This window comes from Phoca vitulina, unplaced genomic scaffold (assembly GCF_004348235.1).
Source record: "Phoca vitulina isolate PV1807 unplaced genomic scaffold, GSC_HSeal_1.0 scaffold10, whole genome shotgun sequence".
NCBI classification, from domain to species: Eukaryota; Metazoa; Chordata; class Mammalia; order Carnivora; family Phocidae; genus Phoca; species Phoca vitulina.
The window spans coordinates 18,730,401-18,873,641 of NW_022589713.1; the positions used below are offsets into that span (position 1 = coordinate 18,730,401).

The 143,241-nt window shown below is 45.9% G+C and overlaps 3 protein-coding genes across 10 annotated transcripts in view; 1 reads left to right on the forward strand and 2 right to left on the reverse strand.

Moving 5' to 3' along the window:
- Nucleotides 1-5,367: 5,367 nt before the first annotated feature.
- MRAS (muscle RAS oncogene homolog) lies at nucleotides 5,368-58,398 on the reverse strand. 3 transcript variants are annotated; one of them, XM_032408631.1, is made up of 6 exons: nucleotides 58,381-58,398; nucleotides 35,541-35,751; nucleotides 15,979-16,132; nucleotides 14,521-14,620; nucleotides 10,147-10,226; nucleotides 5,368-8,766 (listed from the first exon to the last, which is right to left on the reverse strand). In XM_032408631.1, the coding sequence occupies exons 2-6, from the start codon at nucleotides 35,731-35,733 to the stop codon at nucleotides 8,667-8,669; spliced, it is 627 nt and encodes a 208-aa protein (XP_032264522.1). In that variant the 5' UTR covers nucleotides 35,734-35,751; nucleotides 58,381-58,398; the 3' UTR covers nucleotides 5,368-8,666. The 3 variants fall into 3 exon arrangements, with proteins under 3 accessions (XP_032264522.1, XP_032264520.1, XP_032264521.1); XM_032408629.1 differs by lacking the exon at nucleotides 58,381-58,398 and adding an exon at nucleotides 57,949-58,091; XM_032408630.1 differs by lacking the exon at nucleotides 58,381-58,398 and adding an exon at nucleotides 57,384-57,514.
- Nucleotides 58,399-74,759: 16,361 nt separating this feature from the next.
- On the forward strand, nucleotides 74,760-96,007 carry NME9 (NME/NM23 family member 9). 5 transcript variants are annotated; one of them, XM_032408628.1, is made up of 12 exons: nucleotides 74,760-74,892; nucleotides 75,248-75,284; nucleotides 80,463-80,520; nucleotides 83,586-83,689; nucleotides 84,468-84,539; nucleotides 86,440-86,556; nucleotides 87,851-87,926; nucleotides 89,900-89,982; nucleotides 90,277-90,369; nucleotides 91,547-91,701; nucleotides 92,990-93,126; nucleotides 95,254-96,007. In XM_032408628.1, exons 2-12 carry the CDS (start codon nucleotides 75,252-75,254, stop codon nucleotides 95,316-95,318), a joined length of 993 nt encoding a protein of 330 aa, XP_032264519.1. In that variant the 5' UTR covers nucleotides 74,760-74,892; nucleotides 75,248-75,251; the 3' UTR covers nucleotides 95,319-96,007. The 5 variants fall into 5 exon arrangements, with proteins under 5 accessions (XP_032264519.1, XP_032264515.1, XP_032264516.1 ...); XM_032408624.1 differs by lacking the exons at nucleotides 74,760-74,892; nucleotides 80,463-80,520; nucleotides 87,851-87,926; nucleotides 89,900-89,982; nucleotides 90,277-90,369 and having other exon boundaries at nucleotides 74,918-75,284; XM_032408625.1 differs by lacking the exons at nucleotides 74,760-74,892; nucleotides 80,463-80,520; nucleotides 87,851-87,926; ... (1 more) ...; nucleotides 90,277-90,369; nucleotides 95,254-96,007 and adding an exon at nucleotides 93,926-94,099 and having other exon boundaries at nucleotides 74,918-75,284.
- Nucleotides 96,008-98,063: 2,056 nt separating this feature from the next.
- ARMC8 (armadillo repeat containing 8) overlaps nucleotides 98,064-143,241 on the reverse strand; it is a 107,229-nt gene continuing 62,051 nt past the window's right edge. For both annotated transcript variants that reach the window (XM_032408633.1, XM_032408632.1), the window contains 10 exons: nucleotides 128,610-128,692; nucleotides 128,217-128,298; nucleotides 124,604-124,690; nucleotides 121,651-121,743; nucleotides 118,261-118,410; nucleotides 117,161-117,256; nucleotides 112,527-112,622; nucleotides 106,400-106,472; nucleotides 104,896-104,989; nucleotides 98,064-100,869 (listed from right to left, as the gene is read on the reverse strand). In XM_032408633.1, the coding sequence (XP_032264524.1) occupies nucleotides 100,836-100,869; nucleotides 104,896-104,989; nucleotides 106,400-106,472; nucleotides 112,527-112,622; nucleotides 117,161-117,256; nucleotides 118,261-118,410; nucleotides 121,651-121,743; nucleotides 124,604-124,690; nucleotides 128,217-128,298; nucleotides 128,610-128,692 (888 nt within the window). In that variant the 3' untranslated portion in view covers nucleotides 98,064-100,835. The remainder of the gene's footprint in view (nucleotides 100,870-104,895; nucleotides 104,990-106,399; nucleotides 106,473-112,526; nucleotides 112,623-117,160; nucleotides 117,257-118,260; nucleotides 118,411-121,650; nucleotides 121,744-124,603; nucleotides 124,691-128,216; nucleotides 128,299-128,609; nucleotides 128,693-143,241) is intronic.

Genomic DNA, 143,241 nt, shown 5'->3' on the forward strand with positions numbered 1-143,241 from the left:
GCCATGGCAAGGGAGAGGCCCTGACAGCAGAGGGACCATCCTTGGGACCCACAAGTCCTCAGCAGAGCTCAGGAATGGTTGCTGAGAGCGAGCTTTCTTTGTGCAAACTGAGGCAGGGGCTGAACTTCAGAGCGGGGAGCCTGTGGGACTTAGGCTTAAGGCATGGAGGCCCATGCTGATAGCTGTAATAATTATTCATTCATTTAATAAACATCAAGTGTTAACTTTGTACTAGCAGGCTTCCCCTGGGACCTGAGGATATAAAAATGGAAGGGATGTGAACTTGTAGATTGTGACCAGATGAATCAACAAGGCAAGCCAGGCTCCGAGAGGACCTGCCAAAATGGAAAGAGAAGAGTCCCTATGGTCAAGTGTTTGTTTACATAAGGGCTGGGAAATTGGGGTCCTTTTTTAACTTCAGACACTGGCAAGTCCAGACAGCTGTTTGTTTTATTAAGCAATGTTCACTGACAAGGGACCCGAATAAAGTGGAACCAGCTCTTTAGGGTCTTAGCCCTGGCTGCGGAGCTGAATCACCTGGGGTCCGAACCCGAGCTGACTGCACCAGGTTCTCTGGGGTTTTTTCCCCCAAGCTCCAGAAGTGATATTAATGCTCACATACAGCCCTTTGCAGACTGCTGCCCAGGTGGTTATGAATTTGAGAAGTGGCATCGGACGTCAAGGGACTTTTCGATGTGCCTCACATCCTTCCTCTGCCCGCCTTTCCCAGCCAGGCTTCTACCCCAGTGGCGGGCTACAAGGTAGTCCCGGTGCTGTCAAGCATCCCAATTGTCCCCTCCCCACTTCATCAGTTCTGGACCAGCGTGTCAGGGCCCAAGCAGCAGGTGTGGTGCAAACCACGGTGGGGGGGGGGGGGCGGAGGTGAGTGAGTCATGTGTGGGTCACACACTTAGTCATGTGGGGGAACTGGGAGAAGGGTGGCCGGCCCCCTCCCTCAGGATGTTGTGGGGGCGGGTTCAGGGATGTGTCAACCAAATGAAGGGTTTTGTCAAAGCTTCTTAGAAGAGTAAATGGATCTTTGCTCCTTTCATTTCCTCTTCCCGCTCTCAGTGGCTGTAAAACTGCCAGAAGGACCTGAAGTCTGAAAAAAGAGGCTCCAAGTTCAGTTTTTTGTTGGATAATGCACAGTGGTATAGTAAGAATCTGATACAATATAATAGTCTCTAGAAGAATGCATGTATATACACAATTTTACGTATGATTTCAGGGAAGGTAGGGTGGGGCAGCTACCCCACTCCAGGGTGGGAGGCAAGGTTACTAACCCCTACGCTGGGGTCCCTGGGTTCCAGACCTTGAGGGAGCCTCGTTTATCAGATGCTGGAAGGAGAGAGGCGGGACCTGGACAGCTCTGCCCGGATTGCCTACTGCCGTCTTGCAGACAAGAACAGAATAAGCTGCCCTTTACCTGCACGTGGTGGGGATTTTTATTCTTACTTACATGTATTCATACAGAGGTTTTCGAACTTGAGGGAGCATTATAATCTCCTGGAGGTCTTGTTAAAACACACATTGCCGGGACTCACCTCAGATTTTCTGACTCCGTAGGTCTGAGATGGGGCCAGATAATTTGCATTTCTAATACGTTCCCAGGTGTTGCTGAAAGCTGCCGGTCTGGGGCCCACACTTTGAGAACCACTTATACAATTATTTTACTTCTGTTCATCAGCCCAGGCGCGGGTGCCAGGACTGACTAGGAAGCTGGGTTTGAGTCCGAGTTCATGGTTTAACCGCATCATTGCCAGGATATACCTTCTACTGAAAGCCTCCATCAGCGCTTGTCTCCGTTTGAACTCAGCTTTCTTTTTTATGTTTCCATTTTTTACATTACCACGATAATGAGCTATTTGGCAGGCTGTTGGAGCTTTGCAAAGTTCCTGGGGGAACGAGAGTATCTCCAGCTTGCACAGAACATTCCACCTTCAGAGTGCCTGAAGAACCCAGAGTCTTCCGGCGTTCTTAGCCCGAATTGTGAGTTCTCTTGTTCTTTACATTGAACTTAGCTGTCCACATTTGAAGACAAATACTAGAGTGTTTGAGAAGCCAGCTGGGGTCCCGCTCACCTTTGTGTGAAAACTCCTTCATAATTAAGGGCACCACATGCTGACAGGGGGGGTGGACACTGGGGAGCACATTGCCTTGCCAGGCAGACGAGCAAACTGTCACTGCCAAGTGGAATGCTGAGGAGGCTTCCTCTGGCTGGACGTGGTGAACGGGGTCCTGAGGCACAGTGAGACAGGACTAGATGGCATTCCGATGCCGGGCTGATGTTCTAAGGCAGTGAAACTCAAACTTTCCTGCACCGCACACGTGAATCACCTGCGGATCTTGCTAAACTGCGGATTCTGACTGAGTAGGTCGGGGCAGGACCCAAGAGTACATTTTCAACAAGCTCTTGGGTGACACTGATGCTGACATCTGTGACACTTGGGCACTTTTATTCACTGCCTCATGGGTGGAGGTGGAAGCGGAGTTTATTTCAGAGTCCTGGGAACCTGGGCGGCGAAACCTTTAATCTTCGCAAGTGATGGAACAAGAGGGCCAATATGTACCTGAAATTCTCGTCTAGTCGGTGAGCAATCTCCTCATCTACTGGATACCAAGTTTATGAAAGCCCCTGCTGGCTCCCCCAGGTGGAGGGATTCCTCTTAATGCACAGATCATAATGGTTCATCATCCCCATTAGGCTGGGAACCCCGGTGACATGGAGAGTTTTAATTGGAGTATAGTTGACGTACAATGTTATATTAGTTTCAGGTGTATAACACAGTGATTCCACAGTTCTATACATTACTCAGTGCTCACCACAATAAGTGTAGACAGTCACTGGGCTAGGTGGTTTATTACCTGGAACAAAAGTTTTTTTTTAATTTAAGTACAGTTGACACACAATATTTTATTATTTCAGGTATACAACTTAGTGATTGGACAAGTTTATACATCACACTATGTTCACCACAGGTGTAGCTACTGTTTGTCCTCTCACCTCATTATTATAGTATCATTGACTGTATTCCTTATTCTGTGCCTTTTATTCCCATGACTTACTCATTCTCCAACTGGAAGCCTGGATCTCCCTCCCCCTGCACCTATTTTGCCCAAACCCCCACCCTCATCCCCTCTGGCAACAAAAGTTTGTTCTCTGTATTTATAGATGTGATTCTGCTTTTCATTCATTCATTTGCTATTGTTTTTTAGATTCTACTTATGAGTGGAATCATGTTGTCTTTTTCTGTCTTAGTTCACTTAGCATAATACTCTCTAACACCATCCATGTTGTCTCAAATGGCACAATCTCATCCTTTTTTATGGCTGCATAATGTTCCATTGTGAGCACATGCGTCCGTGTGCGTGTGCATGTGTGTGACATTTTCCTTATCCATTCATCTATAGATGGACACTTAGGTTGCTTCCATATCTTGGCTATCGTAAATAATGCTGCAATAAAATAGGGGAGCATACATCTTCTTGAATTAGTGTTTCCTTTTCTTTGGATAAATAACCAATAGTGGAGTTACTGGATCATGTGGTAGGTGGAGGACCAAGGACTGAGCTCTGGGGTGCTCCAACAGAGGAGGAGGGACAAGCAAAAGGTGGTGGTCATTAGGGAGTGACCACGAGGAAGGAGAAAAACAAAGAGGTGGCAGCATCCTCGAAGCCAATGGGAGAAAGTTGAACAAGGGAGAGGGAGTGATAAACAGTGCCAAAGCTGCAAGATCCAATGTGAAAAGACTGAGAACCAGCCACCTGAATTTAGCAAGATGGAAGCCATGGCTGACCCTGAGAAGAAGGCTGCTGGGGGTGGAACGATGGGTGAAAGTCTGTTTAGAGCAGTTTAAAGAGAAAGGAATGAGAGCAATTCATGGACTGAGTGTAGATTACCCTTTTAAGATGGCTTCCTGCACAAGACAGCAGAGAAGAAAGAGGTATCTGGCAGAGGCGGGGTGTCAAAGGAAAGTTTTGTTCTTGTCTGTTTGAAGATGGGGAAGATCCAAGAGAGAAGAACAGATGCTGCCGAAGAGAGAGGGGTGGAGAGCCAGAGGGAGGTCCTGGCTGTGTTCTTGCACCCATGAGAAGGGACTGGCTTCGGCCGGGAGCATGGATGGTCTGCCTGCAGCAGCCAAGAAGGCAGAGTGTGTGGGTGCAGACGCTAGGCGGTGGGTGGAGGCAGTGGAAGGAGGCTGTGGAAATTCTGTTCAGCTGGCTTCAACTTTCTCAGTGAAGGAGGGAGCATCAGCTTGGAGGGAGGGAGGCTTGCCATAGGGAGGAGAAGGCCATGTGAAGATAGAGAAGAGAGAGATTGGAAGATGCTGACCTTGAAGACTGGAGGGAAATGGCCCCAACCCGGCAATGCCAGAAGCTCTAGAAGCAGGAAGAAGCAAGGAGTGGGTTCTCCCCCAGAGCCTCCAGAGGGAGCACAGCCCTGCCCACACCTTGACTTCAGCCCACTGAGTTTGGACTTCTGGCCTCTAGAACTCTGAGAGCATAAACTTCTCTGTTAAGCCACTAAGTTTGCGGTAATTTGTTACAGTAGCCACAGGAAGCTAATTCAGGACTAAAGGAGAACTGATGACCAGAAGATCGTCTGCTCTGCTCACTACCATGGGCCTAGCACCCAGCCCAACGCCTGATCAATACGTGCAGAATGAATGAATGCGCAGACAGCCAGGCCCAGTGGCCACCACACCACTGTGCCTACACTAGTCTGCTCCCAGCCCAGAAGGGGTGAGGAGCCCCTGGGTCTACATGCTTTAGCTATGGCTCCCCAAAGACGTTCCAAGAGAGGGATATGGTCTGTTGGTCTCTAGTCCCTGGATCAACGACCCAGAGAGACTCAACTTGGCCAAGTACCCACCAGGTTCAATTAACAGAGAAATGAAACCACATTGTACAAAAGACTGTGATCTTGTGGATGGGGGCAGGGGGCAGTTTCTTTCCATGGAAAGCAACGTCAGACAGCCCAGTGTCCTCTACAAAGAGCGCCACTTCTGAGATCCGTACCACAGCCTAGCTTCAGTCCTCAGTCTATTTAGGGGGTGCACACTATTACCCAGTCCTCAGGCAGGCTGGAGACTGAAACAGGGAACTTGCTCAAAGGCACGCAAAGGTCAGTGACAGAACTCGAACCCAGGGCTGCCAGACACCAAGAGGCTGTGTCTCTAATCACCACGCTCACTTGCCCTCATCCTCTGGCTCCAGGTGGGAAGGAGACCCTCCTCATGGCCACCAGTGGTCTCCTCTCTACTTTAGGTTTGCTCTGTAAGGTGCTCCTTACACGGCAGACACGGACAACTTACAACGTTCTCAGCAACAGTTTAGGAATATCTGAATAAGAGGAAATAGGCCAAGTGTTCTTCTTTTCTTTATTAATGAGTTGAGATACACAAAGACTTAATAAAAAGTTACATAAAAGGCTCAAGCATCATCGAGACCCTCAGGCATCACTCCCGTTTCACAACAATGGCCATCTGTTAATACTGGGTAGTAGAAGCTGTGCGCTCACGGGCACTCAACAATTCAAGTATCTTTCATTCTATGTAAACCCAACATGGAATTTCTAACCCAATGGGCTGCTTAATGGAGGGAATCTGTCTGTGGTTCCAGATTTACCGTCGCACGTCTCAGGGGCCTTTGGGTCAGAGCTGCCATGTGTTAGTGGGTCATGTCTCCTAGGAAAGTGAGATTGGCCACACTAGGCCACCAGGCACTCTCCACAGCAAACAACACAAGGTGGGGTCAAAGTCCTAAGAGAAACCATCCAAGTGCCCCCTGTGTGGCCAAGTATAGGAGAAGTCAGTGGCCAGAGCCCGCAGCTGGAGGGGTGGGGAAGATGGCTAAGATTACCTGTTGGGTAGAAAAGTAGCCCTCTAATTGGGGGGGGGGTGTCAAAATTTTAGGAGAAAATTTGAGAGCACACAGTGGCAAAGGCATGGGGTGAGGGGATTTCAGGAAGGGTGTGTTCCAGGGGATGTGAAGGTAGCACTATTCAGGTGGTCTGGAAAACCAGTGGAAACACCAAAATGTCACCAAAGACACAAGTCCCATTGGACTCCTCAGTCATGGAGTAGTGTGGCCAACTGGTGTTCCAACTGACCCTGCCACGTGACCATGGAGAAGCTACTGTACTGGGATGCCCCAGGGTCCACTCCATTCTGGCCTATCTGGAAGCCCCCACTGCTACAAGGGCCCACAGTTCCCTAAAACACAAAGAACTGTCTTTGAAAAATGTTATCCATCTGTCTCACCTCTGGGGAACACAAGGTCATGGAAGATGAAGCCTGACCCCTGACTCAGCAGCAGCTGGCCTTTCCTTAACCAGTTTGTCCCTCGAGCACTGTGGAGCTGAGGTGCGGGCTGACTGCAGGACATGTGCCCTGGAAGATGCGGCCAGGGTGGGCAGAAGCTCTGCCCGTGTTGGGGGAGGGGCCAGAAGCAGATGGAACCCGTGTGTCTGGTTACCTTCATGGCTAAGGGCTTCATTCTAGGTCAGCTGATCTGCCTCCAACAGGACTCCCCACTCAGGGCTGCCAAGGAGTTGCGGGCTCTGCAGAGGGCAGGGGGCAGGGGCGTGCTGGTGCTGGTCCGTGCCCAGTAGCAGCTTTCCAGCAGTGACCACTGCCCTAGGTGCTCGGCTTCCCTTCCCACCCCACCACTCCTTCGCTGCAAAGCCTCTCCTTCCGTACTTCTTCCCGCCTGTCTTGCTGCCGCCTCCTCCTCTCCTTTGCACACGGGGCTGTAGTAGACTCGGCTCAGAGGAGCAGAAGTGTCTGAAAGAGCCTTGTCCTGTTAGTGTTTAAAACACCCATTAACATTATAGGACCTTGGGGCACTCTGAAGTGCCTGATCTTTGTTATCTTTCCTTTCAGGGTCAGGGAAAAAAAGGCCATTGAGACAAATAAAGAAGTTTGATTTTCCAATTAACTGAAGTCCCAGTGATTTCATTCCACACAGAATCGCTCTTCGGCTGGGCCCCCTGGTGCTGGTGATCTTGCTGAGTTAGGAACGCAGCACGCTTTCAAAACCAGAGAAGATGCCAGGTGTCTCCAGGTCCCGTGGGGTGTTCACTTTCTCAGGGTTTCTGTCTCTAAAGAGTAGCCAGGCCACCTGCCAGGGATGCTCTAGTTTGCCTAGTGATCTGATTTGTCAGTGGAAAATGAGGTCACGAGCTCGTTTTCTGACCTTCTGTTGGAGGGGTGGGCACTGTGGTCGCGGCTGCCCTCCCTGGGGTCCACCCGCTGTGGTCCACCCTCCCTGGCTGGGGAAAAGCCAGTCTCTGGATCCCACCAGCAGCACCTGAGAAGGAAGTGACATCTTCAGGAAGTTGGGGGAGTGTCCCCTTATAGGAACAGGTGTATGGGGGCCATGTCATCACCCCAACCTTTCTTTTTCCTTTAATTATATGTTATGGTTAAGATCCAAGAGGCTAAGAAAAGTGTGTGCCAGAAAGGCAAGCGAATCCTAAGTTTGCAAATGCTTAGCGGGGTCTGCTTATTTACTGGGCTTTAAGAAGTGGTAGTCAGTGGACTCAAAGGGAAAATGGCTTCAGGTCTTGGTGCTGTCTTAGTAACGACAGTATTGGATGGTTTTTGGTTAAGATTCAGCATGAACTAGAGCTTTCTGGATGGCGTCCACGTGAGCTTACTGGGCCGAGCTGAGACATACATGCCCACGTCCGCGTGTTTGTGTCCAAGAGGCGCGAGGCAGCACAGACGGTGGGAAAGCAGGAAGAGACAGATCCGGGAGAGCCCTGAGAGCACAGAACTCAATCCGCACTGTCGGCCAAGTGAACGGACGCTTTTGCAAAGCCAGTCAGCTGACCTAACTTATGCATGTCCAGGATCATGAAAACCCTTCCGAAAACAGACATGCTCACCCCAGCCTCTCCGCTCAGCAAAATAAAACTCCGTTTCCTAACACCTGCACCCTCGGGCACAGTAAAACCTTCTGGGTGAGCACATCTCTCTTCTGTCTGGTCTGGAGGCCGGGAGTGGGCTGTTCCTCCCGCGGCCTCCGGCCACCGTCCTCATTCACATCTGCGCTCTCGGTCCCTCCACTTGCATGTTGAGCTGAGTTTTGGCACTGCTGGGAAAACTCAGTTACAAACAACAACAACAACAGTATTCCAGACATGTTCTCAGAGAGGCCTGCTGAAGCCCTGAAGCTCCACCAGTCCGTGGGCACAGACCCCCTTAATAAAATAATAATCACTAAAATAATTTAAAAATCTACAAAAGCCCCCCAGGCTCAGACACTCTGGGCTGGGGGCAGGGGGGTGGGGGGTGGATCATGGCTTGTTCAGTACTCTGTCTGTGGACACACACTTCCACATCACACTAATACTGTGTACTTCAAAGAAACAACACAGCCACCGAGAGATGGGGAGGAACTGGGTTGAGTCAACGTGAGGGGCTTGGATGCTGCTTCTGTTTAGCGGTTGCTTCCCTGTCTCTCTCGAGACATGGGAAAGCCTGTGCCCTTCTGGCAAAGCCGGAGCCTCGCTCCTCCCTGCCCACCCTCCCTTCCTCCCTTCCTGAGCCAGGTCCTCGGGCCGAGGGTCTTGGTTAGAAATGGTTTTCAGCGCGGTTAGGCAGTGGAGGGCCCCGAGGGCCAGCCAGTTTGCGGTCACTGTGGCCAGGGCCTCAGGCCCGTCACAATATCACGCACTGCAGTTTGTGGGTGCCGGTGGCCCGGTCGCCCCGCCATTTGGTTTTCTTCTTCTTCTTCTGGCTCTTTTCTGGAATCTGTTGCCTTTTGAGACAGGGAAAGGCAGAAAAACAAAGTCAGAACGGGCTTTGCTTCTCCCTGCCCCTCTCCTCCCGGGGCCTGGGTGTGCAGGCGGCAGGCCTGTTCTGGACGCTGGGGGAGGGCCTGGCCTGGCCAGTTGTCTCTGGGGCAGAGAGAGCAGGAAGGCAGGGAGGGCAGGGCAAAGCCTGTCGCCCTGCTGGGGAGAATTCCTGACATCACGCTGTGGCTGTAGTTCTTTAAATCGTGAACTACATTACGTGTTCTTCAGTACTGGCCTCTATTTTTATGTTTCATATTTTAAATAAAATGACAAGCCCGTTGAGTCCAAAAGTTTTTTGCATGTTTTCTGTTAACTATTCCTATGTCTAAAGCCTGCCCTGGAACTACAGGTCCATAGCCAAGATACCACCAGCTCCTGGCAGGGCCGCGTACCCCAACGGGAGGCCAAATGCCCACGAGAAGACCTTTCCACGAGTGCAGAGCCACCAGCTACGGCGTAAAGGGGGGGCTGCGCTATCACAGTGCACACCGGGGACTGATGAGGAAAGGGCTGTGTGTGTGTGTGTGTGTGTGTGTGTGTGTGTCCTGGGGCGCCGACAGGCAGCAGGGGGAAAGCACTCTGCCAGGGCCCTGCCCGTGAGTTCACGACTAACCGACAGCCGTAGAGCTCAGCAGCACATGGCCTCACACTAAGGGCCTGATATTTGAGGACCGCGGGTTAGGCTGTTCCGCACGGTGCAGACTTTGGAAACGGGCAGATGGGTGACAGGGGAGCAGCCGGGAGGCTGTGGCAGCCCTCTAAGCACGAGGCGGTTCGGGCTGGGACCCTGACTGTAAAGGAATGCAGCGAGACCGCTGACGAGGCTTTCCGACCACACCTGGAGCCTGGCAGGGTGTGCGGTCTGCAAAGCGGGTGCGTGTGCAATGCCCCAGCAACTTGAGCTGAGGAATCAGAACGGTGGTGGCTCAGGTGAACTGTCACGGGGCGCTCTGACCTCGGGGCGGTGGAGAGGACACGGACCTACTTCCTATGGTGTTGACAGGTGTGGTGTTGGGAGAACACACAAGGCAGGTGGAGGGAGCCCGAGCTGTGGAGCCGAGAGGAGAGAGGAGGCCGGAGAGGAGGCTGAGCTATAGCACCCCAGGCAGGAAGGCCCCTCCCTTTAGCTCCGGGCTTCCCCCACAGGTAGGAGGAGTGAGGGGGTGTGTGCAAAGGAAGATGGGAAGGGCGGGGAAAAGAAATGGGTGGAGGGATAAGAAATACAAAACAGGCCCAGAAGTGCACGGCCCCGGCCTTGGAACAAGAAGCCACGTCCCTCCAGTCCTCCCGGCGACCCACCTTGCTGCAGAGGGCTTGCTTCTGGGGGAGCGTGCAATGCTCACCTAATTACCCTAACCAGGTCATGGAAGGCTTTGTCGACGTTGAGAGGTGGGTCCTTGGCACTGGTTTCTATGTACGGAATCTGGAAGGCAAAGCTCAACTTGGTAAAAGTAGCACTGAGGTCCACAAAGCCCCGTTCCCTAAAGCTGCAGATTGTCAGGGGTCCCAAGGAACCACCTGCCTTCAGAGACCCCCACATAACCCTGGCGCCAACGACCTCAAGCCCCTTGGTGGCGTCTTGCTCCTTAAGGGTGGAAAATTTTGACAGCTTGTCTAATTCCCTTTTATTCTCTAGTCATAGAGATCTTTAATAGCCCCCTAAAAATAGAGAAAAAAAAAAGATCTTTTTACATACTTGAAGACTAAAGACTGTTTCATTTATCAAACTAAAATAGGTTCTGATGCTATTCTTTTTTCTTTCTGAGGCCTATTTCTCCACCGTGAGGGGACTTCTGCCTCTTCCCGGGTGCTCCAGAGCAGACTCTGGTGGGAGAGGCTGAAGCGAGGCTGGGCCACGGGCAGGACGCTGCAGCCCGGTGACCCCTAGCCAGTCTGTGCCTCCTTGCCCCCAACAGGCTTGCCGGGCTCAGCTCTTGTTTGGTCTGCATCTACGAGTCCGGGAGCTCGGCCACGTTCACAGAGGGCTTGTGCCTGCATGTCTGACCCTGAGGAATCATCACCCCAGCTGAAGGACAGCAGCTCACCGGCAGATGTGGCTCAGGTGACCCCCAGAGGACAGGTGTTGAGGGCCGTGTCTACCCCAAGTCTCGGGCTGGCACGGGGAGGAGGACAAAGGTTGCATGAGGTCAGGACGCAGTTCTGAGCACACCTCTCCTCCTGTGTCAGGGACCCCACACAGGTGGGAAGGCTTTGTGTGCACTCCCGCTTGAGTGGAGAGAGTGTGGGGTTTGTGCAAAATATACAGGCTTCCCCAGGCCAGAGAGGGAGGCCGACTGTGGTCAGACTGAAGAACTCGGGTGTATTTCATAACTTTTTCCTGGTTACAAAATTAAGACATTTCATTATAACACTTTCAAAAAAGAAAAGCCCAGTGAAGAAAATAAAAATGACCAGCAGTTCAAATGCATGGGGCGGGGCGGGGCGGGGCGGGGCGGGGGGGGGGGGGTGTTGTGTGACAAGGTGAGCTGTTACTTTAGAGGAGAACGTTGTAGGCGACTGCCCAGGACACATCCTAAAGTACCGTCGCACATCGCTGTGGCCACAGGCAGAGGTCTCGTAGCCGGCTAGACGCAAAGGGCAGAGCACACGAAGCAAGGCTGAGACTCTTCAAATAGTCATCCAACCAATCTTCGAGTCTCTGATAAACTGAAAGAACACTGCCCTCCCCTGTAGGCTGTTTGACTGAGACGCCTCTGGGCCCTTCCCCTGCCAGGTCTCAGCAGCCCTGAGCTCACTTACTCCCCACCTTCACCCTCGGAGGTAAGCAAGTATCTCCACTGTGCCTTGGGCGGACACTGTGAGCTCAGAGCGGTGATGTGCTCGCCCAGAGCCACACCGCAGCCGGCAGAGAATCAAGGGTTGAAGCAGGTGCCTGTTCCATTCCCTGCCTGGCCGCCCACGGACAGCTAGGGGTGCCGAGGTCAGCTTCAGGGCCCCTCCCAGGCACGGAGGGCACCCCTGCTAGGGCCTAGAAGCCAGAGTCCTGTGATACCCTGTGAGGCCCGGGCAACGTGCTTCCTTTCGCACACCCAGAGCAGGGGCAGGCAGCTGCCTGTAGCTGGGGCTGGGACCCACCGGGAGCCCCTTCACAGGCTGTGGCCCTGCCGGCTCAGCAGGGGCACGGTTCCAGGGGCCTGAGACCGCCGCTGGCGCCACCCCACCCACCACTCAGAAGTACAGGAGTTGTAGTGACCCCCAGGTCCTCGGGCGCCCTCCGCCTTCTTTCTGGGGGTCCTGCCTCCACCACTGAAGAAAGGCTGGGGTGCATTATCTGGGTCCTTGGAATTCTAGGATTTCAGTAGCAAGGAGACTTAAACTAAAGGGAACGCTGCACTAAATGGTAGCACCGTCTGACTCCACCACAGGGCTAGGAAATGCCACCTTCCGGCGCCGGGTGGGGCGCCCGCCTTGGCAGCTAAAGAGGAACTTGCCTTATGAGCTCTAAAATAGCCTCTTGTCGATAGTAGCTCGCAGAGTCGCTTGGTCAAATGGTAAATGAGGTAGTGGCATTTGCTGCAGGAGAAACGCGGCTCAGAGACTGGAGGCCCAGGTTGCAGCGGCGGGGGCCGGGCAGGCTCCGCTCTCCACCCCCCCCCCCCCCCCCAATGCTTGGAAGGGACGAACAGAGGTGTCTATGAGAGGCCTGAGGCAGCCTGAGACTGGGAAACAGAGCCGGCTCCTCAGGCCTTGTCTGTTCAGAACCCAGCAGTGAGTCTCCAGCTCTCCTCTGGAGACCGTGGGGCAGCTCTGTCCTGGTGGATCACTCCTCCTCCTTGAGGCATGTTCTTCACTTGGCACCCACGACACCCCACTCTGGCCCTCATGCGTCACCCACAGCTTAGGCCCTTTTGTGGTTTCCTCCTCACCTCCCCGCATCACTAGGTCAAGTGTCCGGCCTCAGTCCTGGGACCCCTGCCCTATCTACACCTGCTCCCTTGGCGTTTATGGCTTCAAATGCCATCCACACTCTGCCGCTGCCAATACTTGCCCCAGATGCTGTATCTGACTGCCGCCTTGGCATTTCCATCCGATTATCCACTCAGCTCCTCAGCCTCCACAGATCTGCAACCAAGCGCCTGTCTCGCACACACTTCCTCCGATTGTCTCTCCTGCCCAGTTACCGACACTCTGGTCTTCTGAAAGTTGCTCACGCCCAAACCACAGAATCACCCACCACACCTTCTTTCTCTCACACCCCACATCCAATCTGTGCACATATCCTGTTGGCTTTCTTAGAAACACGTCCAGAATCCAACTACCTCCTTGCCACCTTCACCAGCACCACCCTGGGCCGTGCTGGCCTGCATCTGGGTTATCCAGCAGCCCCTAACTGGTTTCCCTGCTCCCACGACTGGCCTCTACGGGGCCCTTCTCAACATGGCCCCCGGAGAGAAGCTGTGCAGCCATAAGCCAGACCTCGTCATCACTCCTCACTCATAGCCGTCCAATGGTTTCCCCTCTCCCTCTGAGCAAAAGCCCATAAAGTTTAAAGCCCTTCTCTGACCTGGCCTCCTGCTCCCCACCCCTCCCACTCCAGCTCCAGCTGGCCTCCTTGCTGATCCTCAAACTCCTGCCTTAGGGCCTTTACACTGATTATTCCCGCAGCTGGAACATTCTTTCCCCAGAGATCTGCAGGGCTTCCTCCTCAGCTCCTATGAGTCCTTGCTGAAATGCACCCTCCCTAGCAAGGCTTTCCCTGACCACCCTATTTGGAAAAGCATCCTCCTCCACCTTACATTCCTGACCCCCTTCCCTGATTTACTTTTTTCCATAGCACATGTCACACTGTAATTTGCTTGGTTTATTATCTGTCTCCTGTCATTAGAAGTAAGCACCATAAAGCCAGGAGTTTTATTTCCCAGGGCCTAGGGCAGTTACACGAACATGTGAATGGACGCAGAAGGCAGAGACAAGCATAAGTAACTTGCAGTGAGCCCCCTTCCTCTACTCACAGAGCTGGGCCCACCGGGCAGAGGGAAGGGGCAGCCTTGCAGCAGACCTCCCAGCAGGCAGAGTGGACTTCTACATAACTGACCCATGAGGCCAGGGGCCTGGGCTGTGCTTGTGCGGGGGAGGGGTGGGAAGAAGCCCGGTGACCCCACCCAGCACTTCCAGAGGGCAAAGGGGCATCACAATGAACTGAAAAAAAGAAAACAAAGATGTCCACTGATATTCACTGTGCGGCCTGGGCAAACCTCAGTCTGACCAACTGTAAGATGGGCATCATGATACCTACCTCAGCATGTGGTGGTAAGGAGTGATCGCTCCCCGGCACAAGGCCTGGCATAGAACAGGGCTCGGTGAACTGCCGCTGGTCCGATGATTCTGAGCATAATCAGGCGGCTGGCTCAGAGAACTCGATAGAAGCCAGCCCTCTGCACAGCCCAGCGATGAATCTGCTGTGTTGGGGGCCAGGAGGTGGCCTGAACACCAAGCTCGCAGGCCACTGTGAAGGGACCTGGTCCCCCCATCAGAGCTCCTCACGACCGATAAGAGGGTGTTTTCTCTCAAGTCTGCTGTTTTGTTTCACAACATAGCCCTCATCACATACGCCCTGCCAGGCCTCTCTGCGGGATCTAACCCACTACCCAGGAGGCCCAAGGTCCCGCAGGAGTGATGGGCACGGCCTCCTACACAACCCTGACTGCCCAGCACATACACACACACGTGCACACACGCACATGCACGCCACCTACATTGTGTTTGGTCGCCATTTCTTTTCCTTGCTCCCTGGTGATCTTCCTCAAATGCATCAGATCGACCTTGTTGGCCACGAGGATCATCGGAAAGGACTCTCTGGGGAATAAAGGAATAGCAGCTCATGAAATTTCACTGCCCCCACGCCTGCTGAAGGCAACACAGCCACACCTCAGGCATAAGGCAGCCCACACTGCCTCCCCAGTGGGCCTGGGTCTGACTCCTGAGTCCCTTTCCCTCCGCGTCTCCAGGCAGGGGAAGGGGGCCCCGGGACTGTGTCTTGGTTTGGAGGTTTAGGCTTACTGCAGGGAGAGCAAAGAGGTCCCCCCTGCCCCCCCCACCCCGGGAAACCCCTGGCTCAGCACCATCAGAGAGGGCTCCCGAGAGGCTGCTGGGCAGGGGGCTGGCTTCCTGGACCTGCTCCCTCCCATCTCCCTCCCATGCAGGGCTGCTGCGGGCCATCAGCAGGGGCTGGGAAAGAGCCCCAGGGCCCATGTCTGGTATAGGGCTGGCACTCAGTAAATGGCAGCTGCAAAAGCAGGATGGCTCCCAGGAGAGGAAGGGTGGGATCACAAGGCACGTCTGCCTTAAAGAGTCCCATCGACGCATGTGGCCATATTGCTGTCCAAAGGTGAAAGAAATGCCAGTCTTATAGCATCTTTAACATCACTGGGCATTTTCATCTAAAAAATTCATAACTTAACAGGTGAAAAATAATACTTTATTATTTTCCCTTGCACTTGGGTTAGCCAAAAGGTCGAATATTTTCCTACTTCAGAGTCATTTATGTTTTCTCTTTTGAAATTCATATAGTCAGGGGCTTAACTTATATTTACGGCTCTGAATTTTATGTATATATGTGAGTGTGTGTGAGTGTGTATCCCTTTACCTGGTAAAATTATTAACACTTTGCCATTGGAACAGGTGTTAACTGGATTTTTCTGAATTTACTGAGATTTGTTCAAAGCTTGCTGTTTTCTTAATTAATTTGTCCTTTTACTCTCCTATGTGGCCTCTTTAAGAGCGAATTAACTGAAAAGACCAGTTAGGCTTAAAAGAAACTATCAATTATTTAAATAATTACTCCATATAATGCTAAGGAAAAAAAATGAGCCTTTGATTAGGGGCTTGTAAATCTCACAGTCAAATGTGATGTAACCACTTCCAATGCATACCGGAGAGGAAATTCACTTTTTTTTCAACGTGATAAAATTTGGTTAAATTGGGGCCATCAGTGGGGACTGGTTAGGAGAGATGGGAGGGGGCTGACTTAAGGCCCTGGAAGCAGTTTGGCCCTGCCGAAAGAACTGGGGTAGGAGGCGGAGGGACCGATGTGTGAATTCAGCTCTGCCCCTCTGTGTTTCAGCTTTCACCTGAGACTCTGAGAGACAGACAGACAGACAGACAGAGGCTGCTCTGAGCCAGGAGCTAGGACGTCCTGGCCCAGCTGCCCTTACCTGTCCTTGACGCGCAGGATGAGCTGGTGGAAGCGGTCCACGTGCTCAAAGCTGGCCTTGTCCGTGACCGAGTAGACGATGAGGAAGCCGTCCCCCGTGCGCATATACTGCTCCCGCATGGCGCTGAACTCCTCCTGCCCAGCTGTGTCCAGAACTGGGGTGGGATGAGGCCACTCAGGGGCTGTCACCACCCATGGTGGAGCTCCCATGGCCTGCAGACTCCCATGCTGCTTCTGCTGTCCCCAGGGTGGCTCCAGCCAAGCTGGCCCCATGAGAGGCTGCACGACTTTCCAGACCCAGCAGGGCCTCAGACCCCTCCAAGCGTGAGGCCCGAACAGACTCATTTGTGGACCTGCTGATTCCAACTTACTTGCCCCCTGGGACTTACCTGTCTACAGAAAAGCCTCATAAAGCCAGTGATCAGCTCTGCCACAAAATCCCTCTGGGCCCCCCACACCCGGGCTTGGATCCCTACTGGTCCTTACAAACTGATTCCTAGGGAAGTTACCTGACTCTCTGAGCCCCTTTTCCTCCTATATAAGATAGAAACAATGCCTCTACCTTGCAGCCTCTAGGGAGGAGAGCCCCAGGACATGCACTGGGGAAGCCCTGAAAAGGCTGGTCAGGTAGGGTCCTCAGTCCCTGTGCGGACAGATAGCAGGCAGGCTGCGCAGGGAAGGAGAAGCCTCTGAGAGCCAGGATCACTTGGCCCTAGGATGGGGCTATCACAGGGTGGTAGGAAGAGCTGGGGAGAAAGAGGGGGGAACCATCTCAGCAAAGGCTCTCTTCCCAACACATCCATCCCCCTCTCCCTCCCTCCACCCCGTGGACTCCTGAAGCCCACACCCCTTCAGCTACCTTCCTGCTGAGATAAAATCCTCCCCCCAGGCTGTTTCAGAGTGGCCACAGCCACTGCTGGGGGCTTTCCTTTGAGATGCACAGGCCTGACCCCCTCAGGCCTGCTAAAGCCCCGCAGCATCCTGCAAACCCCTGCTCACCATCCAGCCTTTCCCATTTCCTAGCTCACTCTACTCTCTGACAGACCCATTTTCCTTCTCCCTGGAGGCAGTGGAGCTGATGGCTATAGATTTTGGAGCCAGATTCTGGGCTGAGTCTGGTTCTTCATTCCTAGAGTATGATCCTGGGCAAGCTCACTTCTCTGTGCCCTTATTTCCACGATGAGAATCCTAAGGGTTGTTTTAAGTTAAAATACTAAGACCCAGGGCGCCTGGATGGCTCTAGTCAGTTAAGCATCTGCCTTTGGCTCAGGTCATGGTCCCAGGGTCCTGGGATCGAGTCCAGCATTGGGCTCCTTGCTCAGCGGGGAGTCTGCTTCTCCCTCTCCCTCTGCCTGCCGCTCTGCCTCCCTCTCCCTGCTTGTGCTCTCTCTCTCTGTCAAATAAATAAATAAAATCTTTAAAAACAATACTAAGACCCTTGGAGCAGTGCCTGACACAAAGAAGCCCTATACGAGGGTCTGGAGCGAGCTTGTTCTCCTTACCTGGGGTGCTCTCTCTACCTCTAGGCCATCCCCCAACCACCCCTGCTCTCCTGCTCCCCTTACCTTGGCCAGCTGACTCTGACTCATTCTGCTGCCTGAGCTCCTGGGGACTCTCCCCACCCCTGTACAAACCCTTTATGGCACATTGTCCTTCCTGCGCATTTAAGAGGCCCCCAGTTGGACTGTCAGCTCCAGAGGTAGGGACTGGTCTGCTTGGAACCTGGCACAACAGAACTCAAATAGTAGCTGAATGAATAAATGAATGTGAAGCTTACCCAATTTTGTTCATTCATTCATTCACTGAAGAAATATGTGAGAGCCTACTATGTGCCAGGCAGTGTTCTAGGCACTATAGATCCAGAGTGAATGAGACAAAATCCTTGCTCTACTGGGCCTCACAATCTAGTAGGAAGATTGGTGAACAAATGAATGGGTAATATAATTTCTGGTGGAGACAAGTATATACTGTGAAGAACAATATAGCCAGCTGAAGCTTATTGGTGGAAGTTGGTGTCACGTTGGGTAAGGACCAAGGGCAACTAAATAAATCCCACCAGCAAAACAGATGAAAATGTCATAGATCTGGCTGAAGGGATGGGAAGGTGAATAGAACAGCAGAAGACATTCAGGTGATATGTCATTAATGGATTCACAGATTTTGAAGGTGTGTATTGTTCAAAACAAAAACTAGAGATCTAGGATATGTGAAAATATGATCGTTCAGAATTTTAAAAACCCAATTCAATGGGGAGCTGAAAGTCAAAATGGACCCTCTGGAAAGGAAAAATGGTTACTTCACACATTGATTGCCTTAAAAATAATATCATCCATGCTTTCTAAAAGAATTCTTGGAGGAAATACTTCAGCAGAGTGAAAAATAGATCCATGAAAGAAAAAGATGAGTGGTATTATAAACAATGATAAACAAAGAAGACAGCCAAACCTAAGAGTTAAGTTTAAATAAATGTCGTTACACAATTTGAAGAAAACGAATGGCAATTTAGAACTAAAATCTATGATGATCCATATGTGAGGGTAGGGGCTGGGAAAAAGTAAGTTACTACTAAATTTCTTGCCTCATTTGGGAAGAGGCTAAAGATAATAATTACATCCAGATGTTGATAGAAAAAATAGAATTATACACACACAAACACATGTATGTATACAGAATAACCACTAGAAATAAAACTCAAAAGTTCCTAGTCATCAGAGGGGAAAAAAAAAAAAAAACAGAACAAAGTAAACGGGACCAATCCAACAAAAGGCAAAAACAAACTACACAAAAATCAGAAGGCTAAAAAAGGAAACATGCAAGAAGATGGCAGATGTAAATCTAACTATGACTAACAGTGGTAAAGGCAAACGGGTTAAATCTACCCATTAAAGCAGACACCCAATATAAAATCCATTTGTCTGCTACTACAAAAGACACATATAAAACAAAATGACACAGAAAGAATGAAAAGTGAAAGGGTAAAAAAGGATATGTCAGCCACATGCATCCACAAAATAGGATTCAAGGCCGATGCATTGAACAGGACAAACCAATGTATTTATAATGGGAAAAAGTACAAGCATCAAGAAGTGCCAAAGTCATGAATCATAAGCATATAAGAATGTTTTCTAAAATACACATGTATAAAAACCTGATTTTTAAACACAATAGGTATAGACAAATCCCATAATCACTGTGAGAGAACTTGAACAGGCCTCTCTTAGAGAGACAGAACAATTGGCCCCCTGAAAAGTAATGATCTAAATAATGCAATTTTAAAACTTAATCTGAGAGGGGTGCTTGGTTGGCTCAGTCGGAAGAGCATGCGACTCTTGATCTCAGGGTTGTGAGTTCGAGCCCCATGTTGGGTGTAGAAATTACTTAAAAAAAAAAAAAAACTTAATCTGAGAGAACAAACTTTACACTCAAACAGTAAATAAGCATTTTCAAACACACATGAAATCGTCACAAAAATTGGCCACATATTAGGTCATAAATAAAAATTTCAACAAATTCCGGAAAGCCGATGTCACATGGGCTATGTTTTGTTTATACGCAGTAAGATCAGAAATTAACAGCAACATGAATATAAAAACTATCCACTTGGAAGTTTAAAAAGCTATACTGCTCTATAATGCTCTAGTTAAAGAGAAAAGCAAAGCAGAAATTACAAACAATTTAGAACTGAACAACAATGAACAATAATAAAACCTCTGGTTTGAGGCCAAAGTGGTACTCAGAGGAAAATTACAGCTTTAAATACACTTCCAAAAACCAGAGAGACTGAAAATTATCTAGGCATTTAAATTAAGGGGCTAGGAAAGGAAAAATAAAACCAAAGAGAGAAGAAATCGTCAATGAAAGTAGAAATTAAGAAAATGAGAGGAAAGAAAAGTAGTAGATATCTAAAAATCAAAAGCTGACTTTTGAAAGGACCAATTAAAAAAAAAAAAAAGTTTAGCAATTCTTACCAGTGACAAAAGACAAAAAAGACTAATAAGCCTTTGGAATGAGGAAAGGCCTATGACTATGGATCTAGACATATATTTAATTCTGAGAGAAAACTATATGCAGTTTCATAGCAAAAAAATTTCAATTCTGGATGAAATGGATAATTTAAGAAAATATAAATAAACAAAATTGGCTCAAGAAAATATATAAAACCTGAATAGGCCAATGATTATCGATGAAATTGAAGAGACAAATCTCCCCCATGAATGACACAAAGCTCTTTTTATTATCTATCTATAAACTGCTCCAGAGCCTAGAAAATAAAGGAACTTTCCAGCTCATTGTAACAGCCTAAGCATACTCCTAGTAACAAAGCGGACGGGGTGGCATGTGGTTGTGGGGTAACGGCCAGGCCTGCCCCACCTTCCGGGGACAGGAGCAGCCTGCGTGTGGGACCCAAAGAGGTGCATTCAGTCATCCATTTGCCAACCCTCTTCTAAACACATACTCAGTGCCCACCACTCTGCTTGGTACTTGGGGTAGTTAAAGAATAAGCTGCATCTCGCTATCAAGGTACTTAGAGGCTAGCTGGGCTGGTACTTAAAGAAAAATAACACCACAGGACAGAAAGTGATACATACTATGGGAAAATCTAGGTCAGGCTGGGAGGTCCCTTCAGCTTGGAGGGGATAATGCAAGGGTTTAGCCAAGAGGGGATATTGATCCTGCCCTTTAAAGAAAAGCATTTGACATAAAAAAGATAGGGTCTGGGGAAGGCCTTCCAGGCAGAGAAACAGCATGAGCAAGGGCCTGGAGGCTGGGAAGAAAAGGGGGTCGGTGTGCTGGCATAAAAGTTCTGTGATGGGGGAGCAGGTGGGAGAGAGGAGACAGGGAGACTAGAGGCTGGGCCTCTTGGATCCTGAACTAAAATCTTTGAACTTAGTGGGTGCTGGGGATCTACCAAAGGTTCAGAGAGGGAAGAGATGCAGTCAGAGGGGGGTGAGTGTGACAGCCGGAGAGGCAGGGGCCTGGAGGGGGAGGCTGTGAGGAGGTGGAGGAGGGGCCAGGGCAGAGGCAACCTGGGCATGAATGAAGGCAGATGGGCCTGAGAGGCAGAGGAAACAGTGAATGGGGAGACACGGAGGACACAGGACACAGGGAATGGGGGCCAAGGGGAGAGAGGAGAGTGGAGGGCGCCGTGGAAATTCTAAACCTTGGAGCCCCAGCAGGGTAGGTGCAACCTGGGAGGTGCAGACGTGGTGGGGGCTGAGCTGGGCCTAGTCTGGTTTGGGGTTCGTCCCCCCCTCCACACACATACACCTGGAAGTGCCTGGGCACAAGCCCCTTGTCAGCGGCTCTGCCCCAGGGAGGCTGAAGATCACAGGCAGCTAGGCTTTTAAGAAATTATGATGCCGCCTGCATTTCCCATCCTGATGTCATGAAGGTAGGAGGACTCCGGAGACAGAAAGTACTAGTCACTGTGGGAGAAGAGGTGTTGTGCCAGTGTGTGTGTGAGAAAGAGAGAGAGAGAGAGAAGACGGGAAAGAGACACAGCCAGAGGCAGCCAGACTGTGGAAGGAGGAAGAAGACAGTTTGGAGACAGAGGGGGTCAGTGCTGCGCACCTGTCTGCCCTGCCCCAGTCTCCCCACCCAGAGGTTGATGGGGCCAGCTGTGCGGCTAAGGAGGGTTTAAGTGGAAACCCCGAGGCTGCTCTTAGATCTTGCGGATTTCAGAAGCCCAGCCCCACAGCTGGCGTGGCACCGGGCCCCCGGCAGGCGGGCAGCCAGTGTGTGGGGGCACCAGCCTGGGTCCCGGCTGAGCCCTCCTCCTTGCCCCGTCCCCTCTTCCTCTTCCTTCTTTTCTGCCTCCTCTTCTTCCTCCTCAGGGCTGCCAGAGGGAGGCACACCCTGGCATGGGCTCGGGGCTGGGACATTGGCGGCAGCCCAGGGTACAGTCTGAGCTCTTTGGCTGAAAATAGTCCTGCCCACCACGTTCTACTGGCAGCAGACACCGTGCTGGGTTTTCTACACACACACCCTCTGAATCCTCCTCATGGCCTAGAACAAATGCGGAAACTGAGGCCCAGGGAGTTGAAGGGATCTGCTCAAGGCCACACACTGGGAAGGAGGCCACTCCAACTTCCCCAAGGCCCAGCTGTCCCTGCCCATCCAGTCTTTTATCTTCAACCAGAGGGTGTGGGTCTGGCCACCCACAACCAGCCGGGCTGTGTCTCAATTCCAAGCCTTTGCACAAGCCATGACCTCCAACCAGAATGGCCTGTCACGAGCCCCCCCAGCCTCCCCCCACTTCCCCCAGCACGGCTGCACTCTGCCTCCTCTCCTGAGAGCCCCAGCCCCTGACCTCTGTCTTTGAACCTGTCCTATTTTGTGTGTCCTGGGTTCTGTGAGTTCTGTGGGTTTTTCCGAGTCACTGCCTCTAGGCCTGGCTCAGCTCCCCACCGTGCGGTGGAGCTCTACAGGGGGGGATGGGAGGGGAGCCAGGCTTTCATTTCCCTGGGTCTCTCGAAAGCTTCAGCACCCAGTGCAGGTTCAAAAAATACTTGCAGAATGACTAGACAAATCATGTGCGCACTATAGGAAATGCAGTTGCTGTGTCCAATCAGCCCTTGCCAACTTTAAGGGAAATCATGAAAAAGTGACTTTTTCACTTGTGTAATGCACCCCTCATGGTGAGGTAAGGGCTCTGGAATATGAAACAATACAGATGACAATTTCTAGAGATAAAATGTCTCCAAGGACCATGCCTCATGTTTTCTACCTTTCTCTAATGCACAGGACCATGGTGGGAGGTAGGAGTGATCATGCCCATTTTACAGGGGAGTCAGGTGGGGAAGCCTATGCTCTTCCTAGGAGAAGACTCAAATAAAAATATGGCACCTAGCTGAGCATGGGTAGTGATCAGGGCACTTGACTATTTTTCTTGTGTTCCCCATTCTGGGTAAGAGTGTGTATGGAGTGGGCTGGGTGCCAGGCAGAAGGGCTAGACCCATTGACCATGCACTGTTTCCAGAAAAAGGGCTGCTTTCTTCTCCACAGCACTGGCAGGGTGTGGAAAGTCACGCCACTTGGGACTCTCTAAGGGGGAGGGGGCTAACTCCTGGGGCGGATGTGGCTGGCTCCCTGGCAATGGGGACGCTTCCCTCTGGCAGTGGTCCCAGCCTCGACTGACTTCAGGATAGCATCAGGGGAGAAGTGCTGGCCACCAGCCCCAGGGGATGCTTACTTCCGAGGCCACCCTCCTGCAGCTGGGGGAATGGCGTGAGGAGGCCTTGGGATACCCTTTCATGAGGTCCCTAGATTTCCTGACTTGGTAAACACATCACATGTGGGGGTGCACATTATTTCAGGGAGATGGTCCACGGCTTTGTGGAATTCTCAGAAGAGCTGGGAACCCCACCCCCAAACAAATGTCACTTTTAGGGAGGGAAGAGAAGAAAAGAGAGAGGGGGCAGTAGGGGTCTCAGCTGTGTCACCAGGAACATCCCAGAGAGAGAGGTTAGCCTGGGAGGGGCCTGGCAATGGACAGAAACGGGGAGAGAAAGCGCTGGCCTACAAGGCCATTTCCCACAACCACTCAGGGCGTGGGGGGAGGCAACATTTCACAGGTGACCTGCTCAGGTTCACACTGCTAGAGAGCAGGAGAGGCAGATTGGAATACCAGGCTGTCTGGGGCCAAGCTTTGCTCTGCTCCTGGCACCAGCCTGTCTTTGAGCGAGGAGCCAGCAGGGTCCCCAAGGCCTGTGAAGAGGTGGTCTAAATGGAGGGGGTGAGGACAGAACACCTGAGGTCCACAGAGACAGAAGACAAAGGCCTGGAGGCGATATTTCTGACACCCACCCCACCTGCTTACCCCAAACCCTCCACCTACTCCACACCTGCCCCTGCGTGGCCACACGTAGCTGGGAGGAGAGGGCTCATGGCTCTGCACCTGGCTCCCTTTAAAGTCCTAGCACCAACTTCTGGGGCCCTTCGAAAACCCAACAAACTTGAACACATCCCCATCCAGTCCTCTCCCACTCCCGGGGCCACCGCTTCCCACCGCCTCCTCTCCTCCAGCCTCCACTCCCAGCTGAGGGTGTGAAACAGAGATCACCAGCTAAATTCCACAAGCTTCCAAACCAACCCACCTCCCAGACAGCGGGAGCCTCACACACCACAGGAGGCAGGCGCGTCCACTGCAGAGAACAGTTTCGAGTTTCCTCAAAAAGTGAAACGTAGAGTTACCATTTGACCCAGCTGTTACATGCCCAGGGGCATACCCAAGAGAAGTGAAAACATAGCCACACAAAAACTTGCACAAGAATGTCCAAAGCAGCATTATTCCCAAAGGCCCAAAGTGGAAACAACTCAAATGTCCAGCAACGGATGAGTGGATATTATTCACGTCTGAAAAGGAATGAAATTCTGATATGGGCTACATGTTGATGCACCTTGAAAACAGTCCACAGAGTGAAAGAGGCCAGTCTCAAAGGCCGCTTACTATATGGTGCTGTTTATATACATGAAATGTCCAGAACAGGCGAATCCGGAAAGAGAAAGTAGATCAGAGGTTTCAGGGGCTGGGGCAGGGGGAGGGGAGAATGGGGAATGACTGCTTTAATGGGTGAGCTTTCCAGGGAGAGGCGATGGAAATGTTGAGGAATCCGTGGTGACCCAAGTGATTGCTGGTTTGTGAATCGATTGGCAGTTGTGGGTGCACAACTGTGTGTATGCACTAAAAAACACTCCATTGTATATTTTACAGGTGAGTTACATCTCAATTAAAAACACTTGTAGGAGGACCCCCCCCCCCCTTTTCTCTGCAACACACGCCACTGTCTTCTTGCTGTGGGGGATGACCTGGCCCTGCTCCTGTCCAAGACCATGCCCTCCAGCGGGCAGTCCCATCCTCTGTCACCCAGACAAGGACACTGCTACTATTGGGGCCCCTTCCCTCCCTGGCATCACCCATTTCTCTTTTGGTTCATTTCCACCAGTATGTAAACATACTGTAATTTCTCTCACCTAAAAAAAAAATAAAGCCAAAAAAATTAAGAGTAGAAACCCCACCCCTTGAACTCACATCTCCTTCCAGCTTCTGTCCTTTCTCTGTTCCTCTTTACAGGCACACCCCTTGACTTGTCTGTTCTCACTGCCTGTTCTTCCTCCCCTCCACTCTCTCTTGAACCCACTATAATCAGACTCTCATTGCTGGTCATTCTATCAAGACTGGTCTTGTCAAGTCACCAACGACCTCCACATCACTAAATCCAATGGGCACGTTTCAGTCCTCATCCCTCTGGGCCACCTACTGACACCGGAAGTGGTTGATGGTTCCCTCCTGGTTGGAAAGCCTTCTCCACTTGGCCTTGGGACATCACTCTCTCTCGGTTCTTCTCCTACTGAAGTGACTGGTCCTGCTCTGTCCCCTCATCTCCCTACCCTCTAAACGATGGTGGGTCCCCACACTCAGTCTCAGGACCCCTTCTCTAACCCACGTTTGCTTCGTTGGCCATCTCTCATCTCATGGCTTACATGTCCACTCCAAAATGTCCATCTCCAGCCTATACATCTCCCCTTACCCTTACTCCAGACTCCAACATCCAGCTGCCTGCTTGACTTCTATTTGTATGTGAGAAAGGCATCTCAGATTTAACGTGTCTAAAATTAAACTCTTGATTCTCCCACCAAACTTGCTTTTCACCAGTCTTCCTAATGTTGATAAACATAACTATTCTACCAGTTGTGCAGGCCAAAGACTCTTCCCTCTCTACCCGCACCTCATGCCATATACTGGATCCACAAATCCTGTTATTTCCTCCTTCAAAACACATCGAGAAGCCAACTCCTTCTAGCTATCTCCTTCAGCGGTGCCCTAGTCTGCCTGGCTTCTTAACTGGTCTCCCTGATTCTGCCCTGGTTCCTCTACGGTCTATTCTCCACTCCTTTTAAAACATCAGTCAGACTATGTCCCTCCTCTACTCAAAACCCTCCAATGGCTTCTTATTTTTCTACATTGACCTATGAGATCAGTGCCTCCCAGCTCTCTCTCTGACCTCTCCTATTAGTGCTCCCTCATTTGCTCTGCGCCCTGGACTCCTACCTATTCCCCCCAAAAGGCCAAGCACACCCCTGCCTCAGGGCCTTTGCACCTGATGCTCTCTCTGTCTGAGATTCTCTTCCTTCAGGTATAAGTACAGCTTTATCCTTCACATCTCTGCTCCAACATCACCTTATCAGGTGCTTTGGACATTCTTGCACAAGTTTTTGTGGGATATGTTTTCATTTCTCTTGACCAGCCTACGTAAGATAGCAACCCCTTCCTCACTGTCTATTTCCTTTACCTTGCCTTATTCTCCTTCATAGCATTTATCACCACTTGACACATTACATATTTGCTTATGCTCTGTCCCTCCCATTCTAACATAAGCTTCACGAGAGCAGGGACTTGACTTTGTCAAATGCTGCATCCTCAGAGCCCAAAAGAGAGCCAGACACATGGCAGGTACCCAGAAGTATTTGTTGAGTGAATTAGTGAACTCATCCATGTACACAAAACTCAGGGGCCAATCCACACATCGCTGGAGAGGAGAGGTGGTAGCTCCAAGTCAGGGGCTCAAGCCTCACTCCTGGAGCTCCCCAGAAGCAGGCGGATGGATTGGTGGTCTCTCATCTGCACGTGGGATAAAGCCTGTTCTTGAAAGCACCAAGCCCCCATCATAACTGGGACTATAAATCATATCAGAACAGTCACAGCAATGATAGGCATCTCCTGAGGTCTGCTATGTGCCAAGCCCCTCACAAGGTACCTTATTCCCTCCCTCCCCCAGTAAATAGGTGCCAGCGCCAGGCTGGCATTGGAGATACGATGGTGGGCAAAGGACACAGTCTCTCCCTCAAGGAGCTCATCATTTATGTTGCTTCATTTACGCTTTGCAGCAACAACGCTGAGGGTATATCCCATCTGAGGCACAAGCCCCACCAGTGAGGGCGCAGACGCTGGCCGTGCCGGAGGGAAAGAAGAACTCACATCTAGGGCAGGGTGACAGCAGGCTGGCAGGGGCCGCACTGGGGCCTGGGGGCAGGTGGCATCATGCTACGCACGGGCGGATAGGTAAGATCTCAAACTTATTAACCTGGCTGGTGCACTCAGCCCAAACAGGTCACAGGACCAAGAGCAATCGGCATGAAGTTCTGAAGTCAGGGCAAAACCCGAAAGTAACTGCAGGAGTATAGGACCTGTCAGCAATGTGAGAGGAACCCCACCTGGGGCTTGGGGTGCAAACCCCCAGACTGACTCCTGGCTGTGCTGTGCTGTTTGACAGGGGTGGAGGGTGTGCGCGTTGCACACACGCCGTCATCACGCAGCCTTGCTGAGCTGACTCTAGGTCACTGGCTGATGGGGGCCCCTCAGCAGCCAGGCTGGCAGGTGGGGTTTAGCTGGCACAGGGCAAGAGTAAGATCCTTCGCTTCGGGGTCAGAGGAAAGGGGCTCTAATCAGCTGTGTGACCTTGGCCATGCTATTACCCCTCGCTGAATCTTGGTCCTCCCCTGCAGGGCCCTGACTGATCAGAGGGCCGCGGGACAGGTGCTGGGGCAGGAGGGAAGGGCCCTCGGGGACAGAGGACAGTGGCGGCAGCGACCTTCCAATGGCACGGACGTAGTTCACCATCTGATCAACTCGTAGGGCAGTGCTGGTGCACACCGGCGGAGGCCCGGCTCTGCTCCCCTGGGAGCTGGAGACGCTAATCTCCATGTGGCAGAACTGTTACAAGGGGGAAATAAAACAATCCCTGTAAAGCCCTGAGCACAGGCTCTGGCCTTCCAGAAAAGTCTGGTCAGGAGGAACTGCTCCCACTGCCATGAAGGGGAAGGAGCCACAGTGAGAGAGGGTTTGGGAGGTCGATCTGGCTTCAGTGTACCAGGAAGCACTGCCCTAGGCAGCTCGGAGGTCAGTGAGTTGCACGTTACTGGAAGCATGCAAGCAGTGATGGCTGATGGAACCAGGATAAAGGGTCAGGCAGAGGCCCGCAGGGCTGGATTTCATAATCTGAGGCCAGTGGCCATGTTCTCTCATAAAGGAAAAAAGGGAAATTCCTCCCACATCATTGCCAGCAGGAAAACGGGAGGATGGCTGGACAGGTGGAAAGATAGGCCCGCTCTGCCTGTACCCCATTCTTAGTTGGGGGAGCCATGGGGAAGTGCTTACTCGGAAGCTGGCCCCTCAAGTAAAGCCTCTAGACCAGAAAAATACACTTAATAAACGTTCCTTTTGCTCTTGCTGCCCTTCCAATGTCCTCCTTCCCTCCCCCTCCCCAGAAAGAATGTGGATTCAAGTGTTCAGGGAAAAGCCAGGTCCAGGCCACTCCAAGAAGACAACAGCACTTGTGTCTGAGGTTTGGGCAGAAGCCAGGGTGGAAACCTCCCAGCTTCTGAGGGTGCAGGAGAAGAGGTGGAGTTTTCACTCTTTGCAAAGACCTAGCTGTTGCTGGGGAGAGCGGGGGACAGAGAGGCTGCAGAACTGGGCCCAAGAGCCCCTAGTGGGAAGAGGTGTCAGGAGATTCCAGGCCCACTGCTGTTCTCTGTTGGTGGAAGGAAGATGCAAGGCTGGGCAGAGGGCAGGACTGGGAACCATAGAGGAGGGAAGGCCCAGAAATACCTGCCCCTACTGTAAGTGGGCAGAGAATGTGGTCAACATCCTACCCTGCAGGACCAAGGTCTGGGTCAAAGAGGAGGCAAGCAGGACAGGATGGGGAATGTGCCCGGCGGAGCCAAGAGGCCCCAGGCCTGGCTCTGCCTCTAGCTAGGTCTGACCTCGGGCGAGCCCCTTCTCCACCTGCACCAGTTTCCTCAGGTGTAAGGTGAGGGGGGTGGTACCATAGAGCTCAGGAGCCTTCCGGCCCTAGCCTAACAGAAAAAATAGGCACACGAGAACTCCAAGACACAACATCTGAAAGCATGGGTTAGAATAGATCTTTGTACACTCGTGTGCACAGCAGCATTATTCACAATAGCCAGAAAGTGGAAACAGCCCCCGTGTCCGCTGCTGGATGAATGTGGTATATATACATACAGTGGAGTAGTATTCAGTCTTTAAAAAGAAGAAATGCTGACCCACGTTATAACACGGATGAACCTTGAAGACACTGCGCTAAGTGAAAGAAGCCAGCCACAGGAGGACGAGTCCCGTGCGCGCCCACATATGTGAGGTACTTAGAGCGGTCAGCTTCAGAGGGACAGAACATGGGGCGGTGGTTGCCGGGGCTGGGGGAGGGCAGCGGCAGTTATCACAGCGAGTGAGCTCAGAGTGCCGGCTGGAGACGAGTCAGTCTGCGGACTGATGGTGGTGGCGGCTGCAGAACAGGGCGGACGGACTTAATGCCGCAGAGCTGTACGCTTAAAAATGGTTACACTGCTAAGTTTTAGGTGTATTTTACCACAATAAAAAAAACCCCACAAGAATAAATACAAAACTTCAAGACTCTGCCTAAGGCTTGGTTCTTCCTGATGGCATGAAACCTGAGCACTGGGGTGGGGTGAGTCCCGTAGCTGAAAGCCAGTGTGAGGTGCGGTCCAGAGTCAGAGACCAGACGAGAGAGGGCTGGAGAGCCGGGAGATGGGGAAGCTGATGCAAGCCCACAGCAGAGAGGTGGGCACCAGACACTGAGGAGATATTTCCAGAAATGCACCTGCAACAATGACAGGTGAGACGGGGGTCCCAAAGCCCCGGGGGGTGGAGGAGAACTCAGAGCAGGCTTGCTCCAAAGCCTGGGGGTCCCAGACACTGGGGAGCCCGGCTGCTGGCCCTTGAGGTCAGCTGCCTCCTGTATTTTAGATTCTGGGAGAACCAGGGCAATGACGTCCCTTCAAAGAAAGCAAGAAACAAGTTTGTAAGTAAGCTGGAAGCTTGTGAGAATCCTCAGCGTGGCAACCACAGAAAAGGCTTTTTGAGCAAGCTAAGGAAGAGCACCCAGCCCTCTGAGGGGCCTTGGGCGAGTTGTAAGAAGGGCAGGTGAGGGTGTCTGTTGATCCTGATAATCCAGGCCACACTCCCCTCTCCCCAGGATTTCAACGTCCATTCCCAGAGGCACAGGGATCAGTGTGTGAGGTGGGAGAGGATTTTCCCACCCAACGAGACTAACAGAGAATCCAGGACACAAAGGGGGAGTTCAAGCCATTGCTAGCTATGTGAATCTCTCTGTGCTCTATTTTTATGATGATAACAACAGTAGCTAGCAAAACAGCACTGTAAGGATTAAAAGAGAGCACATACAAAGTGCTTAGTGTAGGGTTTCCACAGAGTAATTGCTCAATAAATATTATTACTGCCTTCATAATTATCCTCCTCCTCCTCATCATCATCATGCTCAGGCTGCCATGCTTTTGCTCTTTCTGAATATGGAAGAAGAGCAACCCCAGAGTTCAGAGCACTTGGAAGGCATCCCAGGCTTAGCCCTTCCCCCAGGATGGTATGGCCTCCAGGAAAGCAGGATGTCCGGGCTCTAGATGCCCCTGGGAAAGTCCTGTCTATTCCAGGCCTGCAAACCACCCCAGAAGAGTCCAGCCCCAAAAGGTGTCAGAGTTACATTCATGCCTAAATACAACCAGCCTTTGATTAAAGTTCCCAAAATATGGGGCATCCTTTTAGATGCCAGATTAATTAATATTTAGCTGTAATGTTTTAAGCCTTCCCTTTCTTAATACAAGACCTAAATGAGTGGGGAAATGTACTAATCTGGGAATCCGGTATCTGTGCCTGAGGCAGGCGCCGGGTGGGCAGTGCCCTAAATTAGGCTGGATTCAGTGGCAGGTTTAGAGGCATAGCACCCAAGGGGAGCCCAGATGCTTCAGAACAAAAGCTTTGCAAGTTCATGCTTATAAAGTAATGCTTTGGCCATGCTTCCCTTTTCCCTGCTGTTGCAGCTGCTATAAATGTTATCACAGGGGCGCCTGGGGCGTTCAGTCGGTTAAGCATCTGCCTTTGGTTCAGGTCATGATCCCAGGGTCCTGGGATGGAGCCCTGAGTCGGGCTCCCTGCTGCTTCCCCTGCTTGTGCTCTCTCACTCTCTCTCTCTTAAATAAATTAAAAAAAATATTTAAAAAACAAAAATAAAATCACAAAATCTTCCTAAAAATCACCCTTGAAAACCTTTTTCCCCCTCAGAAACTAATCTAATACCCAAAGTTACTTTAAGAAAAAGTTAAAGAAGTCAATATGGCTATATAGAGAAATAATATTTATTAAGCTCAACTGTGTACCAGGCATGGTGTTACTCTCTCCTATATGCATTATGCAACATTTTCCAGAATGTTTTCTGTGGAAATAGCCCAGAATGATGTGCAAAATGTGGTCTTTTGGGAAACCCTAAGGACAATATATCCTACCAGTATATCTCCAATATTATGTTTGTATATGGACGATTCTTTTAAGTCCCATAGTAAAGAAACTGTTTATATTTCTTTGACTCAGTATATCTCAAAGTGTGGAATATATGTGAATGGGTAATGCATGAGATGAATTTAGAAAGTCCATAAATGTAAGTTTTAAATTTCAATGGTTATATATATTATATAATACAACTGACAGATCAAACCTGTGACTGCACGTATATTCTTCAGGACTCATTCATTCATTCATTTCACACACATTTACTGAGGACCAGTATTCTAGACACTGAGAATAGAGCAGTAAATAAAGTCCCTACTCTCAAAAATTTATATTTTATTGGGGAGCAACAAAAACTCAAATAAACACACTGAACAAATATAAATATATGTTCAACAGTAAAAGGTAGAATAAAGAAAAAGAGTTGTTCAGGGGGACAGAATGATGGGGGGGGTACTAGTAGAGATGGTTTGGTCAGGGAAGACCTCTTTGATAAAGTTAACATTTGAGTGGAGAGGTACCCGAAGTGAGAATACATTTCTGAAGGAAGCACATTCTAGGCAGAGAGAATACCAAATGCAAGCCCCTGAGGTGGGAATATGCTTGGTTCCTGGCGAACTATTCAAAGTTTCAGGGCTGCAGACAAACCCCTGAAGGATGGTGCTTTTAAAAATTAAGATACAATTAAAATACCATAATATTCACCCTTTTAAAGTACACAATTCAGTATATATACAAAGTTGTCACTTTTTTTTTTTTTTAAGTGATGATTTGGTACTGGTTCTGACCAAGATGGAGTAACAAGGACCAGATTTATCTTCTCGCCTCAAACCACCACAAATCAGACAAAATAACAGATACCCATAGAACACACCCAACAATGGCAGAATACCCATTCTTTTTGTGTGCACATGGACTATTTAGCCAGAGAGACCAAGTCCTGGGTCATAAAACAAGCCTCAATGAGTTTTAAATAATTTAAATAATATACTGTATGTTCTCTGACACAATGAAAATAAAATAGAAACCAATGACAGAAGGATCTCTGGAAAATTCCTAAATATACTTGAAAACTAAATGTTTCTAAATAACCTATGGGTCAAAGATGATCTCAAAAGGGAAATTAGAAAGTATTTTGAACTGAATGGAAATGAAGATACAATGTATTAGAATAGGTGGGATGCTGCTAAAGAAGTAGTTGGGGGAATTTGTGGCACCAAACGAATATCTTGGAGAAGAAGAAATGTTCCAGTCAATGGCTTCAGCTTCCATTTTAAAAAGTTAGAGAAGAACAAATTAAATCCAAAGTAGGCAGACAAAAGGAAATAATGCAGGTAGGAGTGGAAAATCAATGGAACCAAATGGGAAAAGTCAAAGGACTCAAGAGCTGGTTCTCTTTTGAAAACCAATGGTATTGCTCCATCTCTAACCTGCCTGATTAGGGAAAAGGGGGAAGATACAAGTTAACAATATCAGGAATGAGAGAGGCAACATCACTACGAACTCTACCGATATTAAGAAAATAGTAAGAGAATATCACGAACATCTTTATGTCAATAAATTTGGTAACTTTGATGAACTGAACAACTTTTTGAAAGACACAAACTACCAAAACACGCTGAAGAAGAAACAGATAACCTGAATAGCCCTACATTTATTAAAGGAATTGAATTTGAAGTTAAAATTTTTCTTTAAGATTTTATTTATTTATTTATTTGACAGAGACAGACACAGTGAGAGAGGGAACACAAGCAGTGGGAGTGAGAGAGGGAGAACCAGGCTTCCTGCGGAGCATGGAGCCCGATGTGGGGCTCGATCTCAGGACCCTGGGATCATGACCTGAGCTGAAGGCAGACGCTTAACGACTGAGCCACCCAGGCGCCCCCAAAGTTAAAAATTTTCTGACAAAGGAGACTCCAGCCTCAGATGTCCTCATAGGTGAATTCTACTAAACATTTAAGGAAGAAATAATACCAGTTTTGTTCAAACTCTTCCAGAAAACTGAAGAAGAGAGCATACGTCTCAATTCATTCTGTAAAGCCAACATTACTCAGACATGACAAGAAAACTACAGACCAATATAGCTCTCAAGAACATCAACTCAAAAATTCTAAACAAAATTTTAGCAAATCAAAGCCAACAATATATAAAAGGATAATACATCATGGCCAGGTGGGATTTATCCCAGGGATACAATGTTGGTTTAACATTAGAAAAATTAACGTGATTTGCCATATTGACATACTAAAAAAGAAATACCATCTGAGTATCTTAGTAGACACAGAAGAAACATTTGACAAAAGCCAACATCCGCACCTCATAAAAATTCTCAGCAAACTAGAAATAGAAAGGAACTTCCCCAACCTGATAAAGGGAATGTATAAAAAACCTACAGCTAACATCATACTTAGTGCTGAAAGACTGAAAGAAAGCTTTCTTCTTAAGATCAAGAACAAGACAAGTATGTCTTTAGTCAATAAAATAAGGCAAGAAAAAGAAACAGAAGCCATCCAGATCAGAAAGGAAGAAGTAAAACTATCTTTACTCATAGACGTGACCATCTCTGCAGAAAATCCAAAGGAATCTACAAAAAAGCCACTAGAATAAGTGAGTTTAGTAAGGTTGCAGGTTACAGTTAATATACAAAATGCTCCTGTATTTCTACATATTAGCAACAAAAATTGACAACTGAAATGAAAAACCAGCATCATTTATAATACAGACTATAGATATAAATCTGACAAAATATGTAAAAGACCTATGCAAGAAAATCTGCAAAAACAATTGATGAGAGAATTAGAGAAGACCTAAAAATATGGAGAAATACAGTGTTCATGGGTTGGAAGGCTCAACATTGTTAGGATGTCAATTCTTCTCAAATCTATAGATCTACAGATTTAACACAATCTCAGTCAAAATCTAAAATTTTTGAATTTAACTGATTCGAAAATTCACACGGAAATGCAAAGGACCTAGATGGGCCAAAGCAACGGTGAAAAAGAACAAAATTGGGGATTTAATGGGACATGATTTTAGGACTTATTATAAGGCTACAGTTATCAAGACAGTGTGGTATTGATGCTAAGAGAGACAGATCAAACAGAATATATGGGCAACTAATTTTCATCAAAGGTACAGGCAATTCAGTGGAGAAAGGACAACCTTTTCAACAAATAGTGCTGGAATAGTTGCATCTCCATATACAAACAAACAAAATAAAACTAAACTAAACTTTGTTCCATACCTCACACCATATACAAAAGTTAACTCAGGGTGGATCATAAACCTAAATACAGAACCTAAAGCCATTAAAGTGCTAGGAGAAAACTTCTGCGACCTTGGGTCAGGCAAATATTTTAGCCATGACACCAAAAGCACAATCCATAAAAGAACAAACTGATAAACGGGACTTCCTCAAAATTACGAACTCTAGTCTTTGAAAGACACAGTTAAGAGAATGAAAAACATGCCACAAACTGGAAGAAAACACTTGCAAATCACATAGCTGACAGAGGACTTCTATCCCAGTGGCTTTCCAAGCTCCCCTCCTACAATGACAGTCTACCCCTAATGGCTCTTTGTTTAAGAGACAGTATAAAGTCCTAACCAGTAAGAATCTGGAGCTGTGGTTCTCTACTTTAGCTTCACCTGGAAGGCTTGTTAAAACACAGACTGCTGGGCTCCACCCTCAGAATCTCGGAATCAGTAGAGCCTGAGGGTTTTCATTTCTGATAAGCATCCTGGTAATGTTTAGGCTGCTGGCCTGATTACCACAATTTGAGAACTGCTCATCTAGACCAATTTAGACTAAACTTGAAACAAAGTCAAATGCAAGATTTTCCCTCCAAGTGAAAATAAACTATGCTCACTAAAAAATAATTTATCCCCCACCTTCTTTTTTATTAGCCGGAGACATCTGTAAATGCTAATCAGCGCTTCTGATCAGCAAGCAATAACAAACATGACATCACTGAGTTGGCATGATTCTAGCCTTGCCTCTTTGTTGAATACACATTTTGGTTTCCACAAAGCTGTTCAGAATTCACCCTGGAAAACATACACGGCCTTATACCAGCCATGTCACAATGACAACATGAAAGAAGCCATCCGGCCGCAGTGAAGCTCATCAACTTCCTTTGACCCTCCGTCTCCCCCCCACCCCCCTCCCCACCCACTACTTCCCCCCCACGCCCCCCCACCCCATTGTAGGGCTGCCATCTGGGTCTCACCGTCCAGGATGGCCCACTGATTGTCAATCTCTGTGTGTTTCAGGTAGGAGTCTTCAATGGTGGGGTCGTAGTCAGGCACAAAAATCTTCTGGAAAAACTGGATGGTGAGGGCACTCTTGCCCACACCCCCATCTCCCACCACCACCAGCTTGTACGTGGGGAGGTTGTCACTGGGGACGGCACTGGTTGCCATGTTTATGGTAGGTCAGACCTGGGGAGGCAAGACATGTGTAATGAGGCCGGGGGCTTTTTCCTTTCTGACCTTATAGAGTAATAAATACTCCCAATTATATATTGATTCAGTCATTCATTGAATACCAACTATGTGCCACACCTGGTCTTGGGGACACGGTACTACTAGACACCATGAGGTCTTTAACAAGTACAGCCAAAAGCCATGTCAAAGAAGCATTTCTACCACTAAAGTCTGCCCTATTCCCATACAGGTAAACATGTGGGTGCTGGTCCGAGCAGGGATGGCACCTTTTACATCAGCTCTGGCCACGGGCCTGCTGTGCCCAGAAGGATTTGAGGTTGCCTGAGCTAAGGGAAGGTTGGCCGTAACAGCCTGGTGTGCCAGAGTTCAGGATCTCCGTGCACCCCCCCCCCGAATTTAGTGATTGTGGCTCCTTTCCCTCGGTCTCCTTGCCCCTTGTCATGCAGAAAGTTGTGCTGGAATCTCTTGGCATCTGGTCACCCCCTGTGTTAGCTGGGCGGGAGGAAGAGGAGGAGCAGGGCTACGTTTTGTTTTAATGATGTTGAGTCCAGCTAAGGCAGTGGTTCTCAACCAGGGGCAATCCTGCCCCCCAGGGACATCTGCAATATCCGGAGATAATTTTGGTTGTTAAAACCAAGTGGGTGTTACTAGCATGCAGTCAGCAGAGGCCAAGGCTGTGGCTACACATCCTACAATGCACAAGGCATCCCCCACAACACAGAATTATCCATCCTAAGATGTCAATAGTGCTAATGAGCTAAGGTGACTAGGCAGGAGCCCGAAACGCGGGGCGAGGATTCTAAAGAATAATGAGCCTTAACAGATAAGGACTGATTGTGAAGAGGTGACAGCAGAGAAGCGAAGAGTGATCCTTGGAAGCAGCGTCATAAAGTGACAAGGAGGAGAGGGAGGCAGGGAGTGCGGAAGGAGCGCTCAGCCCAGGGTTCTGGGCTGCTAACTGTGGACCCCGCCAGGGTGCCAGGGAGAACGATGCCCCCTCCTGCTATGGCGACACTCCCAGGTAGCAGGAGCACTGACCCGGTGCCAAGAGGGTGCAAGCTTGATCCTGCCTCACGGTACTAGAAAAGAATCTCTGCACAAGCTGGGAGGCAGAAAGGCATGGCGCAGGTGTGACGGGGACACTCAAGGGTGCGGACTGGGTGTCCTGCGTTCCTCGCTGCTGCTTGGGAAGGCCACGCCGAGCCATACCTTCCTTACCTAACAGATGAAAGGGCTGGATTTTTTTTACAGTTATTGGCAGCTCTAAAAGAGTCCTCAGTTCTAGAGAGCAACAGAAAGGGTGCTCGACACAAGTGTGGGTTATGTGGCCACGCTGACCTGCATGGGGCTGCGGGAGGGAGTCATTGCAAAAATGCTCTGCAGTTACTGAAGCTTGATGTTGACATTTAGGACTTCCCTGCATCCTGAGGAAGTATACACGCTTGTATACACTGCGGGTGAGCATGTAAATCTGTCCCGACTGGACTGAGAATACACTCGCGTAAATATATCGAAACTTAAAATGACATACCACCTCTTGAAGCTATCTGGTATATGAGGATTTATTCTAGGAAATAATCAGACAAGTGTACAAAGATGTAAAGAACAGGGGGAAAATGGAAATCACTTAAATGTTGCGGGGGGAGTTAAAGAAAAAGTTATCTACACAATGCAATACTATGCAGCCATTAAAAAGGATGATAGTCCCTAACCTAGAAAAGTTTATATTATGCATGAAAAAAGCCCCAAACAGGCTGCAAAACCACAAGTACATATGATTGCACTTCCATGAATGAATCTATATGTCTAGATGTGGTTCTAGGCATAGAGAGGACTGGCAGATTTGGGGGCACTTTCTCAATTTTTCTCAACACTTGCTATAACAAGCTAATATTATATATGTATACTGGGAAAGTTTAACAATATTAAAATATTCCCACCAATGGGAATAAAAGGCACAGCATAGGGAGCATAGTCAATGGTACTGTAACAGCAATGCATGGTGACAGCTACATTTGCGGTGAGCGGAGCAGAATGTATAGAGTTGATGAATCACTACGTTGTACACCTGAAACTAATGTAACATTGTGTGTCGACTATCCTCAAATAAAAAAAAAATTTTTAATGTTCCCGCCAAATAAATGTTCCAGCTACCTGAAAATGTAGGACTCTGTGTCCTTCAGGTGGGGCTTTAAGCTCCTTTGGTGCAGGATATTGGGCCCAGGGGCCGGCTGCAGCCCCAGCATCTGGTGCCCTGTCTCCCTAAGTAGGGTAAAGGTGGGGACAAGTTGAGGCTTTGGCAAACTGAGATCTCCCACATGACAAGGGATGGTGGTCCAAAGGGGCCACAGGGCAGTTGGATGGAAACAGAAATGGGGAGAGGAGGGCAAGGGCCAGCTCCCTCTCTCCTTTGCCTCTCAGGTCAGGGGATCGAGGTGTCAGCCCCTCCTTACCCGCCATCTTGGCCGAGGGTGGACAGTGACACTGGGCCAGGGTGGGCATGTTTGCCTGTGAGAGAGGCTGTTTCTAAAGCTCCCTTCCATTCTCTGCTGGCAGCGACATGAATAAAAAATACTCAGTGGGTGGGAAGATATCAAGAAGGAAAATTATTTCTCTTGATTTTCTTCTCAAAATGAAACAAGATAAGAAATCTCCACTAGTAAGTATGATAGAGGACATGAACTGAATCTCTGCGTCGGTACTCAGACCAGCCACAGCAGAATCACCTGGGGACCTGCTTGCCAAGCAAGGCAGCTGCCAGGAAACAGACGAGGGGCTCCTTCCCTTCACAGAGCTCCGCACTCAGGGGTTGAGCCCCTGAGACATCACAGGCAGCCAACTCGGGGTTCCCTCCCAACCAAGACTCAATGGAAGCAGGTTAGAATGCACAGTTAGCACAGAAATTGGACCGGATGCCCCGTGGTGAAAAACGCTTTAGTGCTGCCCATCGCTGATGGGCCAAGTCCCGGCTCCTTCACCGGACACTCAAGGCTGTCACCGGTCACCATGCTGACCTCTCCAGTGGTAGCTATGCCTCTACTCGCTCTCCCAACCAGCTTTATGTGCGCCCAGTGTGCCCTGGGGTCACACCGAGTCCCCTGCAGACCCCTGGGAGAGCACATAGCTCTTCACAGGTCAGGCCCGGGCCCAGGAATCACCTCCTATGGGAGGCACCTCCTTCTACTCTGTGCCCTGCAGTTCCTGGTGCAGAGGCCACCGGTATCCTTGAAACAGTCTACATTTAATGTGCACAGAAGGGCAGGGACGGCATCTCGTCCTCTCTGTATCGCCAAAGCCTGGCAGAGCATCAGCAGGGAGCAAAAGGCTAGCTGAAGGCATTTCTGAACCACTGTCAGACCACCCACCAGCCACAGCACTGGGCCTGACCACGGAGAGGGCCAAGGGGCAACCCTCCCAGCCTCCTTCTACCAAGTCAGACCAATCACACAGAAAAGCCCTTCTGGAAGCAAGCGTGGGCCCAGGAAGGAAAGAAGGTGTTGCACAGCCAAGAGAATGAGTCCAGACCAGGCCCCTCCCCCCAATTCATAAAGGCTCTTCTCCTGATGGCCATGTTTTTCCAGGCTTTCAGCCTCCCCCCAAATAATCCCTGACTAAACAATGTCTTTGTAAGTGCGGAGGGCAGTCAAAATGCACCACACTCCTACAAAATAGGCTGGACTCAAGTGGTAAAGAGAAAGATTTTTTTTCAGTCACCACAGGCTATGACGAAAGACACCACAGGATAAAAAGTTGGTTGGTGGTTAAGGAGCAAACTGCTTACATTCACAAGACCCACCTCCTCTCTAGACTATTCAACTAGAAGATCAGAGATCTTTCTAGATCTTTTTAGAGATCACTCTAGAATGTCGGTTCTTTACTTTTTGGGGGTCTTGGATGGCCCCTTTGAGGTGGGAGAGTAGTATAACGTGGACCTAGGGTCTCTCTTGAAAGTTCCCCCACCAGTTTTCGATGCTAGATACTCTCCCACAGACCAGGTGGGTGACCCTGTTGGGCAAGTTACTGTTCACAGCCTCAGTTTCCTATTTGTAAGATGGGATTGATTAGAAAATTATACTTTGCAGGACCGCTCTAAGCATGAAATTAAAATGTATGAAATGTGCCCAGTTTAGAGAAGGTGCTCCAATGTTTGTTCCCGCGCCTTGTTTACTTTGTTCCCTGGAGAGACTCCCCCATCAGAAGTCCCGCTGCCACCTCAGCTCCAGGGCAGGCAGGCCTGTGTGGGAACGTCGCCCAACATTCAGAACGTTGTTTCCATGGGAAATGGCTCCGAGGTTCAGGCAGCCCCCTCCCCTCAGAAACCAACTTTTGGGACAGCCGCCGCTGGGCGCGTGGGCGGCTGAGCGCTGGTTCCCATGGCAACCACCGCTCCCGGCGCCCCTCCCAGTGCACCGGCAGCCCAGCCCCTCCCACATGCTGGAAACTTTTTCCTCAAAGGCAGCGTCGCTGCTCGGACAATTTTAATAACCCGTATACAAAAACTTCGGGCATCTTTAACCAGAGAAATAAACTTTTTTTGGCGGCTGTCTTTTGCTCCCTTTCTCTCTCAGGGTTAGCACCATCTTGCGAGGTGTGAATTTTTGTTTCCTGAATGGCAGCTTCGTCTCCTCCAAGCAGCTCAGAAGCTCCGCCAGGACAGGAGCCACATCTCCTCATTCCCTTGCCTTTTACAGGGCCAGGCAGGGCCCAACACGTGGGAGGCTCAGGGTCTATTCATTGACTGACTGCTGGATACTGCCCCAGGGCAGCCTTCTACCCAGCCAGCCCTCCCTTGGGCCAAGAAGCAGGAGGTGATGCTCCTAGGAGGTGCGGGGCTGGGTGGACAGATGACCCCAGAAGAGCCTCTTCACCCAGCCATTTTCAAAGTATGCTGGGAGGGTTCTGAGACCTCCTGGGGACAGTCCTGTGCAAAGCCCCCCTTAGTTCTCACGGGGGGGGGGTGGCCTGGGTAGGGGGTGTCATTAATAGCCTGTGACTGCAGTTAGGCAGCTCGAGTTCCATTCGTGTCTCTGATATGGACTCCCTGTGTGACCTGGAACAAGTTTCTTAACTTCCAGGAGCCTGCTTCCCCATCTATAAAACAGGAGAATAGGACGCTCAAGAATGTGTGAGGCACCAGTGAAAAAAACTGAAAAGCCCCAGTACGGGCGTATTTGCACTGATAGGCAAAGTAGTTGGTCCCCTGGTCTCCCTCCAACCAGGTAGATCTGGACCACTTGCCTGCCCCCATCGAAAGCCCTAAGAGCACCTGTACCGCATAGGGCTGTTGGAGGACCCAATACAGCAACACATATAAATGCCTGGGAAAACAGAGCTCTAGCCCCCAAAACAGCAGTGCCCAGTGGCTATGATCCCTTACCAATGTGTTGCATTCTCCCAGATTCCCAGGTTCTAGGGCTTCTACAGAGCTTGTTTCCCAAAAGAATAGCCCCAAATACTGCCCATTTTTGTTAGCAGGCCCATAAAAAAGAAACAGCTTTGCCGGCAGACATTGTCAAGGGGTTCATGGGCTCCCTGGCCCCTCCATGCACCCTATCCCCCCAACCAGCACACTTCCAAAGCAGTGTCAAACAGTCCTGGCCAGAAGAACTGGTGCCCAGGAGAGGCTCCACAGCAATCACACTCCCCACCATTCAGTGGCCATCTGCAGTGGACTGGCTGGACACCAAAGGTCACGCTGGGAACGATCGCAACACACTGCCTTAAATTCTCTGGGTGAGGGGCGCCTGGGTGGCTCAGTTGGTTAAGCGACTGCCTTCGGCTCAGGTCATGATCCTGGAGTCCCGGGATCGAGTCCCGCATCGGGCTCCCTGCTCAGCGGGGGGTCTGCTTCTCCCTCTGACCCTCTTCCCTCTCATGCTCTCTGTGTCTCATTCTCTCTCTCAAATAAATAAATAAAATCTTAAAAAAAAAAAAATTCTCTGGGTGATTAGTTTTACAGCATCACAGAGTTTTTCTTTGATTGTCATCGTGATTTCGCTAACCCACTGGGCACTCTTCATTCTTGTTGGTTGTGTCCCTGGCCCTGACTATAGGACCAAAGATTCTTGGAGTTGGGGCAGTGGCCAACCCAGAGCCTCACCCAAAGACGCTGCTAACTTTATTGAAAGTTTAGTTTTCACTGCTTTTTGCTTCTCTACTTCTGTACTAATTATTTTTAAAGATTCCTCCAATCCCAGCAGTTGAACTACAAGTTGTCTGGTAAATAAGGCTCGACGAGAAAGGGACATATTCACTATTAATGCAGCTCTTGGGAGAGTGAATGGATTTTCAATCACATTGAGCTGAATCAGCTCTGGGAAGCTAATCTCATCTCCATGATGTCTGGGTGTGCCCAGCTCAGGGGGATGAGGACACACTGGGGGGAGCGACCCAACCCATGAGGAGGAAATGGCTCTGCATTCCAGGAGCTGCCCTTCCCTTCTGCACAATTCCCAGAAATGGGCAGCTTCCCCAGGGCAGCTGTCTTGCAGGCTGCACAGAGATGGTGTGCCGTCCCGCCAGGGGTCTAGGCCACTCGCTATCCCCTAAGGCTTCACTCTCCACTCTCCCCTCCCCAAGATGTTGCTCCAACCCATTGTCTCACATCTCTGCTAATGCAAGCCCAGCTCTGTCACCGCACCACTCCACCCCTCAGGGAAGCCACCAGTGCATTCAGCTCACTCCATTATTAAGACTTCACCATCCACCCGATCATGGGTGTTATTTTATGCGATAAAGGACTTTAAACACCACTGGTTTTAGATGGTGAGTATGTGGCAGGGGTGCTGCCCCTCCCATTCCCAAACCATGGCAGACATCATAATCGACCACTGTCCTCTTCCCTGCTCAGTCTTAGAACCCTTTGTAAGGCAGCACCTTGGCAGCTGGAAGCAGGTGACTGATCCATACAGGAAACTTGTGTGGCACCCCAGATCTAACCCACTACTCTCCGGGTTCCCTCGAAAACATGTCACTTACCGGCCATCCTGTTCTGTGGGAGGGTCTCAGGACCTTTAGGGGGAGCCTGCCTGGTTATCTCTGGAGAACTCTATGAGCTGAGTCTTGGGTTAATACCTCAGCCCCTGCTTTTCTACCCCCATCAAATCCAAACTCCTCTGCCGGGACCACACCTGGACTGCTAACAGCAGGGCAGAAATGGTCAGACAGGGATCCAGAGATCCAGGCAAAGGCCAATGGAGGACGTGAGCCAGGCGAGGGATGCAGTGCCCTTGGCCTTACTCACGACCCCCGAGGACCACGGGCTTCCTCATATCACGACTGCTGACACTTGGGTCTTGCCCACTAGCTTGAGAGTACCTCCTGACAGGGCCTGGAGCTTAGCTATTTAAGTCCCAGAATAGGTATGTGGAAATACTGCTGGAAGAGTTACAGGAGTGATCAGTGTTCAAGACAATGAACAATTCATTCATTCACGTAAGTGAACGGTCTGATGCTGTTGGAAGATTTTACCACATTAACTCACTTAGTTCTCACAACAGCCCTCTGGGGCATGACTTTGATTATGCCCCATTTTACGGTTGAAGAAACTGAGACACAACAAAGTAAAATAACGTTTCTGAGGTCATCCAGCTCGAGAGTGGCAGCGCCAGGATCGGAAACCACGCCGCATGGCTCCAGAGCCCGTGGCCAGCCCATCGTACTGGGCGTTTTCTCATCGCTGGCAAAATGGTGAGTGGGGGCAGAGTCAGGCCAGACCAGAGGCAGCAGATCCGAGAGTGCTGGAAACAGGTCAGCAGTGAGCCAGGCAGGTGATGTCAGAGTCACAGAGACCTCCAAGGCCACATCCCTGCCCCTGTGGGGGAGGCATCCAGGGCAGATACTAGTCACTGGGAACAGACACGCCACCCCCATCCCAACTGGGACTTAGTCTGCCCAACAGGGCACAGGTCTCGTGCTGCCGCATGCTGCTGCCCCGAGGACCAGGGAGGAAGCTGGGGGATCAGGCAGCTGCCTAGCACAGTGGAAGAACCAGGCAGCTTTGAGACCCATGTTCCAGCCCCTCTGTTTGGGCCCCTCTCCACTGTGCTGGTTGCTGCCCCAGCCCCAGCCTGTCTCCTTGTGCCTGCACACCGGCTGCTCCCTGCCCAGCTTGGGGTTGGCCCCTCCCCTGGAACCCCTCATCAAGGACCTTGAGCCACTGACTCAGCCTGCGACCTTAAGCAAGTTACTTATCTTCTGCACCTCAGTTTTCTCTTCTGTAAAAGTAGGGACAAGGACACCTGGGTGGCTCAGTCGGTTAAGCATCTGCCTTCGGCTCAGGTCATGATCCCGGGGTCCTGGAATCGAGTCCCACATCGGGCTCCCTGCTCAGCAGTGAGCCTGCTTCCCCTCTGCCTGCCGCTCCCCCTGCTTGTGTGCTCTCTCTGACAAATAAGTAAATAAAATCTTAAAAAAAATAAATAAAAGTAGGGAGAGCAGCATCATTTGCCGCCTGGTGGTCATGGCACGCTGCACTGATTTGCCTGCCTGTGTGTGGCCCATAGTGAGTGCTCAGTACACTCAAGTTGTTACCATCACCAGCATTCTTCAAAATCCATCCTAAGCCTTCCTCCTGCAGGAAGCCCTCCTGTCTCTCCAGAGTCCTGCCTGAGCTCATGCCCTGTGAATGGGCTGCTTCCACAGGTAACAGCTCAACAGAATTTAGCCCTCACCACTCCTTCCTCGGTGTGCTCTCATGCTGACTGTGTGTGGGCCTCAGCAACCCCCCCCCCCCAATTCTGCCCTGGAGGGCAGCATTCACATCTTGGCCTACCCAATCCAATGGACCCCCAACTCTTTCTGCTGCCCGCAGTGCAGTTAACCAGGGAGAAAAGCCAGGGGAGACTGGATAACCTGCATGGGACAAACTCCAAGTCCTGCAGTAGCTCAGAGGAGAGGGAAGCAGACAGGGAAGGGTTTCAGGGTCAGGCGGGCACAGGAAAGTGATGCAGGTGGGCCGGCACGGGCACAAAGGCCCCAGGCACGACCCCGCACGGTGGCATTTAGTCTTCCAGTTTTACCAGCGGGGAGACAGAGGCAGAAATGTGAAAGCCTTTGCCCAGGGCAACAGCTTGGTAAAGGGGGAAGCTCAGACTTAGCAAGTAAAAACGAAAACTGCCCCACTCACCCCCCAGCTAGTCCAGGGCCTGGGAAGGTCTGAGGCTCTTGGAAACTGAGGGGTTAACGAGGGCGCCAGTGTCTCAGGGTCCACTCAGCCCTTCAGAACAATGCACCCCACTGGCAGCCCCAGCTCCTGGGGTGCTGCCACCTGGCCCTCTCAGCCTCAGGGGTCCCACCCCAGCGCCGCCCCCCACCATGTCCCCATGTCCTACTGCCACCGGGAGGGTGGGAGTGACCTCAATCCAGGGGTGCGGCGGGCGTAGCTCCCTGGGTCACAGCTTCCTTCAGTGGCAGGTAGGGGCTCAGAGGAAGAAGCAGCTTTATGTTTAAATTCTTACTCCCAGCCCTGGGGGCCTATTAATATTTTCCTAGTGCTGAGGCAGTCATGCCTGCAGCCAAAAAGTCTCAGCCTTAGACAGGAGCCTGCATGTCCACTGGAAAAGCCACTCTGGCAGTCACCCCACCAGCGATGGGTGGCTTCTGGATACTCGGGCCCCTCAGACTCCCCAGAGCCTGGCAGGCCGCTGTCCCATTCTCTCCCCATTGTGATGCAGCTGTCTCCTCACAGCTCCCCCGGGGCTGTTCAGCCTCAACCCTTCACCACATGGACTCGGCAGCGCCACTCCTCAACAACCAACCCCCCTCCAGACCCCTCGTCCCACCTTTCTGCCCTGGCACTCCTTCCCCTCTTCCTTCCCCTAGCAGCTCAAAAAACCCTTTACCTCAAATCCAAGGCCAAGGCCTAGCAAGTCCGCCGCTCATGGCAGGTGCACTCAGTGGCTTGGCCCTGCCCTCCGCCTGCCCCCCCACCCCGCATTATCCTCCCACTGCTCCGGTGCTATCACCCCTCAGCCAGCCCCCGTGGGTGCCTGACGCTCTCCCTGCTGCCCGGAGCATTCCAGGCCCTCCCTGAACTGCCCTCAGCACCGCTTGCCCCTCCCGCAGCCTCTGCTCCTGCTGATTCCTAGTATGGCGTCCTTGAGGACAGAGATGGCGCCTAATTTGTCAGGGGCTCCAGCCCCTACCAGGGCACCTTGGAGTCTGCCAATGAATGTTCTCTGCCTTTTCCCCTTTCCTCCACCTGTGAGAACATTCCCTCTCTGAGGAACAGCCTCCGGAAGTGCTCCCTTCCTCCCCAGCCCTCTCCTACCTTCCAGATCTCCTTCCACTCAGCCACCATGCTTGCGTCTGGGGAGTGCTGGCCAGGTGGCAGGGGGCAGCCAGGGGCTTTGCAGCCATTAGGCCATTTGACTCCTCACAGCTACCACACCAAGAAGGCACTGTTTAGCGCCTGTCAGTGATGAACCCTGATTTCACAGAGGTGCTGTGGCTTGTCCGTCTGCGAGTCTGACTACAAAGCTCCTAGCTCAGCTCCGTGGCCATTCCGCCTCTTCTCAGGAGCATGGCCCTCTACTCCTCCCTTCAAATCTAGGAGCTGGGAGTTATTTTCCTGTCACATTTCCCCACTAGGTTGGGGCAGGCAGGGGTCTGAGGGCTGGGCCCCATCTTCACTCTGCACTGCCGTGGCCTGGCCTGGCTTTGGCCACAAAGAGGTGTGAGATTAAAGGAGGTGAAAAGGACACTGAGGAGTAGCAGTAGCAGGGGTTACTCAGCCTGGAGACTTTCCAGGCTAGCAGTCTTTAGTGGGAGGGCACACGGCCCACCCGAGGAGTGTTCGGGACCCCGGGAGGTGAAGGGCAGAAAGGCACATTCAAAAACGACCACTGCTTTCATTCTATCATTTATATTCGATGTCAAACACAATCAATGAAAAACATAAAAATTTATTTGTTTGACCAACAGTGAGACAGAAACAGTCCAGGCTCCTGCCTGAGGTGGGGAGAGGCAAGCCAATCTCCATTTTAAAAGAATAACCAGACTGTAGAGAGCCGGGCTTGAGCAAAATAAAAGGGAAACTTCCTGAAAACGAGGTGGGCATGACAATGAGCAGCTGGGGAGGTGTGGGATTTTCCTTGAAGCAGGATGGAGGAAGGAGGGTCCAGCAGCCTGGCTCTGGAGGGGTGAACCAGGGCTGGAGGGGGGCCGGTGACTTTTCAGGGACCCTCCCAAACTCCAGATGTTAAGCCCACTCAGCTGGAAAGGCAGAAGGCAACTTTTCACACCCCTCTCCCCAAATGCAAAACAGTCGCTGCAGGTCTCCTCCCCTCCTCAGCAGCCTGGCCAGGACCAGGGAGGGAGCAATGGGCTGAGCTGACAGGCCCGCTCCGTCCCCAGGAGCACTACTGGCCTCCCACCTCCCTTTTTCCTACAGACAGCACTTTTATACAAAGTCCTGCATCAAAGCTTTGGCCCCTCTGCTAGGTGTGTGACCTCAGGCGCACGGCTCAATCCGTGTGTGCCTGTTTCCTCACTTGCTAACCCCAGTATCCACCTCACAGGGTTGTTCTGAGGACACGATGAGCTCATACAGGCAAGTGCTTAGAACAGTGCCTGGCACATAAAGGGTTGCTATTCTTCTTGTTCTTGTTACCATTATCATTACCACTTTGTTGTGGGAACTCTTGCCAATGCCCCCTTCCCCCAAACTGTGCAGAAGGGTGCCTGGGGCCACACACAGCTGTATTTTCCAGGTTGCCCCAAAGCGCTCAGGGCGGGGGTGGGGGTGGGGGAGGCAGGTGCTCCCTCTGAATCACCTCCTTCAGCCAGAGAAGCTCTCAGCACAGCCCGCTCAACAGAGAGACCCCAGCCCCCCAGCTGGACTGAAGTATTACTGCTCCTGCCCCTTGGCCATCCCAGGATTTAACAAGGAAGCGTGTTTTATTTCTGATGATGGAGAAATGATCAGAATCCACTACCTGTGCCGCCTCATTCAGGGATCTGGAGAAAGGGGGAAGCTTCAGAGCTATGCCCCATGCTATAGCCCATCTCGTGGGGGCCATCCCAGGGGCAGAAAGCCTGAGGCAGAGCAGATGTCAGGAGCTTGGAAATGGGTCCGACACATCCAATTTTGAATCCTGGGTGTGTCACTTCCTAGCTGTGTAACCTTGGAAAAATGATAAAGCCCTCTATGCAAAACTGCTGTTGGGAGTAGCAGCATGCTGGAGATGCATGGGGGCTGAGTCCTGTGGCGGGGACTGATCATTATAGTGCCTGTTTATTACGTCCCGACCACACACTCAGCACTTCACATGTACTCCCCCGAGCACCCCCTACCACACCTCAGACTGGGGGAGATTGCTGTGACACTCTCCCGGACACTCAGCTGTCCTTCCTGATGGCACTGTACACACGGCCACTCCACCCCCCTTAATGTGTCAGCTCCATGAGCACAGGGCCGTCCTCTGTTGGACTCTCCACGGTACCTCGGGTGCCCAGCACACGTGTGACACCAAGAAGGTGCTCAATAAATATGTGCTGATTTACATCAGCTCCAGTCCTCGTGGGTACTCTGCAAAACGTTCTAACAGGAAGGAAAAAAATGTACTCTTGGGTTCGCCCTGGTCATCGGGAATTTGATGTGTCTAGTGCCCAGTGCTAAGTTACACCTGGCTAGCGGTGTAAGGCTAGGGTGCGTAACTCTTGCTGAGACGAGTTCTTCAGCGGCTCTTTCCTGAGGCAAAAGCATAGAGCCTGGTCCAGGACAGATCTCATGACTGCTCTGCCACCAAAAGTAATGGAAATTTGGAGTTCTCTGAAGCTCTGGGGAAAAGTGTCCAGGAAAATGAGTGGTGCGGTCAAGAGGAAGAGGTCTGCTACTCAATTTTAACTTCTGCCCTGTTCTGAGCAATGGGTAACCCCATTTCTTATAAGCCCCTGGTGAAAGCCTGTTAGCTATGGCTTAATAGGGCTTAAGGAATGAGGAAGCCAAGCTGATTGCACGCATGCACGGGGCAAAGTGGGGCAGCCGACCCGGGAGGCCAGATGGCCAGCAGACATGGTCCCCACCTCGAAAGCCTCAGAAATGCTACAGGTGGGGAGCATTTTCATCAATGCTTGGGTAATTTTTAAAGAAAAATAAATAATAGGGGCACCTGGGTGGCTCAGTCGGTTAAGTGTCTGACTCTTGATCTCACCTCAGGTCTTGATCACACAGTCATGAGTTCGAGCCCTACACTGAGTGTGGAGTCTACTTAAAAAAAATAAATAAATAAAACACCTTTGGGACGCCTGGGTGGTGCAGGCAGTTGAGTGTCCAACCCTTGGTTTCGGCTCAGGTGGTGATCTTAGGGTTGTGAGACCGAGCCCCCTGTTGGGCTCCGTGCTCAGCATGGAGTCTGCTTGTGACTCTCTCTCCCTCTGTCCCTGCCCCCTGCACTCTTTCTCAAATAAATAAATAAATCTTAAAAAAAAAAAAAGAAAGAAAAATAAATAATACACTCAGAGAACTTCTACAAAGAAAATCCTTTGGGAAGAATGATGAAATACTGGAGAGAGCACCTCCCCATTTCCATGTATGTGGGATGAGGGCCTGGCCCGGTATAACTGGGTCAGGAAGAACTGGGATGGGGTGGCTGGGACATCTGCATTACAGCTGCATCGTTCCCTGTTGGGGACCAGGCAAGGGAGGCTCACAGAGGTGGGGGACTGCCCAAGGTCACATGCAACAGGTGGTAGGGCAGAAATTGGAGCAGGGCTCCTCTAGCCCTTGCAGTCCACGCTCTTTCCTGCTCTCCTGTGGGTCTTCTGAGGAAAGAAAGGAGGACTGAGACCCCCTCTGGCCCCTCTGGCTGCCAATTCAGCAGCCCTGCTGGTGGCCCCAGACCCCTGTCAGAGACCCTGCCTGGGGCCCTCTCCTTGCACACACAGAGGCTCTCCCAGCCCTCCGCCCTGTCTTTCCTATTCCCCACTCACACCAACCCCAAATAGAAAAAAGTCCCTGTTAAATGCTTTATTAGAATGGTTATTTTGTTGGAGTGCCAAGTGACCTACTCCAGCTCCCCCTTTCCATCCTTCCAGCCATCCCCAGTTTGAGTCCAGAAGTAAAACAAAGGCTTTGTTTCTTTATTTTGATTTCCTCTGTAAAATCTCAAACATGCAGGAAACACCCACCCAGTCCAGATAAGTGGACTCAGGCCTCTGTCCACTGCGGGCGGGCGGTGTCGGGGGGTCAGTGAGGAGGGGTGGGCGGGAAGGTTCTGATGCCAGCTGACCTTAGCTCCCGGGGAGGCCAGCAGGGCACCTGGGGCTGGGCCTGGCTTCCTGGAGAAGAAGAGCTGGGTGTGAGGAGCACCAGGCCTTGCCAGCTCTGCTGCCCAAGGAAGCTCAACCTGAGGAATGTGGGTGTGGAGGGATGGCTGAGAAGACAGATCTCATACAGTTATTTTTTTAATATATGCCCCCAAGGCTTTGGGACGGTGGCTCCACCCTTTTCCATCATCCCTGGTTACAATAAAGCCGGCATTGAAAGAAGAACATGATAGAGGCTATTTTGGGTTGCTGAGCCGACTTGTGAGAGAATGGTCCTCGCCAAGAGAGATGGGCTCCCTTCAGTCTCCTCCTCGAGCCCTACATTTCCAGCAGAATTCAAATACAAAGGGGTGAGTGTGTGGGTTATCTGAAAGGGGGAATTTTCAAGAAGGTATGTTGAAATTCTAAGGGACAAAAAAAAAAAACCTCCTAAATGAAATGAAAATTAATTTTGCTTTTGAAATGAATATATGCTGCTTTGGAGAGGCAAGAACCTGTTCCCAGAGCTCCCTGAGAATGATTCGTTTCTATGGGGTGGGTGGGCCTCCCCACCTCCACCACCCCTCCTGCAAGCTCCACACAGCCCCACATGCCCACAAACATGGTCACTGTCTGGGGTACTTGGGTATAGTCGGGGCCGCCTAACACATAGCATATACAGCAGATTCTTATGAAACCAGAACTTTTCTTTTGAAAGTAGGTCTCATTTAAAATAAAAAGCGGTTTTTGGGGGGAGGAGGGACTTCAGGGGAGGCATTCTATTCTGTTTCATTGACCTATCCATTCCTGAGCCAGGCCTACACCACTTTATTCTGGTATTATAGTATTTTAGTGTCTGGTAGGACCAGTCCCTTTCTCCTTACTCATTAAGGGTCTATAAGCAAAGGAGTAAAATTGCTCAGATTTGATTCTGATATTTCTTTTTGTCCAACTTTAAGATGGATTTACAGGGGGGCAAAATTAGAGACAGAAAATCCGTTAGAATGGTACTGCAGTAATCTAAGTGAGCAATGTTAAGCCTGGAGCCAGAGTAAAGATGGTTAGTAATAAGGGGAGAAATTCATTAGAAATCATCCAAATCATCAGATTCAAAAAAGAGACAAGTGGGCCTGTAAACATAACAGGTCTGTGTATTTCTGTACAGTCAGATAGGAATTGGTTTTGTTGACTGTTTCTTTTGCTGTGCAAACACATCTGTACCTCTGAAACAAATAATACGTTATATGTTTAAAAAAAGAAGAAGAAGAAGATAGCAGGAGGGGAAGAATGAAGGGGTGGAAATCAGAGGGGGAGACGAACCATGAGAGACTACGGACTCTGAGAAACAGAGGGTTCTAGAGGGGAGGGGGTGGGGGGATGGGTTAGCCTGGTGATGGGTATTGAGGAGGGCACGTTCTGCATGGAGCACCGGGTGTTATGCACAAACAATGAATCATGGAACACTACATCAAAAACTAATGATGGAATGTATGGTGATTAACCTAACATAATAATAAAAAAAACAGGAATTGGTTTTACAGCATGTTTCACTGCCTTCACTGGTGCAGTCTCCCGATTGCTTTTACTGGAAGAGCAAGCCCAACAAGCAGGTCCCTCTGGCAGCATCTCCGTCAGACTCAGGGGAAGGGACGCAGGCAGCGTTGTTCTCTCTGGGCCACTCAGGGACAGAGAATATTTCAACTCATTCTTACCACTTAATAAAGAGGACTTGGGGACCACCTCAGGTCCCCATGTTCTCTTAGGAAACTAGTTCAAATCTTCCTCCCCCGTCGTGACTCCCTACAAATGGAATCTGCCTGGGAGTGGAAGGCTTTCCTGGAAGTTTCTGAATCTCTTCGGCATGGCTTTCAAAAGAACTACTCTGCTAACTGTTCTGAGGCTCGAGCTTCGAGCTTCGAGGGGTGAGGCAGGCTCCGGCTGCAGCCCGGGTGTCCTGGAGTCCGTTGGGGGTGGAAAGGAGAAGGCTACAAACAGCTGCTCCTCCCTCCTCACTGGGCCTGCAGAGCTGGGATCCGAAAGGTACCACACGGCGCTTTAAAGTAGTTCTACACTTTGGAATAGAAGATGAATTTTGCTGAGGTTTGTGTAAAATGAGCTGCTTAGCAAATCACTGCCATCTAATTATAAAATCATGTTTTTTCTCTCTCTTTTCTAAATATATAGGTTACCATTTAAACGGTGTTCGCTTTGGGCAGGTGTGACGACACCGCTCTGCAGCCTGGCCTGAACATGCAGTGGTCCAGGCAGGTGCTTCTGAGAGCAGATCAACTTTTTGGACAAGGGTTAAATCCAAAAGCGCCCACTCACCCCCCGCCCCCCGCTCCCCGGTGGTTTCTCCCCAGCTATGGGCAACCTTGGGGGAGGCCCAGGCGGCACCTGAATTAGTGGGGGACAGGAAGCTGAAAGAGCCCGTACACGGAAATTCAGGAGCCAGGTTCCAAAGCCCGCCTCAGGCCGAGGACAGGCCCAAACCAGCCAGGCCTAATGACCAGGGATACGGCTGAAGTCCTGACCTACCCGCGCAATGGATTGAGTGTAGACTAAATTGCTGCATCTGTCCATTTTGGGTATGGGCACGTGGTGTTTGTTATACGATCCTTTATATTTTCATTTTTTTTTTTTTTCAAAATTAAAAAATAGACCAAGTGCCCAAAAGATTTAGGGGTTGGCAGTTGACTGTAAGATTAACAGGAGTCAGGGAAAATCACCGCCAGCCAGGCGCTCCGCCCCTCTTCACCAACCAGCCACCTCATCACACGCTCCAGCATAGGCTGCTCTGTCCCCCCTCCTCATGAGGGCTTTGCTCCCGGGCAGCACCGGTCATGTGTGGTCAGACTGCTGAGGGGCAGGCCCCATGAGCACCAGGAAACAAGAGATGTGTCGTTTTTGGTCATCCAGTTCTGTAAGCAGCACAGTGTAACAGAAGGAGCATGTGCTTGGGGACCAGATAGACCTTGGTCGGACTCCGGAGCTCTGCTTTTCTCAGGCTTTGACTGGACGTGGCCTGTTCAACCTCCTGAGCCTTAGTTTCCACATACATAAAAGGCTAATGGAAATTGCTGTGAGGCCTAGATGTGGCTAATATGGTGACTAACCTAGGGCCAGCCCACAAGTCTTTGTTGAAGGGAGGGAGGGAAGAACGAGGGGGGAGAGGAGGGGGGAGGGGAGGGAGTGAGAAGTAAGGGAGGGAAGGAGGAAAGGAGGACAGACAGAGACTGTCTTTAAACCATGCCATTTGAGAAGCCACTGAAAAAAGTGGAGCTGGTGCTGGAGAAAAGCATGACTGTCAGAGATTCATGTGGGACACATCCAGTGGGGGGCAGCTTAAGGGGAGAAAGGAAAGAACTTTGTAAGGACGAGAGAATCCCCAAATGGAAAAGTGGACGGATTTGGGGGCAGCAAGCTTCCTATCTCTAGAAGGGTCCAGCTGAAGCCAAGGGAGTAAGGGAGGGACTGTAAGGGAGAGACTCCCTTGAAAGTTTCCCAGCCTTTATTCAAGGGGTCACTTTCCTGTTTGGGCCATATTTGTTTACTACTGAACTATTACTGGCTTAATCTTTACCTTAAAATCATTATACTTTGGGGCGCCTGGGTGGCTCAGTCAGTTAAGCATCTGCCTTTGGCTCAGGTCATGATCCCAGGGTCCTGGGATTGAGTCCCGCATTGGGCTTCTTACTCAGCAGGGAGCCTGCTTGTGCTCTCTCTCTTGCTCTCTCTCTGTGTCAAATAAATAAGTAAAATCTTAAAAAAAAAAATCACCATACTTTTCATTTACTTTTATTTTTTTTAAGTTTATTTTTTTAGTAATCTCTATACGCAACATGGGGCTTGAACTCACAACCCTAAGATCAAGAGTCACATGCTCTTCCGACTGAGCCAGCCAGGTGCCCCCACCATATTTTTTAACTTAAAATCTTTCTCTAGCCTTAATTTGAACAAAATATCCATTTTTTAAAAATGGGTTTGATGTGATGCCTGTATTTTTATAATACATATAAATAGATGTATTAAAATGAAATGATGCTGAATGTGCCCCACCTAAAATTATCTCCCTGACCGCTCTGAGAAATGTGCTCTACAGGATCTGAATCTAGACTAACTACACTCCAGGGGCCCCTTCTGGATCTATGATTCTGTTATCTGAGGTTGCTTGAATATTGATGATGCTCTTAATCCTTATGGCCCTTTCTGGTCTCCCAAGCATGTTCTCATCAGTGTCTTTCATCTAATCCCATGACAACCCTGAGGGCAGGCAGATAAGTCACAGATGGTGCCTGGGTCCCTGTAGCATGGGATGTGCCCAAGGACCTCTAGATAGTCACAGAAGACCAGAACCAGGGCGCAGAGCCCCCACCTCTCCATCCTCTCCTCGTGCTACCACCACGCCGCTGCACAGCCAAACCCAAATCCATCCTTGGTGCTCTCCCAAATCTCATTAGCACCACAACCAGATGTAAATCATGGTGTTTTATCCATCTAGGTAGCCAGATGCCAAGCTCTAGAGATGAAAATATGCCCGTCTGAGACCCACAATAACACTTCAGCAACCAGCAATGACCTACATTGTCATTTGGCCTTCTGGCCATCAGCAGGCCCCACCTAGAAAAGCTACCAAAAATACCAAAGGTCAATGAGAGGGACATTAAGAAGTTAAATACACACTGCTACTTCATGAACCCTCCAAGAGGGATGGCTGCAGAAAGCTGCCTTGGATCGTGCCAACCCGGCGCTCAGTGGTGGGGGCCCGGGGGTGGAGTCTCTGGGAGCAGGCGAGGCCAATCTCATCATGTGCAACAGAAACACCACCCAGAAGACTGCAGATGAGCACCGAAGTATGCACGGCAGGCGCCGAGGGGTGCAACACGGCTGTCCCCTCACCGCAGCTCAGCTCTGTTGTCTGAAGTAGGCACCAACAACTGGCCTGCTCATTTTCACTCTTAACACCTGACTCTACCATCCCAGGCCGATAGCCTAGCTGCGAGGGCAGAGCCGCAGAGCCTAGAGTGGGTCCTCAGTAACCACTAGTGACACAACGTGGCTTAGACCAGGGCATCTAACCTGGAATCTAGGGCTTGTTTTCAGAGATCCGTGAATCCCCTGAATTGTATGCCCACTCTGTACACCCAGGCAACTTTCCTCTGGGCTTCTCACTGGCATACTGAAGAGGCTGTGACCCAATAAGGTAAAACCATTGCTCTGGTCACCAGACCCTCAGCCTTCTTGGCTGCCTTTCCCATGCAAGAGCTCGCTGGAAGTGGCACTAATATCCAGTGTCTGTGTACAGCAACTTCACAGCTTCGGCATCCTTGGAAGATCTAAACTCTGCTTAACCTACTATTCCTTGGGTTTTGTTATTTGCAGCCAAAAGCAGCCCCACTGATCCAGTACCATAAGGCCTAGTGGTAACACCAAGATGATGAAGGTTGGCAAGGCCTCAGAGTCCACCAACAAAATTCCTCTCAGACCCTGAATTTTCTGCATAGTCCCTAGACAATGGATACTTGCCAGATGCCCCAGGGCACAGGGTGCTCTCCCAGCTCCTTCCTCTGTCCCATCCCCACACAAGGGTAATTGCACCTCTTCCGTGCCTTGAGCCTGACAGGTACAGAACCTCTGCAACTCCGTGCACACTCCTGATGCTTGAGAATATTCCAGCTTTGCACATTTAGGTCACATAAGTGTGGTTTGTACAAAATATACAGAGTGCATGAGCAGTATGTTTTCAATCACTTGCAGGGAGGAACACTCTGTGTGGGGGCATTTCATTGGTAGAACTGATTACACCAGGTGTGAGATATAAAGCAGAGGTCATGTTCCCTGAGAACTCACTTGATCCAGCACGCTGGTCACCACGCAAATCTGACTTGATGTGAGGACCAGTCACCCCAGGAGCTAGCTCAGTTCATCCGAGTTTGGTAGTCCTCCCTGGTTCCAGGTAATCACTCAAACTCAGAACCAACCCCAGAGATCTGTCACTGTATAAGCAGCTCAGATCAACTCAAACTGTGAAATACCTATGGTTAGAGCTAATAATAAAAGTCATACCCACCACAAAAATGTCTTCTGTAGGTGAAAGTATGAGTAGCAGAAAGTGCAAACTGCCTTTTGCGAGAGCAAAGCAGGCAAACCCTGGAAGACTGTCTATTGCCTCACTGGGGTTCAGCAGGGGGCTCTGATCCTCTTCTCCATAAAGAAATGTTGAGGCCAGGGGTCGGGGGTGGGGGCAGTTTCTACCAGAGCACCTGGCTTACTCAACACCACCAGTCTCCGCAAGAGGCTGGCAGACCCTGCAGCCTTGAAAACCCCAGAGCATCAAAGCCCAATACCTCCTGACCTGGCAGAGAAAGTACAAACTACACCATAAACCGCAGACAGAGAAACTCACTGGCTGCTGAGAGTGAGAACAGACCCAAGGTTGAAAACCAGGGCCCGAAACATTTTCAGCCCCAGTCAGCAGGGACTTGCAATTTACAGGAAATTAGGAGATTTATAAAATGTTAGGCAGCTCAAGTTTCTTCCCTGGGAAGAGAAGCAGAAGAAACTCTAAGAACTGTCTCCGTGAAGTGCTTTGTTCACTGCAAAGCCCCTGACACGTGTCAGTTATTAATACCAAGAGGTCACCACCCCACACTTCAACCAACCCGTGCTTGTCAGCAGAGCAAAAGCTTAGGACAGGCTGCACCTGGAGCCCTCAAGCCCGGACAGCCCGACTCTAAGGTGAGGGGCCTGAGCAGCCACATGGTCTCAAGGTAGGATCTTGGGCAAGTTACTGATACTTTCTAGCCACAGCTTCCCATCTGCATGTGGGGATTACAATAAACTTCTGGGAGAGTCTCGTCAAGTGACCAGCAAGAGCAAGCACACTCTGGTCAAGTGCCCGGTCTGTGGGAGCCCTGCTGGTGCCGCTATTACAGTGGGGCTTCAGGGTTTTTAAGTAAGATCTCCCTTATTACTCTTTTGAGGCTAGAATTCTGAGCCTTGTCAGTCATTCTCTCTGATCAGGTCCAGGATAGAGTGTGTGTCTTGTAGATGCAAGAACCATTTAGCTCAAGGAGGTTCGGTACCAGCAGGGGCCCGTGGGGGTGGTGGGGGTGGTAGGGGAATCCCAGAGCTCTGAGATCAGGGCCCGATGAAGTGGCCCTTGTCCATCTCTCCAGACTCAGCTTTCTCCAAGGCCAGCACAGACCTCAGTTCCAGCCACAGAGTGTAATTGGGTGTTGAGCGCCCACGCTCCTGCCAGGCATCACCTCCTCTAGGAGGCCTTCCCTGACCTTCCACGCTGTCTGTCCCACAACCCCTTCTCTTCCCTGATCCTGTTGTTGACCACACTGCGCTGTCGCTCATTTTTTTGTCCTTACCTTCCCCGCAGAGCAGGAACGGGCACCGTGCCCCACTCAGTTGCCCCAGCCAGGTCCGGTCAATGAATGAGCCGGGCCCCAGTGGTGAGCAGAACCCCAAGCCCCGGGCGCAGTGAAGGGTTGTTTGTGCGGCAGGCTGCTTTTTATTATTGAGATAAATTTGACAACACCCGCGGCGGATCCCTGCCCACGTTAACGCCATTTTAAAACGGGAGAAAGAGTCCCCCCCCCGCCCCGCCACCTCCCCCGCCGCTCCAGTCCTGCCGCCCACCACCCCGCTGGTCCTCGCCGAGGCAGACAAGAAACCGAAGGGCGATTCCATGAAAGGGGCTCTTTGGGCGGTGGACAGGCCCTCCCCGCTGGGGTCTCTATTGTGGCGGATTTCTCGATCGCACAACGTTACGCCGGAGCCTGCAGTGGGGGGCAAAAGGCCACTCCCCGCCAGTCCCCGGGCGCACTCGGCGCGCCGCGAGTGCGGCAGGGCCCGGGGGCGGCCACACCTCCCGCCCGGAACAAAGCGCCGGGCGGGACCCTCCTCCCCTCCCGGGCGGCTGCGACCACTCACCCCGCGCTCCAGCCCCGGCTCGGCTCCGGCCCTCAGGCCGCCTCCTTCATGCTCGCGCGGCCGAGGAGGCAGCGCCGCGCCCGGCCGGCCCCACTGCAGCCGGACTGGCGGCTCCCGGCCCGCCGGCCCTCTGGCCGCTCCGGCCCGTCCCCGCCCCGGCGCCTCCTTAAAGCGACCGCGCAGCCCGCGCGCGCCCCGAGCGCCTCGCGCGCCGCGCATTCCTTATATTGCAACAGCGCCTGCTAAAAATAGAGCGCCGCGGCGGGCGCCGGCGGTGGGGGTGGGGGGGCGGCGCCGCGACCCCGCCGCCCCCGCGCGCACCCGGGCCCCCGGGACGCGCGGCCCGCTCAGTCCTGGCCACCCGCGCCGATTCCCCCGCCCCCGGCTCCGAGCCGGGCCCCAGCCGCCTCCCCCGCGACCCCGCGCACTTACCCGGTCAGAGCCTAGCTCCGCGGCGCTGGCTTTAAAGTGGACGCGGAATGGGAAATCGCTCGGGCCTTTTTAAGAGCCTCTGTGCCCCAACCTTGGAGTCTCCGCTCTGGCCCGACCAACTTCTGAGCCTACCGACGCCTCCCCAGTCCTCCCCAGTCCTTAGCGATCCCGGCCGTCACCTCAACCGCATTCGTTTCGAATCCCGGGACGTGTTTCTTCCTAGATCCTGACCCAGCGTGTCTTACCCCCAGGCCTTCTTGGTGCACCATTCCTGCGCCCCAAGTTCGTTCAGATGGATAGGACAGGCACAGGCGACACTCGTGCTCCATGTCATTGTTTCAGTTCTGCTAACTCCTCTCCATCGATGACATTTTTTCCTTATTTTAAGAAAATGGAAATATAATTCACATACCATAAAACAAGCCTTTAAAACTGTACAATTACGTGGTTTTTAGTATATCAGCAAAGTTGCTAGACCATCACGATTTTTAATTCCAGAACATTTTCATGCCGCCCCCCTCCAAAATACCTTACCCATTTGTGGTCACTTCCCATTCCCCATCCCCCCGGTTGCTGGAAACCACTCATCTACTTTCTGTCTCCATGGATTTGCCTACTCAGGACATTTCATATAGATGGAATCCTACCACATGTGGCGTTTTGTGACCAGCTTCTTTCACTTAGCATTATGTTTTCAGCGTTCATCCATGTTGCTGCATGAAGCAGCACCTCATTCCTTTTTATGACCAAATAATATTCCAATGTATGTATATACCACATTTTGTTTCTCCATTTCAGGTGATGGACAGTTAGGTTGTTTGTATTTTGGGGCTGTTAGGAATAACAGCTCCTGTGATCATTCGTGTACAATCTTTATAGGAACATGTGTTTTCACTTCTCTTGGTGGTATGCCTAGGAGTAGAACTAGAGTAGAACTGAAGTAGAAGTAGAACTGTGGGTCATATGCTTAGCTATGTTTAACATTTTGAGGAACCCCCGACTGCTTTCCAGAGCACCTGCACCACATTCCTACCAACGATGTGCAAGAGGACCGATGGCTCCGCATCCTTGCCAATGCTGTCTTTTTGATTATAGCCACCCTACTGGGAGTGAAGTGATAGCTCATTGTAATTTTGATAACTGGTGTCATTTTTGAGGACTTTCTTGTGGGTGGACTTTGATGATGACTTGGAACCATTTTACACATCCAGGGAACTCATCCCCTTGTCATTTTTAGAAAAGATTTTATTTATTTATTAGAGAGAGAGAGAGCACAAGCTGGGTGAGTGCAGAGAGAGAAGCAGACTCCCCACGGAGCAGGGAGCCCCTGTGGGACTCGATCCCAGGACTCTGAGATCATGACCCTAGCCGAAGGCAGACACTCAACTGACTGAGCCACTCCGGCGCTCCTCACCTGCTTGTCATTTTGAGAGCTTCACCTTCTACCCCAAGCCTAGGGGGAGCTTACTACCGAGTCCTTCCTGCCTCCTGCCGTGCTGGGGCTTCCAATCCGATGCAGGTTTTGATTGGCCTCCCAGGTACCCATGCAGCCATTTGGTGAGAGCCGTTGTGTCCCCCCACTTCCACTTGCTGCTCTGAAGTCCCCGTGGACCCCAAGAGTCCCCATGCTTTAGGTGCTATCAAGTATCGCACCTTGGTAGGGAGTAAAAGAGCTGGCTGAGGAGGGGGCTTGAGGGAGAGATGTTCATCGTGACCGGCTGGGTCTTGCTCTGAACCTGCTTCTTCCTCTTCCTTCCATTTACCACAAGCCTTGGGGGGAGACTGGCAGAGGTCTGTGTGTCCTGGTTGTCTGTCAGCCCCTCCTGGGCTCCGTCTGTCAAGAAACATCCTCTCCCGGGCCCTGCCTGGCACAGGGCTCTGTTGCCCTCAGCTTGAGCTGAGACAGTGCCTGAGACTGCAGGGTCCTGGGATCGAGCCCCGCATCGGGCTCCCTGCTCGGCGGGGAGCCTGCTTCTCCCTCTCCCACTCCCCCTGCTTGTGTTCCCTCTCTTGCTGTGTCTCTCTCTGTCAAATAAATAAATAAAATCTTTAAAAATAAATAAATAAATAAATAAATAAAAATCTGTCTCCTCAGAAATGGAACTGAAACAGCTAGTAATCACACACAGGTACCTGGGATTCTCTAATGCAGGTTGTGGCTGAGGGCTTACAACAGGGCCCTTTGTCCCATTTGGGCTGCCTCCTCTGCTCTTTGAACCCTGAAATAAAGTATGGCTCAGTTGCTGGCAGACAGGGGCCCTGAGCAGGAAAATGAGGCCTGAGTCTGACAGTTCAGTCAGTAAACACAGCCAGAGCACCTACTGTGTGCTGGGTGCTGTGCAGAGGCCCGCCTCCAAGCAAACTGGGAGTGCCAGCCGAGGGTAAGTGGTGTGGAAGAGAGAGGTCCCGGGGCCTGTGGGGCCCAGAGGAAGGGCACCCAACCCAGAGTGGGGCGGGTGTGGGTGCCCAGCACAGGCTTTCTGTGAGAGGTGATGGTTGAGCCAGGGCTTGAGGGACAAATAACACAGCTAGACCGAGAAAGGAGAAACCCTTATATGCTGAGGTATGACTGAGCTGAAGTCTTCCAAAACTCCCGCAGATCCGCGTGGCTGACCAGGTGTGTTTGCAGCACGGTAGAAGGCCAGACTCCTGGCCCAAATGACTCCTGGCCGAAAACCCAGACTGGGCTCAGGCCCAAGTTTCAGGGCCTGAAGTCCAAGGCCAGCCACAGGGCCAGGAGCCAGCTCTTGCAATAGGGCAAAGACGAGAGTTGCTTGGCTGACCCAGAGCAGAACTTTCCGGCTAGAGACACAAGCAAATGTACCACATCCACTGCAGTGTCTTGGGCTGGTCTCTCTGCCCCAACGCTTGCTGAGTGCCATGCCTCAGAGCAGACCCAAACTGGTGCCTGGGGGTTCAGTGCACAAGCCTAGAGGGCCTGGGGATTTCAAGGGCCAGGAGCGAGCCTGGTCATTGCGGCACAATGTTCTTCCAGAACTCTCTGCCCCACTGTGGTCTCTGGGGGCAAAAGCAGCTCTGAGCTCCTGAGCACTCACTGCGTGTTGGACATGGGCATAATGATGAGTCTGCACATCTCCCAACTACCTGTGCTGGTCTTACCTACCGTGTCTTAGATATAAGGAGACACAAGCCCAATCCCATCCAGCCAGTAGACTCAGAGTCAGGGTTCTGACCACAGAGCCCATACTCTTTCACCTATGTCTGGTGGCCTCGACAGGCAGGTCAATTGTGTTTGTGTTTGGTGTTAGGAAAGCAGGGAGAAGGTGAAGTGGATACTAGTCTCCTCAGGCTTGTGGCTAGACTTAGATCTTTTGCTGACCCCGAAGCACCAACCATGGGTTAGCAGAAGAGCCTCACCCCACCCCCATGCCTGTTTATCCCCTCAGCTGACTTTTCTTCTGGGCCAAGCACAGGCTTTTGTTCACTGGGCTGCCCATGATCTGGCACCAAGAATGACACGGTCTTCTCTCAGGGTTCTCATGGCTCGTACCAATCCAAATTCAGTCATCTCTCATCTTCAATTCTCCCTGCTACCCCCTCTGCACATCCCCAACTGCCCCAGCCCCATGAGGAGATAGACCTCATAGGATTTTCTTCTCTGATGCTTATGGTTCCTGATGCTTGTGGTTTATCCCTCTCATGGACTCCCTCTTGCTCGCTGGGGCCAGAAGAGAATCAGTCCATTTCCCAGGCATGGCCACACTTCTCCAAAAAGGTGTCCATACTCAATTAATACATTTGTTTCTGATCATTTGTTTTTCTCCCCCTTAGCTCTTCCTCTGTTTAAACTAAAGTCCAGTTGCTTTTAAACATTTTTGGCTGCAACCCATAGAAACAAATAGGTTTTACATTGGAAACCAAACACATACACACACAAGTGAAACAAAAATTTAATGAAACAATACTTATCTTTACTATATGTGATATACTCTATTCTATTCTGTTTCATTTAAAAATGCTATCAAGACCTATTAAATTGATTTCATGCCCCATTAATGGGTTGTGACCTACAGTTTGAAGAACATTGAACCCAGATATTTTGACATTCAGAGCCTCCAGTTAGGGATATTACAGCACAAATTTGTCAAGAAAGAAAAGTCAACTCTAAGATTTTGAAATACATGCTACAGACAGAAGTTCAAAAAGAAAAGAGTTTTGAATCTCAAAAGCCTAGATTTCTGGGGCACCTGGGTGGCTCAGTCGGTTAAGCGTCTGCCTTCAGCTCAGGTCATGATCCTGGGGTCCTGGGATCAAGTCCTGCATGGGGCTCCCTGCTCAGCAAGGAGTCTGCTTCTCCCTCTCCCCACCCACCCTCCCCTGCTCATGCTCTCTCTCGCTATCTCTCTCTCTCTCTCTCTCTCAAATAAATAAATAAAATCTTTAGAAAAAAAAAAAAAGCCTAGATTTCCTCTTCTAGGCAGGATGTAGTAGGTTGTGGCAGGCCAATGGTCCTACCGCAACAAGATGAGATGAGTCTCTCCAGCCGTCCCCTCACTCATCTCCCTGGACATTTGCCAATTTGGGGCATTGCCTAACAATCAAGCTTTGCCCAAAAGAAAGATCTCTAATGGAAGAAAGGAAACCAGTAAAGCATTAGTGGCTACATGGTACTAGAATGAAAAATGGGAACATGGAGGCTTTAAAAACACAACCCCATTTTCTCCACAGGACATTTGCTGAGTTCCCCATCTAAAAAGCAGAGTGAAATCTTCCACAGTCTTACAGAACTTAGAAAACAAAGTCTCTCCAAGAAGAAAGGGCCTGCCTCAAACACAAGGCCAGCTCCTACCTCATGACATATGCCAGATTTTGAATCTACAAGGGGACAGAATCTAGACAGTTGGATTAGGAACCTCTGAAGGGCACAACTGAATCTCCACCGTCCCTCATGGCTGAGGGTACAGAGACCTGCAAGGCTCTCAATCAAAATCCACGTGTGAGGAATAGGGGTAAACAGAGATAGATTGTTTTGCAAAAACTGAAATCCAGCCTCAACTCAGCTTAATCCTTCACCAGACTGAGACAATCATCCCTCATGGTCATCTGCTTAACAGAGGAAAGAAGGAACATTCTGTGTAGCAAATTATATCATCTGCAGTCCCTATACCTCTTACATACAATGTCTGCATATAATAAAAAATAATCGGGTGAAGAGGCAGGAAATGATAACTGATAAGCAAGAGAAAAAATAGACAATAGAAGCAGACACACAGATCTTTCAGATGTAGGAGTTAGTAGATAGGACTCTAAAATAACTGATTGTAGAAGCACTGGAACTCTCAGACATTGGTGGTAGAGGTGTAAAATTGTATATCCATGTATCAGCCAGAGTTCACTCAGGATACAGAAACCACACAGTAATTTGGACAAGGAAATTTTAACGTAAAGAATTATTAAGTATAAAAGGTGCTAAGAGGAAAGGAGAATTCTAAGGAATATAATTATAGCAGATACAGGGAGTAGCCTCTGGGGCTGAAGCAGAGCACCCAAAGAAGGAACAAACCTGTATGAGGTCCCTCCTCACCCTCTACCCCTAGGCTGAGGTCCATACCTTGTTGGAGACAGTGTAGCCATGACTCCCTGGATGATGAAGAAGTTTGCTGAAGTTCCATGCAGATGGAATGCAAGGAAAGCATTCCTCTTGGGTACTGAGGGAAGTCATCCAGGGAAAGGCGCTGCACTATGGAATTTGCTGGAAAACTTCCCACGGGAATGATTCATTCAAAAGCTGACCTCTGTGGTGACGGAGGAAGCTGTCAGTGGAGACGTGCTGTGTGTTTCCGGCTGCCACGTGTGCAGGAGCCATGTGCTGCAGGAACCCAGCAAGTGAGCACATCAGAGCCAGGAAGAGAAGCCACTTTCTCCTGCAGTGGCAGTCAGTACCCTCTCCTGACAAAGCTTAACAATGTGCCAGATGGCAGAAGAGAAATGTTTACAGGGTCCAGCTTCATTATCACAGAGCAGGTAATAAGGATGGGTTTGGCACTGAACAGTGATAAATTGATAACTGGCACAATCAGCCTTGAAAGTAGAACCTACTATAGCTAAACATACATCTACCTTCTGATTCAACATTTCTACTTCTAGGTACATACTTAAGAGAAATGAGCAACTATGTTCACCAAAAAACATATATAAAAATATTTATGCAGCTTTAGTCATAATGGCCTAAACGTGGAAACAACCAAAATGTTTATGAACTGGAGAATGAATACATAAATTGTGGTCTATTCATACAATGGAATACTATACTGCAATAAATAAGAATGATGTACTGATACATAAGCAACATGAATAAATCTCACAGACATTATATTAAGTGAAAGGAGCCAGATGGAAAAGACAACATATATGAGGTCCAGTAAATAGTAAAACCAATTGATGGTGATAGAAGTCAGAATAGTGGTTATCTCTTTGGGGCAAGGGAGCGACGCCTGAGAGGGAAGGAAGTACCAGAAATATTATGTATCTTGATTTGGGTGATGGTTACATGGGTATATACAAGTATGAAAATTCATCAAACTATGCATTCACGATTAGCATACTTCATGCACCATTGCATGTGTGTTATACTTTGAAAATTCAAAATATCCTCAGATTAATATGTTGAATAAAACAGAAGAAGAGGTAGGTAAAATAGATAAAAGGAAAGGAAATGTCCCTGGATACGTGGAATCTACAACAAATAAAAATAGAAATAAAATGCACACTCTAGAACTTATAAATTCTACTAATGGAAATCAAGAACTCATTGGATGAGCTTAATAGCAGATTGAACACAGCTGAGCGCAGGATTACTGAACTTGAAGACAAATTAAAAAATACATTGAAATGAAAGCACAGGAAAAAAGATGGAAAGAAAAAGATAATAGTATAAAAGATAAGCAGGCCATATACTACTAAGATTCATATCACTGGAGTCCCAGAAGGAGAGGAGAGAGAGAATGGGACAGAAGCAATAGTCAGAGAGGTAACAGCAAAACATTTTCCAGTGGGTGAAAGACATCAAATTCATAGATTCAAGGAGTTTGGTGAATCCCAAAGAGGGTAAGCACAGAGAAAACTGATTGCAGGCACATTATAGTTAACTGCTAAAAACCAGGTAAAACATAATTTTTACAAAGATTTATATATTTGAGAGAGACAGACAGAGACAGCACAGACGTGAGTGGGGGGAGGGGCAGAGGGAGAGGGAGAGAGGGAATCTAAAGCCGACTCCTCACTGAGTGGGGAGCCTGGCACTGGGCTCGATCCCATGACCCTGAGATCATGACCTGAGCTGAAACCAAGAGTAGGATGCTCAGCCAACTGAGCCACCCAGGTGCCCCTCAAACATAATTTTTAAAACATCAGGTATCTTCCTTCATTGAGAAAATCCTTTGATGAACATTTTCTGAAGCTGAGAAGAAGCGGAACTGGGGTGAGAGCCATTATTCCCTGCCACACAAACAATGTGCCGTGGCCTGGCCTCTCAACAGGAGACATTCTACAACTAAGAGCCTGAGCCCAGCATCCTGAGCATCTCTCCTCGTTAATCACCCAACCCCAGCTGGCCAAACAATGGAGAAATGATTGTCCTTTGTAGCCACATGTGTTCGTGAGTCGTAGTATTTGTAATACTGTAATACCAAGTTAGAAAAGCAAAAATTGCCTGGAATTTGAACCTGAAATGCAGGATTTATTCATTTCCATTTAGCCCCATTCTCTGGAATCCAATTAAATTACCCCTGCTAACAAATAAGACAGAAAAATTTTAAATCTTTGATGGTTAGAATTTTAAAACATTTTTACACTAAAACAAATGCGGATATTGTATGTAGTATTTCAAAATATGCATACATCTTAGCAAAGTTTAGAGAACCCAGAAGGCCATTGAGCCTGGCCCCTAATGCCTGTGGCAGTCATTCAGGAAGCCTCAGGGGACACCTGGAGAAGCAGAGTCTTTAGTAATGAGATCTGTGTGGCTCACTCAGATCCAGATCTGCCTCAAAAGCTTCTTTTGTCTGCCCAAAAAGATGGGCAAGGAGTTCTGGTCTAATGAGAAGTTAGATGGGAAAGAAGTCCTGCTCTCTAATCTCCCAGGAGAGCCTAAACAATCAAGGGGCAATGCTCATTACCTCTTGGGAGGTATCAGGAACTATGAAGGTCTGACATTTTATCCTACTTGCAAGCTCTAACAAGTGATCTTTCCATAGTTTTATGGACACTGGCAGGGGGCGCCTGGGTGGCTCAGTTGGTTGGGCGGCTGCCTTCGGCTCAGGTCATGATCCTGGAGTCCCTGGATCGAGTCCCGCATCGGGCTCCCTGCTCGGCGGGGAGTCTGCTTCTCCCTCTGACCCTCCCCCCTCTCATGTACTCGCTCTCTCTCAAATAAATAAATAAAATCTTTAAAAAAAAAAAAAAAAAAAAAGAAAACGTGAAACTCCTGGGTCAGAAGTGAAGGATAGGTTATTACGCACAGTAGTCATCAGGGTATCTGCATTTTTGCACAGGATTCCTCAACCTCGATTCCCAGAGGATGATGCAAAGAGGGCCAGGTACACCTGCACATGCAGTGGGTTGTGTTACAGAAGAACTCTGAGCTTTCACACTGGAGGGTGAGTATGCTTGCTGTAGAAGGAGACACCACCTCCATCTTCCAAGGCTGTAAGCAAACCTGCCCTTTGTTTTATTTTTATTTATTTATTTTTAAAGATTTTATTCATTTGAGAGAGAGAGAGAGAATGAGCATGGGGAGGGGCAGAGAGAGAGCGAGAAGCAGACTGCCACTGAGCTGGGAGCCAGATGTGGAGCTCGATCCCAGGACCCTGGGATCATGACCTGAGCCGAAGGCAGACGCTTCACCGACTGAGCCACCCAGGCGCCCCTGTTCTTTGTTTTAGAAGGAGATGCTATCTCTATCTTTCAAGTCTGTCCACTGTGTAAACATTCCTGAAAAGAAAGTTGAGAATAAACAGTCAGTGCCTCTGCTTGCAAAATGTGCAGAAATGTGAGGCAGCCTTGGAAGAATGCTGCTGACAGGAACCTGGGATCGGACTACTGTGCGTGGAGCAGATGTCTCCTTCCTATCTCCTTTAAACTCTGGATAAGCCTGAGTGGTGGGCAGCACAGGGCTTACTAGTCCTGCTCATGAGGGATACCCAAGGCTCTGTGGTAAGAGTCACTAGAAAGTAGCTGAAGTCCCCTGTCCTATAGGGACTCAGAATACAGATCAGCAGTTTGATGGGACTCCCAGTGACTGTTACACTGTGAAAAAAAAAGGTAGACTCCGATGCAGGTTGGTGGACTCAGAGACAGGCTGCTTCCATTTTGTGGCTCACTAGCTTGTTTTCAAAGTCAGCCTCACGATCAACAAAAAACTACTAGAACTAATAGGCAAAGTTAGCAAGAATACAAAGTCAATATACAAAACCCGGTGTCTGTCTTTCTTTCTTTCTTTCTTTCTTTCTTTCTTTCTTTCTTTCTTTCTTTCTTTCTTTCTTCTTTCTTTCTTTCTTCTTTCTTTCTTTCTTTCTTTCTTTCTTTCTTTCTTTCTTTCTTTCTTTCTTTCTTTCTTTCTTTCGAGATTTTATTTATTTATTTGACAGAGAGAGACACAGCAAGAGAGAGAACACAAGCAGGGGGAGTGGGAGAGGGAGAAGCAGGCTTCCCGCCAAGCAGAGAGCCCAATGAGGGGCTACATCCCAGGACCCTGGGATCATGACCTGAGCTGAAGGCAGATGCTTAATGACTGAGCCACCCAGGTGCCCCATCTTTCTTTCTTTCTTTTTTTTAAGATGTTATTTTTAAGTAATCTCTACATCCAACATGGAGCTGGAACTCACAACCCGGAGATCAAGGGTCACATGCTCTGCCAACTAAGCCAGCCAGGCGCCCCACAAAATCCAGTTTATTTCTATGAACTGGCAGGACATAATTGGAAATGAAGTAAAAACATAAAAGCAATTTCATTAAGAATAGCATTAACAAACATGAAATACAAATGACTTCCAACAACTATAAACTTTGCTGAAATGAAAGAGTTAAATAAATGGGGGGGGCGCCTGGGTAGCTCGGGTGATTGAGCGTCTGACCCTTGGTTTTGGCTCAGGTCATGATCTCAGGGTCCTGAGATGGAGCCCTGCATGGGGCTCCACGCAGCACAGAGTCTGCTTGGGATTCTTTCCCTCTTCCTCTCCCTCCTCCTCTACCTCTCCCCCACCGAGTTTGCACACACGCACACGCTCTCTCTCAAATAAATAAATAAACAAAAAAATAAATAAAATCTTTTTTAAAAAAAGAGTAAATAAGTGGAAAGATGTAATATTCACGACTGGAAGACTCAATATTATTAAGATGTCTATTCTCCTCAAGTTAATCTCTAATTTAACGCAATCCCAATCAAATTTCCAACAGGATTAAGAGATACTAACAGACATTCTAAGATTTGTATGAAAATAGCCAAAACAATTTCAAACAGAAAAACAAAGTTAGAGGAGGACTCAGATGACCTGATTTTAAGACTTACTATTTCTTAGCTCAGGCTGCTATAACAAAATACTCTAAACTGGGTGGCTTATCAACAACAGAAATTTATTTCTCACAATCCTGGAGGCTGGAGGTCAGAGATCGTGATGCCAGCAAGCCCGGGTGAAGGTGAAGGTGAAGGTGAAGGTGCTCTTCCTGGTTGCAGACTGCTGACTTTTCCTTGTGTCCTCGCAGGGCAGAAAGAGCTAGTTAGCTCTCTGGACTTTTTCTTCTTTTTCTTCTTATCTTTGACCCTCTTCACCTCTTTCTCCAATCCTGCATTCCTGGTCTCTGGACCAACAATCTGTTCTTTGTATCTACGAGCTTTTTTTTTTGTTTGGTTGGTTGTTTTGTTTTGTTTTCAATTCCACATATAAGAGGGATCATACAGTATTTGTCTTTGACTTATTTCATTTAGCGTAATGCCCTTGAGGCCCATCAATGTAGTCACAAATGGCAAGATTTCATTCTTTTTAATGATTGAATAACATCCCATTGTACATATACACCACAGTCTTTACCCATTCATCCATCAGTGGATGTTTAAGCTGGTTTCCATAATCTTGGCTTTTGTAAATAATGCTACAGTGAACATGAGACTGCGGATATTTTTTCAGGTTTGTGTTTTTGTTTTCTTTAGATAAACACCCAGAAGCAGAACTGCTGGTTCATATGGTAGTTTAATTTTAAATTTTTGAGGAACCTCCATACTGTTTTCCATGGCGGCTGCACCAATTTCATTCCCACCAACAATGCACAAAGGTCTCCTTTTCTCTACATCCTCACCAACACTTGTTATTGCTTGTCTTTTTGATAATAGCCATTTCTAACAGGTATGAGGTGATACCTCATTGTGATTTTGACTTGCATTTCCCTGATGATTAATGATGTTGAGCATCTTTTCATGTACCTGTTAGCCATCTGTGTGTCTTCTCTGGAAAATATCTATTTAGATCCCATGTCCATTTTGTAATCGATTGCTTTTTGCTATTGAGTTGTATGAGTTCTTTATATATTTTGGATATTAACCCCTTATCAGATACATGATTTTAAATATTTTCTCCCATTCAGTAGGCTGCTTTTTCATTTCTCCCATTTGGATGGTTTCCTTTGCTATGCAGAAGCTTTTTATCATGATGTCATCCCACTTATTTATTTTTGCTTTTGTTGCTTTTTTTCTCTTGTTGTCAAATTAAAAAAATAATTGCCAGGACCTATGTCAAGTTGCTTACTGCCTATGTTTTCTTCTAGGAGTTTTATGATTTCAGTCTTACATTCTTTAATCCATTTTGAGTTAATTTTTGTGTATGGTATAAGAAAGTGGTCAAGTTTCACTCTTTTGCATGTGGCTGTCCAGTTTTCCCAACACCATTTGTTGAAGAGACTATTCTTTTTCCCACTCTATATTCTTGGCTCTTTGTCATAAATTAATTGGCCATATATGCATGAGTTTATTTCTGAGCTCTCTATTTTGTTCTATTGATCTGTGTGTCTGTATTTATGCCAATACCAAACTGTTTTAATTACTATAGCTTTGTAATATAATGTGAAATCAGGAAGCAGGATGCTTTCAGCTCTGTTCTTTTTCTTTCTTTTTTTTTTTTTTTAAAGATTTTATTTATTTATTTGACAGAGAGAGACACAGCGAGAGAGGGAACACAAGCAGGGGGAGTGGGAAGGGAGAAGCAGGTCTCCTGCTGAGCAGGGAGCCCGATGCAGGGCTCGATCCCAGGACCCTGGGATCATGACCTGAGCCGAAGGCAGACACCCAACGACTGAGCCACCCAGGTGCCCCAGCTCTGTTCTTTTTCAAGATTGCTTTGGCTATTCTGAGTTTTTTGTGGTTCCATACAAATTTTAGGATGGCACACGGCAGGGCAGAAAGAGAGGTAGCTAGCTCTCTGGCTTATTCTCATAAGGGCACTAATTCCATTCACGAGAGCTTTGCCTTCATGACCTAACTACCTCCCAAAGGCCTCACCTCCAAATACCATCTCATTAGGATTAGGGTTACAACATATGAATTTTGAGGGGACACAAACATTCAGTCCACAACACTATACAACAGTAGTCAAGACAGTGAAGTACCAGCATAAGGATATATAAATACATCAGTGGGATAGACCAGGGAGTCCAGAAAGAAACTCACACTTATAACCAATTGATATTTGACAAACATGCCAAAACAACACAATGGAGTAAAGCAAAGTCTTTTCAACAAATGGTACTTGCACAACAGAAATCCATATGGAAAAGAAAAAAAGAAATTTGACTCCTACCTCACATCTCATAGAAAAGGTAATTAGAAGTAAACTGTGGAACACCCATTCACAAAATGCAGCAAAAACAAGGAACAAAATATTGATACATGCAACAACTTAGATGATTCTCCAGGGAATTGTGCTGAGTGAAGAAAAGCCAATCCCAAAAGTTTACATGCTATATGATATGATCTATATATCATTTTTTAAGTGACAACATTTTAGAAATGGAGGACAGAATAGAGGTTTTCAGAAGTTAGGGGGAGAGATAAAGGAGAGAGGTGGGTGTGGCTAAAGGGCAACACAAAGAATCCCTGTGTTCAGGATCCTAACTACGGTGGTGGATACATGAACCTACACAGATGATAAAATTAAAGACACACACACACACACACACACACACACACACGAATACAACTAAAACTCAGAAAATCTGACTAAGACAGGTGGATTGTATCATTGTCAATATCCTGGATGTGATATTAGGCTACAGTTTTACAAAATGTTACCATTGGGGAAACTGGGCCAAATGTACAAATGGTTCCATGTTATTCTCACCACTACATGAACCTACAATTATCTCAATAAAAATTTCATTTAGAAAATGAATTTGAGATGGATCATAGGCTTAAATGTGAATTTTTAATAAGTCCTGTCATGATAACTTTTTTATAATTCCTAGGAGAAAATAAAGGGAATATCTTCATGACCTGGGGGTTGGAAATCCTTAGGAAAGGAAAAGATTTCTTCAACAGGGCAAAAACCCCCAATAAACATAGAATAAAAACTGACAAATTAAATTTCATCAAATTAAAAATATCTCTGGTCATTAAAGCCATCCTGGTCACATGGAGCTGGCAGATGGGGGCAGGGTGTGGGGGGTTCAGAGGTAGCACCCAGCACTGCCACCCTGATGGAGGAAAACTAATGGAATGGCTCCATCTGGCTGCCAGGGCTGGGGGTAGCCACTGTGAACTTTGCGGGGGAAGCTGCCTCTCAGCGACAGTCCTATGCTGTGAAGAGAGGATGACACCTCAAGCAATAATGGCGTGACTATCAACAAAATTTGGAAGACGTTATCTCTCTCCACCACATTCCTGAAATGTAGGTATTATACTCCCCATTTTAAAGACTAGGAAACTGAGTCTGAGGAAGTTCAAGTAAGGTTCCCAAGCTCACACAGCTTGTAGGTGGTGGGTCCAAGGACCCAACCCACGTCTGTGAGATTCTAATGTTCCTGGTTCTACTCCTCCTTGCTGCCTTCCTCAGAGCCAGTCATAGTAGGGACACGCTGGTATTTATGGAAAAAAGAAACCATAATATCCGGAAGCAGAGAGGTGTCAATATGTATACATTCTTACCAGCTAACATGAAAACTGGAAACTATTTGGTTTTGTGATTTGCTCTTAAAGTGAGTAAGTTCATTGTTGTTGCACACAGTCACGACACAATTCTAAGTGTTTAAATAAAGAAAATGCCCCTGGCATCCAATTTGGATCACAGAAGGGTTTCCCTTGAGTAAACCATCATCTTGTGGTAATAAACATAACTCGCAGGAGAAAGAATAATTTTTGTTTGTTTTTTCAATCTTTCAGACACCAAAACACAGGAGTAACCTCTAAAGTTAGAAGTTTTTGCATTAAACAAAAGCAAAACAAACAAAACACCTTTCTTAGAGCAGGACTTTTGGGCAACGCAATCCAATTACTGATGGATATCATAAAATATGTAAAAGATGGAACTTTCATTAAATCAAGGTGTAAAAAGCTGGGGTGATCCATTTGGGAAAAATTGAGGAGGCTCTATATTGTCCAAACTGTACACTTTTGCAAGTAAAAAGGGTTGCTATTAATAATTGCACAGGACAACATGTATAAAGTCAGGGCGTAAAGACATGTGGTCACCCTAAATTTGTTCTGTGGTTTAATTTGGCAAAGATGTGACTACATTTTATGGTGGAGACCAACCAGTGGTGAGAAATCGAACCCTTTCAAAAAGAACAAAAAGTATTTTTCAGTGTCCTGGCAGTATTTTTTAGTGTCCTGACTTGAATTTTATTTTGGAAATGAAGTTCTAAGGGAGATTTCAAACCATTCAAGAGCATGAGTAACCACCACTCAGTGGCAACAAACATCACTTGCATTTAGTAGACCCAATTTGCAATGCTGTGTCTTACAGACACCCTGTATGGATGTGCCTCAGTTTGCTTATTCATTCACCTATTTAGGACATCTTGGTTATTTCCAATTTGGGGTGATTGTGAATAAATCTGCTATAAACATTACATACAGGTTTTTGTGTATACCTAAGTTTTCCAATCAATTGGATAAACCTGCAGGAGCATCATTGCTGGATCATACAGTAAGACTACATTTAGCTTTCTAAAAAACTGCCAAACTGTCTTCCAAAGTGGCTGTATACCATTTTGGATTCCCACCAGCAATAAATGAGAGTGTCTACTGCTCTGGTGCTCTTCACCAACTTTTGTGAACCAATATTGTCAATTTTGGGGGTTTTAGCCATTCTAATAGGTGTGTAGAAGTATCTCATTATTGCTCTAATTTGTAATCCCTAATTTATTTATGTCTATGATCCATTTTGAGTTAATTTTTGTAAAAGGTGTAAGCTCTGTGTCCAGATCCAATTATTCCAGCACCACTTTTTTGAAAAGACTATCCTTTCTCCATTGACTTTCCTTTGCCCCTTTGTCAAAGATCAGTTGACCACATGAGTATGGGTCTGTTTCTGGGCTCTGTTCTGTTTCTCCCTCTGCCCCTCCCCTCTGCTCATGCTCTTGCTTGCTCTCTCTCTCTCGCAAATGAATAAATAGAAAATCTTAAAAAAAAAAAAAAAAAGCAAGGGGAGCTGCAGAGGGAGAGGAAGCTGAAGGCAGACACTTGATGACTGAGCCACCCAGGCGCCCACCACTCCTTTATTTTTTAACTTATCTGTGTCTTTATATTTAAAGTGAATTTCTTGGGGCAGCTGGCTGGCTCAGTCTGAAGGGCATGCGATTCTTAATTTTGGGGTCATGAATTCGAGCCCCACGTTGGAGGGTAGAGATTACTTAAATAGATAAAACTTAAAAAAAGAAATAAAGTGAATTTCTTATAGACAACACACAGTTGGGCCTTTTTTTTTTTTTTAATCCATTGACACTCTGTCTTTTAATTGGTATAGACTATTCATGCTATGTTGGTAATTGTTTTCTATTTGCCCCACTTGACTTTCATACATAATTTTGAATTTATAATTGTGTATTCTTTGTTAAAGGGAATCCCTTCAGATCCCTCAACACCCGGAGCCACCCCTGGCTGGCATGCAGTAAGTAACAACAGAAAAGCTGCACACCAGCTCTGGTTGGGCTGGAGGTATGCAGGGCTTCGGGGAGGCAACTGTCCAGTACCTGAGTGCACAGGGTCTCTGCTTGCTGAGTCCAAATGCCCCTACACTGACAAACGCATCAGCCAGCGAGAGCGTCCCTATAGCACAATTCGGCTTGCAAGGGGGCGGGACTCCCTCCCGCCTTTCTGCGGGCCCGCGGTGGGCGTGGCTTACGTGTACGCTTGTTTATTACCTGGACGACGAGGCCCGCGCTGTGTTGCCCTGACGACCGTGGCTGGGTCTCTGCCGACTAGGTTGGAAACTCGCGGCAACTTGAGGACCGTGTAGCTGTCGAGGGATCGTTCGCGGTGGCTCGGTTTCCCAGGAATATAGTGCAACAGTAGGGATAACAGGGTTCTGTGGCCTTTTCCTGTCCGAATTCCTCGGCAGGCGCTCCGATGCCTGAAGGGCTGCATCGCCGGGCTCCCCCACTCCATGCTGGGAAGGGGCTTTGCCGAAAACCGCCTGGCGAGCCACGACCCTGCGGGCGGCAGGCTCCGCTTCCCACCCCCCACCCCGTGGTGTTCATTTTGCATCGGGGCATTTATTTCGCTGCCACTTATGTTTACCTTAAAGGGACGGGGGCTTTGTCTGAAGGAGGCTCTGGGTTTGCTGGTTTTCGCAGCGGTTTGTCTCCAGGCTGCTGTTGGGAACAGTCAGAACCCGAAGTAACAGGGCTTCTGTCTTCTTTGCAGAGCCATGGGAAGCAAGAAGAAGGAAATTGCCCTGCAGGTAAGCCTCAAGGGGCTCTTGCTTCCAGCACTTGGTTGGGGGTAGGGGTTGAGGAGTGGAAAGAAATGTATAAAAGTGGTATTATTTGCTAGCAGTACGTGACAGACAGTGTTCTCAAACTTGAATATTGTACCCTTCCATCTTAAAGGGGAAAAAAAAACAACAAACTTATCTCGACCCCCAGTGACAATTTTTTTTGTGCCCTTAAATATAAGCAAACATAAAATGGGGTATAAGCTCTTTATGCTTATAGTGCTTATTCAAACATAACCCAAACATGAATTAAAATAAAACTAAAAGCGCAAGAAAATATGAACAAGTACAATTCGATACTGACATATTTTTTGTTGAAATATAAACGCGGCTTGCTTCGAGAATATGATGTAGGGTTCTTTTGAGTTTGGGCATGCGTCCGTAACTACATGCTCTCTGGAGACCCAGTTCTCCCACCACTGCTCTTTGCAATCATTTGCTTATTCAACAAATATGTTTTGATATTTTACGTGCTGCACATTGGTTGTATAGAGTGCTTTACTTCATTTGCACCTGGAACAAATGACTCTGTAAGCCCCCATCTGCTTTGATTCCTGATCCCAGACAAGAGGGAGTGTTTTATCATAAGCAGATCATCTGGATGATCTGTAATTTGTGCACATTTTAAAGCAAACTTTACAGTGTCTCATAGTCAGTTCAGCCCATCTGGAAACATGCTCAGGCGCCCCCTGCAGAGTAGAGTGGCAGTGGTCTTGAGAGACCTGATTTCTCTTTCATTGTCCTTGGTGGCACCAGCACTTTACATGTGAATTTCCAAAGCCTAATGATTTAAAAGGGGAGAAAGCAATGTCACTGTAAGGGTAGCATGTACTAGGAGAGGGTGGGAAGAGCTTTGGACTGAAGGTCTGAAGACCTGATAGAGTTCTTGACTCTTCTCTTAGTCAACTCGGAGACTTGAGATCAATCACATAACCTCTCTTGCTATAGCTTGCCCATCTGTAGAATGAGTGAACTATCCCTAAGGGCCTTCCAGCACTGGTGCTCTAGTACTCTGGAGTTATGAAACTTTTCATACGTCTTCATTCTGTCTGTAAATAAATTCTAAACACCTGGACTTACTGCTTTGTGAATGATTTCCTCAACCTCCCTGAGACTCCATATCCTTTATGCAAACAGGAAGGATAATACATAGCCTGCGGAGTTATTGCGATGAGACTCCTTTAGGGATTTCAAGGCTGGACTGATTGCTGTCTGTGGTGGCTCTAAGATTTTTGCCCCATATGATTATCTTTTCATCTGTCTATGCCTTGTATCTCCTTTGGGATAATATTTTTTGGTGATTTCACAAAAATGTTATTTCCCAGAGCTCTGAATTCAGTTTGGTACTCCAAGTAAGTACTCCCGATTGCTGAGGGATGTGCATGGAGACATCTGTGTGAACATTGCCTCTCTACCAGGTCAGCTCCTTGAAAGCAGTGCTGTAGGGTTTGCAAGCCCAGGAACCCTGTCCTCTCTTTGACTAAGACTATTTCGGGCTTCTTCTGTGACTGAGACAGAAATCACAGGACATCAAGAGACAATCTGGCCAGAATGTGCCACGCATTCCCCATTCATTCCCGACCAAATGTAGGGCTTAGTGAAGTCCAGACATTTTCCATACTCTCCTGATCCTGGCCCATTCCTAGGAGCGAGATTCTTTAAGTGTTCGGAGTCCCTGCCCCATAGCTGGTGAGGCTTATCCCACGACAGGGGTGTACCACAGAGAGTTGCTACTGACGGACCAATGAGCCACCGGAAGCGACTGTTATGAACCATCTGTCACCTTCTTCAGGACTACAGTTGTGAGCCCAGAATGACGTTGGTCCAACTCTCTTAGATCCCTCAAGGCATCAAGAAGAAGACTCTTCCATTTTTTCTGTTTTTTCATAGAAACAAAAAGTATGGAGATATGATCTCTTTAGAAAGATGGATCTTTAGTAGAAGATTGCAGATGTTACATGTTTCCAGCCCTTTTAAAGGAACAAAGGCCTTAGCATACCTGTATTAAGAATGAGTGATCATTGCCATGGTCTTTTAATTTTTATAGTTTTAAATTAGCCCCACCCAAACTTACTAATTACAAAGTAAAAGAGAATAATTTCACAGTGCAGGAGACTGACAGAGCACCTTAATCAAGTGATCCAAGTGAACATGAACAATAAGGGGCAGATCGAAATTGCGTGTCACCTGATAGGATGCAATGAGAGAACACTCTTCTGCTTCTCTGACACTCCACCCAAACCAATTCCAACGAATCCAAAGATGCACAGCCTGAATCTAATCAGGAAACATCAAACACACCCAAACCAAGGGACATTCTACAGAATAACCCTCCCATAGTCGTCAAGAATGACCCTGAGGTCATGAAAATCAAGGAAAGACTGAAGAACTATTCCAGACTGAGAGAGACTAATCTGGTACATGATTCTGACGAGATCCTTTGCTATTCAGGACATTATTGGGATGATTGGTAAAACCTGAATGGGACCTGAAGATGGCAGAGTAATAATATATCAGTGTTTATTTCCTGACTTTGATGGTTGTATTGTGGTATGTAGGATAATGTATTCAGAGATAATGGGATATCAAGTTAGTAATTTAAATCCAAATAATTTCAAAATAATTCAAGTTATTTAATAATTTAAATAATTTCAAATAATTCAAGAAGTTCTTTATACTGTACTTGCAAATCTTCTATAAGTTTGAAATTGTTTCCAAATAAAAACATTATTCAAAAATGTACACTATTAATAATGTGCTATGTATAACATAATATGTATTTCTCCTTAAATTTAATTTATGATGGAAACCAGAATACTTTATAGATAAGAGAAAAATGTGAAGAAATGGCAATAAACTCAACTTATTATTTCTGATGTAGATGTTTGGAAATACGTAAAAAAGATGTGCAAAACTTAGACACCAAAAAGTATGAAACATTGCTAAGAAAATTAAGGAAGATTCAATAAGTGATGAGAAACATAATGTTCATGGACTGGAAGACTCAATGTTGTGAAGATTCAGTTTTTTTCCAAATTGATCCATAGATTCAATGCAATCCCAATTAAAATCTCGAGTTTTTGTAGAAATTGACAAGCTGGTTCTAAAAAAATAGAAATGCAAAGGATCAAGAATAGCCAAACATGTTTGAAAAAGAAGAACAAATATGGAAGCCCCACACTGCCTGATTCCAAGACTTATTATAAAGTTACAGTAATTAATAGAATATGGTGTTGGCAAAAGAATAGAAAATAGGTCAATGACACAGAAGAGAGTCCAAAATAAACCCATGCTTATGTAGTCAACTGGTTTCAACAAAGGTGCCAAAGCAATTTAATGAGAGAAAAAAAAAATCTTTTCAAGAAGTTTTGCAGAAAAAACTGTACCTCTACATGGAAATAAAACTAACCTCAATCCTTCCCTCACAATACAGGCAAAAATTAATTTCAGATGGCTCATGGACTTAAATGTGAAAGCTTAAATTATAAAGCTTCTAGAAGAAAATGGGAGAGCATCTTTGTGTATATACGTATATATACACACAATCTAATAATAAAAAGGGCAACAATCCAGTAAAGAAAATGGACAGACCAATGGGCACTTCTCAAAGAAGATAAATAAATGGCTGATAAGCACCCTAAATAGTGATTATTTTAATAATAAATACCTCTTTTAGTAATTTTAATAATAAGCATTATTTAATAATAATGCTTAACACCATTAGTCATCAGGGAAATGAAATTACAACCACAATGAGATACCACTACATTATCATTAGTGTGGCTAAAATCTAAAAGACTAATATCATTATATTTTGGTAAGAATGTGGAGCAAGCAGGACTCTTATACTTTGCTGATGAAAGTTTAAAATGGTATAATCACTTTAGGAAAAGCACGGGCAGTTTCTTATTAAACTGAACATAACATTTACCCTATGTCCCAGCAATGCCACTCCTAGAGTATTTACTTACTGAAGACAAATGAAAACGTGAGCACAACAAGATTTAACAAGAATGTTCATAAGTGGGGCGCCTGGGTGGCTCAGTTGGTTAAGCATCTGCCTTCGGCTCAGGTCATGATCCCAGGGTCCTCCTCAGCAGGGAACCTGCTTCTCCCTCTGCCTCTGCCCCTACCCCTGCTCACACAGGCTCTCTCTCTCTTCTCAAATAAATAAAATCTTAAAAAAAAAAGAGTGTTCATAAGTCGTTATTTGTAATAACCCCAAACTAGAAGTAACCCAAATATCTATCAAGCAAATTATGATATAGTCATACAATGAAATATGCTCAGGAATAAAACTGGACAAACTACTGACACACAACCACACAGATGTATCTCCCAAAATACCCTGGATGGAAGAAGCTAGCACAAAATAATATGTGCTGCACTATGCCATTTATAGGCAGTTTTAGAAAAGACACATCTATTGTGACAGAAAGCAGATCAGTGTTCACCTGGGGTGAGGAGCGGGGCTGACCGGGAGGAGACAGAAGAACTTTCGGGGATGACGGGAAAGTTCTGTATTGTGATAGGGGTGTGGTGACCTGGGTTGTGTGCATTTGCGAAAACTCGGCGAACTGCAACACTTTAGTTCTGTGTATTTCACTGTATATAAATTATATATCTCCAGAATACGTAAAAAGATCAAAATAAAAAACGAATGAATACCTCTCTGTATATGAATCTAGATAAATGTCAAACTGGATTTGAGTGAGAACAAAAATTGCAAAAAGATCTCTATAGTATGATATTATTTATGTACATTTTATGGACACAAAACAATTTTATATATTATTTTTTTGGACGAGCAACAAGAAAAAATTATTTTAAAAAAATGACTGAGATTTTCTTAGGTTAGCAGTTATTCGTGGGGATTGGAGGCAGGAAGAGACAGGAGGAGAAAGGCAGATTGGGGAAAGAAGACAGCTTGAGCTGTATTTGTACCTATTTCAGAGAGTGAGGAAGAGAGGAGGAGGGGAGGGAGGGAAATGGGGGGGGAGGGAGGGAAGTCGGGGGAGAGGGAGAGAGGGAGGGAAGGGAGGTAGCAAGAGGTAGGTAGGTAGGTAGGTATCTGGAGCAAACACATCAAATCCTTTCCCCAACCATGCCCTCAGTAATACAGACTTTGTTCTTCTTTGATGTTAGGTTAACATCAGCACCCAGGAGCTTTGGGAGGAAATGCTCAGTTCCAAAGGACTAACTGGTAATCTCAGATACGTTTTTAGATCCCTCCTTTTCAAAGTTGCTACATGGCATACTGAACCAGGCAGAGAAAAGCTGCAATGAGCACCATTTTCCTATCTTGAGTTTCCTAAATGAAGAACCAGGTCATTTCTTTGTGCGTGTGTATCTATCCAACTTGCACATCTGTTAGTACGTTCAGCTCAGGAAAACAGTCAGTACTGCCGGGTAACAGGGCTCCCTTGTCTCAGAGCTGACTGTCCGACCCAAGGGTTGTTTGGTGTGAAGGAATGAAAACCTCTTCTGACTACCTGAGGCATAAAGGGGAATGTGCCGGAAGGAATATGGGGATCTCTTGGAACTCAGGGACTGGAAGGAGAGCTAGGCATCCCAAGGGGCTGGAACCAGGAACTGCACCGTCATTAAGATCCAGCATAGCCACTGTCCCTTGGGCCTCCTCGTCCCTATCCTCTTGTATGTTATCGATTGCAATTTACTTAGTAGTTTTTAAAAAAATGAACATTTATTTTTTTTTAAAGATTTTATTTATATATTTGAGAGAGCGAGAGAGTACAGAGGGAGGAACAGACTCCCTGCTGAGCAGGGAGCCCGACACAGGGCTCGATGCCAGGACCCTGAGATCAGGACCTGAGCCGAAGGCAGACACTTAATCAAATGAGCCACCCAGGCGCCCCAAAAATGAACATTTCTTATCCCACAGTTTCTGTGGGGTTGGAATCCAGGTGTTGCTTCACCTCTGGTTTGGGGTGTCTCTGGTTTGGGGTCTCTCACCAGGCTGCAGTTAAGGTGTAAGACAGGGAATGTCAAAGCTCAACTAAAGTCCAATTTGCTTCTAAGCTCGGTCATGTGGCTCTGACAGATCTTAGAAGGTCATTTCCAACTTCATTCACGAGGCTGTTGGCAGGACTCCGGGCCCTGCTGGCTATTAAACAGAGACATCAAGTTCTTGCTATCAATTTCTCCATAAAGCTACTTGCAACACAGTAACTTTCTTCCCCAGAGGAAGGGGGCAGAGGGGGAGGGAGAGACATATGCAAGTCAAAGTCTTTCTGTAGCTGAATCTGAAAGTGACATCCCATTGCTTTGCCCTACTCCATTGTTAGAAGCCAGGCACTAGGTCCGGCCTGCCCTCAAGGGCACGGGGTTACATCCCAGGAGGCAGGACTCCCCCCTGGTCTCTTAGAGGCTGCCTGCCACACCTGCCACTACAGTTCCTTTCTCGTTTCATTGACTGTGCTTAGCTCTGGGCTCCCTTCCTCTCTCTGTATCTGCTCAGTTCTTCTCCCTACAAACACACCTGCTCGGCCAGCTTGTGTCTGCTCTTATCTCTCCCCATGTGTGAACGTGCACACACACACGTGCACACACACCTTTTCATTTTCTCTGCCATTTCTTTCCTCCCCGATGTCTTCTCTGTTTTCCTTTGTAACTCTTGATACACTTCCTCTCCAGTCCTGCTCTCTGCCCCATAACCTGTGAAGTATACCCTTGCCCCACCACTGCTCAGAGAGCCAGGGACTACGAGGGGAGATAGGAAGCTGAACTATGGGTGCAAATCCTGCAGAGATTGGTAGCTAATTGGGTCCCATTTTTTCCCCAGTGGGGGTGTGAACCTGCTTTCCTTGGTGGGCCCAAACACAGGCCCTTGAGGTCTTCAAAGACTTTTTCCTGGCTTGACCCAAATGCCTTCCTCCCCCATTACACCTCCCTGGTGTATTGAAATCCCCAGGCCCCTCAAGTGTGAAGCTGTTATCCTCAGCGAAACCCGGAGCTTTGTCCTCCACGTGGGTGCCCAGGAGGCCCAAATCTGTCTCCGTCTCTGCAGGTACCTGGTTGCCTTTGAAACCACTGGCCTTAGATTAGATTCTCTTGCTCGAACTGGAAACCCAGCATGTCTAGAACAGAGCTTTCCCGCAAATGATCTCTCCCTGCCACCACCCAGTTCTTTTCCTCTGCCAGGCTCCAAGGTAGAGTCCTTTCCACACCCACGTGACTTTCATCCCCGCCCCCCCCTTTCCCTTCCCTTTCAAAGTCTTGTGGATTCCTCCCTTCCTTCCCTCCCACCCCCACTAACCCCCTGTGCCTGGCTTCCTCATCCCTCCCATACCCAACTTGGTTCTCACTTTCTCCCTGCAAAACTATGTTGCTTGATGAAACTAACCAACACTCCTGAATCCATGCATCTTGCTTCTTTCCTGGAGTAGTTGAAAGAGCATGCACTCAGACTAACCTGGGTTTAAAACTAGATTCTACTGCTTGAGAATTTAATTTTTCTTTTGTACCTTGGGTTAGTTACTTCACGTCTTTGAACTTCATGTCTTTGAACTTCACACAGTCTAGCACTAGCTGTGTCGTCATGATGGGGCTGGACACGTCCTGCATGTATCTGGTACACATGTGTTGGCTTAGCTTGCTTCGCTTTCCCACAGGCCCTGGGGCCTCGTGCAATCAGACGAGAGGGTTCCCTCAAGCCCTGTCCTGGCACACTCCATAGACTGGGACTGACAAAGAAGAAAGTAGCCAAGTTACCATCTAGGTCTCTATCAGGTACACTTTTCAGGAGAACAATGTTGATTTTATAAAGTAAATAAAACTCCCCTTTACCCAAAGAAGTGGCTTTTAATCTATCAGGGGAAAATGTCAAAACTGTGTTTATTATCAAAGCAGCTAAGAGTTGATTGTGTGCTGACAGGCCGCCTACCGTGACCTCTTTTAGAATAGATAATTTTAGTACAATTCAAATATTTATTGAGGGCTACTCTGTACCAGCCTGGCCGTGAACGTAGCCTGAAATGACTGCAGGTAAAAGATCCGTAAAGAAAACTGTTTTCTACCACACTTATTTCATTCTGTTTAGAATTCAGAATCCTGCAGTTGTAAGAATAAGGGGTGGCTGTGTTTCCATGCTCGACCCTATTCCAAGGGGAGAATAAATCCCTTGAACCATTAAATAACCCTGCAAACAGACGTGCACTGGAGAGGAGTTAGAGTTTGCAGGTATAAATTTTGCCTGACATGGTGAGTGCTAGTGACCGCTGAATGTTCCTGCTTCTTGGTTCCACACAGTTGTTGACGTCTATCAAGGCTGGTGTGGGCCCTGCAAACCCGTGGTGAGCCTCTTCCAGAAGATGAGGATGGAGGTTGGCCTGGACCTTCTGCATTTTGCATTAGTAAGATCCTCTCTCAGCTGAATGTTACACGACACTGTAAAATAATTAAACATTTAAAATCAGGGACAGGAAGCATGAGCTGCCTTTTTTCCAGATCATTGAAAAGGCATCGGTTGTGAAATTTTGGGTCATCAGTTATGGTGCTTTATAGTTTCTTTAGAGATAAAAGATTCCTACCCCACCCCTAGCCCCCGACAGTCACTCTGAGCTCCGGCATCTCTTGACCCTGTGCACAGGGAAGGTGTGCACGTCACCTGACACGCGTGCTCCTTCTGGCTCATGAACACTGGGGACTCTGAAGTCTTACTCTCAGAGCACAGAGTTCCAAGATTTTTATGCTGTCCTCCATCATGGGGAATTTCTGGCCAATATTTCCTTGGATGAATGTATGGAAATGGGAATAAATTCCAGAGAAGTGTGCGAGAGACACTCGGATTAGAGGTTCATAGGCGGAACACAGGAGAAAATTCACCCACGCTGACCTCTCAAGGACTCTGCACTTTCTTCATGGGGAGTCAGTTCTGACCCTTCTGGGGAGGGCGTGTGGCAGCAATGCCTGCCCCCGCACAGGGCTTCTCAGACACGGAAGGCAAACTGTGTGTGGAGAGGGGGTGTGTGTGTGTGAGTGCGCGCGTGTGTGTGTGCGTGCTGTTTATGGGGTCTATGTGTGTATATGTGCGGTGTGTGTCTGTGTGGGTATTGTCCTGTGTGGTCGCCCACCATCATGCCCCTGCGTCCCCGGCACCCCAGGCCCCTCCTGACAGCTTGTTTTCTCTAGGCAGAAGCAGATTGTCTTGATGTCCTTGAAAAGTACCGAGGGAGGTGTGAGCCGAACTTTCTGTTTTATGCAGTAAGTACATCTGCAGAACCAGACCCAGAACTATTGCAGATCATCAGGGTTCCGCTAGAGGCGTCTCCCTGAAAGTCACCAAGAGGCTTCACTGATCCAAACAAGGGATTGTTTCCTCCTTGACTGCATTTGTTATCTGGGGTAAGGAGAGGCATACTTAAGTCCTGGTAATGCAGGTCCCTGCCTCGAACGGTGGCACGGCTCGCTGGCGGGGAGGCCCGGGATGACACAGCTCCCGAGGGTCACTCTGGACTCAGCAGCCTTGCTGATTGGCTGTACATGGGAAAGAATGGGAGTCACTCAAAAGCGTCTGCTCCTTCTGGCTCATGGACAGAGCACAAGGTTTCAAGATTTCTATCCTCCGCTCTGTAGAGGGAAGCTTTCAGCACACATACTCTAATGGGGTAAACAAGCTCTGCGTTCACTTTTATTTAATCGTAGGATGTGAAGATATGTTTACAGAAATTCAGAAATGAAAGGGACTGTTGAGGAAAACCAAGTAGTTCCGTGTTTTGAAAGATAGTTTGGATGTCTTGGGGTGTGACATCCACGCTCTGGCCCCATGCCCCTCCGGGCCCACTGCCTCACACCTGGCTTCCTAGCTTAGGTCACCTGCCAGGCTCCAAAGGCTTGTGACAGATACGCTATTCCTGACTGCAGCCCGTCCTCATCCAGTCAGGGGAAACTGAGACCTACCCGCCCACCTCTCCTGACAGCCAGGCCAGGGTTGTTCACTTCGGAAACCTGCAGATTCCTGCCCACGGCACTACAAGTATCACGGATTGGAAGCCTATGGCAAACATTATTTGGGTGTTCTTTTTTTTTTTTTTTTTAAACATTTTATTTATTTATTTGAAGAGAGAGACACAGCGAGAGAGGGAACACAAGCAGGGGGAGTGGCAGAGGGAGAAGCAGGCTTCCCGCAGAGCAGGGAGCCCGATGCGGGGCTCGATCCCAGGACCCCAGGATCATGACCTGAGCCGAAGGCAGACGCTTAATGACTGAGCCACCCAGGCGCCCCTTGGGTGTTGATTCTTGACAGAAGACTGGAGTTAGATGCTGAAACATGGGTGAGGATGGAGGGAGAAGTGGGAAGGAGCCAAAGTGACAGTGGGCCACAGGCGCAGAAATGCGATCGCTGCCACAGGGGTTCGCTTGCTTGAGCCTGTAGTGATGAAGGCATAAATCACACTGGACTGTGTGGGAGCAGGTGCCAAGGCGGCGGGCTCCATCACAGCCTCTCACCCTGTGGTGGGCCCCCTGTGGGGCGGGGTGGGAACGGGGGAGGGCCCACTCTCCACCAGCTTCTGTGAGTAATAGGCAGAGACTGACTGCTGGGAAGGTTAAAGCCGAGACTCAGTGGCCCCAAACACCACCTCCACTGTGAATGAAGTCTCCTCTGACCCCCCCGGACGGAACTGGGAATCCATTCTTGCCCTGAATGCCAAGCATCCTGTATGTTCCCCCTCTTAAAGTGATGATCTTACTCTATTGTAATTGTTTCTTTGATATGACCACCTCTCTCCCCACTTGGCTTCCCGTTCCCTGAAGCAGGCAACTCTGGCTTTTCATGGTGACTGTTCATATTCTTTGCCTCTGTCTTGGGGCTTGGCAGAGTAAGCGCTCAATAGGTATTTGTCAAGTGGACGAGCCATGTCTAGGCCACCCTTAGTCACCCACAACTTCGTTGCCCTGCTCCTCCCTTAACTAACTCCCTGTTTCCCTGGAGGCAGCTCTGAAAGGAGAGGCATGGGGTAGAAGGCAGAGCAGTGGATGGCGGCCTTGGCCTTGGGCACACGCCTAAGCAAAGCTCTTGGACACTCGCTGGCCCTTCAAAGAGATGAAGATCTGTGAAGAAGAGTTCAAGCGGTTTGGGTAGCGCGTGTGTTCTGTGTTCTAGGGGGGAGAACTGGTGGCAGTGGTGAGAGGAGCCAACGCCCCGCTGCTGCAGAAAACCATCCGAGAGCAGCTGGAGGCTGAGAAGAAGGTGCTGGCCGAAGGCCGCAAGCGAAAAGTGGTAAGGAGTGCTTCCACCAGCGCCGAGCTCGGTGTCTCCCGGTCCCACCAATCTTCCTGGAGCGCTCAGTGGCAAGTGCCATTAAATGCCCACCCGAGGGCTCGGGGAGGCAGTGCCCACTAGGACATACATGCATTTTATTTTGGATTTTATTTATTTGACAGAGAGAGAGACAGTGAGAGAGGGAACACAAGCAGGGGGAGTGGGAGAGGGAGAAGCAGGCTTCCCTCTGAGCAGGGAGCCCGATGCGGGGCTTGATCCCAGGACCCTGGGATCATGACCTGAGCCAAAGGCTGATGCTTAACCAGCTGAGCCACCCAGGCGTCCCATACATGCATTTTAAAAACTCATTTTAAAAAGTCGCCCCCTTCATCCAGAGCACTTGAACTTCTCTTACCCGTTTCCCGTTCATCCCCTGCTTCAATTCTTAATAGGGGTTTCTGGAACCCTGACAATATGTTCAGAAATGAAGATAAAGTTATGGAGTAGAGTAGTGGGTAGAAGTCAGCCTCACCGTGAGCTCTCTCCGGGTGATCTGCCCTCGCCTCCCATACCTGAAAGTTTTACTTGTGATCCCCGAGGGATCGTTTAATTTAGAAATTAAGCCCTGTCATTCACACGAGCAATAGGATCAGCATGGCTTGTGATTTTGATAAATTATTTCTATGACAGCATCGACTACAAGTTTCTCACAAAAATTTGGCTGCCATTGAACACTGACACCACCTCAGATAGAGAGAGGCATTGCCTGGTGCTTTGAGCTTCTGTCCAATGAGCCTTACGTTGTTCAGTATTCATTGTTCAAGTTTTCATATTCACTTCCAAATAGTGAAGCCCTGTTTTTATAGAATGGCTTAGAATCCATATTTTTCTCCGAAAATCACACCTGCTTGTGCCCCCTCCAGGGGGAGATGATGTCTGTCTTCACGACTAACGTTGCCCGGGGGAGCCAGTTGATAAGTATCTCCTTGTATGTCACTTCTTCCTTTGTCTTCTGGCCAACTCCCTACTTCATCTTTTCTACTTGATGTTTGTGGAAATGGGCCGAATCTAAACCTTAAAGTCAGCATGGATTTCCTTGTCTTCGAACACCCTCACCTCCACCGTCATCCGGCTGCTAAAAAGGATCTTGTAAAGTTTCCAAGGCTGATGCTCTTGACCCCCTTTTCTTGGCTCTGCATTTCAGGCCTTTGCTTTTTTTTTTTTTTTTTTGGCTTCTGTCGGTTGCTGGAGGTCTTTGTGGTAATTTTAATTAGCTAACTACTTTCTGTTCATGACCCATGTGTTGCTCTAGATTAGAGACGAGGCTCTGTCTGATGAAGATGGATGCCTCTCCCATGACAAGGACAATGGTGAAGATGTGGACGTGGGTGAGTATAGAACCAGTAAGCAAGACAAAAAGGCAAAGCATATGAGTCATCAGTGATTTGGGCAATCTGAACTCTGGGAAGATTAACCGTGAAACATTCGGTTTCCAGTCACCGGACTTCAAACATACTGTGCCCAATCTCCCTTCTGCCCTTTCTTGACATTGTAGGTACTTTTTGCAGCTTTCTGATCATGCTCAAGTATCACAAGTATGACTTTCAGGGCTATTACCCCACATTAGGAAAAGCCCCACTTAATAAAAAGGAAGGTAGAATTTCAAGTAATGATGCTGATGTTTCCTTAGTCTTCATTTGAGCTAAAGAGCTCATTTCTTTTTTTCACCTTTTTCTGAAGCGTCCAAAAGTCAGGAGTCCTGGGCGTCATAGTTCTTCCTGAACCTCTACTATGGGAAGAACAACTTGACCTGACAGCAGGGAAGCCAGAAGTTAGAAGGTGGCTTGTGACAGTAACTGAGACTCTAGGGGAAACCAGCATTAAGTTCAGGAACCGAGTTGGAAGGAGAAGGAAGATTTTTATTATTGTGTGAAGCAGAGAGGCTGTTTATTCGTGGGGGGATAATGAGGACTGTTTGAGTTTGGATTCTAACAAGGAAAGAGGCACAGTTCAGAGAGCAAAAACACTTCACGTGTGAAAAAATCAGTGTTCTGTCCTCTGCAGGAAACATTTGTTACCTCCTTTTTTGGATGATCTCCTCTTCCCTCCTTCATTATCTCCTCTCAAATCAAGTCTCTCCACCTAGAAAATAACCTAAAAGCCTGCCCTTGCCCTTAGCCTTCCTTCCCTCCATGCCTGAACTTCCTGAGCTCCCATACTCCTTGGGCACCCCTCACCTTCGGCTCCTGCCCGACCTGCTCCCTGGTGCTCATGGGGCACCACTGACCTTGGTGGCCAAATCCAACACACAGTGTCCAGTCATATCCTACAGCCTCTGAGGACTTGGATGATGTTGACGGTGCCTTCCTTCTCCAAACCCTCGTCTCTTTTGGTTTCTGAGATGTCATGACCTTTCTCGTTTTCCTTCTACGTCTCTGGCCTCTCCACAGCCTCCCCTTCATTGGCCTTTTCTCATTTCCTCCCCTTTCAAGCTGGAATTCTCTGGGCCCTGATCTGGCCTCTTCTCTTCTCACCCCGCGCCTCTAGGGGTTCTCATTAATGGGTCAACGTATAAGGGATTCATTTTAAGAGTCCCTTAAAGACTAAGGATTCATGGGACATTAGAAATAAGAAAAATGGATAGATTTGTTGCTTAAAATGATTCACATTTTTGCAGTACACAAGTTTTTGAGATTTTCAGAGTAGGAAGTTCTCCTCAAACGCAGATGTTGTCATGTTTCATTGCCACACAACTGATGTAAAGGTTGAAAACAGAAAATAGGCTATGGGGGGTACAGAGTCTGTGGAGAGTGTAGGAAGCTCACCAAGGCCAAGCTGATACAAACAGGAGTACAGTAGGGCTGGGCTTATGGACTGGACACCGCGCCCCCTACAGGCCTGAGCAGGGACTACAATCACGTGCCACCTCCCGCGTCACCAGAGCTGATTGGACCTATGGGCACTGACCAAAGGACAGCCATCAGGACACTGTTCAGGGAGCTTTGACTGGTACCTTGGCTCCACACAACGAACTGGCCAGTCTGATCTTCTCTCAGGAGAACGTGCTGGTGCTGAAAAGTCATACAGACTCAGGGCCTGGGGCAGTCATTACTGCCCATATGCCAGAAAAGTTAAAAAGAAGCTCTGGCGAAGGAGCCAGTGGAGTAAGAGAACAGAGTAGACAGCAGCTAGAGGCTCGGAGTCAGGGGAGGTGACAGGAAGGCACGAGAGAGGCCAGGCCCGTGTTGCCTCTGTTCCAGCTCTCCCCAGCTCCAAGCTGACTCTTCTAGTTGTTGCTGGAGCTCTGCTCCTGAGTAGTCTCTGATCTCCTCCCTGCTCTCCCTCCCCACCCCTACCCCAGCTTCATCAGGGAAGACCTGCACCTTGGCCATCATTAAGCCAGACGCAGTGGTCCACGGAAAGACTGATGAGATTATTATGAAGGTAAGAGAGACAACGCTTCCCGGACAGACTGCCCTCATGTCTCCTCTGCTGGAAAAGCAGGGGCGGGGCATCAAACAACAGTGTGCTAGTGGGAAAAGGAGGCTTCTGAGGAGCTCCAACCAAAATTCTAGTTAAGTCAACGAAACATTTTAAATCCGTTTGGGACAGATACGATGAGGATGAGGGTCTTCGCTGCTTTTAATGTTATCTTTCCCATTATCTTTTACTTTTCAGCACATTTGAATGTGGATTTGGGCTTGATTTACCCTTTCACAACATATGTATATTTTACAGATCCATGAAGCCGGTTTTGACATTTTAGCAAATGAAGAGAGAACCATGACAGAGGCAGAAATGCAACTTTTCTATCAACACAAAGCTGGGGAGGTCAGCTCATCTGCTTCCACATGTCCGACACACTCTCATTTCTTTCTCTTTCTCCAACATTATGTTTATAGATTGATGTTAGTTTGGGAGAAAATCGAGTATTACGAAGAACAAGAACATGAACAGCAAGAAGGCCGTGAATTTGCTCTCAGAATAATGATTATAGTGTGTATCAAGTAAAAAGTTCTTTGGTTGCAAGAAGAGATTTTGATTCTAACTTAAGTAATCACATAAAGAATTTATTGGAAGGATACTCCATAGCTCCCAGAACTGAAGAAGATAGTTGAAGGAGTTGAACAAGAAGGTGTTGGGGAGAAGAACCAAAACAGTTGGGGTGCCTGGGTGGCTCAGTCGTTAAGCGTCTGCCTTCGGCTCAGGTCATGATCCCAGGGTCCTGGGATCGAGCCCCACATCGGGCTCCCTGCTCCGTGGGAAGCCTGCTTCTCCCTCTCCTACTCCCCCTGCTTATGTTCCCTCTCTTGCTGTGTCTCTGTCAAATAAATAAAATCTTAAAAAAAAAAAAAAAAGAACCAAGACAGTTGTAGGGACCTTAGGAGCAGAATCCCATGAACAGTCACTTTAGGTGCTGCTGTTGGACAGCTCAGATTCAACCACTTTCCACGTGCTTCTGCTTCTGACTCCCCTACTTGGGATGGAGGCCTAGTGGACCTAGCTTGGTCATAGCCCCACCTCTCAGGTGAGGTGTGTGTGTTTGGTGGGGTTGGAGGGGATGGAGGGGCATCATGGTTGTCAGCCAGACTAGGCCAAGTGAAATGGGGAAGGGCTACTCCCCAAAGGAAAACCAGAGTACTGCTACTTGAGGCAGCAGGAAGGGTTGCAAGGCCTTGCAAAAAATAAGTCTTAGCTACATCGCACCCCATGGTTACCCAGCATCCACATGGTTTCCACACACGTCCCTACCTAACTTGTTATAGTCTCTCACCCAACCCCAAACAAGTCAATTCAAAGCCTCATTTTCCTGCCTTTGCCTTTATCTGGGTTCTCTGCGTGTGGCTGGTCATCACCACCACCCCTCCCTGGGCCCTCCATGGGCATGCTGGCCTGTGGCAAGGCTGCTCACTGAGCCCCTCCCTTCCTGAGGGTGGGATGGGCCCGCTGACCCACTATAGGCCCCAGGACCCCTGCCCTGGGTCACCGTTTCCTCTCCCTGTGCTAGGAGGCATTTGAGAAGCTGGTACATCACATGTGCAGTGGACCGAGCCACCTCCTGATCCTCACCAGGCCTGAGGGCACGGAGGACGTGACCGCTGCCTGGCGAACGCTCATGGGGCCCTGTGACCCTGATGTGGCAAGGAGGGAGCAGCCTGACAGGTGATGTTACCAGCTGTGTTCTTTTCATTTATCTCAAAACCTAGGAAGCCAAGAGCCCTGCTCTATATTCAGCCCCAAATCCCCCTTTTATGTATATTTGGAGAGACTCTGACCTCTTTGTTATCTATTTGAGGAGGCCCTGCTATCTTCACCCTCTGATCCAGTCCTACAGTTAAGAGGGTTCCATAGTGTGGTCCCAGAAAACACATGCAACACTCATCCAGGAAATATGGATTGCAGGGCCCCGGTAAAGTCTGCCAAGTCAGAGACTCTGGGCAGGGCCTAGGGATCTGCATTGTAGACTCAACTCTCTCCACTCTCCTCCCCACCCAGGGTGTTCTGAGGCCCCCTAGAGTCTGAGCACCTGGTTCTGCACTCTGCACTAGGCTGCCTTGGCCCTGTATTTAGCCTGGCATCGCCAATGCCAAATTCACTGTGTCTTGCCTTTGAAGCTGAGAGAGCCCCAGCCACCAGGAAAGAAATGAGCAAGAGACTAAGTAACTGCAGTTGTACCCTGCAGTTGTAGGGGGCCAGAACATTCATACGTGGGACTAGTAAGACAGCCTAGGGTTCAGATCCTAGCTAACCACATACTCAGATAAGTCCTTTCTCTGAGCCTCAGTTCTCTTATCTGTAAAATGGGGTTATGACACCTATCCTGGGATGCCACTGAGTGTTGTTAAGAGCACTTCCTAGGGCCATGCATTAATCTCTCTGTGCCTCAGTGTCTTCATCTGAAAAATGGGTACTACAATGCCTCAGACATTGATGTGAGGATTAAATGAACATATGTACTTACGTATGTATGTGTATATATGTATATATACATATGAAACACTTGGAACAGTGCTTAACACAAAGGAAGCCCTGGCAATATTAGTATTATCTTATGCTGTTATTGAGGAATTAATGATGCACACCCTCGAGCTCCTGGCAGGGTGCTAGTCCCTGGTAGTGATAGCAACAGAATGGGAGCTCCCGAGCTTGCGCCGTGACTCGTGCGTATTTAAACTGAGAATCATGACAGAGTGTCCTTCACAGAGCTGTGGTGCAAATGAAACGGGATCATGTATGTGAAGTACCTGGCAACCTGCCCAGAACACCCAACATCACGATGGAATAGATGTCAGCTACTGTCCTTGTTGTTCTTGGCATTTCCAACGGAGAGAAAGCCATTTCACAGAAACGCGGGGTGCTAACTGGTTGCTGGTGCCCATGTTGCCGGAGAGCAAAATGTTTCTTTGCAAATGAAACGATTGTTTCTTGTGCATTTTACCTATGTTCGCAGTCTCCGTGCTCAGTTCGGCACAGAAATGCCCTTTAACGCAGTCCATGGAAGCCAGGACAGAGACGCCGCCAGCCGGGAACTGGCATTGCTCTTCCCCACGTTTAAGTTTTCAGACGAAGTTCTAGAAGCCTCTCTGGGTAAGTCATCAAGGCCGTTTTGGTTCTTTATTAAATCTGCAGTGAGTATTTGGCGGGGGTTGATAATAACTATGTGGTAACTGAGTCTTCAATCTAAGAAGGTCCTATTTGAAAAAGAGGGGCCATTATATAACTTTAGTAGCAGTCCTGATCTGTTTTGTGTTTTCACAGAGTAATGATGTTGCTTTTTAATACTTCATTACCTTTTTTTTTTTTTTTTCCTGCATTCTTACTTTGGAGTCATATTTTCATTGCAAAGTTACTTTGCATTTTCTTGTGGAAACCACTGGGAAAGTGTAACTAGCTTTCTAGAACCCTGCTTCAAAGCCACTTAGAGGCCAGAGGTCACTTCCTCACTTCCTCTGTGCTTCACACACCCCACGCCAGGCCCTTGGTGGGGCTGCTGGGCAGTGGAACATTATACAAAAGGGCCCTGAGCCTGCTGTGACTCTTGTATCCCTCAGCCCCCACATTTTGGGAAAAGTGTGCTAGGTCATCTCCACCTCCAAATCTGGGTGAGAAACCCAAGGGGTCCAGAGTGCATGTGACTTACCCCACTCCACAAGTAGAACTAGGCCTGGCCTATGATGCTCCTGCTGCCGAGTTGGGTATCCGTGATCTGAGCTTGAGGTGAGGTGGGAGGGGCCAGGGGGTGAGTATCCTGGGAAAAAGCAAAGGATGTGAGGGTGGGATTCCTGGGAGAAGGCTGCATGTAGATCTGAAATGGTAACAACACACTTGTGCACAAATGTTTGGGTTTTAATCAATATATTTACCTAAATGTTTGCTATGTTCACAGTCTCCTCAAGATCTGAATCCAGCTGAGTAAGAATAGGTGGCCTGAGGGCAATGGAAGATGGCACAGGAGCTGGCCCATGCCGGCCCTCATTTAATCCTTGTGGCTGCCTGCTGCCAGCTGAGGGGCAAGCTGGGTGCAGCGGTGGGGTGTAGAGAGAGCATGGGAAGTGTGGCATTATAGGCATCAAAAAGACCCAGTTTGACTCATGCAAGTGTGTGCTGTGGTTCTTCAAAGCCATTCCCCTGCTGGGAGGAAATCTCACTCTGGTGACCAGGGCCCGCTTTCCTCGAGGGACCTGCCCTCAGAGAGCGCCCCTGATGCATTTCCTTATGTGTCCAGGGTCATGGCACATCTTCATCCTTTGGGGGGCGATTGGAGACAAGTAGAATAACTCAGGGCCAAGTCTGGGGAAGGAGGAGAGTGGCCCGGCTGGGGAATACTCATCGGAGCTACTGAGCAGAGTGTTGGGAGATCCCGAGCCTGACATTTGGACCCCAGGTGATAATGAGCAAAGGGGACAGTTCCACAGGGGTCTGAGCCCAGGCACATTCCAGGGATAAATACCCAGCCTCCTGAGAGCATGATTCTGAAGCAGGCTTGTCGGGGTGCTGATGTGCTGCTCATTTGTTTGATGTGTCAGTCCTCCTCAGTTGTCAGGAGCACAGTGTGCTTCCAACTTACCCATCACTGTCTCTGCTAAGGGTCAGGGCTCAAGGGCACTGGAGACAAGACCATCCTGGGTTTGAATCCTGGCTCCGCTAGTTGTCAGCTGAATAGCCTTGGGAAAGTTACCTTTCTGGGCCCCAGGTCCCTCATCTGTGAAATGGAGATATTGACAGACCCATTATTAGCCCCGTATGACAGACCCATTATTAGCCCCATAATAACATCTCCACAACAGGGATCTTCCTCACAGGGCTGTTGTGAAGATGGAAGGACACAAAGGATATTGAAGTTCTTAGCCTGGGGCCTGACACATATTAAGTCCTCAACAAATTACTCATTCTCCTGATTTTTTTTTTAAAGGTTTTATTTTTAAGTAATCTCTACACCCAACGTGGGGCTCGAACTCACAACCCCAAGATCGAGTCTCATGCTCCATCAACCAAGCCAGCCAGGTGCCCCTCATTCTCCTAATTTTTAATTCCTGGTCTGGAACACACGTATTAGGACCTTTCTCTGCTGTCCCTTCCACCCTGACCCCTCACTTCATTGTCTGTGATGTACTTAGATCCCCTTTTCCTGCTGTTTTGTGGATGGTGAGTGGGACAGAGGATGGGCACAGGGCTACGTTTCAGAAGTCCTGCAGAACATCTGTTGTCCCACAGGCCACGAGACTGAAGGAGCGGCGGGCCCCACCGAGGCACGTCGATTCCCTGAGGACATGGACTGAGAGGCTGGGTTGCTCTTCCGGAGCATGTGACCAGGGGCAAGGCCACGAGATGAAATGTCAGTGCATTCGAATCAGCTGCACATAGGAAAGCTCCAGAATCGGAACTTACTCTTTTCAGCACCAATACTTTTTTGGTTTAGCTATGTCTCATGAACAATAAGAATAGTATATACTTCGTTGCCTTATTAAACAGTATATAGAATACATAGTTTTTTGCTTTTGTTTTTTGCTACCTCTGGGATTTTATAAAATAAATGGACATCCGTTATTTTACCCTGGCATGATATGGTGACATCTCAGGGGATACTGAGTTACACAGGACAGTGTTGCCCCAATAATAAATCTACTTTGTGGACTAAACAAGTTTAAAGTTCAAGTTGGTAACTATGAACTTGAAAACAGTGCAAAAAGATTGGCTATAACACTTCCAGGCATATGGACGTGGAGGCAGATAGAAATTGGCTTTAATCTTCCTGCTGCCTACCCAGTCACGGGGACAGTCCTGCAACGCTGCCCAGTTGGCCACCTGAGGTTCTCCATGAATCAGGCCATGTTCATAAAGAAATGCTTGGGAGTTACATTTGGAACCAGGGTTCATCTGATTTTCTTGATGCTCCCTCCCCCCGTTTCTTTGGTTTCTGATTCTGGCTACTGCCTAATTTTAAAGTCTGAGAGCTCCCAGTGGAGCCAAGTTGCCTCCAGCTTTCGCTACATCACCTGGTTGAGCCCATCCTTCCATGGCTGTGCCCTTGAGGTTGAAAATCTCACAGAAGGTTTTCAATAAAAAGTAACTATTATTACCCCTGTGAACAGTAACATGGATAGCTACTCCCTCCTGCTAGTTTGCTCTTTGGTCCATTTGAAAATTCACTAAGCCCAGGCATCCAATTTCTTCTCTGAGGAAAAAGGCTGTGTTCTACTCCCCAAGGCAAATGTTAGCGATTTCCTTTCATTTGCTGGTTTTCTCCAGAAGACTCTGCTCTATGACTTGAAGTTCTTTAAATGCGCAGTTAGCTCCCAGAAGACTGCTCTTCATGGGTGCATTACTCTTTATGCCAATGCTATGCTGGCACTGGGGACGGAAGGATGAGTCAGGCTGTGTGAAGTGGGGAGCAAGTCCTGTGACTCTGGGTGGGTGGCTGCATTCCCCATGACTGTCACCTTTAGATGCGAACATGCATGCCCGTTGTGTTCATTAGCATCTGTACTGACCTCCATGAGAAACAACGTACTCAGAGGGTCCCTCCCTGACGGGATGTCAGGAAAATTGAATCCACTGTTCCAGACCTCCAGATATTCAGCCCACCATGGGACTGTGCTCTTTCCTTTGTGAGTGGGCTCAAGAGGGGGATTCAATGCCTTGGAGGAGCAGGGGCATTAGAACCCTGCACCTCTTCTACACACACAGGTGTTGCGTGCCTCTGAATGAGCTACTTGGGGGTGCACCCAGCTGACCGCTATCTGATCTCCCCAGAAGCTGGGAAGCCAAGGATCTTCCATCAGTGGAGAGATGAGAAATGGTTTGCCCAAGGCCTCTGAAAGCAGTCGGGGGAGAGGAAGAGTAGGTGGCGGAACTGAGACTGTAGGGGTGATGCGTGTTGCTGTCTGTGATGACCTTTAAGCCTCCCCAGGAAGTAGCTGGGAGTGGTGGAGCTGGGAGAGGGGAAGGCAGGAGGGGCACTAGAGGGAGAGAAGTGGGGACACATACTTTCCATCTATAACTTGGTAGAGCATTTCTTAGAGTCTGGAAGGTTCAAAGCAGAAGTAACAGGGGTGCGGGGGAGGGGGGGTTTTGGAGGAGAGAAGCCTCATGAGAGTGGCTAAAATGTCAGCCCACTCTGAGGATGGAACTCCTTAGCAGAGGCCCTGGGCCTGGCTTCCTACAATGGAAGCAAACCAGGGCATGCAGAATGGGTGCTGTTTTGGGCATTAAGACCTCTCAGCTCCTGGGTGTGAATGCCTGATAGGGTGGAAGGCAGGCCCCACTGCATGAAATAAAGAGGGTGGTTCCTTTCTAATGACTGGCTCCGGCTCTCCACTCAGTGAGAGGGCCGACTGCCCAGCAGAGCCAAGGCCAGGAGTCAGGGACTGCATAAATATAGGGAGGAAAGGTGACTACGTAGGCCACGATGTGGCCCTTGAGGCAGAGGTTCCCAGTTTTCCCAGAAGCCAGGGCGTAAACCAAAACTACCCTCATGCTGGAAATGGACACAGGCCTCTCTGCCCAACAATCAGGAGAAATGTGCAAAGGAGCAGGACTGGGGCAGCACCAGCCCCTATCCCAGGTGGCAAGGTGTTGGGATCTCCTCCTGTCAGCTCTCCATTAGAATCTGGGGTCAGTCTCCCATTTCCCAGGTCTCACTTTCATGTTTGCCCTGTGGCAAGGGAATTCCCTCCCCTGCCAACCACCTCACCACCCCCCACGCTCTCTCCCCAACCCCCACGCTCCAGGGTAGATGTCCTTGGCTTTCTGTTTCTAGGGAGGCCAAGAGGGAAGAGGTGCTTCTCTACATTTTAGAGATGGGGAGAAGGAGTGTGCAGTCCATGAAGAGCACCTGGGCATCCTTGCAAAGGGGAGCAGCGGCTTGTTGGGGCCACTGGTCATCCGCCAAATTCTGGGCCTGAGGCCAGTGAGTAGTGGCAGTGGAAGCGTGGTGTACGTAAGGGGCTGAGGAGAGGATGGAGGCAGTGGACACAACACTGGGGAGGTCCTGGTGGCTGGGAGTGGCCACCTGTAAAAGGTCTGCTAGACTTCAGGAGGCCAAGGAGAGGGGTTCCCAGACTGCTGCAGATGCCCCTATAGCACAGCTGTAACTACCAGAGGGCATTGGCCCCCACTCTGAAATGCAAAGTCACTCCCTGGCCTCTTATTCACCAAGAATCATAAGTTCCAAAAGCCGGGACACATTATCTTCCAATGTTTCCTAATGTTCTAGACATTCGGAAAACAGACTCCTTTTTAGAAGTTGCCATGATTTTTTTCTCGGCTTTTATTAGCATGTGTTAAAATCATATTATCCAAACACTACCAGAAGAACATGTATTGTTCTGCATAAAGTGCTTAAGGAAAAAAAAATGCAACTTATTAAATTGGACATTCTTTTCTAGTTCATAAATTTTGGGTTACAATCAGGGCACAAAAGGAGAAACAGAATGCAGTATTAGAGAGAGCGAGAAGCTTAGTGAAGGACTCGGGTGGAGACACAGACCACGCCCCATTCCTCCTACTTCCTTGCTGACTGAACACTGCACCTGCCTAAAGCAGCAAACAGCTTTGTTTTAATAAATACATTTTTCCTTCATTCAAATCAGAAAAGTTAATTATAGTAAAGCACTTTTTCTTTGACCATCTGTTTATAGCCACAGGCAAGATTTATCCACAGAGTTTAAGTGTGAAAGTGTTATTTCATTGGGCTTTCAGCTTTCTAATGCTATCTGGGTTCAAGATTGTCTCAGCAATTCATTATTGGTTTCCTTAATATTTACCTGGTATTTTTAAACACCAACTCTATAGTGTTTGTGTTACAAATGCCAACCAAGGATATTTTCTCAGTACTAGAAGTGTCAATGAGTGAGCCTAAATAAGGCTTTATTCCCAATAAACTCGATTCTCTTTAAACTGGCCTTCTCACATTAGCAATCTGATGGCCGCACAAAACCCAAGTCCCTGTTGTGACAGATTTTTAAATTGGTGATGTTCTGGAAAAAAAAAAAAAAAACAACTTGGAAATCTCTGTGTTTGGATCTTGGGTGGTCATGTTGAAAACAGGAAAAATTGCATTAAATACACTTAAAAACATTCATTTGCAATCAAACATATTTAAATCCTCCAAGGAAGGTGCAGGCTGGTGATGGGGTGGCCTCGGTGTGCGCAACCCCATCAGGAGTGGCTGGTAGGCTTGGGACTCTGCCAGTGGCACACACTCATGGCAAGCTTCTGCGCCACAGACCTCGATTCTGGGCCGCAATGCCTCTGAACTTCTGTTAGCAAAGGGAAAGGCAGGCTGGTTGTTCCTCCAAACAGTCAAGAGCAACCTCTGTGGAGTTCACCTTGAAGCTGCCCCAGAAGCTGGAGCCAGGTGCCAAGCTAAGGGCTGCAGAAGGGTGAAGGAGCACTGGCGGTACAAGAAGCCGTCTTCCATCCTCTGGGGAGAGTCCCTTTCCCTCGCTCAAACTTCAGTGCTTTGGGCTTCATGCAGGAAAAGATCTCAGCCACATGTCTTACTCAAATTTTGATCTCATTTTACAAAAGCACACTGAATAGCAGTCCTGAGTGACTAGTAGAATTTTAGCTGAGTATAGCTAAGAGAAAAACAGCTTTCTAAACTATCCTGTTCTTCGCTTCTCTCTACAGAGCAGTCTGTAGAGCATTCTTTAGTTTCACAGTGATATATGCTGTTTCAGGAAGCACAAGGTGATCGGACTTTGTTTCCAGGAAGTTATGACCTACTTTAGTTTGAGCATAAGGTTCCATGACTGGCTCTAAATCCTGCCAGATATCGCTACACCAGTGGCAGGATTTAGGGCCGTTGGGAGGCTCTTGGTGCCCAGTTCCTGCCAAGTGTAGCCTGCCAGAGTCAGGGCTGGGCTTTCACTATCAGTAGTTATATTTCCCCTTGATGGTTCAAAAATCCTATGGTGAATTTGTTGCCTCACTCCACTCCACCCTGTCCATCTGACTTGGAAGCCTGAGAGCTCATTGAATTAGGCTGAAAAGAGGCTCTGTACCTGCTGATATTGACGGCAGTAAGATGCTAGCTTACTATTTTGCACAGCACCATGTATCATGCCTGTTACTCCAGGCCAACTACAGCCAACCTTTTTTTTTGTTTGTTTGTTTTTTGTTTTTTTGTTTTTTTTTTTTTTTTATAAAGAAAATCTATGTAAGTTGAGGTTCAGAAATGCATATATTTTTTACTTACAAATATTCATCTGACCAAAATTCAACATAACCTTTATGGAACACTTAACAATTGTTTTGTTTTTAAAATAACATTTCATTCAAACTGTATATAATTCAGTAAAGTTTTTTATACAGCAAGCAATGCTTAAACCCTGGAAAATCTGTAGAAAAGAGATTTTCACACAAAATAAGAAAAGAAAAATTTGAGGTATCCCTCACACACACACACACACATCCATTCATTCTGACCCATGTGCACACACACGCACACACACCTATGTGTGCAGAGACACATTCATTCTCACTCACAAAGTGGCTGCAGCATAGGCAAAAAATTGTAGGTCCAAAGGAAAATGATTGATTGTTCTAATAAAGAGTCCAGGTAGCTCAGAAAAAAAAAACAAAACAAAACACAATAGTCCTCTGAGGAAATTACTACCTCAAAAAAATGTTCTCAAGATGAATTTGAGATCTAAGCCTACCAAATTGCTTTTGCAAAACAGCTCCCTGCAGTCCAAGGTGACTTGTGCAAATAGAAGGAATCAAATGAGGCTAGTTCCTGTACTTCCTTGAACAAGGACGGGGGATGCTTGCAGGTGCCCGGGGCGCTCCCATCACGCCAGGTACTGCTGCAGTGCCATTTTTGCCCTGAAATCACAAAGTTCCTGTTAGCCATCCTCTCTGAAGTGTAATTAAGGCAAAAATCCTGTGGCTCAAAGATGGTAATGGGGGGGGAGTCTAAAAAGATCCCCAAAGGGAATTGGGGTGAGCCCAGCTGGGCGAATACCATAAGGGGCAGAGATCTGTGGTCAGCAGATAACTTCAAACCCATGCTGGCTACATTCCTCTTCCTGAGGTTCTCTTAGGAAGGGCTGCTCTTGTCCTTCCACCTGCTGCAGTGACATTCTAGTTTCCCTTTGTCACTGGCATTTGGCCACGATGGGCCCGGAATTCTTTACTTTCTCCTACTGCCATGCAGGTTTTTAGCTGGTGCTGCAGGACACTGGGGAGGACACTTAGGATTCTGCGAAGCTAAGAGGAAAACTGACCCAGGGAGAGGCCTTCGGGTGTTGATTAGAAGGTGCAGGGGGGGCCTAGTGCTCACAACCCAAGACTGTCTCATGGTTCAAATGCCTTCAAATTGAGGAAGGAGGTTATAGTTTCATCTCATTCTTCTCATCATGCCTGCGGACACTGACCTGGCATAGGAGGTAGGTTGTTAGGGTGGTTGGGGAAGAAGACAGCTAGTTGGAGAAGAAGAGATGTAATGTCTCATGACAGCCACACAGGATGGGTGCATCCTGATCCTTGTAAAAGGGTCTTCCTTTGAGCTGGGACTGAGGAGGCCTCCTTGACTACTCCAATCATGAGCTTGGTAAAGGTTCTCAAGAGGCTACAATTGTGGGAATTAGGAAGTCAAGTTTTAGCAATGGTCTCCCCTGCTAGGTTATAGAAAGAAATGGCTAAAATGTTCAGTTACTACTAGCTGATGAAAGTAAGCCAAGGTAGACTGGGCATGCAATACGTTGGATGCAAGTGCAGTCTCTATAGTGAAGTAATGGGTATGACCTATGGTTTTAAAAGTGGATACTAAGGGAAATGTTCTTGCAATTATCTAAGACTATATAGTCCAATCCATCAAAATGGAAAGCCCCATACAGATGGTCTCCAAGTTATAAGTGAGTTGGGTTCTACAAGGTCATTTTCCTACAGAAACAAGCTTATGAATGATGCCACAGGCTACCTCTTAATGATCATCTACCTCACCGCACAGTCCCAAGACACTCTGAGCCTAAGGTGGAAAGGGCTGGTTGGCAATAGCTCCTCATCTGTAAGTGTTCGAAAGTCAAAGGATCACAAAGCCTTAAAGACAGAAGGAACCTGAGAGATGTCTTCTTTAGGTAACAGACTAAAGGTTTTGACTAAAATGAGAACTACCAATTCAGACTCCTTCTGAATCTTTCTCAGGGGCTATCTATGTTTGTTATATTAGACCTCAGAGACTGTAACCTTATTATCCTCCTGCTATCTCTTAATATCTAAGGAGTCTTTCAGATGGATGGTTCTTGAGGCAAGATCATCTTTCCTTTGATGGACTAGGTAGGGTAGCTCAAACCTTGATTCTTTTAACGCGGTTTAAGAACTGCTGAAAACTTATGTACCATACAAATATGGGGAAACAGCACCAGATAGATCTAAACCATTGTAGGCCAGGGCTGAAACCTATTGTACATCCTGCTAGTGAGGCCTCTTTTAACGTTCCAGGTCATCCTAGAAATGATTTCGAGCACAACTATTTTCATTTCTGGACGAACATGAGAAAAGAAACCCAGGGAACGATGTGGCCCTCAACCAGGAGAGACGGGCTGACCGAGCTCACCGCCTAAGTCAGCAGCCGCTACTACCACTATGGAGGTGGAGGCACGGGTGCCAGTCCTCAAAGTACAGCTCAAATCCAGCCTTCGGCGAGTGCCTGGCTTTCAGTTGCCTTTGATGGGACACTCAGCTGAGCAGCAGCCTTGGGCCGCAATTATTTGGGGGATTTGTCTTCTTTAACCCACTGGATGGCAAGCTTCAGGGAGGCAGGGGCCCAGCCTGCTCTGTGTGCTCCAGAGTCGGGCACAGCCATTCACTTAAGGAGCAATTACCAAGCGCCTTTTCCCTTCAGTGGGGCAGACAAGCAAGCTGACAGCCACGACACAGTGTGGTATGTCTTATGGGTGCTACAGGAGTCCCTGGCAGAAGGGGTCCCCTGACAAAGCCTAGGGTGGAGAATGGATCAGGCAAGATCTTCTGGAGAAGGTGACAACCTGATCTGAGTTGTGAAGGATAAATGGCCACTGTCCAGGCATTCTCTTCCCTTGCTTTCAGGACAACTGCTGTGCCTGGGTCTCTGCCTACTTCATTGGTTGTTCCTTCCTTTTCTTTGCTGGATCTTTTTCATTTACCCCTAAATGCTGGAGGGCTCCAGAGCATAGTCCTTAGCCTTCCTGTCTTCTTTCCTCTCTCTTTCTTTCCTTAGGTGACTTTATCCAGCTCCATGGCTTTATATACCCTCCTAGTTTATACCCTCAGCCCCATTATCCTGAGAAGTCCCTTGGATATCTAATAGCATCCAAAACTTGGCATGTCCAAACAAGAACCCTCACTTCTCCCTACCCCAACCTACTTCTCTTGTATTCCTCATTATCTTGGTAAATGGCAACACCCTATCCAGTTGCTCAAGCTAAAACTCTAGGCATTTTCCTTTCCTCTCTTTAATATCCTACATATTGAATCCCTGAGCAAATCCTGTTTTCTCTATCTTTAGATTAAATCCTGAATCTGACCACTTCTCAGTATTTCTACCACTGCCACCCTCATCTCTTACCTATAGGACTACAGTAGTCTTGAACTGCTCTCCCTGCTTCCGTTCTTGCCCAGGTGATTCTCTACAGAGCCACCAGAGTGATTTTATACAAATTCAAGTCAGATAGGGTCTCTTCTGCTCAAAACTCTCCAATGACTTCCTATTAAACTCTGAATAAAATCCAAAGTCCTGACTATGGCCGACAAAGTTTTCCACTTGCTCCCTGGTGTGCATTTATTACCACCCTGCCCCTCATTTATTTTTCTGCAGTTCCACTGGCCTTCCTGTTGTTTCCTGAACATGCCAACCTTGTTCCTGCCTCAGAGCCTTGCACTCACTGTCCCCTCTGCCTGGAATACTATTCATTGGAACATCTGCCTGGCAGACTATCTCATTTCATCCAGGTCTTCGATCAAATGTCACATCCTCAGAGAGGCCTTTACTGGCTAATCTATCTGAGAAGAAACTTTCTTACTCTTCATTCCTTCACCTTGCTATTTTTCTTCATAGTACATCTCATGACCTGCTATCATATTACACATTCATTTGTCTGTCTTTTGTACTAGAATGTAAGTTCCACGAGGGCAAGGACTTCATCAATTTTATTCATCATTATATCTCCAATGCCTAAAACAGTCCCTGGTAGAGGTTAGTGTTCAAAAAATATTTGCTGAATGAATGGGGAATTCAGAGGAGAGGGGACTGGGATGGCAAACCAGATGGAACAGAATGTGTAAATGCGTGAAGATGTGACACTGCAAGAGGGCAGGTGTGTCTGGAGGACAGGGTGGGGGAGCATGAAAGCAAGCTGTAGAGTGAAGGCTGTGGTAGGAGGAGTGTACACAGCCAGGAAGAACATTTTTGGCTATTTTGAGGGTAGAGGGATCTCTGATTATGATTTTTGCCTCTCCCAGTAAATGGTGAAGACAGGAACCCCTCAGTGGTCACTGCCATATTCTCAGCAGCCGGGCCAGGCTTACACAAGGCAGGCGCTCAGTGAGATCTTGAGATAATGGATGTTTTTATTATTGGCCTTCCTTTCTATTTTAATGTCAAGAGAATGATCCCTGGATCCTCTCCAGATACACACTAAGATGGCTCAGGCTCATGTTAACTCACAGTAAGATGAGAATCTTTAATAATTTGCTAATTATTAGTTTATTTCTTATTCAAAAGCCATACAGTTGGCTCATAGAAGATTAAGAAGGGAATTCAAGAATCTAAAAGATTTTAAGTTTGGCAACGTAAATTACTAAGCAAGCCAAACCCTTTCATAAAAGAATCCAACATACCCCAAAACAAGGTCCTTTTCCTTTGATACTCACTTGTCACAAAGGTTTGAATCTGGTGACTGACTCAGTTTGTGTAGAATATCTACGATGCCCATGTCTCGTAACTTATCCTGGCGTTCTTGTGAACCTAAGAGATTAAAGCTAACAGGTTACTGGGGACATGACCCAGGCAATTGCTCTCCTTGATGTACAATCAACAATCTAGAGCATTACCAAGGTCCTTTACTCCCCACCCTTCCATCCCCCTCATCCCCAATGAAGTTGGATTGCCTCATGCTTGGATCCTCTAACAACATTCTAACTGGTCTCTCTGCTCCTTGACCCTCTTTCTTGCAGTCCATCCTGGGTTCTGCTGATAGATTAATTTCTCCATGGACTATAGGGTCAAGGTCAGATTCCTCAGCCTGGCACAAGGCCCTCTGCCATTGGCCCCATCTTCATATCTTCTGTCTGGACATATCAAGTCAGGCTCTTCCTACTCCAGACAGGTCTTATTTTTCCTTCTGTTCTCTTCCACCCTCCTCTGACCTCCCAGCACTTCCTGCTGCCTCTTGTTTAGCATGTGGCAGTTCCAACTTCATACTGCTCTGTCCTATCTTCCAACTAGACTAGGACCTCCTTGAGGGTGGTGCTGTTTCCCTGGCACCTGGATGGTACTTGGTCTCTAGGCCTATATGTTGAATCCAATTTTTCCTCCTTCCACTTTGTTCTAGACACAGCTGCTGGGTAGAGTAATCCTCTTGGAGTCTTTCCTTCCCATGAAGAAAAGTGCCTGCAGTGACTCACTCATGCACTGATCTCCTCTAGACCCAGTGAACCAGAATCTCTAGGTGTAAAAACCATAAATCTGCATTTTAAAAAGTTCCCCAGGTGATTCTTATGCAATGAGCCCAGCACTGAGAACAACTGCTCTTCCATATTTGTTTGCTACATTGGAATCACCTGGGGAATTAAAAAAAACAAAAATAAAACTTATGCCTGCAACCCGCCTCCCAGAAATTCTGATTAAATTGGTCTGGTGCAAAAATCCTCAGGTGAGTCTAATATGCAGTCAAGATGGAGGACCTCTGATTCACAGACGCTACCTTATAGACTGGCTGCTTCACTAGTCACAGTGTATTTCTCATTTCTCACCAAGGCACCCTCTTCCTCACTAAGCTTATATGCCTGTAACCCTTACAAGTGTCCCTCTGCACACAATGAAAGACCAATCTGCCCATCCACTCCCACCTCTCATCTTCTTCAAGTACATCCCCATAACCTCCTCCTCAGCTCTCTCAAGGGCATGGACTGCCACTTATTTCTCTAGGGTCTCCTTTACCCCCATCCTCTGTAATCTCCTGCAGTGTTGACTTCAAGGTGGGGCTCAGTGTTAACTGTCCAGCCAACTCTGGCTAGTCCCATGGATTCTCATACCAAGGTTAACTTGAAGGAATGCTCAGGACCCACTGAGTGATGCCTGCATCTAGGATCTCAGGGGCATCTGCTACCTTCCCTCCCATAATTGTCCTCAAAACAGATCTCACCAATCTCTTACCTTCCTCTTCATTCCATATGAGGTTTGATATACAAAACATAGCGGCAAGCTGCAGTTTCACATGTGAATGACCCTATTTGATGCAGAAAAAGAAAAAATATGGAGGCAATCTGATTTGAGGAATTTTTTTGGTAACATACCATAGGCAATTCCAACAGGCTAAAAGTGTGAAGCAGGGCCCTCAAACTCAAATGTCTTGAGGGGTCACAAAGTTAGCACTAATGGGTAAATGGGTTGTGCTAAAGACAAGAGAGAGTGGTGGGAAATTTGGTAAACTGGGGAGTGAAGACTTGCCAAAAGATATTCACATTCAAATTTTAGAAACCCTCTGACAGGCCAAACAAAACACCTCTAGGGCTATAACTATAGTTTGCAATTTATCACTCTATCCATGCACACAAACTGGCATAGGACAGGTCTATGCTTTAGCCTTAGGCTATGCTTGATCTACATCAGGAAACATTCAGGTCACCAATGGCCAATAAATAGGATGAATGTGGCTTTGGTATTCAGCTATTGATTATCTGATTCAAATTACTCTTATTTGGGGGGGTTGTCCCCCAAAACCTGAGTCTTTACTTGATTCATCTAATGTTTCTACTATTGTTAAAGAGCCTCCTATTCTTCTGAAACACAATTCTTATTTTTCTTTATGTACTAAAAGTACAACCACTTTTGCTTAAGTTGGATCATTTAGCCATACGGAGTGCTTTCTCCAACACAACAGAGGACCCAATTGTAAAACAATCTCTATAGATGATTCTCCTATTGCTCAATTAAAAAAAAGTCCCCTGTACTTTTATTTTTTTTATTTTTATTTTTTTTAATTTTTTTTTTTAAAGATTTTATTTATTTGAGGCCAACAGACACATGAAAAAGTGTTCAATATCGCTCGGCATCAGGGAAATCCAAATCAAAACCTCAATGAGATACCACCTCACACCAGTCAGAATGGCTAAAATTAACAAGTCAGGAAATGACAGATGTTGGCGGGGATGCGGAGAAAGGGGAACCCTCCTACACTGTTGGTGGGAATGCAAGCTGGTGCAGCCACTCTGGAAAACAGTATGGAGGTTCCTCAAAAAGTTGAAAATAGAGCTACCATATGATCCAGCAATTGCACTACTGGGTATTTACCCCAAAGATACAAAAGTAGGGACCCGAAAGGCTACGTGCACCCCGATGTTTATAGCAGCAATGTCCACAATAGCCAAACTGTGGAAAGAGCCAAGATGTCCATCAACAGATGAATGGATAAAGAAGATGTGGTATATATATACAATGGAATATTATGCAGCCATCAAAAGGAATAAGATCTTGCCATTTGCAATGACGTGGATGGAAATGGAGGGTATTATGCTGAGCGAAATAAGTCAAACAGAGAAAGACATGTATCATATGACCTCACTGATATGAGGAATTCTTAATCTCAGGAAACAAACTGAGGGTTGCTGGAGTGGGGGGTGGGGTGGGAGGGATGGGGTGACTGGGTGATGGACACTGGGGAGGGTATGTGTTCTGGTGAGCGCTGTGAATTGTGCAAGAGTGTTGAATTTCAGATCTGTACCTCTGAAACAAATAATGCAATATATGTTAAGAAAGAAAAAAAGAAGAAGAAGAATGTAGCAGGAGGGGAAGAATGAAGGGGGGGAAATCGGAGGGGGAGAAGAACCATGAGAGACAATGGACTCTGAAAAACAAACTGAGGGTTCTAGAGGGGAGGGGGTTGGGAGGATGGGTTAGCCTGGTGATGGGTATTGAGGAGGGCACGTTCTGCATGGAGCACTGGGTGTTATGCACAAACAATGAATCATGGAACACTATATCTAAAACTAATGATGTAATGTATGGGGATTAACATAACAATAAAAAAAATTAAAAAAAAAAAAAAAAAAAGATTTTATTTATTTGACAGAGAGAGACACAGCGAGAGAGGAACACAAGCAGGGGGAGTGGGAGAGGGAGAAGCAGGCTTCCCGCTGAGCAGGGAGCCCGATGCGGGGCTCGATCCCAGGACCTGGGATCATGACCTGAGCCGAAGGCAGACGCCTAACGACTGAGCCACCCAGGCGCCCCTCCCCTGTACTTTTAAATAACATGCATTTCTAGGGAATTATCAGTGGCATAATATGCTCAACAGTTTCTTGGAGGATCAGATGGACTTATTTTGCCAAGTAGGACTATATTTCAACTACGCAGAGACAAGAAGTAGACGACATGGCTTTCTTCACTAGAATTCTATGGCTGGTGATTCTCTTTTCCTTTTACCTGCCAAGACTTTTAAAGAGATGCCCAGTTCGGGCTCCACAAAGACAAGACGGAACAAAATTTATCATTTGCTCTCAGCCTCAGGTCATGAATAGGGGGGATTTGTTGAATAAATGAACTTATACACAGTACAAAAATAAGTGTTTATACAATGTATAAGTTCATTCAATACATATTTTTTTGAGGAAACAAACTGCCGTGGAGAAAAGTGGAGAGTGGAGAGGTGGGAACATAATTTAGGTAGAGAGCACAGAAAAGATCTCTTTGAAGGAGGCAACACTTAAGCAGAGACTTAAAGGGTAGGAAGGTGCCAGCTGTGCAAAGAGCAAGGGCCTAGGGGCACTGAGAGGAAGGAAAAGTTCCTGAAAAGGTCTGAAGTACGAAGGAGCTGTAGAGCTCATGCATATTGAGAAGGTAAAGTGGAGCAACATTAGCTCAGGGAAGGAGGTGTGGCTAAACTGTGGGCCCTTCTGGGCCCTAGAGAAAGGACTTTAGATTTTGCTCTGAGTTGATAGGAAGCTCCTGAAGGATTTAAGCAGTGGAAAGTGAAGATCTGATTTACATTTCTAGAAGGTCACCCGGGCTGAAGGGATTGGATGACAGTGCGGAAGTGTCTAGGAGGCTATTATGGTCAACCAGGCATGAGATGCCATGGCTTGGTCCAGGGTGAGGGCAGCGGTGATAGAAAGAAGCAAACAGAATCCAGATCAGGTTTGGAGGAAGGGCTGACAGGACCTGCTGATAAATCGGATTAATGAGGTGAAAGAGCTGGAGAAATCATGATTGACTCCCAGGTTTGAGCAACAGGATAGATGGCAGAGCCACTGTACTGAGACAGGAAAGAACAGGAGAGAAGAAATTTAGGTTTAGGGGAGATATTTAAGAACTCATTTTTATTTTTATTTATTTATTTATTTATTTATTATTATTTTTAAAGATTTTATTTATTTGACGGAGAGAGACACAGTGAGAGAGGGAACACAAGCAGGGGGAGTGGGAGAGGGAGAAGCAGGCTTCCCGCGGAGCAGGGACCCAATGCGGGGCTCGATCCCAGGACCCTGGGACCATGACCTGAGCTGAAGGCAGATGCTTAACGACTGAGCCACCCAGGCGCCCCAAGAACTCATTTTTAAACATCAACTTCAGGAAGCATCAGACAGGTGCACGGAGATGTAAAGTAGGCAGGAGGATATAGGAGTCCAGAGTTCAGAAGACAAATCTGGAAGTATATCTTCCATGTGACCCTCTTACCTTGCTCCTCTACCCTCTACCCCCACTAAGAAAAGAACCAGCATCTGTAGAGCTGCAAGTACCATCATGAAAGCTTGTTGTCATGGCTTTTGAAGGCCAGTAACCATTATTGTGGTTGTGTTTTCTATTGATGATACTATGGAAAGTATAAATACTGTAATACCTATTCTATTTATCAAAACTGACTACTAGACCAGAACCCAGAAACCAAAAAAGCATATAGATGATAGTAAAAGGCATGGGAGTGGATGCGATTCTCCTAAACCAGTGGTTCTCAACTCTAGCTGTACATAAGAGCTGCCTGGGGAACTTTTATTTTTTTTTAAAGATTTTAATTTTTTAAAGATATTTATGTATGTATGTATGTATGTATGTATTTATTTATTTGAGAGAGACAGAGACAGTGACAGAAAGCACGAGTGGGGAGAAGAGGGAGAAGCAGGCTCCCTGTTGAGCAGGGAGCCTGACGTGGGGCCCGATCCCAGGACCCTGGGATCATGACCTGAGCTGAAGGCAGACGCTTAACCGACTTAGCCACCCAGGTGCTCCAAGATTTTAATTTTTTAAAGATTTATTTATTTGAGGGGGAGAGAGTGTGAGAGAATGAGTGGGAGGAGGGGAAAAGGGAGAGGGAGAAGCAGACTCCCTGCTGAGCAGGGAGCACGATGAGGGGCTCAATCACAGGACCCTGGGATCATGACCTGAGTTGAAGGCAGATGCTTATATGACTAAGCCACCCAGGCACCTTGCCTGGGGAACTTTTAAAAACCCTGATGCCCAGGCTATAACCCAGACCTATTAAATCAAAATCTTGAAAGGAAACGGACAATGCAACCATCTCTGAAAGCTCCCTGGAAAATGCCATTGTGCAACAAAGATCACAGACCTCAGGAGACCATGTAGGAGAGAAAAGAAGAGGGACTAGGGCTAAGCAGGGAGGGATAGTGTATTGAAAGCCAAGAGGAAGGAATGTTTCTAGGAGGAGGAAATGGTCAGCTGAGTTGAAGGCTGCTGTAAGTGAGGTGAGATTAGGAGAGAAAATGGTTCTTTGGATTTGGCATCCTGGAGGTCGCTGGAGACCTTAAGCAGAGATGTTTCAGTTGAGCGATGACAGTGGAGGCCAGATGAAATGGGTCAGAATGAATTTAAAGGTGAAGAAGGAGATAGCATGTGCAGAAGATGCTTTTAAGAAGTATGGCTATGAAAAGCAGCACAAAAATAGGTATATCTCAGTGGATATGGGAAATCAAGAGTAACTGTTAAAAGATTAGAGATGCTATGTAGATCTGGGATTGGAAAGATAAGGGAGTTCCTGGTTGAAGCAGTAAGGTTTTCATTCAACATTTACTGAACACATACTAAATGCCAGGCATCATCCAAGGTGACAGATATAAAAATGTACACAAAACACATGGAGCTTTGCCCTCATGGAACTTACACTCAGGCACACAAACACATGTGTATCACTATAATTGAGCTACTGCTCTGAAGGGAACAGAATGCAGTAACAAAGAATAACCCACATAGATAAGAGCCCACGAGGAAGTATCAGTTGAGCTCAGATCTGAGAGGTGAGAAGGCATGCCATGAAGGAGTGGGGGAGAAAAGTGTTCCAGGCAGATGAGCCAGCATGTGCAAAGGTCCCGAGGCAGGAAAGAACATGCATGGCCTTTCCACGGAACAGGAGGTCAATGTAATCCACAAAGGAAAGGGGAATGCCAGGATTTGGGACACGGATGAGTCAGGTCATGCAGGATTTCACAGGCCATCACAAGGGGGATATGGATGTTATTCAAGGTGCAAAAGGGAGCCACTAAAGGACTGTGGCTTCTATTCTCTTAACAAAACAAAAGGTGAGGTCACCACTAAGAGTGATGAGGGAGAGAAAAGGCTTAAACGAGGAGCTGACACCTCCTCATGGAGAAGGGAGGTGTCAGCTTGCTGGAGAATCACAAGGGGGTAGTAGGCGGTGCTGAGTACCCACAGGGGTTTTGTAAACAGGAAATTAACACGATACCAATCAGCCTGGTTCTGTGCCTTTCTCTGCAGTTGCTGACTCTGACAGGCAGGCAAAAAGAAGACAGGTTCACCCACAGCTGGGGTTTTGCTATGAGACACTGACAGAATTAAAATATTGCCAGGTTTGGCAATGGGCAGTTTCTGGTGATGACAAGATTCATGGGATGGCCGTGGCAGTAGGTGGCTTAGGTGTCTGCAAGTAGGTAGCAGTCTGTGTTTGCAAGCAAAGAGGTCAAAGAACAAGTGCCACAGATGCCAGAGGCTTAAGAGGTCATGCACATCGGAAAGAAGCCTTGAGAGGGAAGACAGGGATTTGGACGCCCTGAAAGAAAACCAAGAGCCGATGTCTTCGCTGATTAAGGAGGCAATCAGGAAACAACGAAGGTGGGGAGTGGGGTGATGAATGGGTGGTAGTACTGCCCAAATGGCACAAGCTTCAAGGCCTTCGTGTCTGTTTTTTTCTTCAGAATGAAAGAGAGTTCCCTGAATCTGTGACAGAGTAGTCTATTCTTTTTTAAAATCTCTGCACAATTTGTTTTGAGCCTCCTAATGCAGCTACTACAGAGCAGTGAAAGGGACAAAGGCCTACCATGTAATACTTGATTTTCTGCAGGATGTCATCATTGGTCATAATAAGTTCTTTTGCTGTTGTCCCATCTGCTATGTTGGCTAAGATGCACAGTGTCTGGAAAAGAACAAAGGGCCGGTGATCAGGAAAGCTCTGAAGTCCCCAGATGCAAGCTCTCTCAAGAACTTGGGTAATTTCCACCTGAAGTACATGGATTCTCACAGGTTCTACTCTGAATGCTCTGATTTCTTATCTCCTGACATTACCGCCAACAAAAGTAACCACACTTAACAAAAGTCCACCATAGGCAAAAGAGAACCCAAACATTTCAGTAGTTTCTTTTGGGGCATAAGCCATCACTGGGTAAAGGCAGCCATGTCTTACACACATCAAAGGGAAAATGTGAATTGTTATTATTTCATTTCTAAGAGAAGCTCTTGTTACTAACCCAACAATGTTTCTTCAAAAGCGTAGTCTCTTTGGTGGAAGCATCATAGGTGCTGCAACTTCCCTCCCTCCCCCTCCAAATACTTCTTGCTCCCAAGCTCATGACCTTCTGGGTGAAGGCCTGGACCCTGGTCCACTAGCCATGTGCATTTCAGGACTTCTTGACTTTTTAAAACCTGATTAGAGGAACAGAAAGGTAAGGAAAATGTGTGAAGCTTAGTCGAGCCTGGCCTAATGAGACTGGAGGGAGACCGTAACACTTGGCAGGACAGTGTAACTTGAAGATAATCACCACATTGGTACTGGAAGGACTTTCTTATCAGCTGTTGGGAATCTCACAGCCAGACCAGGAGGAGGGCAATGTTTAGAGTAATGGTGAAAGGACTGTGGAAAGGAAACTGAGCCCGTGCCAGTCTCTGCAATTCAACAAACATTTACTGAGCACCTACAACGTGCATGCACTCTGCAGGGCATTAGGGTCAGACAGGAATAAGATACACTACCTAATCTTGAAGCGGTCACACAATTACATTTCACTGTGGTGTGACAGAGGAAAAACAGGACCGAAAAGGCATGAAGTACACTTGCTTGATACTGCAAAGGTCAGGGAAGGCTTCTTGGAGGAAGCGACACTGAGTCCTGGAGAACAGTAAGGAACCACTCAAAGAAAGTGATGAGAAGTGGGAATGGGGTCTAAATTCAAGTAATTTTCTCCAAACTTAACCTTTCTTTTGGTAGACTTAAGCAAATTAAGCTTGCAGATTATAGCTAATTGACGAGATTGTTTTCTTCCTATGGCCTGAGGCTTCAAACATAAAGCGTGTGTAGTCTTATTCTTCCTAGATTAATATACTGATTAAGAAGTGAGTCCTGAGGTTTGAACCAAAAAAAAAAAAAAAGAAAAGAAAAAAAAAAGAGGCTGCCTCTGGGAAGAGGAGGGAGTGACAAACATCTTTAGCCTCATCTAGGGAAGAGCTACCCCTCTCTTAACCACTAATACAGAATATGAAGGGGATTTCATGAAATATTTCTGAGAATAGACTTGTTCAGCAAGATAGGCAAGTGATTCCCCTTCTTGGAGTGTTAGAATATACCCATGCATCCTCAGGCTTGAACAGCATGGCAGCGCGAGCTACAGTTCTGTTTTAAAGCCCCACAAATGTTAGAGATCAATTAGTTCTTGGGCCAAGCCAATTTAACATATAAGCTAGGGAGCAGAGAGAAAAGCTACACACACACACACACACACACACACACACACACACACTCACTCACTCACTCATGTGAACAACTGGAAATTAATGATACAGTAGGGAGTAGGGATAGGCAAATTATGGACTGTGGACCAAATCCAACCCACTCCCTGTGTGGTAAATAGAATGTTATTGGAAGATGGCCATGTCTACTTGCTTACATATTGTCTATACCTGCTTTCAGGCTAGCACAGCACAGTTGAGTAGTTGCCACAGAGCCTGAATGGCCTACAAACTTAAAATATCTATCTTGCCCTGAAATAGAGAAATAGAAAAGTAATAGGGGAAAAAAAAATATCAATGAAACCAAAAGCTGCTTCTCTGAAAAGATAAAAAAAAAACCTGATAAACCTCTAGCCAGACTGATGAGGGGAAAAAGGAATTATCAATATAAAGAACAAAAGAGGGGATATTACAAAGAATGCTACAGACTTTAAAAAGAGAATGAGAATATTATGAAGAATTTTATGTTAATAAATGTGAAAAAGATGAAATGGACAAATTCTTGAAGGACACAAAATACCAAAGCTGACACAAGAAGAAATCGATAACCTGACTACTCCTATTTCCATAAAAGAAACAGAATTTAGCTATACACCCTTCCACAAAAGAGACACCAGGTTCCAGATGGCTTCACTGGTACATTCTACCAAAATTTAAGAAAGAAAGAATACCAATGCTTCACAAATTCTTACAGAAAACTGAGGAGGGCATACCTTCACCTCATTCCCTGAGGCAAGCATTATCTCAATAATCAAATATCAATATCAAAACCAAACAAGGACATCACAAGAAAACTATACATCAGTATCTCTCATGAATATAATTCCTTACCAAATTTCAGTAAATCAAATCCAACAACATATGTAAAGGATAATACATAATGACATTTTAATATGGTGTATCTCTCCATTTATTTAGGTCTTTGATTTATCAGTGTTTTGTTTCAGCACAGAGATCCTACACATATTTTATGAGATTTATACATAAGTATTTCATTTTTTCTGAGCTACTATAAATGGTACTGTTTTTAAAATTTCAAATTCTACTTGTTCATGCTAGCATATTAAAAATACAACTGATTTTTCTATCTTGTGGCCTTGGCTAATTCATTGATTAGTTCTAGCTTTTTCTGATGAGTCCATGGCATTTTCTACATAGGCATTCATGTTGTCTGGGAATAGTTTTATTTCTTCTTTTCCAATTTATATGCCTTTTATTTCTTTTTCTTGTCTTATTGCACTTGGTAGCAACTCCAATATGCTGCTGAATAAGACTGGTAACAATGGACATATTTGTCTTTTTCCCAATATAAGGACAGTGACAGATAAGTTCACTATCTTGATTGTGGGGATCATTTCATGGTATATACATATGTCAACATATCACAGTATATATTTTAAATATATGTAGCTTACTATATGTCAACATACCTCAAGAAAAAAAACGCTGAATTATCAGAAGTGTCTGAGAAGAACTAAACTTCCAGCTAATAACCAGACAGTGTAAGCCTCCCCATCATCACCTACTTCTGGACCATCACCAAAATCTGTACAAAAGCGTGTAATTTGAGTCCTGTCAGGACACATTACTGTTATTGGCCTTTTTTTTTTTTGCCCTCATCCAAATCTTGCCTCACCTTTTTGCCTTGCTTCACTTTTCAAGTTAGCAGAATTCTATCTAGGTGAGCTGTCTTTATAGACAAAATTCATTCCTATGCTCTTCAGGTAAAATAGTTTAAGTAAAATAGCTGGGCGTGGAGCCTGACATGGGGCTTGAACTCACCACCCTGACATTGAGACCAGGCGCCCCCAGGTGAATAGTTTATTTTGAGCAATGCATCTTCTTCATTGTTGTGTGCCAGTAACGGATCATGTTCAACCTAGTTTTAGTGATGCCTGAGATGATAGTTTCTCTGTGTTAAATTTTTGTTCACCAGAAAACATGGTTGTTTATTATTGAATTTTAAGAGAAATCACCTAAAATGTCCATCTTAAAACCACTTTATCAAATCTACTGCCTTTTTTGCTCATAAATTCAATTATAGCTCCTATATCCTACCATTCTTACTTCCTGGACTGTTCTTCTGAAGCCTGCAGAATTACTCTAATTCAGGAACACAGAAAATGCAGAGCATGGGCCTGCAGTTAGACCCTAAGTTCAACTCCCCACTGATGACCTTGGGCAAGTTTCCTCCACACATATAAGTATACAGCACAATGAATTTTGAAAGTGAACACATCATGTAGCTAACATCTATGTCAGAAAGTTGAACATTACCATTGCCTCAGATCTTGTATTAGAAATTTAAGTTTGTAGGTGACCTTTTTTATGACAAAACATATACTATGTAAAAATCCTATACTAAATCCCAGAAAATATAGAAAAGTAATTCTAAAACTGTCCCCTGATGAGCGCACAGCCTCTGTATTTTTATGCCTATCCTAAATCTGCCCTACTGCAAGACAACAGAAAGTAGAAGTATGGGATAGAAATAAAGAACAGGGATACATTAGAGTAAAAAATGAAAAACGACTCCAGCATAAGGAATTATTTTATCAGGGTGTTGCAGGAATTTGAGTTCAGACCATGGTGGATACAGAAAGCTGGAAACGATGAATCCAAGAGTGGACTCAGTCTAGGATGATCAAAGGTTACACTCCCTATGGAGACAGGGACAGTGTGTACAGTGCATGTCACAAAGGGTGAAACTATAGACTCTGGTAATATTTTCTTCTATTCCGGGAGGAAGAATTCTTGAATAGTTTCAGGGGTGGTGGAGGATCTTTCTCCTCAAATCTTTCTTGTCTCTATAGCACCTTCCATCTCAGCACTGTGTCTTTTGCAGATTTGAGTATTTCAGGAGACTCCTAATGAAGATCCTTCTTGGTATTCACACTCAGAAGATATTTCTCAGAAAAAAAAAATTAATAATAAAAAAAAGGGAACACATACCTGCTCTTTGACCTCAATGTTATGCTCCCCTTCCAGAATAAGGGTGACGGCTTGCATAATTTGCTTTCCATGAGTACTCATTATTTTATCTATATGCTGCAAAAACAATGGGAAATCCACAGTTATCATCTGGGGAACAAAGAAAAAGATCACAGAAAGGAACAGAAAGCTTCTAAGTTAAACAATATAATACACAACTGCTTGAAAGAGAACACCATAGCATACAGAACTAGATGCCAAAGAATAGTGTTTATTATAGCATAAAACTGCATTTTGCCTTCTATGTATGTGTCTGTGTATGTATGAGTGTGTGTGTGTGTGTATTTATGACTTGAAGTTTAAAAAATGACTTGGCCTGATAGAATACAGAACTACAATCACTGGGGATCCTCAAGTCCAAAGATATTACAGAAAAAGGAACTTAAAAATGGATGGGGAAGAGAAGCCAGAGACATGGAAAATATGGCACAGATTTACTAATACTCTGGGATACAAATGTACAAAGAAGGCTCAGAAAACAAGTGAAGCACAAAGGAACTACCTATGTTTCTTCATCTACCTAAAGGCCACTGACACTGTTGCTCAGGGAACAACGAGAGGGACCCCAGAAAAAGGCTCAGCCTCTCCTGCTTTGACATATACCCACTGTTCTCCACACTGACATCTTCAGAGGTCAATCCAGTAAATGTTGGCAGTGTGGGGATTGGTTTATGGAATAACATTGAGAAGGATTCTCTAAAGGGAAAGAAGCAGAGGCCCCAGGGTAAGTGATTTAGGCATATGAGAAAACCCATTCTGGCCAGCAAACCAAGTAAGAATAAAGTAACAAATCAAGGCAGGCTCATATCCAGCATGGAGTAAGGAGAGGGAGACAGAACAGGCAGTGCAGGAGTGGAGGGTCAGGTGGCTATATGGTAAAGCAGCTCCCAGATCACCTATGAAGGTGACAGGTCTAGATATTGACTTCTCACTTCTCTGGGAAGGGACAGCATTTGAATCACACTTCTGGGCAGATGTTGATGGGAGAAGTGAGGGAGGGCAATGTTTTACACTGCATATGCAGGGGCAGCTAATGTGGAAACCTGGATGATTTTACTTACAGGCCGAGTAGAAAGGAGATTTCTAAGAAGTCCCAATGTTTTCATCAGCACATTCAAATCTGAATCTGATAATAACCGGAATAGCTGTTCAGTACTCAAGCTTCGTAAAATATCTGCTTTTATTTTTTGTTCAGCCTGAAATGCCATATTCTGAAAGGATTAAAGAAGTTTCAAAAATCATGTTTAATTTGCTTTATTAAATTATATTTTGATAGTAACTGACAATTTTCAAAGTATAAATAGAAGTTGCAGATAATTTAAGGAATATTATTTTTCTGATTCCTGTTAATTACCTATAATTCTGCCTATCAAGAGAAAGATAACTATCTCCTATATATACTCCTGTATAAGGAATATGACCACTTCCTGATACGGGCATTTTAGCCTCTTAAGATTTGTCCAATAAATACAAAATCTACTGTTTCTTTTAAAAAATTATTTGATTTAAACTGAAAAAAAAAATAAAACAACAGAAAAACAAAACTTTTAAAAAACAAACCCAAAAAACAAAACCCAAACGAAAAAACAGTTCACTCATTTCTCCTACCCCCCATCCCCTACCTCTGGTAACTACTGATCTGTTATCTGTAACTATGAGCTTGGTTACTTTTCAGAAATGTTTCTGGTTATCAAGTTGCCTTCTGTGCACCATTTTCTTTTTTAAAGTAGGCTCCACACCAGTGTGGAGCCCAGTGTGGGGCTTGAACTCATGACTCTGAGATTAAGACTTGAGCTGAGATCAAGAGTCAGATGCTTAACCCATTAAGCCAGCCTGGCACCCCGCCTTCTGTGTACTTTAATAACAAAATTACTACTAATAACTACACCGTGCCACCCATTTTGAGAATGACTAAAAAGCACTCCCTTATTATGGGTGGAAATTAGTGGGTTTTGTTAACTTTACTGGCACAGAAACACCTACTGTATTCACAATACTATGCTGGGTGTTGATATGGCAGGTCTATATTATACAGGAAGCTCCCCAAAGGGTAGGAGGTGCGTCCAAGCTACTAGCAACCCCAGAGGGCTGGTATCTATTTTGCTCCTTTTTCTCCTTTCTGGACACATTATAGATTACCCAAGCTTAACCTGAAGCTATAATAACACATCTGAAGAAAATAAAAACACAGCAAATGCCAAATAACTCATAAATCAACTCTTGGTATAAAAATCTTTTGTATACTTGAGACTTACTATAATATGTGGTCATTGCCCTACAGGAACTTTTTTTTCTTTAAAGATTGTATTTATTTATTTATTTGAGAGAGAGAGAGAGAAAACACAAGTGTGAGTGGGGGGAGGAGCAGAGGGAGAAGGAGAGAGAATCTCAAGCTGATTCCTTGCTGAGCACGGAGCCCGAGGTGGGGCTTAATCTCACGATCCTGAGATCATGACCTGAGCCAAAATCAAGAGTAGGACGCTTAAAAGACTGAGCCACCCAGGTGCCCCCAGGCTTATTTTTAAAATTGGGAGCTAAACCATACAAAAGATCAAGTTATCTAATGATGTGAGGCAGCATGGCAGAGAGAAAAGAGTATTGACTGGGCTGGTGTCAAGAGACCCAAGCCAAAAATGATTCCACGGTTCCACGGTTTTATACTTGGTGGACAGAGAAGCAAGCAGCTGGTTATATGGTGACTAATGAGAATAAGATAGTTAATATGGATTTGAGGGTGGTATGATAAGTTCAATTTTCAACAATAAAATTGTACACGTCAGGGAGGCCTTTTTTTTTTTTTTTTAAAGATTTTATTTATTTATTTGACAGAGAGAGACACAGCGAGAGAGGGAACAGAAGCAGGGGGAGTGGGAGAGGGAGAAGCAGGCTTCCCACGGAGCAGGGAGCCCGATACGGGGCTCAATCCCTGGACCCTGGGATCATGACCTGAGCCGAAGGCAGACACTTAACGACTGAGCCACCCAGGCGCCCAGGGAGGCCTTAAATGAAGTCTCATAGGCCATTTAAGTAATAGACCTGAGTGGGGTATAGGGAACAATTATGTCTGGGTATGTATATCGCAAAGTAACTTCTAGTAAGGGGAGCTGAAACCATGAGAGTAGATGAAATCCCTGAAACTGAAGTGTAAAGGGAATTGGAAACTGGGAATTGAAAATGGGGAAATATTCCCTGAGAAGGAGGTTGAAAAGGGGGCTAGGTAGAAAATGAGGTTAAAAAAAAAAAAAATTAACTCCTGGGAAAGAGTTTCAAGAAAGAGAAGTGCTAAAAGCTGGCACAAAGTTTAGGAGAAAAATAACTGAAACTACTCGATTTGGTGCTTTTTTTTAGAAAATGATTATTTCTATCCCAAATTTGTGTGAAAAGACAACAGGTATACACGGAACAGCGAAAAGAATATGGGCTTGAAACAGGTTCAGAATCCACTGTCATCACTTATTAGCTGTGACACCTTGGATGATTCATTTACCCTCCAAGCCCCAGGTCCCCAATTGCGAGTTGGATATAAACCAATATAACTTAAAATAAGAATTAGAGATAACAATTAGAGATAAACACATTGCTTAGTGTCTGGTACATACTAATTAAATTATAACTACTATAATTACATTTGAAGAAATCCATGTAAATTTTAATTTCAATATATTTTAATAAATCTTAAGTTACATAGTTTTGACTTCATAGTTATATAGTTCTATAATTTACATTATTATAAATTATTTACTTGAAATTGTTAAGAAATTATTAAGTAATTATGCATCAGTTCTGTTGCCCTGGGCAAGTTCTTTAATCACCCTGTGCATAGTTTACTCATCTGTAAAATATGAATACTCCCTAGCTTATTTCAGAATTGTTATAAAGAGCACAGAAGACATGAAAAGGCTCTATCAAGCAGATATCTCTAGGCAGGTTATCAATATATTCATGACAAGGAAAATTTGTTTTTCCCAAATTAGATGTCCACTTTTAACACCTGTCTGCTTTTCTTTAATAATAAACAAGAGAACTGTGGCACACAGTGGCCACATAACTTGCTTATATTCAAATCCAAAAGCTGAATACTAACTCTTCTACGTCTGAGGTCATTAGAAAACTGAGCCAAAATAGCAACATTTATTAAAAAGCAAATTTCAAGGGCGCCTGGGTGGCTCAGTCGGTTAAGCGCCTGCCCTCGGCTTGGATCGTGATCCCAAGGCCCTGGGATCGAGCCCCGCGTTGGGCTCCTTACTCAGCGGGGAACCTGCTTCTCCCTCTGCCTTCTGGCCCCCTCCTGCTTGTTCTCCCTCTCTCTCTGACAAATAAATAAAATCTTTAAAATAAATAAATAAAAAGCAAATTTCAGACATTTCAAATAACACATTCTTTAGTTTTAACTTTGATAACAGCTCCATTCTCGTTACAAATGATGACTTATATAAAAGAGTAAAACATACCATTAAAGCCCAAATTCCATTCACTCGCAAAGCGGGATTTTCACTTTGCGTTAATCCACAAAGCAGTTCTACAGCTCCAGATTCTAAAATTGGCTGTGATTGGAAAAAAAGCACAGTTTTAAAGTCAGGTTTGTGACTAAATGTGCATGTATACCCTGGCGCTCTGCTTATGATTTCCTTCCTACTCTCACCCAACTCCAGGCAATTTTTGTATAGCAGGGAGTGAGGTGGACATAAAAATTACCACAAAAAGGGCAATAACAATTAGGTCTTTCACAAATTCAAAAACCAAAATCGTCCTAGTAATTTCTCTTTTCTTTGTAGCTCTGACAGACTCAGGAGCTGTCCTAATTTCTGTACATTCTGCACATGCCCTTATGATTCCACTAGCTACTTCCACACTCTCCTAACCGTCCTTTGAGACACTCACTTCCTGCATGGTGCACGGGTGTATCCCTTGTGTCCTTTACAAGCTGGGACTATGACAACATAGCTGGTTTACATGGAACTTACAAACCAAACTATCTTCTTTCCAAACTGTCAATGTTATTCTAAACATGCTGCAGAACTTTCAGTACTATCTATCAATTGTACAAGCAAAACAGTTGTATACTTTTATACTCCTATCACATTCTCCACCTAAAATAGCATGCTTTAGGCTGACCACTCATTTTATTTATGATCCTTGGCTGAAAACAGGGTTTGATAATTTCTAAAAAATTCACACCTTTGAGGACTGATCTACTGTCACCAATGAATGTTTAAAAGGCCCCCTTTCAAGTGGACTCTAGAACTGTCTTAAGCAGTTCAGACTTACATAGGGAGAAAAAGGGCAGTGACTTTCAAGATGACATTTTGAAGGATATACATTCCTCTACTTGTACAAATTGATTTTGTTTCTTTTTAAAAATTTCTTCTTTGGGTATAGTTGACACACAATGTTACATTAGTTTCAGATATACAACATAATGATTTGACAGGTTTATACATGATGCTACGCTCACCACAAGTGTAGCTGCCATGTATCACCATACAGTGCTATTACAATCCCTGTTATTCCCCAAACCTACTCATCATTCCATAACAGGAAGCCTGTATCTCCCTCTCCCTTTCATCCATTTTTGCCCATCTCCCCACCTCCTGTTTTGGTTTTTGTTCTTTTGAAGTAAGTTCAAACTTAGGAAATAGCAAGAATAAATGTAAGGTGCTTCTACCACATATTCTTTTCCTAGACCCAACAATTTTTAACATTTTGCCGTATTTATCATTATCTCCTTCTGTATGCCCATATCCACATTCTTCATCTTTTTCTGAACCATTTGAAAGTAGAACATATACATCATGCCCCTTTCCCCTTAATACTTCAATGTGTATTTCCTAAGAACAAGGATATTCTCTTAGAATCACAGAACAGTTACCAAATTCAGAGAAGTTAACTTTAAAACAATACTTTTATCAAATCTATAGCCCATATCCCAATTTTGTCAACTGGCGTAATAAGTGCTTTTATAGCATTTCCTTCCCTGCCAGTTCAGGATCCAGTTTATTTTTAATACAAAAAAATCAATCATATTATTGACCCTACGTCTGAGCTCATCTACCTTACTTCTAACCAGACCCTATCTATATATGCTGAAAGTGGATCTGAGGCAATATGAGTGTTGTTCAGGGTGATTAATGGTATAGTACTAACTGCAACCAGATCATCATCATGCCAAGACCCCAACCACCAGAGCAGAGGAAAACAGATGGAAACTCTGGCATCCTGTCTCGACTTTCTCTTCCTTCAGAGTAACTACCAGTCTTTCCCCTTTTGTTCCAAGATTTCTGCTTTTTGAATAACTGTCTCTGAACCTCCACCTTGTTACTAAATGCTTTCCTAATTACCAGTCAGAAGCTTACAGGTGTTACAATGCTAAAAGGAAATTCAACCAAAATGGAACTACTAAATAAAGGATAGTGTCTAAACCTCAGCTCACGATTGGGCAGACCAGAGATATTTTAACATGATGAAATGAACTCTATAAGGTTCCCTCCCTCCTTTATTAAAGTGTATTGTATTTTCCCTAGTATAAAAACAATACATGCTCAAATAAATTTATAAAATGTATAAAAGGGAAAAAATATTCCCACATGTAATCCCTCCCCAAACAACTACCATTAACATTAAACATTAAAAAGATTATTTTCCTGGGCACCTGGGTGGCACAGTCAGTTAAGCATCTGACTCTTGATTTCAGCTCAGGTCATGATCTCAGGGTTGTGGACTGAGCCCTACGTTGGGCTCCGTGATCAGTGTGGAGCCTGCTTACGATTCTCTCTCTACCTCTCCGTTTGCCCCTCCCCTCACCCTCTCTCTCTCTCTCCACCCCCCTTAAAAAAAAAAAAAAAGGTAAAAAGATTATTTTCCAGCAGTAATCTCCCTGAAATGACTTACAATCCTGGTTTATAAAATTGATCCTTAATTTATTCTTTAGTATATACAGTTTGAAAATAATCTATTACTTTTGTAATTAGATTTGTAGTTGTAGGCAGTTTAGATTAACTATAAGCTATAATATCCTTTAAATAAGTTGCACATGCCAGGCAGAAAAGGGAGAACAGGAAATTAAACCACATTTTAAAATTATTTTATTTGCACACACACCACCAAACAATTCAGAAGTAGTTCTGTTTTTTTTTTTTAAGATTTATTTATTTATTTGAGACAGAGAACAAATGGGGGATGGGCAGAGGGAGAGGGAGAGAATCTCAAGCAGGCTCCCTGCGGAACCGACACCGGGCTGGATCCCACGACCGTGAGATCACGATCTTGAGTCACCCAGGCGCCCCCCTGCCCTGAAGTAGTTTTTACACCCCAATCCGGAAATTTCAAAGTCAACTACTGTGAAAATTATTTGACTAAGTTCTAGGTAGACTGGGCAAAGTCTAGGAAGAGAAAATCGATACTAACCTCTTTGCTTGGAGAAAATTCAAGAAGAAGATTACATAGCATGGAAGATGCTACTACTAGGATTTCATCTGGTGCATTTTGTAAAACCTATGGAATTTAAAAAAGGGATGCTATTAATGGTTTGGAACAATGGAGGTGAGATCTAAGAACAAATGAGAACCAAAAACAATTTATCTTTCAACTTGACTTTTCATATTGGATAGTTAGGAAAGATCCACTTGTGATCGTGTCAAACTTTACCTGGTGCTCTAATTATGACTAAGGCCCTCACACCTATCTTGCTGGAGAAGCTACAGCCCCACTGCCAGGATGGGAGGTGCTGCACAGAAAGAGATAAACACATAAGTCAGGGAGGGGGTGCTCTATATGAATAGTTTGAACACCATGGGACTGCTTTAGGACAAGTTAGTTCAATTTACTCCATCATATAAGGCCACTTATGAAACCACATATTGCCCCAGAGCCTGAAATGTTCTGATGTGTGCGTCTGTAGAAGGACTTGTTTGACCAAAGCAGGGATGAATCAAGCTACTGTACAGCTAGGGCAATGTGGGGACTGGTTTTGAGGACTGGAATCACAGCCCTGGTTCCAACCCTCCTCTTCACTTCCTAGCTGTGTGAACTTGAGCATATTTCTTAAACTCTCTTAGTCTTTGAATTGAAGAAAACAACACTTCCTTGACAGGAGTTTTTAAGATTAAATGTGATAAGGTGAATGTTAAGGGAAGCAACATAACATGGGAGTAAAGGATGCAGACTGCCTGAATGCAAATTTCAACTCAAACACTAAATAAGTATATGAATTCCTTGGCTATAAAATGGGGATAATGGTATTGTTGTGAGAATTAACATATGAAAAGATTTTAGAACAGTAACTGGCACACAGTAATGGCTATAAAAATAAAGTTTTTACAAAGGTAATTTATTATTGTAATTGTTGTTATCATCAGGCACATAGTAGATACATAGCAAACTAACTGCCATGGACTCTCACTCAACTCAGAAGACAACAGAGCACAATGACAAATGTTAGTCACCATTAGCTATTATCAGAACCTATTTTTCTAGATTCTAAGGGTGAAGGCTTCATAAACACCACGACTTATATGCAATTTCCACTTCAACTAAATCCTCTGCATTTGGGATCAGATCAGGATCAGACCTCATGATCCCAAAAGGAATCTTAGAAGCTCTTGTTATGCAAACTGGAAATGGATCATCACAAAAAACTTCAGAGAGTTAAATATATTATCTGCTTTCTTGAGCTAAATCAAGTCTGAAGTTCCCAAGTTAAGAATAAGCAAGAATTACAAAATAGAAATAGTTGTCTTAAGATACTGCATTTTAACTCTCCTGTGAACTGTCAGCTGGTTGATGAAGATCAAATCTCATATACTATGCATCCTGATCTGTGTTTGCCACAACCTCCTCTGAGATCATATAGCCTTTCCCTTCCCTTGCCATGCCCTTCCTTTATCCCTCAGGTACACACCCTACTCATTTTTTAAGGCCATCCCCATTCCAGAAGCCTCCTTGAAGCCCTTCCAGTCAGAAGTCATTCTATCCTCCTCTGAATAACCACAGCCTTTGTTTGTGACCTTTCCTGGGACCCTTATTACTATCTACTATTCAAATTCTTTGTGCAGTCATGCCAATCTCCTTTACTATTATCAAATTTAAGCTTCTTGAAGGACTAATCTATCTATGGTCTAATTTATCCTGGCCCCTATCAACTGAATGGCACTGCACAAAAGGGGTGCTCAATGAATGTTTGTGAATTAAGAAAAATAATCATTTTCCAAAATTATACTACTTAGAATCATTGCTTGAAATAAGTGAGTGCCTACCAAGGCTTTAAAACGTTGCTTTGCTCAATACAATTCACTTTAAAAATACTACTTTTTGTTATATAGAGATTAATGTGCTTTTATCAAGTTTTATTTTCAAATGAGATAACAATGATAAACTAAAACAGAATAGATCCTATGAAAATTTTAAAAGCATTTACCCAATGTGGTATAAGATATAACACTGAAATTCAGAAGCTGACATCTAACACTGACCAAATAGAATTTCACCAAAATAAGGACAAAAAATAATGACAAATAAAATTTTTAATTAAAATTTAGTGCCCACTCCTCTGTAGTTTGCTAACCAACAGTTGAAAACATGGCAAAGCCAAAGGGGAAAAAAATCAATAGACATGCAAACAGCCTTGAACTAAGAGAAACCTAAAAGTGTCTGAAATAAATCACTGACTTCCAAGCTCAAGCTTTTAGTATTATACTTTGTGCAACAAAGTAGTGGTTTGACAGTAACTATACTCACATGTACCCAAGTGTACAAAATCCTTCTAGATTGCTCACCAAACCTTTGTCCAGGTAGAACTAGCTAGAAACAATATGTTGCCCCATTTCTGATTCATATGATAGAGGGGTACTGAACTGAGCAATTAGAGAAAATGGCTCCAGAGGAAATATTTGGAAGTTATTTTGGGAAATAGGAGAGCATTTAAAAAAATCTTGAATGGACAGAATCCAGAAATCAAGATTACATTGCTATGCAAAAGGTATAATCTAAAACAAGAAAGAGTACCCATAGCAAAACAGCTTTCCTAAAGAGAGCACTGGTCCAGCTCTTTCCATCTGGTGATCATACACCACACCCCTTCTACTACAGTCATGAAGACATCCTTAGGCTTCCTTCACGGATCATACTTAATACTTCTGCTCATGCTATTCCTCTCTCTGGAAAATCTTGCTGCCTTCCTTTTTCCTTCAAAGCCCACTTCATATTTTTCCTGCCTGAAGCCTCCCCTGACTATTTTCTACCACAATGATGCCCCTACTGTAACCTGAAACTTTAAGACGAGGGCAAGAGTTCTGTAGTAAAAAATTTTGGTAGCCTCACTGTGCCTAAGAGGTTTCCACAGTAGGTAATGAAAAACCAAAACCAAAACCAAAACCTTAAATAAAAAATTCTGTCGATTAAATGCAAGGTGTATGATCACTTAAAAAAAAAAAAAAAAAGATGGACCAGAGACCAAGTGGACCCACGGTTTTGTAATATATCAGGGGATAACATTAGCAGCAACCTAACACCTCACCTAAGTCTTGATTCAGATTTATTTGACCTAAGCCTTTTTTTTTTTTTTTGCCCTCAAGGAAAGACATAAGATCAAAGAAGTTATTTTGGTGTAGAGAAATAGGAGATAACACTGTGGTAAAAAATATCCAGGGATTGCCAAAAGATTAAGGGATTGCCAGGTTATACCTCTAAATGACTGATTCCTTTCCTTTTTGTAACTAAAAATTACAAAGACTCTGGATGAAGTCTAAAGTGTAATACCAAACATACAGGGAGATCAGATGAGTAAAGTTTTATTTAATAAAAGAAAACCAGGCATCTACTTCCCTGTCACACTTGAGATATTGACCTTAGAAACACGTTCTGCAGATCTAAAGATGCTTAAAACATCAGATCTGAGGAGATAAATATTCAAAATCCTTCACACAAAAACCAGCCATACTCCTAGACCAGGGGTGCTGTCAGCTACCTCGGCTCACTATAAAGGCTCTGTGGGAATGGGTGCTACTTGCTGCTTTCTTCTTACCTTCATTAAAGGTTTCCACACAGCGTGATCCTGGAAACTGGTTCGAAGCTGCTGCACAGATCTAGATAAACTGTGCAAACATCTACAAAGAATAATCAAAATTAGCTTCAAAAGAAGCCAAAACTTTTACTTTTCAAACACACTGCTTGGCATTTCACTAATTACTACTATGCACTTCAAGTATATCTATAGACATTATTAATTCAACTACTTCAGGACTTCATGGGCTTTTCAGCTAGCTTCTCTGTTAACTGATGTTACACACTGTATGAGTTCACCTGAGAATACTTTCGAGTAACATTTGAATTCTGCGCTTACTTGCTGAAGGTCCGGAAAGGAAACAGGTTAAACACACGGCAAAGGGTTTTTATTCAGACCATTTAAAGCTCATACCTGACGGCAGCTAACCGCACCTTGACACTAGACTCAGACAAGCCAGTCACAATTCGGTCCATCATATTTTCAGTCTCAATGATCTGGAGAAAAAGGTTAATGCTGCATAAATAACAACACGAAGAGGACAAATTTCACTGCTTGTAAATGCAAGTATGTTAATATCCATCAGAAGTTTAATGTTTTTAGCAAAAGTTTTTACCTCTGGAACAATCATTTTGTGGTGGGGGCAGACAGTTCATCAGAAAGGAAAGACTACCCTCTAAGGACTTGCCAGACTGAATGAAAGGCATGAAGGGGCAAATTATGTCTCTTTGTTTATTTTTATAAAAATACTTAAAACAATAACTACATGGCATAAATATTGCAGAGGTGTTACATAAATAGTATTGAGAAAAAGTAAAAGATGTACTGAATTATCATTGGGCAGGTTCCTGCCAGAGAGATTCTAGAAAAATCATGGTTCACACTCAGCCCCTTATGAAATGAAATCTGGGTTTCTGACAGAGCCACCCTGTGGCTACTTTCTTACCAAGCAAACGGAAACTAAGCTAAATATTTAGAAAAGTAACCCTTGCCATCTTTTTACTATAACACTAAGTCCTGTTACATGTAATCACTACAGTCACAAAGTCTTTTTTTTTTTTAATTTAAAAACAAGATAGCCTACAATTTTCCTTCATTAAACAATGTATAGATACAAAATAAATACTGTGTGGAAGAAATTAAGCTTAACTTGAGTGGTCCTATGGAAAAACCACCTATTAGGAAAAAAGCGAATACAATCACAACCAAAATGTTAACAACTAACATTTGTTAAGTACATCTATGTGCTGGGCATTGTGCTAATAAGCATATTACATGATCTGATTTAACCCTTTTGCAGGCATTATTATAATTATTCTCAACAGCCTATTAGGAAACTGAAGGTTCTAGATGATACAGAGCTTGCCTGGGATCACAAAGCAGAGAGGAGCCCAGGCATCTGACTCCAGAGTCCTGATGCTTAGCCATGCTTGTAATACTGTCCTGGTTAGAGAAGTACTCCTGTGCTCACAAGGTAGTCCCCAACATGAGTGACATGTTAATGGAAACACCTAGCTGGGAGAACACGTGGGAAGATCACCTGGGGAGCTTAAAAAAAAAAAAATCAGAGGCCAATTAAGTCAGATTCTGTGGAGTGGGGCTCAGGCACCCATATATATATATATATATATATATATATATATTTTTTTTTTAAAAGCTCCTCAGGTAAAGTCCAGTGTGCAGCCAAGGCTGAGGTTCACTGACCTAGACTAAAATGAAAGAGTTAGAAGGCTGACTTCAGAACAGGAGAGGGTGGGAAATCTCCACATGTTCAAGCCAAATGGGAAGCTAAAACACAGTGTTGAAATTAATAGTGATGGGGAGAAAAATATCAACTATTAACAACATGGAGCCACACTTTAGCTATAGGGTAGGAATGGTTAATTTTTATATAGTGATTTACAGGTTTCAAAGTGACAGAAGAAAACTTGCATATTGATCCACTCCTCTCCCCAGACCAAACTTAATCTTACCCTTACCTTTATGCACATGACCCTGTCCTGTCTATCTAGCCCCTCAGCTCCTGTCTGTTTACCTACTCTTGACCCTCACACACCTTGCTCCCTGACCTGTATGCTTTGCTCACTTAGTAGACAGATTCCCCAATTCACTGTCCTCCCACCACACATTCCTGCTTCAGATCTCAAACCACTGATAATACAATGGAAGTCACCAAACCTGGCAGCCTGCTCTCAGCTTATGCTATCCCACTGCTGCTCCACCAGCCCTGCACTCATCTGCAGGAGATTCCCGTATCTCCTAGGATGGTTACTTCCTACTTCAAATTCCTCCCACCTCCTCATGCCCTAAGTCCCTCTGTGCCTACCTCATTTTTGCAGGAGCCTTGCTTTCTTCCTTGGACACAAGTTGTCTCAACTTTCTTCTTCTCACTAGTATGTCTCCATCTTCTTCACTCTTTGTTGAAGTTGGGTACTTCAAGCTCAAAGCCCTTCCACCTTGATACAGAAACTACTTTCCATTACCTCTTTCTTGCATCTTTATTCTGCCTATCCTGCTGGATCCTTCTTGGCCTGCCCCACTGCCCACTTCCACCTCAACTTAAAAGGCAGAGTGCCAAACTTTAACCTCTTTAAGCTATAGTCCTCTCACCCCTTCCCTTCCTTAAATGGACACATGTCCCAAGGCTCCGCTCATCTCTCACTCTACATATATGACAATGCTGGGACTTCAAAATCAGCTTGATATTCCCCAATCTAAAATTCTTTATTCCAAGAATAAAGTGGTGGTGGTGGGGGTGGGAACACAAGAACACTCTCCAAGAGCTGAGAAATGCTATTAGGCTGGCTCCAGATGCTTAGGAAACCTGGACATGAGCAAGAATTTAAAGAAGCTTCTGGATAACATTTATTGGCCATTTATTGGCCATCCAACCAAAGATGTAAATCTGCCAAGGGACAAGTGCAGCAATCATGAGGCATATAGATTTGCTCTATAATCCTGACCAACTCACTTGACCTCTGTGGGCTTTCAGTAAAATGAGGGAATAGAGCAATGATTATTCTACCTCCAATCATTTGCAACCAGCATGTAAATAAAAATCATGTTTGTCTGGGCAAAACTATCATGTTATCCAGAAGCGACATGGGAAGGTAGAGTAGATGAGATGAGACAGTACAGGTCTAGTTAAATAAGGGGTCAAAAATCAGGTAGCAGGCTAGGCTAAGGGCAAATAGGGCACAGCTCCTATTTACATGCCCACATTTACTTATTCAGTAAATATCTGAGTGCCCACTGAATGCTAGGCACGGTTTTAAAACTTGAAGATAAAATGGTGAGGCAGAAAGCCCTTGTTCCCACCAAACTTACAGTACAGGTTAAGCAAGTGCAATGAACTACTGAATGAGTGCTATGGCACTTGAATCGATGTTAGCAAAAGCACTTTAGGAATGACAGGGGCCATGGGGCTTAAGGCAGACAGAGTGAATTAAGTGTCTACAAAGGCTAAGTGGGAAAAACACCCATTCTCAGAATGGCTGGGAAATGGCCATTAATGACCATACCAGAGAATATTGAGGCTTAGGCCAGCAGACAGTAGAGAACTATGTTAGCAGCCAATCATTATATAGAGCAGAGCTTCATGCTCTAAGTTTCCTGGGAGTGTGGTGGCTGGTATTTTGGAGCTGGAGAATAGCTATAAATTGGCTGGTAAACCTTTCCCCTGATTTGGGATATAAAATAGTAGGCCTCTTTGAAGGTATTTTCTCTTTCAGGCACAAGGTGACCCTTCTTAGGTTACAGTCAATCAAAATGTCTGCAAGTAGGAGGCCTGGATTTGTACCCAAACTTTGTGGAGGGACTTTAGTAACCCTGCTAACATTCTGGAAAGCCCATTACTTGAATGACTGGTCCACCTTCTCCATCAAGATACCAGTCTGGGAGCAAGAGGGTGAAAATAATGCAAAGTCAGAATGTGAACCTAGGATTCCAACCCAAAAAGGTATTCTGAGAGGCTATGTGAATGAGCAACATGATCTAACTGTGGTTTGGTATTCTTGAGGGTATTGACACCATCTGTGCAGGGATAAAGGGAGCAATATAGTGAATACACTGACCAAAATAAACATAAAAATGTGATTACGAGGCAGAGAAAGGTTTGGAATCACATTCAGAGAAAAATTTTTTAGGTCAGCTGAGAAGGAGTTGGCAGTGGCTGTTGCCATAGCTCTCTGACCCACTGACGGTCTAACAGAGCACCAGGTAATTTTTTAGACTGGGGTTGGAAAGCCAAGCACAATAAAGCATGTTCTCCATGGTGCCTTTCAACAACCCCTGTACTGTGCTACAAAGCCTTGATAATGATAGAGAGCCAAGTCCTAGCCCCTGTAAAGGATCTTAGGTCTTTCCAGAATATAAGAGCAATGTCAAGTGAACCTTGATGTTGTTCTGCCACATGGTTCTGGTTGGAGGTTCCTCAGCCATAGTTCAGCAAATATGCCCTGTAGCACAGCTTGCTGAATTTGCTTTAAAAAAAAAAAAAAAAAAAAGGAAGGAAGGAAGGAAGTTAGAAAGGAAGGTAGGAAGGGCGGGTGGGCCCTTTGTTACACAGACACTGTGCCTGGCCAGGAGTATAAGTGGTGGACTGAATCTTCAGAGTGGAGGCGCCACTTCTCTCTCTGCTCTTCTAGCAGCCTGGGTTGTAAATTTAACTACAGAATTAAATTACATAAAAATGCTGCATCATAAACTGACCAAGTTTTAGGTCAATGGACCAGGTGCTAATGCTCTCTCTGCTGGTATCTTTAGTTCTTGTGACTACATGCTTTTGCTAAGCTTTCTTCTCTGACACTGTAGCTCTTGCAGGGGGAGAAGAGGGTCTGAGGCCCCTGCCATTGGGACAGAACCTTATGGCCTGTGAGAGAAAAAGGCAGTAAGCCTAGAGGGTCATGGGGAAAACGCAGAACCCAGATAATCCTAAGGTGCATGGCACACATGGGAGTTAATAAGATGAAAATGGCCTTGGTTTCAAGGGAATTCCCTAGCCCTCCATGAGCTCTACTGGACTCATACCTTAGTTGTGGCCAAGTCATGTACCACCTGTTCCTCAGAGCATATGAAGAACTGGAAGAGTCAGAGTTAAAAACAAGGCCCAACTATTCTTCCAGGATGAAGCACTTCCCCGGTACTAGCAACTTCAGATTGGACCTTGAACTGTGATCAAAACAGGTCAAGCAGAGGATATAAAAACCAGGCAGATTCTTGGTGGTGTCAAGAAACTTCTCAGACAATTCAGAGTGGGTGGGCTTGGAGTCAAGGCAGTTGGATGGTAAAGCGGGCATTTTCTTAATGTCAACCATTTATACTAATGTGCACAATGGCCAGGCAAATACAATTTAATTCCAGGTAGGCTTTTGTGAAAGGTTCCCAGAAAGTCTTCACAGAGGATGACAAGAATGAACAGGCTAGAGAGAATAAAGACTTGGAATCGAACTTTGTTAAGTTAGAAGAGGTAGATCTAAGATCTAAGTGGATAAGGTAGCAAATCCGGAAAGTCTAGTTAAAGCAGCAGGGACTAAGCAGCCAAGCAGGATGCAGAAAAAGAAGGTCAGGAACAAAGAGTAGGTCTGGCAAGGAAATAGGATCTACAATGGACATTGCACCTATTGGGTGTGGATGGCAACCCTTTCGATTCTTAAGTGTCAATGTAGACGAGTTCCAGGGTACACAGTTGAGTCTTTCTGATCAGGTGCCCCCTATTTAAGGTCCAGCCCCTCACAAAACTTATCTTTTTTTAAGCAGATGAGCCCTATGAACAAAAGGTCTGATGTCAGTACAGTCAAGAGACTGGTTTTAGAAACACGGTAGAGGCTTGGGAGGAAGGAGAAGGGTTATGAGATAATAAGGTAGATGCTAGAGTGAGATAGGCATGTACAACCAGCTTATTTGGCAGCCTGAGTAGGATTAATAGGGGCGTGAAGAGGGATCCACTCCTAAAAATGGAAAACCAAAATTTCCCTAGGTTTTAGGAAGTTGCCGTACTGATTTTACCATAAAATACTTAACTAAAAGACACGATGCCATGTATATCATGGAAATGCACTTAATATTTATAATTCCTGAGCACATCCTTATACCAATTCCTTTATTAAAACAAAAAAGCAAAACAAAAACACCCCAACAGCACATGGCCTTCCACAAATCAAGCAAGGGGCAGCTGCAATGCTTGCTCCGAAAGAGGTTCACCTGGGAGCCCAATTCCCCTACTGCATTCTTCTCAATACCATTGATGGCAGCAGACATAACTATCCGAAGGAATTAAATACATGTATTGCTTTTAGTTGAATAATGTTGAGGGGTTTTAGAAATAAACTCATCCAACTTCTTTAGTTCATCAATGAGGTCTCTGAAATTCAGGAAGATTAAGTCACTGGTCAAGGTTCTCCAGGCAAACTGGGACAGTGGTAAGGCTCCACTGGGTTTTCTTACTTCTAGTGTGAGGTCCATTTCACTTGCTGTGCTTAAGGACGAGATTTTTGCTTAGCCTTAGTAACTAAATTGAGATCTGACTTGGAAAACTTGGGAAAAAGGAGTAGTTAAAAAGTTATCAGTGCTAAAAAAAAAAAAAAAAGAAAGAAAGAGAAGAAAAAAGAAAAAGTTATCAGTGCTGTGGAAACCACAGCCTCTATATACTGACATCTTAGGCCAATAAAAATTAACATACTATACAAGACAAGAGAGGTCATCATTAATAAACTGAAATGACAGAGGGGAAAAAAAAACAGGTACAATTCACAGGGCCCCCAAAGAGAGAAAATAACAAATGAATGATTTAGGTTTGGTTGGGGGTAAAAATGCCAAAGGTCAGAGAGAATGGAAGCCAATGAAGAAAAGGTAAGCCAAGGAAACACTGTGAAAAAAGCCACAAGCGTGAGTTCCACTGACTTTTCAATTCAATTTCCTGATGATTTGATCTCCATTCTAGAATCAGCATCTAGCTTCTGTAGATACTAACTAAACAGAACTAATATTCTACTGTTCTCAGGCCATAAGCCCCATCTGTTCTGGATGAGAACTGTAGGCTTTCCCACCCACAGTCTATTCTATGTAATATCTTTGCCACTGCTCCAACGTAAGATTTTGACATTTTCCTTATGCAAACAGTTTTAAAATAAAGGGTAGTTTTTACCAAAGACTCTTTTTTTTCCCCTAAAAGATACACCGCTTCTCTTAGGACAAATAACTATAAACCCATTATATTCCTGAGTCTCAGTAAATATTTTACAAAGTATTTCTTCCCTTCTCTCAGTCTTCCATTGCTATCCACTCCCACATTCATACCAAATTTCTCTAACTCCATGATCTTGGGAAACAGGGGGTGGGAAGAAATAGTTACTTCTCTCAGCCAGAGAGGTAAAAGACAAAACATCCTAAGAGTTGACCTACAGGGCCTCCTTTTGGTCCTTTTCCTTGAAGGCACTGAATTAAATTAACATCTAACTCCTCTTACAGGCCTAATGGGAACGGTCACTTCACTTTAGGAGTGGAGGACAAAGAGCAGAGAGCCTTCTTATGGTGGACACATTCTTAAGCTTCTAGATTTCATTCTTGCTTTTAACTCTCTTTAAGTAGTATTTTGTAATTTCTACCTCAGGACCTTTTTCTCTTAATAGCTGAGCAACTTAAACGTTCACTTATGTTAAATGTTTAGAAGAAATACTCAATGTTCTAAACTTTTCTACACCTTGGAAAGAAGTTGGCCCAACTTCTCCTTCCCCTAAAACCAAACACATTGCATCAGAAATACTTGTGATGTCTAAAAATAGATCAACACTTTATCAAAAAATATTTCTCTACGTATAAAAGTTCATTTTTAAAGCTCAGTCAGCTTAATGGCAGAATAGAACATAAATACCTGCTGAATTCTTTCATTTTAGCACATAAATAAAACCATTAAAAATTACTTTAAATAACAGGACTAGAAACTTCCTCTCCACCCTTTACTGTTTTCCAGGGATCTGAATGACACACTGCCCCAAGAACTGTGCAACACAATGGCCCTGCTCAGTCCCTCATCCTCTATATACAAAGCCGTGCATGCAACAGTCTTAATTATCCTATAGGTTGGCTGGCTGAATTTTCATGTCCAGACATACACAATTTACTCAGTAAATACAAGCATAGCATCTACTATTTGCCAGGTAATGCTTCTATGGAGTTTACAATCTAGTTACAAAATTATAGTTTGACAAGGGATAATTATTAAAAGAAGATACAAGGATTTCAAAATGTTGCCTTAAGTTTAAATCTATTCCATAAGGAAGCTATTGACAAAATAAAATGCTGAAACATTACCTCTATTACATCATTCATTCTGGATGCTTCTAGAACATCAGTTTATAGTATGATCACATCTAGACAGTGCCCTTAGAAAAACATTTCCAATTGATGTAGAAGAACAGAGATATGAAGATCCTTCATTCTGTGGGTCAAAACTTCTGAAAGAACTTATTTTAATATTTTGGAAGGAGAAGGTGAGAATGCTTTCAAATAAACTCTTGTTTTAGATGAGACTATTATAGAAGAGATGGACTCTTCCAGATTCACTCATAATAGGGTATTTTAATTACAGCCATATCTTAATCATATCTGGCTGTACTGATCACGGCAAAACTGGCTTTCAATGTGGACAACACTTTTTATCACACACGAGGCCCTGGGATTACTACATAGCAATTTAGTGTCTCATCTCCTTAACTACTTTAAATTGTGAGCTCCTAAAAGGTATACACCAGTCTTCATTCCCAGACACACAAGAGGAGGTACATATCATAAATGCCAGATGAATAAATGGGAATAATTAGAGCATCTCTACCCACTTTGTACCAAAAACTATGTGAGAAAATAGATATGTTTTCTGAATCTGATGCTTTGCAACCAGCTAATAAAAGCTATTAAGTTCTCTCAATTCACAGCATTTTCTTTTTCACCTACTGTCACACATTCTCCTGTGAATTTTCTTGCCATTTCATACCATAATTTGGCTCTAGGAATGGTATTTAACTTTACATGAGTAAAGTAACAGTTAACAGCGTGGGCTTTGGAGTCAGAGACTGGGATATGATGTAGGTGGTGTCACTATCTGGGTGGCCTTGGTCAAATTGCTTATTTCTTGATCTGCAACAGCTATCTCACAGGGTTATATGAGGTTTAAGGGAGATAACGTGCTAATGCCTAGCACCGTGTCTAGCACATAGTAAGTGCTCAATAAATGGTAGCAGTTACGTGAAAGTTAGGTTTCCTAAACAGATTATCTCTTAATGCTCGTATCTGAGTTATATAATTTTTCTATGAACCCATACCATGTAATCCAATGCTTCATATGTCACAAAGGTTGAATAGATGTTTGCTTAATACATGAACTGGATCTTTATTTTTCTCTTTGACATGGTGAAAAATCTTATTCAGGCAACTTTCCTAACCAATACGTAGGACCTAATAATGTTTCCTACCATAACCCAATGTATAGCTATTATCCAATTTGTCCGGGGTCCATTGTATGCCAAAATCATTCAAACAAGGGAATCAGCATGTAGAAAAGTATCCAGTGACAAATGTCATATCATCAACACTTGATAATGCCTCTCTTTCAGGAAGTTAGACAATTGATCTCTCCCTCGCCTGGCTTTGGTAAGGCCCCATTTCTTTCTACAGTCCATTACAAAGAGGTAAACAAGAAGCGCAGTTCTTCACCAAACTGCTTTATGGTCATTTATATTTAGCTATGCATTATTAGCACGGGGTGGGAAAACTTTTATTTTAGGCTTTGTGGCGTATGATTGTGTCGCCAACTACTCAACCTGCCACTGTAGTACAAAACAGCCACAGGCAACACATAAACAACTCAACATGGCTATATTCCAATAAAACTTTATGAACATTTTATCATTTATACTTCAATAAAGCTGACAAAAAGCAGAGAAAAAACCTTTATGGACACAAATTTGAATTTAATTTACTTTTCAAATGTCAGGAAATATTCCTTTGATTTTTTCCCCACCAACCATATAAAAATGCAAAAACCATTCTGAACTGGCAGGTTATAGAATTATTACATAGGTATTAAGTACCTACAGGGTACAGTTTGCCAAGCCCTGTGCTAGCATTTATAATCATGGGAATAAGTGTAGCAGCAATGCTCCTGGCTCCTCATCACAAACTCAAATTTTCTCAAGGTCTACTACTCCACAAATATTATATCATCCCAAACATATCATTCATTTCCAGACAGAACATTCTGAAAACCCAACTCAGTCACTAATTTTAGTTCTACAAATCTAATAAAGATCATATTTTAACCCATCTCTTGGTTTATATCTGTCTTAGATTGTAAACGATAAAATAACTAACTTGTACTTCACATTTTAAGAACAAGAATTATAATTCAATGGTTTATGCAACTACAATTAACACAGATAATAATATAATATTCAATTTTATGTCCCCATTTAATGAAACTCTGAAATAAAAATTCATTACTTGATTTTATAAATACCTCTATTATGTATATAGCATTATCACTCCCAGGTTTGCTTCTTTCAGTATGTTGAAGGCCAACGGTCTCAATACTGTGGGCAAGTGGCAAAACCTGGTATGGTCATGGTTAACTCTTTAAAAATACTTACCATCATGAAAGAATGTTGCAGAGTTCATTTAAAATTCTTTGGTAGATTAGCCTTAAGAAGATAACTAACAATTTAACCACAGATTAAGTCAAGGAATTCTGAATTCTGCATGAATTTGCTATTATTCAGTAGCAAAGCCAAGTCCTGAAGGGTGCCACTTCTGTGGTACCGACGAAAACCTTCAACATGTTCGTTTCAGGTGTTTGTTTCAACATGCAGGCTAAGGCTCAGAAATAATTCCTTGCATCTGCCTGATTTCATGGCAGAGACAGTTACAGAATTTTGACACTGTGCCTTTTAAATGACCATTTAAAATTACTGAACTTCGCAAAAATATTTTAAAAATATAAATTCATGGTATAATGATACTGTTACCCAGAAAACCAACTAGTAATAAAATCCAGCTACAACCAATGATAAAAATGTTCAAAAGTGAAATCCTTAAGCAAGATTTTCATAGCAGAAAGGTATTAGGAAAAACTGATCTATATTTATAAATATATTTTAAAATCCTGTTAACTTTAAAAATACAGAAGAACTTATATTTGTTCAAAATGTGAACATATACATTTGGGATATGATTTTATATAAATGATGACCCCTTGGAGAAATGACATTTGAGGCAACCATGGACAGTAGTACTTAACCAAAGTCAAGTAAAACTTGGCCTCTTCACTTTTCTGAAGACATCCATTACCTATGATTTTAACCAATTACTGATTTATATTGTAATATCCTACTTAACTCCAAGAAAAAATTGTACTTGGTGCTTTGGAGAACATGCTATAGCTATAGCATCAAAAAGTTTTGAAAACCAGTATTTTAAATATGTTTTAAAATATAAGAGTAAAAAGACATCTTATCCTTAATGAGAGATAAACTGAAGAAAGGGCCTATGCTTCTGAAGTATAAATATTTTTTACTAGAATGAATAGTTTTAGAAATTTATAGCATAAACATCACTATCTTCATTGCAAACTTTTTTAAAATTTATGCTCCAATGCTGTTCAGCTCTTCTAATACACTTAAAATATATATTTATTTTTAATCTTCCAATTAAATCATTTAAGATATTCTAACAAATGCTTCCATTTATTGAGCACCTACAGGCACCCTGCTAAATATTTTAAATACATTAGATCTCATCCTCACAATGGCCCTGTAGATATAATTTCCTCTGCTGGGAAAAAGAGGGTAGAAGACAAATTCTCCTTCTTTGTTTTCCTTTTATTTTTCTCTGCCTTAAAAAAAAACCAAATAACCCCAAAAAACCCACTGTTCACCCTCGGCTACTTTCTTCACATTTATCATGTAAAACATCTATGACTGGATGATCACCCCCTCCCCACAAGGAACAAAAACTTAAGACTTCATGTTTTCAATTCTTGAAAATATAAAAGGCATTTAGAAAACATTAAAAATAACAAAAATATTAAATAATTTCTAAATTGATTCAAGGATAGCTATATTGATATCACCATGTCCATTTTAATTGGTTCCCAATAATTCTTTGAGCCCCTAGCAAATTCTTATTGTTCATTTCTTACTTTTCTCTGACTTACTGAGGTTTTATTATAAATGCTGAGTTTTAAGGCTGTGTTTTACTGCTCTTTATCTCACCTCTGCTTCCCCCTCCCTCCACCCATTGGACAATGTCTATACAATGTAGGAAGTTCAGTCAATCTATGGAGAATCAAATTACTGATCTTAAAAATCTGACATTCATTAATAGGGGAGATAATATTTTATACAGATGTATATTGCAGAATTGGTTGATTCCTAAGAGTCAGGCTAATTCCTATAAACCAAATCATACCTTTATCCCTATGGGGGAGGGGGGGAAACACTGGTCCAGATTCACACTTGTGAATGCTATAAATTTTTTAAACTCATACATTTATACAGCAAAAGAACCCCTAAGAAATAATGGTAAAAATCATTTCAAAATTAAACAACTACCATATCATAAAACATGTTCTATTTGATCTATTATCAAAGTGAGAAGACACACCCTTGGGATTGTCTGCCTTTTGGAAAATGGGAGTTTCTTGCATTTTCTCTATGCTAAATATAGTGAAACCCCTTGCCTATATGATCAGATATAGATTTCTGTATTTTCAAGCTTATCTCTTCACATACTTGTGTAATTTCTAATAAAGTTATGTAAGTTCTCAATGCAGAAAGGCCCACATATAATTGGATTAAGGGTGCTTAATAATGCAATTTTGCAATGTGGTTCACTCATCCATTTGTCCATTCGTTCATTTTTTCCACCCATTCTTCAAATATGCATTAAGTGCCAACTAAGCACCTGGCAATGTTGTAGATGCTGGGAATACAGTGATGAGCCAAACATAAAAAATCCCTGCCCTCAATGGAGCTTACATTCTAGTTCCTCAAAAGGGATCTGCAGCTAAAATATAAGTACTCAAAATCCAAGAGGAAAACTTTCTGAAAGGCTCTATCAGTCAGACACCTCAAAGGAGCAAAGGCTACAACAGTACTACATTTAACATTTGTAATGTGTCTTATTTTTATCAAAAATAAAAATCACATCATGTTAAGTTTATTAACTTCCTTGAATTTTAGTTTATATTTACTACTTCTATTTCCCTCAATTTACACTTTGTTTCTGATAAATTCTACCAGTTCCTTGAAGAGAGTAAAAGCAAAACAATCCTTTCAATTTCCAACCTAACTGATGATCAATAGGTATTAATCAAGTGATGGTCTTTATAAGAGCAATTTTTTATTAGAAAGGAATTGGCTTCACCATTACAGGACTGTTTGCCACTGCTGCCTCTGTAGGACTTAACCACTGACTGGAGTTTGACGGGGGATGCCAGTATTTGTAATAATCTTAGGTATCTTAACCTCTTTCTTTTGTTACTGTCCCATTAACTGAACATATGCTTCTTAGTCAGCATGAACATGTGCTAAAGCTATCATTAGAAACTAGACTTTGCCCAGGGCAGAGCTTACAGCTCATCTTTACCTGGCACTGCTGTCAGTGCACTTACCGCTAATGCGCTCTGGACCCTTCGTCACTGAGCTCTCAATTGCTCCTCTGCCCTTGCTTTCTCTGACCAAAATCCTTGAATTATTCTAAGTGGAATATGGCCAGGCCACCTCTGTTGTCAAGCTCAGTGGTGCTTCATCTTTTCTTGGGCTTCTCCCTCTTTATGTCACAGCCAAGAGTAATGTTTCCCACTTTCAACTGCAGAACTTTTCCACCCTCCTTCACTTTCTAACAGGACACTGTGGGAAATTGGGCAATTTATAAGTATGCCACAGAGTGATAAAGGAGGCAAAGCCAGAAATCCGGATACCAACTTTGCTCTGCACAGAAGGATACAGAAAGATCCAAGCGTATTAAAGGAAATACCACTCTGTGTATGGTTTCTGTATTTTCATTTCTATATTTATTCAACAAATATTTATTGAGTGCTTATTAGGTTCCAAGGACTGTTATACAGTTGTTTTCTTTTAATGGGAATACACCAACACTGCTCCAACGCAGGAATGGTAAATTTCTAATCTACAGGTCATGTTCAGTCGTTAGCTTAATTTTTTCTAGCCCAGAGAGAATGACCAAGAAATGGAATCACAGCAGGCCTTTAGAAGTCTTTTGAAGCAAGAAGACAGACTAAATCTATGATGAGAGAAGGCCTGTATCTTTCTCCTTTATTGCTGTGTATACCTGTCTCTACCTCTTTACTCTAGTTTTCTCTTCTTCGTTCTGCCTCATTTCTTTAATTGGCCATTATAGGGCAATGGGATATATAGATTATCTCCTGTATTTACTAAATACATTCTCATTTTTAATTTAAAAGGCAGATCAAATTAACACTTCATATTTTTATCCTAAAACAAAAAGCCTTTTTGTTGCTTTTGTTGGGGAGAACAGGTCTACAGTCCTTGAAATTTCTTTCACAGAGTCTCCACTCATTAATTCAGTAAACTGAAATTCCATCTCGACAAGCATAAATATTGCATTAAAAAATAAAACAATAATAAACATTGTACTTCAAGAATCTACACAAAAAAGGAATACAATCAAAGTTTATAAGGCATAAGTGTAAAAGGTAAATAAATATTTCATGGAGAAAGTAAATAAAAATCTATCCAGATAATTATTTTGACAAAAAAAATGGAATAGAAATAAATGCATTCAAAGGAAGAGTTATCATTTTATCATTTTTTATACACTGAAAATAAGGATTCTCCACTCCTAAGAACCATTTTCATGCAGATTTTATCACAAAATTATTTTATATTTTCCATTTTACAATTTCTCTCTTCAATAGTTGCTATAAACTGTAAATTATTCAACACTTAATTTCCCAGGATTAAATATCTTCCTAAAAACTCTATAAATCCCCATTACATAAGAACGTCACAGTATC

Bases quoted from the DNA above. Each gene is read 5' to 3' on its own strand.
- MRAS (XM_032408631.1), bottom strand. From the start codon at position 35,733: ATGGCAACCAGTGCCGTCCCCAGTGACAACCTCCCCACGTACAAGCTG. The intron at 14,621-15,978 runs GTAAGGGCAGCT...TTTATTCCCCAG, and splicing joins ATCCTGCGCGTCAAGGACAG to AGAGTCCTTTCCGATGATCC. The intron at 10,227-14,520 runs GTAGGTGGCGTG...TTTGCCTTCCAG, and splicing joins AAATGGCGACCAAACACAAT to ATTCCGTACATAGAAACCAG.
- NME9 (XM_032408628.1), top strand. From the start codon at position 75,252: ATGGGAAGCAAGAAGAAGGAAATTGCCCTGCAG. The intron at 83,690-84,467 runs GTAAGATCCTCT...TGTTTTCTCTAG, and splicing joins ACCTTCTGCATTTTGCATTA to GCAGAAGCAGATTGTCTTGA. The intron at 89,983-90,276 runs GTAAGAGAGACA...TATATTTTACAG, and splicing joins CTGATGAGATTATTATGAAG to ATCCATGAAGCCGGTTTTGA.